The sequence below is a fragment of the Perca fluviatilis genome, chromosome 17, assembly GCF_010015445.1.
Source record: "Perca fluviatilis chromosome 17, GENO_Pfluv_1.0, whole genome shotgun sequence".
Lineage (NCBI taxonomy): Eukaryota > Metazoa > Chordata > Actinopteri > Perciformes > Percidae > Perca > Perca fluviatilis.
The window spans coordinates 3,885,659-4,029,837 of NC_053128.1; the positions used below are offsets into that span (position 1 = coordinate 3,885,659).

Below are 144,179 nucleotides of genomic sequence, written 5' to 3' on the forward strand. Positions count from 1 at the left end.
AATATTCATGAAAAAGGACAAGTTTGTGAACGGCCAACACAGATTTTGATAATGAACAACTAAACATTACAACTAAACGTTAGCTAGCGGCTACCTAACGTTGACGTTAGCTAGCGCTAGCTGATACTAGCTATTTCTAGTCGGCGACATATTTTGGGCTTCATTAATAAACATAACCTATAGATGTACACAATCATGTGTATTGTTTTGATCACAATGTGCAGAATTACTTTACGTTGCCTATTTATGTCTATTTATTTCTATTTCTCACTGTTAATTACTGGCGTCTGTACAGCATCAACAGGGGTCGCCATTGTTGTTTATGTGTGTGTGACGTCAAAAACTGTAACTGGGAGAACAACCATCTGGTACCAGTTCACGGGGAGTAAGTTACGGTTTGACTGGTGTTCCAGGACACTTTCACAGGTAGAAGGTTGTGAAAACACAAGTTATGGGTTGCCTGGAATGCAACATAAGCACTGCCAACAACCATAGACCAAAATACTACAGGTCTAACAACAGGACGTATTTTCTGACCTTATTTAAGTAACATTTTGAATTTGGGACTTTTACTTGCAATGAAGTATTATAAAATTGTAGCATTGGTACTATTACTTAAATAAAGGATCAGAATACTTCTTTTACCAGTTTTTATATTGCATCTTTCTGCAGAATAATTAAATAAAATGTCATAAATATGGTATATGATCACCAAGGTTCCTGCAAATGTTAAGCTTCTAATGTGAAGTCCTCTTCAGAACTTCGACGGTTAGTTAAACCACTTACAAGAAAACATAGACTGGTTCCAAAATCACTCCCTACAGTAGGGAGTATAAGATGTACAAATGAAATCTGGTGTCCAACTTTGAAAAATATATTATATATTAACAGTCTATGGTTAAGACTCAACAACATGACTGTTTGTAAAGCCTACTGTATTTCAGTACATTTCCAGATGTTGCTGTCTGTGTAGGAGCAGTTCATCTCTCCAGCAACAGAAAGCTTTTACATTGACCACAAGATGAGTACATGGAAAACATACACACATTTTACATTACATTGTCTGTTGACATGAAAGGTCTGATTTATATAGAAGTGAAATCTCTAACACACTACGTTTAACAGTCATAAGTAAAGATATTCCCTGAAACATGCTGGGATGTTGAAGTTAAGAGCACTTGACAGAGTATAATAGCATTAGTGATAGCTACAAACAGGTGATGTGTTATTAGTTTATACATATGCACCATATATAGCAATTCAAATAAGGGTGGGATCAGAGACAAATGGGGAAAAAAAGTAAAGTGAGGTCCAAGACTGGATTTACAATCCATGTAAGCAAGCATCTGCCCAGGGACCACAGACCCCAAGCGTCCCCAAAAGGAGTCCCAGCTGGAGTGTTCAACAAATGGGTTGTGGTCATTTGATTGTTTGGAAGAATAGGAATATATGCACCACAGAAGCACAATATCAACTGGCATAATCAAGGGCATAAGGTGGGTCCTTCTTTATTATGTGATCTTAAAAAGTGTTCAAATCTAGTTTTAAAAGGGGTGCTCCACCAATTTAGTATTGCACTTTCATGAAACTGGGAGAACAGTGAGACAAACTTAAGAAAACAAGGGTCAACACCAAAGCAGCACAGTCGGAGAAATCCTGACTTTTAGTCCATAGCAGGGGGCAAGCTCCAAAATCACTGGATCCTACATTTCCCATAATGCAACTTAATAGCATCTTTAATAGAGCTCAACCGTAACCACCCACTTTTATAAAAGGTCACATATTATGCTTTTCCATGTTTTTTGTCTACAATGTCATAATGTTGGATTTTCATGTTAAACGTGGCCAAAACTTCAAATAATGAGGTAAACGTATTTAGACAAATCCCTGTGAGCTAAAACGTTCAGATTTTTCAACAGTTTTTTCTACTCTCGGCTAAGTGTTACGCAACTCTAAGCCGGTCTTCTATGATTGGTCATCTGCTCCAAGTAGGCAGGACTGGGGTTTTTTAAGCCCCTGTGGTGTTAACAGTGTCCCATGTAACTACATGCTAACGGCAGTAAACAATGTCATCTTGGCTGCCAGTGTCGTTAAATTCTCCCCAATTCCGGGTCACATTACTCCTGAAAATTTCTGATAGTAGTATTTGGTTTAAAAGCCTTTAGTTGCAATTTTTGACTGTAGAAATTGCGGCTATATTCTATTAGTGTCACCTGCTAACTATAGCTAATGGTAGTAAACAATGTCATCTTGTCAATTCCAAGTTGCATTACTGCTAAAACATGTCCGATTGGGTAGTGTTTGGTTCCGAAGCCTTTATCTGCGATTTATGACGGTAATACTAAGTGCTGCTTCGTTCCATTACAATCTAACATTAGCATACTGATAAATATTAAGTAGCTAGCTACATGCTAACCCGACATAGCTGTAAGCTTGGCCAATGCTGGTCATTTCTCCCCAAATTCCAGTCACTTTACTGCTGGGACATGTCCGGTTGTGTAATGTTTGGTTTAAAAGTCTTTATTTGTGATTTTTCACGGTACAAAGTCCTGCTATATACTCCGTTGCAGTAGCTCCAGCTTCAACTAGAGTGAAACACAGACCGGAGGCTCCATGCCACCTCTTTGTGATGCAGGCTTCCTCTTACAGATCTATGGTCTCCAAGCCCCAAGCTGAGATAGTTTTTTTTATCTCTGACTTTAAAATAAGCTCCCTTAAGGCTCTGACACACCAACCCGACGGCTGACCGTTGGAAGAAAAGGCAGTCGGACTGATCGTTCGGCTCCCGTCGGTCCAAAAAGTGCCTCAGAACACACCGAAGCGACGCCGACTTTAGCGTACGTTCTGCGCGTGGGCGAGACGTAATACGTCTCCATAACAGCAGGCGGCGCTAATCTGTACGGTCGCCCAAAAAATGAAATGACGAACACATCACGTGGGTCTGGCTTCTCCCGAATTTCAAAGCCGACCATAATGGCGGCTCGTTCGGAATCCGAAAGGTCAGTTTGAAAGATTTTCTTCCGATTTTGAGAGGAGTTCGTCCGCTCATCCCGCTCATCATTTCCGATAAGTGTTTTTACATAACTAATTCACTAGTCAAGGGCTAGCACTCCACCAATCAGATTGGTTACTGAGTCCGACTGCCCGCTGGCCGATTGTACAAGTCAAATCAGCACAAATTAAAGCCGATGGCCCTGACTGACGACACGGAACACACCGAACAGACTCGAGTCACCGACCTCGCCAGACTGTCCAACGGCCGATAATCGGGTTGGTGTGTCAGCGCCTTTAGAGCCACAGAAAACATTATAACAACTGTACAGGATGAGTACTACTCACAACTAAAACTAAACTTGACATAAAAATTGAGTTCCCCTTTGGGATCTAAATTATTTTAACTCTCGTGCTTACATGGTGCGCATTTATACATTTCTTTATGTTTCAGATTGCCACACAGCAAGCCTTGGGCCATGTAATGTAGTATAACATCTTATTAGAATTACAGTTGTATTGTTCCTCCCTCCTCCCCCCTGCCCTCTGGAAAAAGATCCAGGATAATCAGATCCAGAAGCAACAGACTGAAAACCATCCTTTTGCCCCAGGCAGTCAAAAGCCCAAACCCTCCTCTCCACCTCCTTCCTCTATAAAGACTTGTGTGCAATAAACCCCAAAAACTGGAAGTGCAATAACGTTAAGTATACAGTGCCACCTCATCGTGTTTATTCATCTTGACTGTTAAATTTTACTTTTTAAATGCTCTATTTTGTTGTTATTTTATATTTTACTATTTCAATTTTATATTTCTGTTTGTCAGTGATTTAAAGGGTAACTGCCATTTTTGTGTCTAAGTGACTGATGGGAACACCAATCTTTGACATTGGTCCAGTATTAAGCAAGATCTCTGCAGTCAGCAGCGGCCAAACAAGCTACAATGTAAGTTAATAGGGCAATTGTCCAGCTTGTATTTACCTTCACAAAAGTGCTTATTTTGGCTCAGATTAATATTCTAAGTGTCTGACAACATTATGGAAAGGATCCCTACAAAGATAGACATTTAAAACCTCTTTAAGACCTTTCTGTTTAAATCAGAAACAGCTCTGAAGTCGCTAGTGCTAAACCCACCAGACTCCATTTAAAAAAGCAATACTTTTAGCGTGTATAGAGCCAAGATATTTTCACATGTAAATCGGTAAACTATGTGTTTATTTCAACCAAAACTAGAGTTGTGATGGTTGGAAAAGTGGAAAGATGAACCAAACCGGCTTTTCACTGTTTTATTTTGTTTCTGTCGACTATGAACAAAGTCTATTTCACGTTGCTAAAATTACTGTTTATTTACATGGAGTCTGGTGGGTTTAGCGAACGCAATTTCGCAGATGTTTTTATGTTTAAAAAAAGGATCTTACTCTTTAGAATTCCTTTCCATAATGTTGTCACTTAGAATATTAATCTGAGCCTGTCAGTGGCAAAACGAGCACTTTAGTGAAGGTAAATACAAGCTGGACAATTACCCTATTAACTTACATTGCAGCTTGTTTGGTCGCTGCCGACTGCAGCGATCTCGCTTAATACTGGACCAACGTCAAAGATTGTTGTTCCCATCAGTCACTTAGACACAAAAACATAGCGAAATGGGGTCCAGCTGGAAACAATGGTAGTTTCCCTTTAACTGTCAAATTGATGCTAAACTGTGTTTCATTGCTGAAAACAATGACAATAAAGAGTCTATTATATTCTATTCTAATATAATATAGAGAGTGGGGGGAGGGGACTAGGGGGGTTGAACAGCTATCGTTTTTTATCTGGGCAGAAATGAGTTCCCCTCAAATTGTCTTGATATGCACTGATATATAATCCACCCATATTAACACTAGATACATCATTCCAGCAGGCACAGAGGATCCTGGGTGAGAAGGGGAAAAAAAGCCTCCGGCATTGAGGGTAAGACAAGTTGTCTAATGGATTGAAGAGCAACAAGATGAGGTTGCATTAGTGACGCAACGACAACCAGCAATGATGGCAAAAGCAATAACAATCAATAGATTATGTTTTAGTTAACTTATATAAATGTTGGATAGGTGTTACTTTGGTTGACAACACAGACAAATAGTTTTAAAAAAGACTTTTTCAGAAGAAGGCACACATCAAGTGAGAAACTATAATAAGAAAGTACAGTCGGTCTTCAACCAGTGAGCGGTATGTCCCCTTGGCTCTAAATATACAGTATAATTTAAAAAAAATAATGGAATTTAAAAAGAACAAAATGAAATAGGCTCACACAACCAAAAACACAAGACAATTAAAATAAATCTATTTAGACTTTTGGTTGATAAAATTAAAGTGGCTCAGCTCTTTAAAAACCTGCTCAAAGCTTTTTTTATACATGAGGTCAGCTCACAGCAGCTATATGACCATGCATGAACAAAGAGAGTGAAGGAGTAGCACAGTGCAGTTGGTCCTAGCTGTGGTAGAGGCGAATACGCTGGGATATGTTGCCCCGACACAGAGGGCAGTTCTGTAGAGCGCCGCTGCAGACCTGACAACAGCACGCATGGCCACAGGGCAGGAAGATGACCTGAGACTGGAGAGAGGGAAACACAAGACACAGTCAGTCGCCTGGAAGAGTGTGGACACGTCTACTAAGTTTGATATTTGCACTACCTTACTACATAGTAGAGTCACTGAAGAGCAATTGTTTGGTATGTATTTTTTTTTGCTCTTTTTTTTCTTTTCTTGTTCGCTATTTTTGTCTTTATATTGTGTTTGATCATTACTGATTGATTTACTGCTGAATATGGTCCGTCATGTGACTACCTGTTCACAACAATCATGTGACTCTTTACCTACGGACCATGTGACTACTGGCCAATAGGCTATAAGATACTATTCAAATGGAAACATTTTATACTTGACCAAGGCAACAGCCGAAACGCGTTGCCTTGTTTTAATTATTTAGCCAAGAAATATAATAAAGCGGTTTTAAAATGTACCCTCCTGAGTGCCCTAGTGTCCTTTAACCCTTGTACACTTGGATCCCAAGCTGAAGAGCACACACTTTCTACACACCCTGAGCAGCACTCCATGCAGACTGCGCTGTGACTGAAGAGCAATCATCAGCCTTTAGCCTTCCAAAACCAATTCAATTTTATTTATAGTGTCAAATCATAATTATCTCAGGACACTTTACAGATAGAGTAGGTCTAGACCACACTCTATAATTTACAAGGACCCAACAATTCCCCGCAAGAGGGGTGTAGGAGTTGTGTAAGAGTTTTCAAAGTCTTACACTGTGGGCTCCCCTCTGACTAAATTGAGACAAATGTGCTTCGTTTACATTTTGGCAGATTGGCACCATTGAAAGTTTCCCCAAATTAGATTTTAGCAGTTCCAGTCTGCAGTGTACCCATGGATTGGCCGAGGGTATTCTTTGGCTGCACTTCCTTGCCAAAAGTTACATTTTCGTTGCAGAATCCAACGGTTGCCACTCGGAGCAGCCGCCACCGCTGCTTTCCGTAGACATTGCATGGCAGATCACTCTCGGTGTAACAGTACTGATCCATGTTTGCGACACGACTGAAGCATGGTGTCGCGACGTAATACATCCATGTTGGATGAACGCGTCACGTCACGTCTGGCTGCTCGAGAATTTCAACTGACTGTCATGGCGGCTCGGACAGAACACAATCTCATATTTAACGAAAATAGTTCACCGAAACATCTTCATTTCGGATCGACAAATATTTTTGTCTACTTCTACTGGATAGTCACGTGGTGTTCAACAGATTCATTTGCATAAAGATGGGCATCGGCCAGCTTTTTGACGCCCAGCATTTTTTCAAATGCAGTGCTGCCTTCCCGGAATGCTTTGCAGGCGCATTGAAGTCGCTTGACGTCACCCATAGGAATAGAGTGGAGCGTGGCGCGACAGAAGCGTCGCACGGACAAATGGATCACCAGCGTAAGAGTCCATGATCGTTGTGTCATAGCCACTGCTACTGCTCCAATTGCTGACCGTGTTGATAAGCAGGCATTACTAAAATGACTGACCCCTACATCTAAATATGAGTATGTAAAATAAATAAAACTACTAGGACAGTGCTCCAATTTGATAGAATTTTATTGCCACACAACAGACGTTTCAGGCAACGCACGTCTCTTGTCTGGCAATAAATTCTATCAAACTGGAGTGCTGTCCTAGTAGCTTTATTTATGATTATTCACTTTTAGGATCCAGCACCCAGCCTTCAAAGCTTTCTAAGTATCTATGTGAGTTGAGCGATCCAGTCCTATTTTGTATGTGAAATAAAGACATTTGGAGTAATAAAGGCATATAAAACGACAATAGCAAGCGTAGCATTGATTATTACTGAGACTGAAGGTGTTACTTTCTGGTTTTGCTGAGGATTTTTCTTACCCCGGTCTCCATGCAGACCACACACTCTGAGCCCCCCGGTCCGTCCACAGGGCTGGGGGCGGAGGGGGTGACGGGGGTCCCTGGGGTGAGGGGGGGGCTGGGCATCTGGATGGTGGAGGTGCTGGGAAACGACAGAGGGGAGGAAAGGGGTGGAGCTGTGGGGGCAATCTCTGCCCCCTCGTCCTGCTGGACAGCCTTACAAGCTCCTGGTGGAGGAGAGGGTAAGTGAACAGGTTGAGTTATACAGTCCTACACATCATACTTTAAACAGGCTGAAAAATAAGTTAGGCTAGTTTACCCTTGTGTTGAAATATGGGTTTCTTTTATAACTACCTCATTTTAATTACCCAAATATAACATGGATGATTCCATACAACGCGCTTCGCAAGTACAAGAAAAGATCGGCTCTCTACTTTCATTGAATTTTGGGTGATTTATTAAATTTTTTAGCATTAAAAACAGTATCCCGTCTGAACGTTGACATATACCCTTCTGTGACTATCCTACTGCTAATATTAGTCTAAATTATTCATTATTCATAATTTTGGCTCAAGAATTAGGTACAATTTCCTATAAATGAGTTTAATTGACCATGAATTTCAAAAATAAGTGTAAAACTAGTGGTAATAAGTTGGTGTTAGTGGTGTTTATACATGGTAGTGAAAAGTGTTAAACATTTAAAAAAGCGCCATAAGTGTCGAAAAAAGGAACAAAAAACGTCAGAAAAGTGTTCATTTTACGACAAATGCATGGTCAAATGGAAGACAACACAAGATGAATTAATTTAAGTTTACCAATATATACTACATTTATTATATTAGTTATGTTAATGATTAATATATAATAAAATTGAATTGAATTGAAATTGAATTGAATTGAATTGACCATGAATTTCAAAAATAAGTGTAAAACTAGTGGTAATAAGTTGGTGTTAGTGGTGTTTATACATGGTAGTGAAAAGTGTTAAACATTTAAAAAAGCACCATAAGTGTCGAAAAAAGGAACAAAAAACGTCAGAAAAGTGCATGGTCAAATGGAAGACAACACAAGATGAATTAATTTAAGTTTACCAATATATACTACATTTATTATATTATGTTAGGGCTGTTAAATGATTAAAATATTTAATCACGATTAATCACATGATTGCCCATAGTTAACTTGCGATTAATCTCACATTCTGGTATTTGAACAGCGGCGTACTCCAGTGGTAACTCAATTCACATCAACAGTACATGCAAATACCTTTAGTCTTGTTGGGAGAACCATCTAGAAGGGCTTTGAAACTCAACTTTCCATTCAAAAGACCCTTTTCTTTATCCATTTCTGCTCAAGGAGCTTTTGTTTCTGCTAGCCATCCACAAGGAGCGGCCCGAGGCCCAAACCACATTACACACTGCTTTAATTGTTTATCTGTGTTTTAAGCCCCCAACGTCTACACTAGGCACTAGGATTAGGCAATGGTTATGGTTAGGGTTAAGGTTAGGGTTAGGTGCCTTGAAGTTGATTAGGCAGTTAGGGTTAGATTTCCAACTGTTCTGAACACTCCGGTTTCAACAGTTTTTTCTACTCTCGGCTAAGTGTTAAGCAACTCTAAGACAGTCTTCTCCGGCCTTCTAGGATTGGTCATCTGCTCCAGGTAGGCAGGAGTGGTTTTTTTATTTATTTTATTTTTTATTAAGCTACTGCGGTGTTAACATTGTTGCATGTTGCTACATGCTAACGGCAGTAAAGTATGTCATCTTGGCTGCCAATGTTGTTAAATTCTGTCCAATTCCGGGTCAGATTACTCCTGAAACATGTCCGGTTATGTAGTATTTGGTTTAAAAGCCTTCATCTGCCATTTTTTTCTGTAGAAAGTGCTGCTATATTCTATTAGTGCCAATGCTAACTACAGTAGCTACATGCTAACGTACCAATGTTGAAAATAAAGAAAAGGAAATCATTATATCGCTGATAAAATTATCCTTCCTGTCATGCATCACTATGATTAGTTCAGTAAGACCAGTGATGTGATTGGCTGAGGGTACATTCATTAATCACCACACCCTCCGTTGCCGTAAACATTTTCCATGTAAATGTAAATCATTCCCCGAAAGAACCAAGCAGGCCTGCCTTGTTGCGTGATCCAAATTTTCTTTAAAACTTGCCATTTTCATCGTGTGGTTAGTTAGCTCAAAGTTTGTTGTGGTTTCCTGAAGTGAACAGAGTTTGAGTAGGGCACAACACACGCGCCGGATGTCAGGCAATGATCCTGGAAAGGTTGAATCAGACTATGTGCAGTATAATTGTATTAGATAGAAATGTAGGATGTGTGTAATGTACCTTCAGGGTAGTGTTCCTGAGCCCAGTCCAGAAGAGCTTTCTGGATTCCTATTTCATTAATGCCAAGCTGAAAACAGAAAAATTAATAATGCTGATTACTCTGCACATTCATTAATAGTTAAACCAACACAATAAGCTGCAAATACAACACTGACATTTAGCCTTTAGATGGATATGGCCCAACTATTTACATATCCAGAAGTGACTGAGCAACATTTTCATTCATTTGGAGTTCACTTGATTATTATAAATCCTATATTCCCTCTATTTTAGCTCTGTGTTTGGTCTCCACCAACACCTGACCAGTAGTGAAAGAAGTATTTAGATCCTTTACTTGAGTAAAAGTACTAATACCACACTGTAAAAAAAAAAACAACCTCTGTTACAAGTAAAAGTCATGCATTCAAAATATTACTTAAGTAAAAGTATGTAAGTATCATCAGGAGAATGTACTTAGTATTAAAAGTAAAAGTACTCAACGCACTCGCATTTAAGAAACCGAAAATGATCCAAACAGTTCTGTGTTTAATGGTCTAATCATTCCAGCTGGACTTTAGGCATGGATTTTGTTGGGTTGTTGAATTTATAGTTAAACGTTGCATTTCATGAACTATGTGTTTTGTGTGCAAAAATCTTAATTTGTAAAGTAATTAGTAACTCCGGCGACTTTTGCGCACAGAAACTCGAGTGAAGATAATTACCTCTTCAGAAGAGTCCATCATGTTTTTTTAATCCTCATTGTCCTCATAGGTGTCTTTAGCTGCTAAATGCTCCACTTTATTCACCAGCTAGTCTCTAACTGTGTTTGTTTCCGGTTTGGTAGGTAGTGTACAGTGGCTTTTGAGAGCTTTTTATCTGGAAAAAGCTGCGCTGCTTCAACAACGCTGAAAGCGGTAAGACCAAACCAAAACAGAAAAGTTACACACAGGAAACCAAAACAATGACATGCTTAGTCAGGTGATTATTCTCTTTCAGTGTGTCACTACAAGCAACCTCTTTTATATAAAACACTAAATAGTCATTTGATCCATTGCTATGATAAAATATTGAATATGGATGCTTTAAAAAATATTTCTGACTGCAAATAGGGGCTAATTTTGATGTCAGTAGGCCTTTAAGTTAACTTCACTTAGGAAACCGCTACTCCAGCTTCTGTGTTGACTGAATCTTATGTTGACGGGACTAAAATGTCACTCTCTACCGACTAATAATGGCAAAGTAACCTCCATCCTTCCAAACAGAGAACGGCCAACATGAACACAATGTCAAATTGAATAATAAAGTGAAATTAAAAATGGCAATTTGGGCACCCAGATAGCTCAGTGGGTAGAGCGGGCGCTGATTTATAGAGGTTTACTCCTCAACGCAGTGGGCCCGGGTTTGACTCCGTCCTGCGGCCCTTTGCTGCATGTCATTCCCCCCCCCCTCTCTGCCCCCTTTCATGTCTTCAGCTGGCCTGTTAAAAATGCTTATGTTATCATTAGTTAGCTCGTTCTGGTTTCCTAACTGCGTCACGAGTTATAGGAGCTTAGCTGGGAGCTTCATGGAGACAGCTAAAGTTAATGTTAGCTGCCCTACAGCTGTCAGCGTTAGCTTAGACTTCATATATTACCTTCTAACAGCTGGATTCTCAGTAACTTGACAATCTGGAAGAAACAGGTTGCTTATAAATCACTAAAATAGTAGTGACAGCACTGTTTGGCTTAGTTATCAATACCGTTAGCATCGTGGCTAACACTATGGTTACTTATGACACATCGTTTCGGCTGTGCTTTGTAACATGATGTCATCGTGCTAACCGAGCACCATTAGCCTTTACAACAGAGTCGCTTCAATACACTTGTAAGATAATGTTTCTTTACAGAGTTCTCTGTTGATTTGTGTTGTCGCTGTGTGCTCGTGGTGGAATATAATGTAAACAGAGAGCGGAGTGCCAGAAAAGCAATGCACCATGACGTAGGTCCCCTTCAAGGCCAGGCTAATGTTAGAAGTCCCTCTAGTGGACAGAACGTGTAACAACAACCACATGCTTATAGTGGCACTGACAATGCATAAGCCTGAGTAGAGTAGTACATATTATTTAACAGGCTGCATTTGAGCATTTAAAAAAAATAAATGCAATTTGAATGGTATTATAGAGGAAGACTGAGAGCTCTAATGTAGCACAAGTATACTTTACAATTCACAATTATTGTTTCCTTTCAAATCGTCCATAGATCTCGAGAATGAGAGAAAGAAAAGATGAGCAACTGTGCTTTGTGCTGGAGCATATTGCAGGAAACAGTCAGCTGTTACAATAACTCCTGGGAAGTTGAGTGCTTGCGTTTCATTTTTTACTCTCATTGTTGTTGTTTTTTTAAACTTCGTCTCACACACCGCCTCAAAACGGACTGCCAAGTCTGATCAGCGGTTAGATGATCGGCCAGTTTCTCCAGTTTCTCCAGTCTATCCGGTGGCAGTCTATGTGAACGCAGCCTTACAGTATATTGCAAAAGATCTATGTATAATTTTGTATTGATGTGTTTCAGGTTTGTTCCATTGAGAGTTTAGTTATGCTTGATCAATATACTGGATGGACTGTGGCTAAAGAATGGTACACGAATAAATTATTTAATGATGGAAAAGTATACCTATTTGGTTTTTTTTTAGTTTTAGTAGGGGCAGGACCATATAAGCAGTAGGCTTCTGCCTGCTCCTTCTCAAACGTATCCTTTTATTTGTTCTTTGGTAAAATCAGATTGATTGTCTAGGTTTGTCTTTTTTTAAATCTTTTTACTGCCTCTAGGTGGCGCTTCTCCATGGTCCAATGAGGCTGTGTGAAAGGGTGGGGGTGGATGGGGAGGAGAGAGAGACATGCCGGAAAACCGTCACAGGTCGGACTCGAACCCTGGACCTTCTGTCGAGGAATAAACCTCTGCAAATGTGCGCCCGCTCTACCAACTGAGCTAACCGGCCACGCCACTACATTTCTTTACATCTTTAGGAAGCGCTAAGTGGCGCTTTTGTTGCAATATCATGAAAAATATCCCAAGACTATTTGCACTAGATGACGCTTCATGACATTTCAAAATCATGAAATATCCTACAATTATTTTTTGCACCTTCAAATTACATCCCAGTTTACGTTCCTTTGGTTTGTAGCCATACGGTTCCTTGACCGCTGAGTACCGCTCAGAACCGGTAAGTGATTGTGAAGTTATTTTTTTTATATCTTTTACTTTTCCCTTGGCTGTCAATCCTTATAAGCCATCTGGTAAGTACAGTTCATTCTTTGCTTCAGTTCACAACTGCTTGCAGCTTCAGTTATCTTTGTGTTTTATATTGTTGTTGTTTTTCTTTTTTTGAAGATAAGTGGATTGCTCAAGATAAATCTAATAAATATCAAAGTGGCAACTGGTGGTTGTGTGTTGGTACTGATGACGCACACGGACCTTCTTGAGGTCAGATGAGTTCATGTGGCGAAGGGCCTTCGTTGTCACTCGATGATGAGCCAGGATGGGCAGGTAGTGCTGAGCGGACAGTTTGCATAACAGGTTGACCAACTCCTTCTCCACGCCCGTTTCCTGCAATAAGATTACATTTTAACAGCAGCACAGTTGGGGTTTTAAGTAGAGATGTTCCCATACCGATACCAGTATCGGAAAAGCTTCCGATAAGGCCGAAAATGCTGGTATCAGTATTGTAAAGTACACAAGTTTATGCACCGATCTGATACCACGAAATTTAGAAAATCTACTTTAAAGTGGTTTTGCAAAGAGTTTAACCCGAGCCAGGCCAAACAACAATGCTAGCAGTCATATCACATCCATACAGTTGTATACAGCTGTTAAAACATAACAGAATGTATGTATTTTTTAACACACTGGTGTCGGATCGGTACTCGTTATCGGCCCATGCGCAAGCTCAGGTATCGGAATCGCTATAGGGAAGGAAAAAATGTCATGGTAACATGTCTAGTTTTCAGATGTTTCTGTGTGTGCTCCCGGCTCTGTGCTGTACCTGCATGCGCAGCGACAGCGGCTTGGCATCCAACAGCCTCTGGTACTGGATCATCCAGTAGTTCTGCTGATTGGACTCAGACTTCAGCTCCATCTCCACCTGGAAAACACAAAGGGCCCTATTTTAACAATGTAAGCGCACGGCGTGAAGCGCCTGGCGTGTACAAATCCACTTTTGCTAGTTTGACGGTGGAAAAAAGAGTCCGTGCGCCAGACGCATGGTTCAAAAGGGTTGCACTTAGTGTCGATTGTGATTGGTTTAAAGAAATGCCAAAGCAGATGTTTCCTCACCAGAACCTGCCGCAGCTCCTGCTCTCGCTGGTCTCTCTGCTTCAGCAGCTGCTGCAACAAATCACTGAGAGCTGTGCGCTGCTCCACCAGAACCTCCTGCACACAAACGCACACACACACGCACGCACACAGGCACACAAGCACAGGTGCACACACAGACAGACAGACAGACACACACACATACACACACACACACAATGACGTGAGCTAGAGTGACAATACACACTCATCAGTAAATACTGTTAGAGACTGATTATAAAACTCTAGCCTGGCTCTGATACGACTAATATATTAATTATTATCACTCGACCGAATTAATTGTATTGTATTTAATATCCTTCATTTTCTTGAACCTCAGTGTGTACAGTGATAACTTGTTGCCATGGAGCAATGACATGAAAATAGCCTAAAGAAATGATATAGTAATCAACAGAAATAAGGAAGAAAAAATAAAAAATAAAAATTGGGAAGGCAATGAAAGGAGGCAGTGACACCCACCTGCAGGTTCTCAGCATCCAGACTGCGTCTTTTAATCTCCAGTCTTGTCAGCTGCATTAACTCCCCCTCTATGAGATTGATCTGGGGACAGTGGAGAGGCAAACATAAAGCAAACAGGGAGCAAGGGAAGTGCTGCTGAAAGCAAAGTCCGGATGAAAACCTCCATGAAAATGATTTAACAGGGTTTCCTGGGTTACCTGACTGGTAACCACCAAAAATTGCTCAATGAGTATGAGTGAAAGTGAGTTAGCTATGGGCCGGCTGCGGGTGACATAAGAGAAATGGAAAAAGAACAAAACGGGGAAAAAAAATGACAATAATGCCCAGCGTCCATCTTGAAATGAAAAGCCTCGTGCGCTGTAATTTCTCAAAATCCCCCGGGCTTGAATTGGGTCGCGTTTGCAACATTTCCCCTTGTGTGAAGCAGGTGGCTAATCTAATATACTAGTTTCCATGTACTGTAAGAATAGGTATTAATTAGATATAATCGGGCATAAATAAAATAATCTTCCTATAACAGAGGGGCAGGGCTCGACAGGAAAATATTTTCCCAAAATTTTTTCTCCTAAATTAAAAAATGTATGAATGCATGAAGAATTTTAGGGGTGTAATGAAAGAGTATCAAATAATGTTTTTTTCTTTGTTAAAGGTGCTGTAGGTAGGATGGTGAAGATCCAGGACTTAGCCAAAGAATTTGAACATCGACAACTTCTCAGTCCCTCCCCCTTTCCGCTAAAGCCAAAAATAGTCTCCTAAGCCCCTCCACCCACAAGGGAGAATGAATGTGTGTGCATGAGCAGTGATTGACACGTAGTTAGACACCCCCTCTGGCCCTGATTGGTGCATCTGAACAGGGAGCGCTGGATTTTTGCAAATTGCACTACAGGCTGTAGGTGCTGGATTTTTTTTTTTTTTTTAAATGACCTGCTTCATGTAGTTCTACAGGAACATAGGGTCAGTTTAAGCAAATATGACAGAAAGTTAGTTTTTTAAGGCTTACCTACTGCACCTTTAAAAGGGAGACGTTTATAAGCAGGGTGATTTATTTATTTGACTACAAAAAGAATACTAGTTTTTTTTTATAATTTCTTCTAAACTACTTTATTTAATAATTATGTAATTATTTATACTTTAAACTGCTTCAAACAGTGTATGGTTTACGGTTCATTTATTGTCATTGTCCAGCACAGCCATTAGGGAAGTCAGCTGGGCGAGTCAGTTACAAACTACAGAAATCAACTGATCCACAATCCATTTTATCGTTACGAACTGTCAGCCGGTCTAAATGGTTTTTAGACGGAGGCTCAACGAGCGGCCGAGAGCACGGTCATGTGGTCGAGCGAGCTAGAGAGCGACTGAAGAGAGGGAGCGCTGTTCGAACAAAGCAGTGAAATCTCTACAAGAAATGCAGCTGTAGCAAGCATCTCACTATCCTTGTTCGTACTCGAAGACGCTACAAATTATATATCCAACTACAAAAAAAAACTGAAAGTCGGAAGTTAGAACAGAAGTACAGAGAGTTGTTGCTATGGAGATGATACACCGCCTTGTCTAGTCACAATCGCCTTTTAGAATGTTGCAGACCGGTGCGTTGCAAGTGGTCGCAAGTTTACACTTGTCTCGTCGCGAATCTTTGGTCTGAACGGGCTATGGACATAACCTGCAAAAAAAGGCAAGGGTGAAATTACCCTAACATTGGCTCTGCCCTGCTACTTATTTACCGACCAATTTTCATTTTCCTTCAGTACTCTGTCTCGATTTGAGGTATATTTTTGGGTTTTCTCTGGCCAATCTTTACCGGTCCAATCAGCGAACAGAGGGAGTGGCTGATAACGATGACGTTGAGGTTGTGCGCTAGTTTGAGTTGTAGTTCCGTAATGGCGAAGCCATTCGTTCCGTTGTGGCAACGCTGCCGAATATCCAGAAGTTAAAGCCCGAGCAAGAACAATCTCTGCTGAGTTGTGTTGGGGGCCATGATGTTGTGGCCCTCCTCCCCACGGGGTTCGGGAACAGTTAGATTTTCCAGCTCGCTCCGTTAGTGGTGAAGGAGTTGGCTAAGGCTAACGCTAGCGATGCTAAGCCGGCGTCACGACCAAACGTTAGCGATTGGTTCTGGCAGATCCAGAGTGGCTCTGGGCAGATCCAATAGTTTAAACTTCAACAGAGTACCCGCCTTCAAGGAAGTTAACACTTGTCAATAGAGAGAGGCCAGACTCTCTGGACAAATGAAATGGACCAGAGTCTGGTAGGACCAGGCTAGGATAATTAGCACATCCTCTTAAATAAAGTGTACAGTTCGCACACATCTATTTTTAGTCGCAAATGTGAGTGTAATGCCCGCACTGCTGAGGTGGGTTTAAAATGAAAGTAACTACAGGCTTATGTATTAAAGTTATGTATAATTGCTATGGTTTACAGCTTTAGAAACATAAAACAATGCACATTATAGCTTACAGTCCTAAAGAACACTCATATTAACAATACTCGTTGGAGCCCAACCAACATCTCTTACAGCTCCCCCCCCCCCCATTTAAAGCAGTCTAGAACCAGGCCTGCAGTGTCATCATGACAGGTTTGAATGGAAGCCCTCTTATCTCCACCTGTCCCCACAGACCTGGTTGCGGATGTAGCCGTGTACAGCATCTTTCTGCAGCTGCAGGGCCTGGAACGCTGCTTTCTGCATCTCCTCCTGCAGAGATACACCAGAGGGCATTAAAAGGTCACTTGGTCGCTTAAAAAAGGTGAATTAGAGTTAGACGTCTCCACCAGGCTCTCATGACACTGGTGACTACGGTGGCCGACATGAGCAAAAACACACTGCAACAAAAAAAGAAGAAAAAAACATGCAAATAGACAAAACACAAGCTAATTAGGAAAACATCTTCATTCATTTGACAACACATGCACAGCATTTAGCAGACGCGCTGCAAATACACACAACACAACCAAATACACTGCAAATATAGAAACGATGCTAAATGAAAAGCACACAAACCCCGAAAACAAATGCAACAGAAAAACGATGGATCCAGTTTACATCCAGTTTACACAACGGGGAGAGAGAGAGAGAGAGAGAGAGAGAGAGAGAGAGAGAGAGAGAGAGGAGAGAGACATCATTATGGAACCCACACAACTTCTAGGCAAGGCCCGCCCTTCAATAGCATTCACACACTACTATTGGCCAGGCGTCCATGCTTACGCAAGGTAACGTAACCCGATTTGTTCAGGTCCTATCCCCTGACCAATCGGCTATCCTAACCTTATCCAATGCCTGATCCCAACCAATCGGGCTGCTTCTTAGGGCGGGACTTGCCTAGAAGGTACGTGGGATCCATAATAACGCGTGAGAGAGAGAGCAGATGAGAGGGAAGAAAAGTGTAGTAAAGAGGCGACATAAAAACGCTAATATTTATTTTTACATTTGGCCGTAGTCTTTTACAGTATTGTAAAAGAGCAACAGGTTTACGTAGCTACCGTGTTAGAGACTGACTTCTACAAGAGCTTGCTAGCTAACACTAATTAGTACATATACTGTAAGTTACTGAAAAGTAGAACACCTAAAAAATTAGGAAAACAAATGATCCACTCTCTCTCTGACATAACCTTGCCTTCCGTTGTAAACTGGATGCAGCGTTTCCCGGTTGTTTTCGGGGTTTGTGTGCTTTTCATCTTGCATCGTTTCTGTATTTGCAGCGCGTTTGTGTTTGGTTGTGTTGTGTTGTTTGGTTGTGTTGTGTGTATTTGCAGCGTGTTTCCTAAATGCTGCGCATGTGTTGTCAAATGAATGAAGATGATTTCTTAATTTGCTTGTGTCTATTCTTGTCTATTCTTAAGATGCAGGGCGTTTGCCCCCTGTCGGCCACCGTAGGTGACAACTACAGAAGACATACTGTACCTAGGCAACACATACCTCCTGTAAGATTTGGGCGATGGCCTTAGATTTGTCCAAAACTTGGAGGGACAGCATCTTATCAAACTTCCTGTCCAAATTCTCCATACTGTTATAAAACAAGGAGAGAGAAACCACACACTGAGTTGCCAGCTCTGATCGCCAGTTATGTGATTGGCCAGCACAGCTTGGCGTCGGGTTGCGTTTCTCCAATAATGGCATTTGTTTTGCTGCGGTTTTTCCAGCTCCCCCCTGCGGCCCCCACTGCCGCAGCCTAAATGCACTACCCCCATTCAAAATGAATGGGGGTAGTGCACAGTACATGCAGTGCAATGTAGCTGAAATGTCTACAAAAATTTTACAATGTTACAACCTATGGTCAGATCTGGTGTGTGTGTGTGTGTGTGTGTGTGTGTGTGTGTGTGTGTGTGTGTGTGTGTGTGTGTGTGTGTTTGACCTTCTGTAGGCCTCAGACACCAGGCTCTGTCTGCGAAAGTCACTGGCCTCCTGGAGGAGGCTCATAGCACAGCTGTCTGACAGCAGCTTCTGCATGGCAACTAAAAACACACAGAGGGAAGAGACGGGATAGGTCTTAGAGGGAGAAACGGGTGTTGTGAGGAAAAGAAATGCCCTACAATATGAAAGTGCTGAATGAAATGGACAGAACACAATACTACAGCTGTTATACAGTCTTTGATGTTCAAGTACATCAAAGTACATCAGCCACGCTGCTTACCTGCCACCTCCCTCTTCCTCAGTGAATTGGCTTCTTCCTGTGTGATGGCAGTCAGATGCTCCATACGGATCCTGAAGGGGAACATTTTTTTTTAGTAAAGCTCTGCTTACTTTTTACAGTGTTAGGCAGGTAAAAATGTCCAAATTGTAATAAAAACTCAGTTAAAGTCCAGCTGAAGTAAAACCAGTGATTTATTTCTAAACACAAGACCGTGCAAGTGTAACATCTGTGTACAGACCTTCACCACCAACGGCAACATGCACAGACACATGAAGATCCAGGTTTATTAGGGATGGGGTGAAAAATCGATTTTCTTTTTTTTCAAGATGATTTTTTGGGGCATTTTTGGGCACTTTTAGGCCTTTTTATTTTTATACAGGACAGCTGAAGACATGAAATGGGAGAGAGAGGGGGAATGACATGCAGCAAAGGACGGCAAGCCAGAGTCGAACCCGCGGCCGCTGTGTCGAGGAGTAAACCTCCCCACACATGGGCGCGCGCTCCACCAGGTGAGCTACCCAGCCGCCCAGTGTTGCACTTTCATGTCAGAGGACTTCGAAGATACGGATTAGAAAAAACAACCGGCCGCTGTGTCGAGAAGTGTACCTCTATATATGGGCGCACGCTCTACCAGGTGAGCTACCCAGGCGCCCTCACGTATTTTTTTTTAACCTAGTTATTTACCTAAATATCTTCTGTTTATACCGGTACCGCCGACGGCGACTATATCATATCTGTTTCCAGCAAAACAGACCGAAAGCAGAAAATGCAGAAAATCCATGTTATGTAATAATGTAATAAATGTCAGACTGACATGTGACGCGCATTCTTTTTAGAAAACAATTAGTTTTTTAGAAATGTCTCATGATTTATTGTCTCTAGAAGTGTTAAAGAAGGAAAAGAAAATCCCAATACTCAATATTGAGTATTGCTATCAAAGCACTATCAAATCACAATACTTATAGAATCACAATAAATGAAAATAGCAATAAATGTAAATGGACTGTTTTTATATAGCGCTTTTCTAGTCTTAACAACTACTCAAAGCGCTTTAACAGTACAGGAACCATTCACCACACATTCATACACTGGTGGCCGAGGCTGCCGTACAAGGTGCCACCTGCTCATCAGATAAACATTCACACACATTTACACTCCGATGGCGCAGCATCGGGGGCAACTCGGGGTTCAGTGTCTTGCCCAAGGATACTCCGGCATGGAACTGCAGGGCCAGGGATCAAACCACCAACCTTCCGATTGGCAGGCGACCTCTCTACCACTTAGCCACAGCCGCCCCAATACAAATCAAATCGCACCTATGTATCGTGAATGGATCGAATCAGGACAAAAGTATATCGTCCCAGCCCTAATGGTTATACCTGTGTGTAGCTGTTAAGCGGCACTCTTTTTCGGCTCCAGGTGTGTGCTGTGCTACCATAAACTGTGTGAGCTACTGGGTTAGCTCAACTGCTAACGATAGCCTGTTGCCACAGAGCGGCACTCGTTCTTCGGCTCAGAGGATGGGTGCGGTGCTACCGTGTGTGTGCTACTTTTTAGTATATGTGCTAGCGAACCAACAACTGCAATGAGAGTCTGTCGGTGCTCAGTGGCCCATGGCAGCGACTCAATCTTTGCCTCAGAGCAGAGAATAATGCTTATTTTTTCACGATAACCTAATTTTATATACATTTTGCTGGGTGGTTAATAACAGATTTAACTGTGGTGTGATAGACTCAGAACACATTTATTTTTGCTTTACCTGGAATCAAATACATAACAATTACTTTATTGTAACTAATGTAGAGCGGCATGAAATGGTAGTATTGTATTAAGATAGACTTGGAAAAATCTGAATATGTCCTTAAAACTCAATTTTACAGAATGTATTTTCTTAATACCTAATAATATTTATTTTTTGCACTACTGTATGATTAGTCTCGCATTGCCAGACCTTCCTCCACAGCTCCTTAAGAGGGTCTGGTTAGTCCACACAGCATTCCAGGATGGGAGAAAAATGTGCTCTGGTTTATTGGCATTTCTTTAAACCAATCACAATCGTCTTAGGCAGTGCTAAGCACTGGACGGAGCAATGTGAAGGAACTTGTTTTGGTGGAACACGTGTACAGTGTTTCTTTCAGGATTTTTTTTAGCAGTGGGGGCAGGTCTGTCCGGTACAACAAGTAGTCGACTTGGGAGAAAGCGAACGTTTTGACAATAAACTCCATCAACACAACAGTATGTGGAGTTAAACTGGACGGGCCCAATAACCTCTGAATAGTTCTACTTGTTGTTGAATTGCAATGTGAGCGGCAGGTGCATTATGTCGGCAGGATAATTTAAAAGGCAACTGCGACTACATTTTTTCTACAGCCCTATTTCTGATACCGTGGTGGCAGACATTTAGCCACGGTGGGCCGCCACTACAAAATCAACATAGAGGAAACACTGGTGTACGTTCAAAAGTTGTTTTAGTCGTGCAACAGAAGGGTTAGGGAGTTTAAAATGCCAACACAAAGAAAGCGGAAGGTGAGGGACATCCAGCCGAAATGAATGGATTTCCAGTAGCACTGGAACAATCCCGGAAGTGGAACGCCGTCGATATGGACTACTGTATGATATGTATTAGAGGGTGACAATTTTTCAGTCACGTGATCGGGATATGACGGGAGTATTTTTGTGGGCTCGGGATGGGATGGGAGTGACAATTGATTCCCGTGTCACCCTCTAATATGTATGACAGTTTTAAAGCCTCCTGTGTCCTGTCCTGTTTTTATTTTCCTTCCTCCCCCGAAAGCACTTTGTGCACTTACTTACTTGGAAAGTGCTCTATAAATAGGCTCAGTCTGGTAAGTGGAAAACAATTGGATGAGAGCTGCTATGTGTTGGAGTGCCTCATATCTTTTTGCTGTAATAGCTCAGTGCATTATTGATCAGTGGTCTGTCCACTCACCGATCTTCCTCCATGGCTTGAAGAAACTCTGCACTTTTTTTCTGCCTGGAGAGATCGAAACAAATATTCAGTCATACACAGTTAGCAGAGACTCGTATGTGACGTGACAGTGTGTGCATAAAGCGTTTATTAAGCAACCCTAGCTAGCCAGTTCCTTCAGGTCCTACCTGCTTTTGTCCATCAGCATGTTGCAGACGCGACTGCTGATGCTGTCTTCAGCTTGTCTGACTTTCTCCAGCACCAGCAGCCTCTCGGCCTCCTGAGCCCTCTGCTGCTGGCTGACCTCCAGCTCCAGGCGCTCCTGGTCCTAAGAATCAGACAGATAATCAGTCTTGTATAAAGTACTTCAAAGCAATACTTGAGTAAAAGTACAAGTATCTTACTAGAAAATGACTTTGGTAGAAGTTAAAGTCTCCTTTTAGAATATTACTTGAGTAAAAGTCTTAAAGTATCTGATATTTACTGTACTTAAAGGTGCTGTAGGTAGGATTGTGAAGATCCAGGACTTGGCCAAGAAATTTGAACATCGACAACTTCTTAGTCCCTCCCCCCTTTCTGCTAAAGCCCAAAACGGTCTCCTAAGCCCCTCCCCCCACAAGGGAGAATGAATGTGTGTGCATGAGCAGTGATTGACACACAGTTAGACCCCCGGCCCTGATTGGTGCATCAGAACAGAGAGCGGTGGATTTTTGCAAATCACACTACAGGCTGTAGGTGGTGCCAGAGGAGCTGAAGGTTTTTTTAAATGACCTGCTTCATGTAGTTCTACTGGAACATAGGGTCAGTTTCAGCAAATATGACAGAAAGGTAGTTTTATTACGGTAGTCTGTTTTTTTTGGCTAAGTCCTGGATATTCGCAATCCTACCTACAAGACCTTTAAGGGTAGGGCTGGGCGATATGGAGGAAGTCCGATATCAGGATATTCTTGACCAAATACATCAATGTCGATTTTGCAACGATACTGTAGGGTTGACAAAATATTCATTACAATGAGATTTTAGATAAATAATCACCAATAATGTGGTAAACAGTTTCAAGTGACATCAAAGAGAAAAATTAAATATATACTGACTATGTTTACATGCATGCAGGAAAAAGTGTGATGTTAAAACCAGTGTTGTAATGTAACAAAGTACAAATACTTTGCTACTGTTTTCACGTTTTCTTCTGTACTTTACTGCGTTATTTATATTTCTGGAAACTTTAACTTTTGGTCCGGACCGGGGTCTGGCCGAGCTTTCACACCTGTAATTTTGGTTCGGATCAAACTGAAAAGTCTGAAGGTCCGGACCAAACGAGGTAGATATGAAAGCCTCCTATAATGTAACCTGTACAATAAACTTGAAATGAATGTCTCTTTAGTTCACTGTTAATATCTTAAAAAAATATTGTGTTTCCATAATTGAGCAGCCCTTATTAGAATACATAGACATAGTGACATAAAATTACATAATTTCATTAAAAGAACCAATTAAATGCATATCTATTGAACGCAGGTGCGACTGAGCACGTTGTGTACCTGTCGGACGGAGTTGAGGATGTTTTCCTTGCGGGAGGAGTTCATGAGTATAAGCTGGGTGTGCTCTTTTTTCTTCTCCTCCAGGTGCCGCTCGAAGGCCAGCTTTGACTGCTGCTTCTGCTCCTGAAGGACATAGGGACAAGTCAGAGTGTGAAAATATGCCTCATTGTGTGTGTGTGAATAGAGGTGAATAAATATATTAGTTTGTGTTGCAGCGAAGTGTCAAAAAATAAATATCCTAAAGGAAACACTGTACAGTTGCACTTTCACAGGGCTATTTGTAGTTTGGCTTATTTGAAGCTAATGAACTTGCCCTTACTTCTTTCTGTCTGGAGTTTGTACCTTCAAGGTTTAAAGCACTTAACTGGAAGTTGCTTTGGATAAAAGCGTCAGTTAAGGACATAATGTAAAGTAATGCTTCGCCCCGCTACACCTATAACTGCTACAATTATTATTTCTAGTCATAGTTCCACTATCTTTACTGTTACTGCAACTGTTCATCATACCACCTGCTATAATTATTATGAATCATATTTCTCTATATCTGTATCAGTGTCTTGTGTCCCAACCGGCAGCAGCAGATGCCCACCAAGAGCATTGGTCTGTTCGAGGTTTCTGCCTAAAAGGAAGTTTTTCCTCGCCACTGTTGGACCAAATACTTGCTCGTGGGAAATTGTTGTGTCTTTGTAAATTATAGTGTGGTCTGGACCTACTCTATCTGTAAAGTGTCTTGAGATAACTCCTGTTATGATTTGATACTATAAATAAAATTGAATTGAACTGAATAAGCTTGCAAGATTTGAAAGTAGCAGCATCTCCTCGGGGCTCCGTCTAAGCCTTCTCCCTTGCGTCGCCGCTTTTTAACGTCCTGGGCCCTATCCTGCACCCAGCGCAGCGCGAAGCCCGACGCAAGTGTCCGACGCAAGCGCCCATGTTGTTTAAATAGCAAATGCACCTGCGCCCATCTGTGCGCCCATGGGCGTGCTGGTCTTACAGGGAGGTGTGTTCAGGTGCATTCTGGGCATATTGCTATCTTGAGGCAGCGGGAAGTGATCGCGCCATTGACCAACAAAAACCTGGTCTAAAGTCAATAACGCAGCATTTCATTGTTATTTTAACAGCAAATTAGTAAAATGCACATAGGCTCGCACCAGCGCGTGCACACTATGCTTGTTACACACACAGGGACACGCAGCAGCACAAACACATGCAAAATATTACAAATAACAATATTACAAATAAAAATATTACAGTGCACATCTGCCATCATAATAGCTATGTGCCATGGTACAAACACACCTGGCTTTTAAAGGGAATGGGAGATGACTCTGATTGGTTTATTGCATGTTACACCCAAAACACACCTATGAATTAATGAAGACATGGACCCTGTCTTTTTCGCCATTAAACTAGCAAAAGTGGATTTGGACACACCCTAAACGCACCTGTGCCATGCGCTTAGATCGTTAAAATAGGGCCCATACAGGGCTCCAGACTACTTTTTCACTAGGAGCACAGTGGCCCCATACAAAGCCACACGTTCATCTAATATTTATTCTTAGTATTTTTTTTTCATATTTAATATTATTTGTTATTTTTATTTTTTTTTTTTTTTTTTTTTTTTTTTGTATTCAATTTAAATTTTTTTTAATAATTATATTATTTTTTTTAATATTTTATATTATCAAACTCTTTCCCAATCATATATTTCCGTTATTGTCACTTACCTCATTCTTATTTTTTTTTTTTTTTACTTTGAGTTTTATTTTTTTTTTTTTTTATGGTTAATATTATTGTGTTGTTGTGTTGTGCACACCTTTGGGTTGGTGTAAATTTTTGAGCACATTGTCAACATTTGTTTAAGTGGTGTTTTGTTGATGGGTGTTTGGGGCGCCCTTAACTCTTCACGTTTGATTTTATTGTCGCTAAGTTTTTTCTCGCGATTTTCGTGTGTTGGTTGGGGGCGGGTCAAAAAAGTCAAAAGTAGAGAGGGTGTGGCAGTGGGTGTTGTGTGTTGTGCCTTGCGGATAGAGGACCAACTTTTTGAGCAAGCATTGATTGTGGGACACGGTCTCATTATGCACGCATGAATTGGGCTTCAAACGCCGGCCGCACGCCTACGCTGACGGGTGGTCACCCTAGCAGTAGTTAGTAGAGGTGTGGTGGTGTGTGTTTTTGCATAGTGTCGTTAGTGCGTATAAGATTTTTTCTTACAATGTTTACATATTGTGTTGTTGTCTGTACTCTTTGGTTTATTCGGAGGAAAACAAAAGTTGCCACACAAATGATTTAAAAGTGTAGGGGATTTCAATGTAATTCCACGCTCCATCACGCTGACATCACATCACCACGACAACTTTTCACCTCGACGAAATCCGCCGCGTTTATCCGCGGATCTCGTAAACGGTCCTACTCTTTATGCTAAAGACTTATGTTGGTGTAGTGCCGGGGAAGAAAAGTGTGTGTTGAAAGGTAACGTCAACACCGCCCGTTATTAATATGCGATGTGTGTGTGACTGTAAATTCTGATACTGTAACACATGCGGGTGCGTCGCCCTCTGTGTGTATGCGGAGTCTTCTGTACTATGCAGATACAGTGTTGTTTGCAGCTCAGGTAAAATATAAAGAGCTGCTGTAAATTGTCTTATATTGGTGCAACTTGGGCATGTCTTTCTTTTCTTTGCCTTGTTAGCAGGGGAGGCAGTTGGAAGTAACCACGGCAACGGCAACTGCTGCTGAGCTTTCTCCTCCATTCTCCAGTAGATTTGCAGTATCTCTGGCGGCAATGACGCGCTTTGAGCTCAGGCTCGTACACAGGAGGGGTAGAGTACGCGCAGCGGGGCAAGGAGGCATTTCATTGGTTCTTTCCAAGCAGACCGCGAGGCAGTGACTGATGGGGTGTAAAGTGTATATTGTAAATAGTTACCAACCCTGCCTTTAATTAGTATTAAAATATCTAAATAAAAACCAACCAAACCAAACAATAACTATGACCATAAGTATGACTTTCTTGATTCACACCCTATCAGCAGATTCACACGCTACCTGTTCTGACCTCTCTGAAGTAAATTAAAGGACAATTCCGGTGCAAAATTAACCTAGGGGTTAATAACACATGTGTACCGAGTCGACCGTTCTCTGGGACATGTTTTCATGCTAATCGAATGTGACCAGCAAACCGCTAATTAGCTTATAACGCTAGTCGTCGGGGCATGGGTTAAGTAAAAAGATATCGCTATTTCAATACCACTAACAAAGCTCAAAATAACAGAAAACTCAGAGGGAAAAGCAGACTTGGTGATAATTGTCAGTGGGGTTTCACATTACAAATGAAAGGTGTGCAACAGAGAGTCACCAGAGAAAGACTGAATCTAACAGTGATTGTGTCACAGGAGTCCCGTACCTTTCTCTTCTCGTAGTCACTGAATTTGTTCTGCAACAGAGAGTGAGGAGAAATATTGAATAAGACTTCCAGTATCATCAACAGAAACCAGTTAACACAGTGTCAGCAGCAACTACTCCTTTTCAGCGTCATATTTGTACTTTTTGGGTCTACTGAAATAGGTTTACATGTTTTGATGTACAAAAAACATACTAGGTTTCTCATACTGGAAAAACTAGGCTTGTTAGAGATGAACTAGGCCGTGCCTGTAGAGTGGACGAGAACATGCGGCAGCAGCTAGGAGGGGGGGGGGGGGTCCTGTTGGACAGTTTCCAGCCGTGTTTCTCCTCTGCCTTCAGGCTGAACAGGAAGTCACAGAAACACTCACATCCTGTTAGGTCCGATTCCGATTTAATAAAATGTAATCAGGCCCATTTATTTATATTATTGCGCAGGCCTGGCTCATCTCGAACAAGCCTTCTCTCTGAGATCTTGTCCCGCCTTCCTGAAAAGCCCAGTCTGCTGCGATTGGTCAGCTGGCCCACTCTGTTGTGATTGGTCAACCAAAATGCGAACAAGCCACTGGGCGGGCCATGCTTGCGCAGGCAGCAGCACCAACGGGCAGCACAAAAGTGACATCGTTAATTGAGTAATTTCAAACAGGAATGTGGGCGAGCCAGTTGAGAAAATTTGATGTCTGTGGGAGAGAAAGCTCCATTTGAATTGTTTTTTTTGTACTTGTACTGTATACATTTATTACATATACATAAACTATATAACCTACTAAAAGACGAGAAATGCATAATAGGGGCTCTTTAACAAGGTCCAAGTGAACAGCACTGAATAGTCAGTTAGTAGTATAGATTGTACTCCTGCATAGGGTTGTGTGTGTGTCACCTACAGTACCTGCCAGGCCTCGTCCAAGCCATCCACACAGTCAGAGTTCTGTTTCCCACACTCACTCTCCAGCACCGGCAGGAGATACTGGGATGGGGGGCAGTACTCCTCTCCCAGCTCTGAAAAACCATGTCAACCATGAAATCCAACATTATTCTCTTATATTGACACATAAAATAAACTGAAATCTTTGGATTTTCCACTGCACGAAAAAGGGCCAGAATCCAGAAATATTGGATGGGTTATACACTTTATATGCGAATGCAGATATTGGAACACCGAGCTATTAGTTGTTTCTTGTTTAGCTTATATGTTGGGTTTCTAAGTATCCAATGGGCCTACACCCTCTTCGTGTGTGTGTGTGTGTTTTTGTTTAACTATATTCGTGGGGTCCAAAAACCAGGAATACAGTATACTTGTGGCGTCCGGACAGCTTTGTGGGGCCAAAATGCTGGACCCCACAACTTTAAAGGGCTGTTTGAGGGTTAAGACATTAAAGGGTTTTAGGATTAGGGTTATAATTAGGTTAGGGTAAGGGTAAGGTTAGGCATTTAGTTGTGATGGTTAAGGTTAGGGTAAGGGTAAGGGGCTAGGGAATGCATTATGTCAATGACGGGTCCCCACAAAGATAGTGCTGTGTGTGTGTGTGTGTGTGTGTGTGTGTGTGTGTGTGTGTGTGTGTGTGCGCGCGCTCCCTCACCGGTGCATAGGAAGCGTTGGATGCTCTCTGTGCCCTCTTTACACACGGACGCAGGCGGGTAGGACATCATTGCAGCATCAAGTGTAAAGCTCTGTCACAGCACACATACAGGGTTTATTAAAAACTGTACGTTTTTAGCCTTTACATTCCTGTTAGTGTGAATCCTAAGACACACACCTCAAGGGTGCGGATGTAGACCAGAGCTTTGGGGAGCTGGACGATGCTGTTGTCACTCAGGTCCAGGGTGCGCAGGCTGCTCAAAGAACCAACTGAGGACGGCAGCTCACTGAGACAGTTACCTATTCAGATACAGAGTGATGTAGGAAAACATAACCAACACCATTCGACCTGCACATGTCATTCATGGGAGCAAGCAGGACGCAGCAAGCATGATACCCTTTAAATTGAGTGTCTGGAGAAGTCGCAGATCCCCGATACAGTCCGGCAGTGCTTTTAAACGGTTCCTCTCCATATTCAGAATCTGACGAGACACAAAAAGGACAAACATGGATGATGCGTAGCATTCGTGTACACTCATTTCCCTGTATATTTTTTGATTTAACCTTTATTTAACCAGGTAGGCCGTTGAGAACAGGTTCTCATTTGCAATGGCGACCTGGCCAAGAAAACCATAAGCGTGCAGGACAACATACAGTTTCACATTCAATATAATAAAAGAATACAGAATACAATAGGCTACATAAAGTGCAGATTAAGTAGGCATTACAAAGCTGGTGCAAAGTGAGGTGTAAGTAAGACGATGGATATGCAAAAGTGATATGGTAATAACACAATATACATGAATAGACAGTCTATGTCACTGCTGAGGTGTAGAAAAGAGTAAAAAAAACAGTTGGTGCAAATTGTGGTCTAGTTAGTGATGTGGATCAGTTATAACGCAATATATATGAATAGACAAGACTATATAAATGCTGAAATGTGGTGAAGAGTCAATATACAGTTAGTGCGAAGTGTGGTCTAGATAGTGATGTAGATCAGTAATAACACAGTATACATGAATAGACAAGACTATATAAATGCTGAAATGTGGTGAAGAGTCAATATACAGTTAGTCTAGATAGTGATGTAGATCAGTCGATGTACAAAAAGTGTGAGACAACAAAGGTGGGAAGAATAACAGAATAACTGTTAAAGGAACTTATTTGGGACTTATTGGGAATTTAGCTTATACCATCAGACTCCACAGATGGATAGAAGATACCCCTTCTCATCTCAGTGTGTGTAGGCTGTGTGCGCATTGCTCTGTCAGCGCAGCGCAGCCAGAACAGGCGTGAATGGTTCCACATCCTACTGCTCGACTAAGTGACAAATAGCCTTTATTTATATGTTATTTTATTTTAGAGTCACTAAAGCGTAGCACAAAAACAATATAAAGATGAGACACACTCTTCTAACCGTAAAAAAACCGGGAACTATATTCTCAGGCGGAAGAATATAGTACTTGCGGGAGTGATATGCTCGCAGCAAGCCTGTCTGAGAATATAGTTCCGGTTATTTACGGTTAGAAGATGGCTGCGTCTCATGTTACGCTTGTTTTTGTACACGCTTGTGCCTCTACAAATCACAACATGTAAATAGGAACATGTTGGCGCTATTTTGTCACTTTTGTCACAATTCGGAGCAGTAGGCTAGTTGGAACCAGTTACCTCCAGGATCTGTGCTGGGCTAAGCTAATGCTGGAGCCGTCAGACAGCGTTACAGCATGCACGGAGATGAGAAGGGTATGTATTGACTTGTCTAACTCTGGGGGTTACGGTGAATAAGCTAAATTCCCAATAAGTCGGCGTGTTCCTTTAAGCAGTTGAATAGTGCAAAAGAGCGCCAACAGATATGAGTGCAATGCAGGTGAAGATGTGCATCAACAATGCAATGGGGCACGACAGAGATAATGGAGTAAGGGTGTGCAAATCAGGAGTCGAGTCTAGAATGGCTTTACCTGCAGTGACGCCAGCTTCCCAATGTCTTCTGGGAGTGAAGTGAGCTTGTTCTCATGTAGATCCAAAACCTTTGGAAGCAAACAGATTTGTTTTTGTGATGAAGCGGGGGTCAGAGTTTAGGCTTTTAACCCTCATATTATGTTAAGGGTCAATTTGACCCATTTGCGTTTTTGTGTTGACCAAAATACTGGTTAACCTATCTTTTTCTCCATGAAATTGTATGACATTTCCTCATTTAGGGTCATGAACTTGTTCATAAAATCTGGACACACTGATGTGTAGTGGAATGTCTGTTCAGAGTTTGTATACAAAGATGATGTTGCGGGTCATTTTGACCCGGAGACTTTCAACACCCATTTAGGTGTGTGTGTGTGTGTGTGTGTACGTGTGTGTGTGTGTGTGTGTGTGTGTGTGTGTGTGTGTGGGAGGGTGTGTGTGTGTGTGTGTGTGTGTGTGTGTGTGTGTGTGTGTGTGTGTGTGTGTGTGTGTGTGTGCGGCGCTATTGACGATCCGGATTGTGAATTTTCCTATGATGAAGAGGATTCAGGGGACAGTCTGGTGTAGTATACATTAGCTGAAAACAATGGGCAGCAATCATCCTCAACATGGACAGCTAAAGATGCTAACATAAAATGGTCAACATCAAAACACTGACGCTAAGGCAGACTGTCATCAAGATGACTCCAAGCCCCACAAGATTTTCTGCCACACTAGTTGATGATATTCAATCACCATTTCATCTCTTCATATCCCAACCAATAGATAGGATCATAGTGGACATGACCAACTTGCAGGGGAGGTGTGTATTTCAAAAGAAATGGAAGTCACTGGATAAGATTGACTTGCATGCATACATTGAAATCCTAGTCCTGCTGCGTCCACAGCATCCACCCATGCTCTGCAGTGCCACGTTACATCCCGCAACACCCTGCTGTGATGTTCATACGCACAGAGTAGTCAGGATCTGGTATTGGAGACTGCACTACTCAGTACGACACAATGTGCCCTGCTATGACATGAACTTCCATGACTACCTCAAAGTCACTGTTCCATTATCTCTAATGTGACTATTATCGCCACTGTTCATCACACCCCCAACCGGCCCGTCAGACACCGCCTACCAAGAGTCTGGGTCTGCCGAGGTTTCTTCCTAAAAGGGAGTTTTTCCTCGCCACTGTAACAACAGCCACTGATAATGCTTGCTCTTGGGGGAATTACTGTAATTGTTGGGGCTTTGGAATTCATAGAGTGTGGTCTAGACCGACTCTATCTGTAAAGTGTCTCGAGATAACTTGTTATGATTTGATACTATAAATAAAATAAAATTGAATAGTATTAGCTGGAGTGTACAAGTCAAAGGGAGAAGCAATTGTCAGTCTGTGGAATGATGAGAGTGGAAGGCCGATATTTCTAGCAACAATGTCTTTGGAGTCAATTCATACGAAAGCTTGGGTGTTCCGCAACACCAGAGCTGGTCGAGTGAAAGAGACAAACTAGCTGAGATCAGAGATGTATGGGATGAATTGGTCAAAATTGTACCTGTCTTGTACAATCCTGGTCCCCATGTCACTGTAGATGAACACCTTGTTCCATTCAGGGGGCCCTGTCCCTTCTGACAGTACATGCCCAACAAGCCTGCCAAGTATGGCATCAAAATATGGGCATCCTAGGATGCCAAATCTAGCTACTATGCATGGAATATGCAAGTGTATACCGGAAATATTTTCACTAAATAATTGGTAAAAACAGTTTTGGGGGAAAAAATGTTTGTGATGAGGAAAAAAAGTTGGTTTTGAGTGTATTTGCACTGTACGGGTCATTTTGACCCGTAACATCATCAATGTCATTTTTTTTCAACATAATACGAGGGTTAAAAGAAATAAAAAAAAAATCTGGTCTTTTGGTAAATCATCATAAATGTTTAAACATCTGATGGTTACACAGGAGTCTATATATCCTCTGCTTATGCCATCCCAGAAAACCTAGCCTCACGCAGCTTTGGGTTGGAAATGAGCGGAGAGAGAACTCGAATTAAACTAGTCCAAAATGGACAACTGGTTTTAAAATCATTTAACATTGTGACATGCTTCATACTAGGGCTGAACAATTTGGGAATCTAATTGCGATTTTTCTGCTAAATATTACGATTCAATGTGTGATTTTTATTTTTTCAAAGATTAGCTCAAGTTCAATATTCACGACGTAACAGATAAAATCAGCAAAAAGCGTGGAACACTGGACCGTCACACAGAACATTTATCACAAAAGCTATAAGTTATAATTATAAAAAACAATTCCAATAAAAAATATCAGTACTGTACCTGTAAACTGACATCTCTAATATGCCTCAGTTCAACATATTGCACCTTCTACCATCATGTTAAATAATAGTAATAATAAAATCCCCTTAAAATAGGACTGTGAAGAAGGCTCGGTCACTTTTGGATGGCACATCATGGTAAAGCCACTCAGGTCACAAAGCACCCAGACTATGGAGGAAATATTTAATCATAATTCAAATTGAAAGTCCAAAGAGAAAACAAAGCGAGATCAAATGAAAAATATTATTATTATTTTTTAATTTTCCATTTGGCTTTGGCTTTTAATATTTGGCTTTGAATTTCAATTTAACATTGGCTTTTAATTTGGATTTAATATTTGGCTTTTGAATTTCCATTTAACATTGCCTTTTCGTTTGGACTTGACACATGAACACATTAAATGAAAATTAAAAGCCAATGTTAAATTGAAATTCAAAAGCCAAATATTAAATTCAAAAGCCAAAGCCAAATGGAAAATAAAAAAAATAATAATATTTTTCATTTGATCTCGCTTTGTTTTCTCTTTGGACTTTCAATTTGAATTATGAATAAATATTTCCTCCATAACCCAGACAATTAATTTGCAGTCAGACGTTTATACATATCATTCAGTAAAACAATGTTGAATAAAACACCACACTACATTAGTTTAGTCAGTTCAGTTTATTCATTTAAGTCATTTCTATTCTACCGTATTTTCCGCACTATAAGGCGCACTTAAAAGCCTTTAATTTTCTCAAAAAACGACAGTGCGCCTTATAATCCGGAGCGCCTTATATATGGATCAACCTCTCGGATCACTGCCCTGTTGACGGGACACTGCGTCGCTGTAACCTCGATAAAACTTCCACTCATTCGCGTTTTTATAACTTTAAAGCATTAAATATTCAAAATATACAGCCATGCGACACACCAATTCAAAGCTTAGCCTCTAATGATTAATTTAAGCCCACAAGTAAAAGTAAATTGTTTACTTTGTAACAGTTGTGTAACTGCTATAAATCATCCAATGCTTTATAGCAGTTACACAACTGTTACAAAGTAAACAATTTACAATAAAACAATTCAGCCATAATCTGCGCAGCTGTCGAGAGTGCATCCATACCTGATTTCGTTGGCCTTTCAGCAACAAAGTGGTATTTTGGCCAAAACTTGATTTTCATAAATCCACAAAAGTCCAAGGAAATGTAATATCCAAGCTTTATATTCCAAAACGATCTGTTCGCCTCACAATGTTGAAGTTTCTGGCCGAATCACAACGGAAAAACGCGTTTTCCATTTCCGCACTTGTCATCGCCGCTAGCTTCTCTGCCCAGCTTGCTACATGATCGATGTGGGCGTCATTGTATTCCCTAGCTTCTAAGCTTTCGATTGGTAGCTCATATTAGCCAATCCGTTCAGGTTTGCCTCTGATATGTCCAATGGAAGCGGACAAGCCGATGACAACATGTCAGGGACCACGTTGAGACGATCGCTATTTATCCGGACCACTTAGATTTAAATGCTATAAGGAGGGAGTGAACGGAGTTGTCAGAACGCTTCATAAAGTTTGACTTTATCTGACGGTTTTGTTGACATTCCCTTTAGCACAGCTCCATCTAGTGGATGCATAACGCAACCCCAGTCAAACGTTTGACTGCAGTATCTTATATTCTATGCGCCTTATAATCCGGTGCGCCCTATATATGAAAAAAGTTCTAAAATAGGCCATTCATTGAAGGTGCGCCTTATAATCCGGTGCGCCTTATAGTGCGGAAAATACGGTATTTTGAACTCTCTCTTCTCTCCAGTCCCTGGATCTGAACCAGAGCTGAGGCAAACTGCCTTGACATACACCTGCCAGGAACTGCTGAACCTGGTACATGGCTCAATATTCGGATTTGACATAACATACCGAAGGGACTTTCACGGAGGAGGCATCGGGCAACGTGTGATGGGGGGTGAAGAGAAACAAGAGGAGTGTGGCGAGAACATGGAGAGGGACTTTTAAACCAGCCATACACTATCACACACTTGACAGCATCGCCTCATCCCGCTAAAAAAACATAATCAAGGACCCCCCTCACCCAAGCCACGAACACTTTCAGTTCCTCCCCTCAGGAAGGCATTACAGGTCTGTCAGAACCCACACATCCAGGTTCAGAGACAGATTTTTCTCCACAGCCATCACAACTCTAAACATTCAATTACAGAAATAGGACTTCATCATGCCGAATTATTATCTTTTGCACTGCATTTGTACTTTTCCTAAGATTTTTTGGTGTGATAGTACGGCGTGAGTAAGTGTCCCATTATGTGTATGTGAGGGTATAGTTTGAGGAAGGGTATGGCGTGTGTGTATGAATGTATACTTCTAGGCACCAGAAGGAGTAGCACTTTAAAGTTGGTTGTGACAATGTTTCACAATGTTTCACAATGTTTTACAATGACAAATAAAATAATTTAAATTCTGATCACAAAGGGAAACATTCGCTGCCTAACAAACAAATTAGAGGAGCTAGAAACCCTTGTCAGGAGCCAGAAATTGTACCGGTAGAGCAGCATCGTACACCTGACAGAGACGTGGTTGGACGAACAATAACATATAACCATATAGGGCCAACAGCAGTCACACTCAGTGTGCTGATGGTGGGAGACACCATATACCTGGGTCATAGGTGAGGGTAGATTTTCTAGTGGAAAATGTGTGTAAGTTTTTGTGTTTTCTAGAGTTAGAGGAGGCCGTGCAGTTGCTGAATCGGTCTTCATTTCAGATCAACAAAGGTCAGTTTAAAAGAGTTTCTTCAGATTTTGAGAGACTCAAGTCACGCTCATTCCGCTCCCCGTTTCCGGGTTAGCTCTACCAATCAGATGGGTCATTTGAGTCCAACTGCCGACAGTGCCCGCCCCGCCGATTATACATGTCAAATCTGCCAAAATGACGATGGCATGGAACACACCGAACAGACTCGAGTCACTGACCTCGCCAGACTGTCCATCGGCCGATTATCATTTTGGTGTGTCTCAGGCTTTAGAAATAAATGCCAGTAAGACAAAAGAGCTTGCTATTCAAAATGGGATAGAGTGGATAAAGCCAATAATGATCAAGGGACAGATAGTTGAAATGGTTAATGATTTTAAATACCTTGGCACTTATATTGATGGCAAACTTACTTTTAAGGAAAACACAGATTTTATCTTTAAGAGATGTTCTCAACGGCTTTACCTGCTACGAAAGCTTAACTTCGCAGTGAACCAAAATATCCTGGAAACTATATAAAAGCTTAGTGGAAAGCATCCTATCTTTTAACATGATCATGTGGTATGGTAACCTAACCATCCAAAGGAGGAACAAACTGCAGAGAATAGTGAACATGGCCTCAAACATTATAGGGAAGCCACAAAAGCACTTAGGACAGAGTATTTATGAGGAACGCATTACAAACAAAAGCTGAGAAAATAATCAGTGACCCCTCCCATCCATTACACAGCAAGTTTGAACTCCTACCCTCAGGGAGGCGTTTTAGAGTACCAACAGCAAATAGAACCATCTTTAAGAAATCCTTCATCCGCAGTGCTGTGAAGGTGCTAAATAACACTGGGAACCGTACTTAAGAATGGAATGTAGGGCGAGGCAGATTTCCAGGTTGCAGGTTTTATGCACAGCAAGCATTTTTAGTAGGCTATATTTATCTATTTATTTACTTTTGTAAATGTTACCTTCGTAAAGTCACTTATTATGAAATGTATTGTCTATTGTATTTTTGTCAGTTTTGCCGTCTTGGCTATGTACTGTTTGTAATGTCCTGTCTCTCCTGTATTCTTGTAATCTTGGTGAAACCGAAGAAACCTTTTCACATCTGTGGACAATAACGTTTTTCCTATTTGTATTTTGTATCTCGTTTCCGTAAATGGAAGTAAACATATACTGTATTTACATTTTTGAAAAGCACCAGACTATTTAGAAAATTATAATGAAATCAAATAATAGTTAACGAGTAATTACCAGTAGGAGGCAGTAACGCAATGCATAGGATGTTACTCAAAACCAAAAAAAAAAAAAAAAAAAAAAAAAGAACAGCAATGGGAGTCAGGGTGTGCTTAATGTTGCTAGTGAAAATCTTGTGTCTTATGTTTTTGCTTTGGTCGTCCTGCTTTTGTTTAACCACTTTTTTATAAATAAAAGCAGCGTCACGTTTTGCAACTCAAGCCATCGTGTTATCACCTTTTTTGTTCAGATTCCCAACGCTTTCTTAGACAAGGACATTTCTGTAAACAATCTGTGATATGTAACATTATTCCAGCATTTATCTTATAAAAAAAAACAGTGAATATAATAATGAAAAGAGGAATACAAAATGTTGAACCAAATATTCAACTAAATATTCACATGCGATTAATCGCGGTCTTCACGATTAGCTAATTGCATTCTTTCAAATCGAGATTTGAAAACGATTAATCGTTCAGCCCTGCTTCATACAGGCACTTACAATTTCCAGCATTCTAAATGTATCTGGTTTACATTACCTTTAAAGTGGCAAGAGCGTTGATGTCACATCCTTTGGGCAGCAATGACCTCAGTTCATTGTTATGGAGGATAAGGACCTGAAGGAGAGAAACACAGGACTGTTCAGCCAGGGACACAGTAATGGCTTTTTTCCATTACATGGTACCTGCTCGACTCGCCTCGATTCGGCGCACTGTGAGTCCCTTTTCCATTGCAGATGTTAGTACCGCCTCAGCGTGGCTGGTCGTCATAGCGACTGCCGTGGGCGTGGCTTGGTAGCGTTGCATTCCCGACTCATTTCCTGGTTCTCCTTCTCCGTAAACAACATGAAATCAGAGAGTTAACTTTTACTGCTCCAGATTTCCCACCGTGGTCAGAAAGAACAGGGCAGACACTTTGTTTCTCTCACATATATATGACTCTAGAGTCGCTACTCGCTGCGGAGATAATCGCCATCACTCTGTCACTTCTCCCTCGCTCACCAGCTACACACACACACACACACACACACACACACACACACACACACACGGCGACTCGACACACACCAGCGCACAAGTATAAACATCAGGCCACTTTTGTGCGCGCGGAGAAAGCTTCGCGGGGCCGGAGCCTCCCGCGGCAGAAAACACCGCTGGCTAAACTATTTAAATATGTCCCGCTCCGCAATGCGATCAGTGGACGATTCTTTCCGACCAGTCAGCAGCCTGCAGGGTTTCACGACACATTTTCGGCTCGCCTCAGCTCGCTTGGAACCTCGACTGAGGAGGTACTAAAAAAAGTACCTGTTAGCAGGTACCAGGTACTTTTTTTCGTAATGGAAAACCAAAAAAGGCGAGTAGAGTCGAGGCGAGTCGAGTAGGTACCATGTAATGGAAAAGCGCCATAATACTGACTAGGGATGCACCGAATCCAAGATTTGGCTTCGGATTTGGCCGAATATTGGGCTTTTTGACGGAGTTCGCTTTCTGCCGAACCTTAGAATGTTTTTCCAACGAACTGAACCCTACGCTTGCGCTACGGCTGGTCGACGTAATGACGTTGCCGTTGATTACGGGAAGGTGTTTGGGTAGGTGGAGCGTTCAATGCAGTAGGCTGTGAGAAAGTGAAAATGGAACTTGTGAAGAGAAAAAGTGTTTGGCAGTACTTTCAGTCAAAAAAGTCGAGCTACACAATGCCGATTTGTCTGGTGGTGGCGAGGACCCTAAACAATACACAACATCGCCGCTATTAAAACATTTGCGTATGAAACATCCGAAAGAATACGAGTTGTGCATGAAGGAATCTACAGACAGCAGCCAAAATGCAGCAACTTCAGGTACGGCAAACGAAGGACAGTCACTGTTTACTTCATTCATGTGTTTACTGTGTTAGTGGACTGAGGATGGGAGGAGGATTCGGTATTGGGTTTTGGATTCGGCAGAATCTTAACCAGTGGATTCGGTATTTGGCCGAACCCCAAAAATCTGGATTCGGTGCATCCCTAATACTGACACAGGGGTGGTTTATAGGTTACATATTGGTGATACAGTATTAATGCATACACAGAATAGAAAATAAATACACTATGTCTCCATGTTGCATTCTCACCTTCTTCTGTAGCACCTTGCAAATGGAAAAGGCACTTGAGGGAACCTGTGGCAGAACAGACCATTGATGTCATCATCTGCAGTAGTAACCACACACTAATTAATACAGAATTGTACAAACAGTTGCTTATGCAGCCAGTTGCAACAGTAAAAAATGGAAGGTAATGGTTCAATCCTAGAAGTCAACATGCACACAAGAGCATGACAAGCAAGTCCCTATCAGTCCTGAAGCATACGTAAATAAGGCAGGATTTCGCTCATGAAGGGAGCAAAATGTGCTCCTATTTTAAAGGGTAACTACAGTTTTTTTAAACCTGGACCCTATTTTCTTATGTTTTTGTGTCTAAGTGACTAATGGGAACAACAAAAGCAATACTTTTAGCGTGTATAGAGCCAACGTATTTTCACATGTAAATCGGTAAACTGTGTTCATTTTAACTTGTGATGGTTGGAAAAGTGATGAGACGACCCAAAACGGCTTTTCATAGTTTTATTTTGTGTCCGTCGACTTTGAATGAAGTGTATTTTACGATGCTAACATGACTGTTTATCTACATGGAGTCTGGTGGGTTTAGCGAACGCTATTTCGCGGATGTTTTTATGTTTAAAAAAAGGATCTTACTCTTTAACAGAAAGGTCGACCTCCTTAGAATTCCTTTCCATAATGTTGTCAGACACTTAGAATATTAATCTGAGCCTGTCAGTGGCAAAACCAGCACTTTTGTGAAGGTAAATACAATCCGCACAACTGCCCTATTAACTTACATTGTAGCTTGTTTCGCTGCTGCCGACTGCAGCGATCTCGCTTAATACTGGACCAACGTCAAAGATTGTTGTTCCCATCAGTCACTTAGACACAAAAACATAGGATAGGTTGAAAAAAAAAGGTAGTTAATTTACTTTTTCCCAATTTCAAATGATGTCCCCAAAAGGAAACTTTGTCAACATCTGTTTTATCTAAAAAGATAAACGTCTATTTGTTCATCTCACTTCAATTGTATTGCTGCAAAATGGGATTGTCAAGCAGACAAACCGACCAACACATATATAATAATACATTGATTCTTCTGTCGGCGTATGTGTATCGATAAAGCATTGCCACGGAAAATATCGCATCGATTCCCCCCCCACCTCTACTACTAATAGACTTTTGTCACAAATAGTCATAAAAGAAGCTTGCCTCACAGCTGTTGACAGCAACATACTCACCTCTGAGAGCTCACAAGCTGAAATATCAAGGATGTCATCAGCACCTGCCTCCTTAGACTGAAGAACAAGAAATAACCGTTATTGGGTTTGTTCGGGAATAGACATTTGTTTATTAGGACAACAAAGATGGATAATGTTATGCTAACAAAGGAAATACTTCCACACTAGGGATGATGCATTTTTGATGAAGAAAATGGTCTCATACTCATAACCAGGGTCCAAAATAAACTTTTTTGTCCACCAGCCAAATGGCTAGCCTGGTCCTACCAGACTCTGGTCCATTTCATTTGTACGGAGAGTCTGGCCACTCTCCATTGAAAAGACTTTAACTTCCTTGAAGGCGGGTACTCTGTTGAAGTTTAAAACTATTGGATCTGCCCAGAGCAACTCTGGATCTGCCATAACCAATCGCTAACGTTTGGTCGTGACGTCGGCTTAGCATCGCTAGCGTTAGCCTTAGCCAACTCCTTCACCACTAACTGGCTGGAAAATCAAACTTTTCCCGAACCCCATGGGAGAGGAGGGCCACAACATCACGGCCACCTTGTTTCTGGCCAGGAGACGTCGTGATAACGTTGCATTAATCAGGCGTTTTAGTTTGTCTTTGCAGCGAACAATAAATCACTGACTACTGTAGCATCCCTACCCATGTGCATCACTTTATCTGTGGCAGCTGCCGCTTACGGTACTTTTCTACACACAGGAGAAGACTTCCCATAAAAACCCCCATCGGACTAACGTTTCTTCACATACACACAGCTCACGTGGCCACCTGTCTAAATGGGAAGGCTTGGCCAGTAAACAATCATGTAAAAGGAGAACGGTGAAAGTTTACTTTTCTATCAAGCAGCAAAGAAGGTGTAGCGTTAACATCGCACGTCCTGCGATGTGACTATCGTACATGCGCACATCGCCATGTAGACGATGAAACAAATAATCGTGCAGCCCTAATGCAGCGGCCAATCATTTAACTGGCAATCAGACTTGTGTAGAATAATGTCCTTACTATTTGCAAATAAATATAATAAGAATGTAAAAGGTTTCCATAAGAGACCAAGTGTTTTTTGGTGTATGCTTATTGCACAGAGTTGTGTGCTGTCATAGAGACGGTGGTTGCGGGTTCTCTGGGCAAGGCACATCTGCATTCCCCAAACAAAGGAAACTCTGACGCACAGAAGCTTTAGTTTAAGCCATAACTATAGAGTAGTTAAAGGTCATGAGTCTCCAGCAAAGTACATTAAGTAATAATAACAAGTGAAACAGGAACAGAATGTACCGCTTCACGTGAGAGCAAATGAGGACGAGACATAACACAGTGGCCCCCACCATGGCATGTGTTATGTGAAGGTAACAGTCCCTGTGCTGGAGAAGAAGAGGGGGCCCAAGAAATAAAGTATAAGAGATGAGGGGAAGAATAGATCGGGGCTCACGAGGTCTGACAGTCTAGAGATACGTGGACCGGCTCCGGCTTTTTGTCTGTTGCTAGGGAAACTTAGTCTCTGCGTGCTTTGTGATCCCACAGATCTGTGTATTGTAACTCCGAAGCTTGACTGATTAAACAAATGTATTTGACTTTACTCAGACACATTGTCCCAAAAGGGGGGACCACAGAGGAGGTAATCCCTAACACTTGGCAGTGTGTTTTGAGGTGGTGTGAGAGCCCCGTACAGTAAACAGGAAACATCACTGCCTCTATTGCTGCCAAAAGACAGTTTGAAAACCCTATGAGGGTAAAGAATTGTTGTTGTATTGTTCGGCCACAGTGTATTAATGTGAATGGTCCCTGTACTGTAAAAGCGTTTTGAGTAGTCAAAGACTATCAAAGAAAAAGACTAGAAAAGCGCTATATAAATACAGTCCATTGACATGTATAGCCTGCTTCCACCGTAACCCTCCCCCCCAGATAAGCAGCAGAAAATGGATGGACATTTTTACATTGACAGACTCTTCTTACCAGGCACAGCTGATATTCCAGTCTCGTCTGGGAGTCGTTGCTGGGTTTCCTCTTTCTGAAGAACAGAGGCATGCTAAGTCCTGCCCGTCCTGCTGCCTCTCTACCTGCTGGGTTTCCCTCCTGTCCCTCCACTACGAGAGCTACTTCAGAGGACTGATGGACAGGCGGGAAAGCCCTGACAGCGTCTGCACAGTGAAAAATTAAAATAAAACATTTTGATTATTCAGATGAAGCAATAGGACGTGAACTTATATTGCAATAACCTTTTAAAAAGTTCCACAGTACACCATACGATGATGTTAAAATTTTACAAGTCAATGCTGACTGAATACATCTTTTCGGCCACTTCGGCAGCGGAACAAGTTGCAAAAAACAGCACTGACACTGGCATGTTATCACCTTAAGGTGTTATGGTGAATGCGTTAGCCCTCAATTGTCTATTTACACATTCAGCAAATGTAGAGCAACATAATCATACATTTGGAATCATGGCCAGCTGATGAATGTAAGTCCAACATTCAACCCATTTATAGTCTCCACCTACCCCTGAGAAATATATCTGCTTTTTTAGCAGCTATGTGCTCCACTATGTTCACCAGCTAGTTGCTACCTTGTCTGTCAGCTGTTTGGTAGTGTTGAGCTGAAAACAGCTGCCTGCTATGTCTGGAAACAAAGCTGATGAGAATGAAGTTTGAGGTCAGGAAAGCCAAGACAATTAGCTAAAAGAGGCAAAGTGATAATGTATGTTGGTTTGTTACGAATGACATCTATAGTAATTTGATTTGGTTTAATAATAAAATAAAAAATATTGTGTGTGTTTTTGCCTGTGTGTGTGTGGCGAAGGGCAAAGGCACACTGGTAAAGGCAAATGAGGTGTAACCATGTATCCAGTTAATTTAAATGGCTCACGTTACTGTATTTGTGTGAACAGTTAACTTCATTTAATATTTTATGTGCCGTTTTCTTTAGTGGGGTGCAAATTTTTTATCTTTTAATGTTTTATGAGATCATTTTAAAGATCCACCATATTTGCGACGGGAGATTAGCTCCGCCCCAAGACGATTGTGATTGGTTTAAATAAATGCAAACAACCAAGAGAGACAATAACCTTAATGCTAGTTCTGAACAGGTGCCATAGTGTTTTTTCTTCAAGGATCCAATAAAAAAAAATAAAAAAATAAAAAAAAAAATCAGAAAAAAACTTTTATTTAAAAAGTTTGACGAAAGTTAATATTGTACTTTAATCCCAATAGGGTAATTCATCTTTGTTTGTTTGCTTTTATTAATCATTTTTATTGTAAAATAAAAAACTAAACTTATTTAAATAATTCCTGTGACTTTTGTAATTTGTTTTCAAGAAGAAGAAAAAAACAATTAAAATCTTAAATCTGGTTGTGGTGTAAAAAAAAAAGAAAAAAAAAAGATCTGAGATTTTAAATTTTAGGCCGTATCGCCAGCACTACTGCTGCATAGTAAAAGCCAACCAGCATGTTTTTCATTTGATTTGGGTACACAGGGAGAGTATGAATCATTATTAGTAAAGCAACAAGCCTCCAGAAAAGCAACCCTCAAAGGCAGGGTCTGCAATACATGCCAGTTGGACTTCTCCGCTCATTTAAAAACAAAAAAAGGAGAGCAGACAAAATTGTAGATTGTAAAAGCACAAAAACAAAAATTCTGTGGCGAGATATTCTACTTGCAAAACGAACACAGCAAACACAACCAGGACTGGTGGCCGACGCAGTGAATCAAATTGTTGGTGCTGGAGTTCAGTGCAAGGGTAGTCTCGCATTGCCAGACCGAGGGGTCAGCCCTATGTTCCCACAGCCCTATATTCCCACATTTTTAAAAATCTTTTTTTCACTGAAAATCAGGCCCTATGTTCCCACAGCCCTATGTTCACCACCAACCGGCCCCGTCAGACACCGCCTACCAAGAGTCTGGGTCTGCCGAGGTTTCTTCCTAAAAGGGAGTTTTTCCTCGCCACTGTCGCAATAGCCACTGCTAATGCTTGCTCTTGAGGGAATTACTGTAATTGTTGGGGTTTTGGAATTTATACAGTGTGGTCTAGACCTACTCTATCTGTAAAGTGTCTTGAGATAACTCGATACTTACTTGATACTATAAATAAAATTGAATTGAATTGTTTCCACATTTCTAAGATTTTTCTTAAAATTAGAGTTACATTCCATCCGTTGTCCATTGCTACTGGACAATATTTTGGGTGTAATTGGGTTAGGGTTAGGGTTAGGGCTGTGGGAACAAATTCTGTGCAACAAGTGCAAGGGTAACAATCTTGTGCATATAGCAAACAGAGATAAAAAATACACCTAAAGTTGTACTGCTTCGAGGTCTGGCCTCATGGAACTACTTGAAGAGATGTTTTCAATGCAGAACTGACTATTCCCCTGAACTGCTCCAAGGCTTCAGAAAGTGTTGATTCTGCATATTACATTACAACATTGAAAAGCAGAAATGGGCATCCATTACAGCTCCCATGCAGGCAGCAACCATCACAGCTGAATGCTGAAGCCAACACAGATGGAATTAGAGAAGCAGTACCTAGGGCTGTGCAATTAAAGCAAATTTGAATCGCCGTTAAGATTTCAGCTCCTACTGATTACAAAAACGGAATAATCGAGAAAAACTATTATTTTGCACATTACGTTCTGCAAGTAAACTCTTATTTTGTCTTGTGTTGTGAATGAACAAAATAAAAAGTTCAAATGTACGGGTGTGATGAGGCACCCAGCTCACGAGGCGAGACGCGAGATTGGGTTCACGCGATTGAGACAAGATTGCAGCACTATTTTACGGAAAAATTCAATGAAGAAATAAGACTGGAAAAATAGTCCTTTTATTCAATCGAAAGTCACAAAATGAAAAACGAGCATTTGTGGTTTGGCCACAAAACGCAAATGACTGGCTTCTCTCCTGTAGAACCAACAGTTCCACTGTTACTTATTCCATATGTACGGTGGAGAGAGAGTCTCTTCACTCAGAGAACCAAGTTACAACGTAACTAAACGTTTTCTGTATTCAGATAGAGATAGATTCAGATACAGTATTAGGGGATGACTAAGGCCTATATAAAAGAGACTTCAGATACAGTATTACAGTATTACACTCGATTAATTTATAACTACTGACTCTTGAGAGACTTAATTGGACCGCTCCATTTATTTTCACATATATTTGTAAGTGTATTTGTTTTTACGGTATATGTTTTAAGTAACATATGGGCCCTGTGGGTGTGGATGTGGGCAGGGTGGATTACCGTAAATGATGTAGCTAGCGAACGTTGGATCTTTAAGAGCGTAGCACTAGCACACAAAAACTCAAAGGTGATCAACCTAGCAATACTTTACACCATATAACAACCGCTGTTAAGACACCCATGCTAATCTAATTAACAACCATATGGATATTAGCTCGCTGTATGTAATTTAGTTAACTCTAAGTCACACTGATAAAGGCTTAACGTTAATGTCAAGGCAGATCATGTTAGCTTCCCTATGACAACTTACCACTCTCTACATTCAGCAAACGCGAGCTAACAAAGCTAGCATGTAGCTAAACAATACACCAAAAACTAGCTATAACAACACCACGAAGTTCATTTCATACTAACAGGCTGTGGGTTGATTCGCTGCTTCTCACTCTCTTCTGGGTAACGTTAACGTTAGCTGGTCAAATTAAAGTGGGACGTTAGGCCAAGTCAGTCGTCGAAAAAAAAGAAGGGGACCGAAAGTAGCTAACGTTATTCAACGTAACCTTCCTACTTCATAAAATAAGAGAAACGCAGCAATATTCCCGATACGAGCCCTCCTCAGCTGATACCGCTTCCCTATGAATGTTGCTAAATCATAACAAATAACTGCAGCTCATCTTCTTCTTAGCTCAGTTATTAGCGGATTGCAACTAGCTTTAAGATGCATTATCGCCCTCTACAGGATTGTGTAGTATCACAATAACAGTCTATGGTAGTTTCATGAATTACCATGAGCATAAGCATAGGCCTAGGGCCTAACTTTGGGTTCAGTTTTGATTATTGGGGGGTTGTAACCCCCCCTCGTAAATTACGCCTATGGCGTAGTCCCTAATGTTTTCTGTAAATAAAAGGTAACCCTTTATTTAATGGTTCCCATTGATTCTAGTATACATGTGAATTTATAGGAAGCTTTCAGGAAAGGACTATGCAATTATTTGGTAGGCCCTACTGGGGAGTGTCTGCAATCAGGTACCCCACAGTTACCTCAGAGAATGTCTAATAAGGGGAGAACTTCCACTCTCTGGAAACTTCCGGCTTCTAAACTGGTTGCAGTTCCACTCTGGTTCCATATGAGGCATATTATGGCGCTCACAGGCAACTGCAGAATGAATGGAGGTCTGTGGAGCTATACCCCTCAAAATCCACTTTTCTCAGGATATAATTTTTTGTCTAGTAGTTTGAATGTTGCATTCGAAAGGGGAGGCTAAGAAAATACACACTGCTGGGTGTTAGAATTTTTTAAAGTAGCTTTTTTGTTCTAAAAAATCTTTTAAAATGTCAGTGACGTCATACACATCGTACGATCAGAGATACTGCTTTACGGCAAGCAAATGGCCGCCCACCAAGAGCCTGGTTCTGTCCGAGGTTTCTGCCTAAAAGGATGTTTTTCCTCGCCACTGTTTTTGGGGGAATGGTTGGGTCTTTGTAAATTATAGAGTGTGGTCTAGACCTACTCTTTCTGTAAAGTGTCTTGAGATAACTCTTGTTATGATTGGATACTATAAATAAAATTGAAAAACACCCAGTAGCACTATTTTTTCCTCAACCACCTTGCTGTGATGTGATTGGCTAGTACTCGTCATAACGACAGTTTGAGGTCGGACACGGTTAGGGTTATGGCAAAGCCAAGGAACCTTTTGGCCAAGAGGTCATGGTTAGGGTTAGAGCTAGCCCCCACACAGGTGGGGGGAAATACAAAGGATTATCTTATCTCATTTGATATGCCTGATTCTGTATGTACCTTGCATGTTAGCAGTTTGTCCACCAGAGGTCACACTCTGCACATTTTTTGGAATCGCAGAGGGCAAGGTATGAGACATACTGTAGGCCTACAATGTGCCAGCATGTGGTAATGATTGCAATCTTTCTTTTGTCCTTACTGACTGAGCTCCAAAATGTCAAATGAAATGGAAATAGAAGTAGCCTCCACCCTTTTATAGCTAAGTAAACTAATACAAGCAAATGTGTTTGGATGTGGTTTTTAAGCCACATCACATAATAATGTTTTATAGTCACCTCAGCTATTTGCAGTTGGTGCAAATAACACAGCCAGTTTCACTTGTGCTTTATTATTCCTGCTCGTTAACCAAACAGATTGGTTCCCCCAACGTCTTCACATATAAGCCTATTCTGGTTAATAAGACTATTTAGATCGCCAGTCTGGATGCCTGAGCAGCACTATCCCAGACAATAAACCTCTGCTGTGCTTATTACAGACCTCTGCAGGTGTAATGTTGGACTGTGGTTCAGGCCATAGGCTTAGTTAGACCACAGGAGACACACGGAGCGGACTATAAATAACCACATAATTAAAGGCGCTGACAGGGAACTGACATTGTGGTTAGAACAGTTTTCCCCTTAGCCCCCCTTTGGTTCAAACAAGTCTCACTGCACTGCAACCCTAAAAACACTATATCCTTAGAACAGGGGGGGTCAAACTCAGTTTCAACAAGGGCCATACTGGAATATTAGAATCACATCAAGGGCCAGACATGTAAAGTTTATTGACATGCTTTTATTTAAATGAAAAAAGTAAAATATTTTGGACTGTATAATTGGATGTCTCATATACAGTAACTGGAAAAACAGCGGAAAAATTTATTGGGGTGGCAGTAGCTCAGTCAGTAGGGATTTGGGTTGGGAACTGGAGGGTTTTTGGTTCAAGTCCCCATACGGACCAAAGTATGGTGGTGGACTGGTAGCTGGAGAGGTCACGTGGGCACTGCCAAGGTGCTCTTGAGCAAGACACTGAACCCCTAACTGCTTGGGGCGCCTTTCCATGGGCAGCCCCCTCACTCTGACATCTTCTATTAGTGCACGTATAGGTACTGAGCATGTGTGTATAATTCAGGGCTGTGTGTAATAACAACAGAGTGAAAACAGTAATTTCCCCTTGCGGGATTAATAAATTAAATAAATAGTCTTCTCGTTTACAGTTTGGTCGACATAAAACCATAAAAAAAGTCCGCAAGAAACTTCCTTAGTCATCACAGCATTTAGCAAATCAAGCAAAACAAAGACAAAAAATGTTCACAGCCTGAATATGCAAACTCTCTGCTTCTGGGGGAATTTCAGAGTCTCAAAGTTGGCTTGGAGTGTCGTGTAATTAAAGTTTCCCGTCTTTTTGGTCTGGCGCACAACTAGGCGGACCGAAATTCATTGTGAACTTAAACTGATATACGGGCTAGAGGATGGATACCCGACCTGAGCCCAACGGGACCCGACGGGCCAGGCCAGGGTTCAGACAGAAATTTAGAAATTATGTTCGGGTTCGGGTCGGGGCTTGGTCACATCAGCGCGATAAGACATTGAACATTTAAAATTTAAAACAGCTTATTTTGTAGGTGTGTTAACGTGCGCTTGTTGCCCCGTGTGCGCTGATGCGCTCATCTGTTGACATTTCCGAATGCCTTCCTACAGTTGCTTAACAAAAGCGGGCTTTCCACACAAACAAACGTAGCCTACATGTCTCATTAGTATGAGAAAAAATTAACTGTGTCAGGCTCGGACATAAATATCTTAATGCCTGTCAGGCTCGGTTCCGGATCAGTTACTGCTCTGTCGGACGCGGGCCGGGCCAGAAAAATGCTGCCCGATCCGCACTCTAATACGGGCCGGATCAAAATTTGTGAGGGGCCGTATTTGGCCCGCAGGCCTTGAGTTTGACACATGTGCCTTAGAAGATGTGCATATCTATGCTAATCAATAGATAATTTGTAGTAAACTTTAACTTTAATCTGATATCATGGCATCAGGAGAGTATTATTTGACTGCTATTTAGACTCATGGTAAACTCAACACTAACTGTACAGTGATCCTATTTTACTTAGTGGGCCTTCAGGAGACATAGCAGGGGCAACAAAGCATAAAAAGTATACACCACTTGGGCTTTAATACATCCATCTGAGCTTTTTCTATCAACACAACACCGACTTATTATCACCTTGTTAAAAATGCCAATGTGTTAGCAAAAATGGGCTTGTTTATGCATTCAGAAGACACAGAGCAACATTATCATTTATTTGGAGTCATGTTTCTGACCTCCTGACGAATGGAAGTCCAACATTCACTCTCCTTCGATGGTCTTTACCAACTCCTGAGGGAAAAAAAGGCTTTTTAAAGCTCTAGTGCGTAGTTTCTGTCTCCCCCTTGAGAAATTCTAAGTAATGACAACAAAAACTGTCAGCGCATCCACATGATACAAGCCTTCCGTGATCACGCACCGCCCCCCCTCCTCCACTCGGTTGCTAGTAGCCAAGGAGGACACGGAGGATTAAAAAAACATGATGGACTCATTAGAAGAGGTAATTATCTTCACTCAAGCTTCGAGAAATCCAGAGAGAGTTGTGTGGAGCTGATAGTCTTAATTAGCTTTGTATCAACTCATTTGGCAATGGCTTAAATGTAACGGACGTTCATTAACATCAAAAAGTTACACACTAAAGCTTTAACTGCAATGCTCCACTATGTTCACCAGCTCACTTTGTCTGGGAGCTGGTTTGGTGCTGGGCAGGTAGTGTACAGTGAGTATTTTGAGCTTTCTCACAGAAAACAGCTGCTTTCTGCTGCTGGAAACAATGTTTCAAGCAGTGAGTGTCAACCAGAACAGCAAAGTTGTGGGCCGTGAAACCAAAACAACTAAAAGATGCTGAAAAAGTTATGTAGATCTAAGGGGAACTGTGGAGTCAGGTGATAATTCTCTGTAGGCTTGTCACTACCAGTGACACTTCTTACATGACTCATTTGATCCATTATTAATGTAATAAAGTGCAGCTTTAAAGCTACATTGTGTAAGAATTTCTCCCATCTTGCGGTGAAATTGTATATGACAACCAACTGAATGTTACTTTCTAGCCCCTCCCACTCTGATCGCTTTTTTAACTGCTACGGTGGCCGAACCTGAAATTAGCTCTCTCCATTGTTTACAAGCAGCTGTTCTAGCCACTCCAAATTAACGTTGGTCTTGTTGCTTTGCCTGTCTCGTTGTCGTTTTAATTCTCTTTTTTCGCTTCCCTGGTAATTGATACAAAATAGTCTCGCATTGTCAGACCTATCTCCACAGCGCTGTAAAATAAGGTCTGGCTACACCACAGATACATTCTAGGATAGGAGAAAAAAACGCTCTGGCTTGTTTGCATTTCTGTAACCAATCACAATCATCCTGGGCGGCGCTAAGCTCCTGCTCTGCAAAATAGTCTTGGGAAGGAACTTGTTTTGGGGGAACATTTGCACCACATAAAATATGAAATGAAGTTAACTGTTCACACAATACAGTAACGTGAGCTAACAAAATTAGCTGGAATCATGGTTAAACGGAATTTGCTGTTCGCCGTGTGGACTTCGTCCACAGCAAATCCACCAATCAGTCCCAGAACGTCCCAGTTAGAGAGGAACGCCGGAAACATATTCTTTGTTAAATCTTTATATCATTCCCTTAAAGAACCAAGCAGGCCTGCCTGCTGTACGATTCAAAGTTTCATCAAAAGTTGCAATTATTAGCTCTTGTCGTTTCCCATAGTGAAGGGATTTTGATAGCAGAAATGAAGGGGGCAAAACTGCACCAGATGTCCCGCTTGTCAGGCTTATCCTGGCATAATTCGGTTGATCCAGATTCCAGACTAATATACAAATAATCATTTTCAGTGGTGTAGTCTATGTGATACGCATGTATAAGCAGTATACCCACTAAGAAAGCTCCAGGATTTCCATATACCCTCTTAAAAATGCCCAATGACACGCAACAACATACTTTCCATTATATTTTTGACATATTTTGAATTGTCATCTGTGTTTTTCTTCTTCGCATAGGATAAATAAAAGGTATTTACACCATAAATTGATGAATAAAAGTTATCCAAATGCAGGAAATGAAGTCTTTGACGCTCAAAATAACCCTGGGGGAGGACACCCAGACCCCCCCACTATGATATGCCCCCTCCCCCAAAGGCAGATTCTGGCCCATATATATATAGGCCAATATATTTATATACAGTACAGTATACCCACTACAATACATTAGACTAGACCACTGCCCCAAGGAAACAAATCATTGCTGTCCTTGCAGGGATAGTTGTGACCAGCGGTGGTGGAATGTAACTAAGTACATTTACTCAAGTACTGTACTTAAGTACAAATTTGAGATATACTAATACTTTACTTGAGGCTTTCTTTTCATGCTACTTTATACTTCTACTTCATAAAATTTCAGAGGAAAAGATTTTACTTTTTACTCCACTTCATTTATCTGACAGCTTTAGTTACCAGTTACTTTACAAATTAAGATTTTTTGCACACAAATTACATGTAGTTTATAAAGTGTGTTTTATTATAAATTAAACTACCAAAAATGATTTAAGCATACAAGTACAACTCAGAACAGTTTCTAAAATGTGAGGATTTTTCTGCGTTGAGTATACATTTACTTTTAATACTTTAAGTAGGCTACATTTTCCTAATGATTTTCGATATACAATACATTTTCAATGCAGGACTTCAACTTGTAACAGAGTATTTTAGTTTCAGATGGTGTTGGTACTAGTACTTTTACTTAGTAAAGGATCTGAATACTTCTTCCACCACTGGTTGTGACTTATTTTGAACATCCTAAAGTAGGCAAAAGTCTCCCCAGCAGTCATCCATTATCCTGACAGCAGGCAGAAGCCACGCCCCCTTTTACAACGTCAGAGACGGAGTAGTTATAAATCCGTTTAAATGACTGGAGAGAACTTACTTCTGTTCTCTGTCCGCGGGAGCACGGCTCTTTTCAGGGACAAAAGACAGCAGCTGTACCGGGGACCGGTCGGTCAGAGATGGGATTGGCTGTCAGTGAGCTGTCGGTGTCCGTCCTCAGCCACAGCCAGAAAGCTTTTTAAATGGGAATAGAGAAGAGAAGGGGAGCTTAACGCTACTCGGGGGTTTCACCACACAGACCAACCGGCGCGTGGAGAACGTACCGTAGCATCTGAGAAGTTCACGGCTCTCTCTGTAACATCTGACTTTCCTGTACTTGAGCTGAAGGCGAGAGAATAAGCTATCAGCCGCCGCTGTTTCATTAACTCTTCACCCCCGACGAGTTCCCAGTTCACGGTTATAAGGTGAGTTGCAGCGCGCCTTTACTTCCCACATATTAATAAACCGACTTGCTTCTTGTAGCCTCTTCCAGTTCTTATATTTTTGGAAAAGCACATCTTAGCTAACGTTACACATCGGAAACTGACGGCCTTATCTTTTCATAGTATTACAACCAATCTAGAAACACAAAAGGGTAGCCTAGACAGTAGAAATAATGGTAACACTTTATAATAAAAGATAAAAAAAAACCCTTAAGTTAATGGTGGTTTTACTGTTAACAAACAATCACATGATAATGAATACTGTTCAGTTATTAGTAATGCTATCATGTACACTACCGGTCAAAAGTTTGGGGTCACTTAGAAATTTCCATTCCACTCCATTACAGACAGAATCCCAGCTGAGATCAGTTGCGTTTGTTTAATCAGGGCAGCAGTTTTCAGATTACATTATGTGCTTACATAATTGCAAAAGAGTTCTCGACTGTTGTAGAAAGAAGTGGCTGATCTTTAATGCGATATCTACATTGCCCATTATCAGCAACCATTCATCCAATGTTCCAAAGGCACATTCTGTTTACTAATCTGATTTGAATTTAAAAGGCTAACTGAGAAAACATTGGCGAACCCTTTTGCAGTTATGTAAGCACATAATGTAATCTGAAAACTGCTGCCCTGGTTAAAAAAAACAATGCAACTGATCTCAGCTGGAATTCTGTCTATAATGGAGTGGAATGGAAATTTCTAAGTGACCACAAATTGTTTTACCAGTAGTGTATGTTATTTTAACAGTTTATTGTTGCACACATCATAACATAACATTTTATATATCTTGTTGAGAAAATAATTTGGGAACCTCTAGGGAATCTCTTGTAAACCGCCAATAAACATTATTTGGATGCTACCATAAAGTTGAAATTGATGATTATAGCACCTTGTGAAAGGGTTATGAATACTTTTGTAAAGCATCTATAAACATGATTTAGACTAACTATTATCAGTGCACAAGTAATCAATGGTCATTTATAGATCACCAAAAACTAATTTTATGGGACCAAATGTAATGTTACTTGATGCTTTATAAACCACTTATTATTAATCATTAATTAACTACTATAAACATAAGTTACAACTTGATAATAGCATCCAAATAATGTTTATAGATGGTTTATAAAACAATTATTAACCGTTGACACAGTATTAATAATGTATCTAAATATAAACTAATTATTTGATATTACATTAAACTAATCAAATGTTCATTGTTTAATTGTTTGTTAACAGTAAAATAACTATTAACTAACTATCAATTCCCCATTTATTAGTGATGGTTATTATGTTACCAGTTACAAGCTTGTTAATTTTAAATATGAATAATGTTCGCTCCAGTGCATGCAGCCTGCTTTGCTTTGCGTGGGTCTTCAGCACTAAAAGGGCATCTTTATAATTTGACTGAGAACACAGGAACTCGTGCCCGTAGTGTTGATTAAAAGAGTATAGGCCTACCATATTAATGAAACAGCAAGTCTTTCTCAAGAGACAGAAACTGAACGTGCCTCAGTGCAGTGCCAGTCTGACCATCACTCTCTATAGTCCTGGAGGCTGTGGTGTCTCTGCTGCCTTCAGTCATGTGCACTTAGTAGGGCTCGGCCCATATGTTTCATACGGTTCTAGAAGCATTGCGATTCGATAGTATTGAGTATTGCGATTTTCTTTTCCTTCTTTAACAAAAACCACAGTTGAACAATTGACTAAATTGTTTTCTAAAAAGAATGCACATCACAAGTCAGTCACTCAACATTCTTTTAGTTTGTGAAGAAGTACATAGCCAGGGTTTTCTGCTTTCGGTCTGTTTTGCTGGAAATGGATGTGATGTACAGTAGTCGTCTAAAATATTTAGGTGAATCATCATGATTTAATTAGTGTATGTATTTCAAAAAAGAAAGGAGGTAATAACTTCTGGATAAAATGGCTGGCCCAATAAAGTGGTGTCATTATACAAAGTTGGGCTGTAAATTAGGTTGCCTAAATTCCAGCCTAATTGTCTGGAAAACAAAGTGGATCAGTGATGGCTCACAAGACTGATGAGTCGAGCCTTTTGAACAAATTTTAAAGCGTACGTTTTGTATATATCTCTGTGTCCACCTAAAGACACCTGCCAGTGATAGTCTGAAATTATTGAAAATGAATGCACATCTCAATTTCATCATTATATAGTCTTTATATTGCTGCAAATGCAATGCAAAAGATATTCAGTTTACACGGATATAAAACAGAGAGAAGCAGCAAATCCTCACATTTGAGTAACTGGGAACAGAGAATGTTTGGCATTTTAGGTTGATAATTAACTTCTATCTATTCTATTGAGCTATTATCAAATAAATAGTTGCTGATTATTGTTATGTTGTTGACTAATACATTAAATGGCCCTCTTTTCAGTCGTAATCTTAAAGGTACAATATAATACATTTTTAATAATAAATGGAATTTATATAGCGCTTTTCACAAACTCAAAGTCGCTTAATGTAACTTTTCTGCATTAAAATGTCTAAAAACGACCATCCCTATGTTATATATTTTTTTGGGTTGTGTAGTTACACTATCCCAAATATTTCCATCAAATCGCATACCCAGAGAAATCTGTTATTTTATTTTCAGACACGTCACGTTTCATTTAGTCGCCCGTCAGTGGCATCATAAAACCTTTCACTAGTTACTCGTAACTTCCGTCAAAACACGGGCACCCAGATGCTACGTTTCGAGAGTAATTGTAAATCCTACAATGTCACAGAAAAAAACACTGGTAACACTGCTTTTTCTGCCAAAAGGCATCATTTTGTGATTAATTACATGCCACTTTGCAACACAGTAATACAGCAGAAACTTTATTTATTGATATTGATACATATCAATATTAATCCAGCTTAATGTTACTACAATGTATGTGCTGGTTGACATGTAGCTAACGTTAATGCTAGCTAATGCTTGGTGGATAACATTATAGGGTTACAACATCGTTCAACACGCTCATAAAGTTATTAGTAGTATGATTGTTTTGAACATGGATAAAAGCAGCAGTGCGCTAACCCACAAATAAGTTCACTAGTAACGTCAACGTTAGCTGTATAAATAGACAATTAATCTAATGCAAATTTAGCCAGCTAGCACACTCCGGTCTGCCTGCCTCACTCCCCCAGCACAAAGAGACTTCATTCGGGAGGATAGCTGACAACACAGCCGGGACATGTAGCAATAGCTAGTTACCGTTAGCCCCAGCCGGTGCCGGGTGCCTACGACGCTAACGGCAGTTCAATGAATTGTCGGGAAACAGAGACTATCAGACCCAGGCATCCTAGTCACAACATCGGCCATCCATAATGTTAGCTAGCTACGTCTCCTTTAGCGTTACCGGTGTTTGTACCGGAAATCTCCTCCCTGCCGAATTTCTCCCCCCTTCATGTTTAGCTGTCTTTACAGTTAGCCAGCTAGCTAAATTAACCCAACATAAGGTGGGTTAAGCACCAAAACGAATAGTTAAGATTACAGGAAGTGAAGGGGGAGATCGGGCAGCTGGGAGATGTTCTGCTGCTGAGGACGGAAATCGAACATCCTCGCCGTCCTGGAGATTCCCCCTGCAATCCCCACCCACACCCGTCTCTCAGCCTCGTTGAGTAGCTAGCTAGCGTTACAACAAACCCCGTCCGCCCGGTAAAATCCAAAAGGTGACTTTGGCATGTGAAATATACTTTGATAGTGTGGTTTTAGCTGGCTAATGATTAGCCAGCAGCTAAAACCTAGTAACGTTAGCCGCTAATGTTAGCTTGCTGGCTCACTAGCTAACTGGGCAGCTAGCTACCAATACAGATTGAATCAAGAAAAACGTAATTATGTTGGGGAAACTGCAGCTATTGTATTAGCATGACATGAATAAACGTTACTAAACGTAATGTGAATGAACTTGAATGGGTGAACTTGTCCGTGAACAGATGCATTGTAATCGACGATAGTGTTTAGCAATGAAAACTCCCATAATTCCACGCAAGTTCCCAACGCCATCAAATGTCTGTGTTTACAATCCATTGTTTTGGTTGAGAAACCCATGCCTCCACAGTGAACGGAGAATCAAAAAAAATTGAAAAGTCTTGATGCATTAAAGTAATAGAGGGGCGCGATTTCAGAACCAGTAATAGCAGAAGTTGGGACGTTGTGTAAAACTTAAGTAAAACAGAATACAATGATTTGCAAATCCTTTTCAACCTATATTCAATTGAATGCATTACAAAGACAAGATATTTGATGTTCAAACTGATAAACTTTATTATTTTTTTGTAAATATTCACTCATTTTGTATAGTATAAAAGGATCATCCCCAAAAGGCTCAGTCCTTCACAAGCAAGAATGGGGCAAGTTTCACCACTTGGTGAACAACTGCGTGAGCAAATAGTCCAATAGTTTAATAACGTTTCTCAATGTACAATTGCAAAGAATTTAGAGATTTCATCATCTACACTCATCATACACACAATATCATCAAAAGATCAAGGGAATCTGGAGAAATCTCTGCACATAAGAGACAAGGCCGAAAACCAACTTTTAATGCCTGTGACCTTGGAACAGACATCATTATTAAAGGATATAACCAGGTGGGTTCAGGAACACTTCGGGAAAACCATTGTCAGTTTACACAATTTGTCGCTACATCTACAAGTGCAAGTTAAAACTCTACCATGCAAAGCGAAAGATATATAACAACAACACCCAGAAACACCGCCAGCTTCTCGGGGCCCGAACTCATCTGAGATGGACTGACACAAAGTGGAAAAGTGAGCTGTGGTCTGACGAGTCCACATTTGAAATTGTTTTTGGAAATTTTGGACGTCATGTCCTCCAGGCCAAAGAGGAAAAGGACCATCCAGATTGTTATCAGCGCAAAGTTCAAAAGCCAGTATCTGTGATGGTATGGGGATGTGTTAGTAACTTGCACGGCTGTGAAGGTACCATTAATGCTGAAAGGTACATACAGGCTTTGGATTAACATATGCTGCCCCTCCAAGCAATATCTTTTACGCTTATTGAGTGTTAAAAGGAAAGGTGATGTAACACACGGTAAACAACTTCCCAGCTTTTTTGGAAGGCATCAAATTTGCAAAAAAACTAAGTTTATCAGTTTGAACATTAAATATCTTGTCTTTGCAGTGTAGGCAATTGAATATATGTTGCAAAGGATTTGCAAATCATTGTATTCTGTTTTTATTTACGTCTTAAGGCTCTGACACACCAACCTGACGGCCGACCGTTGGCAGAAAAGGCAGTCCGACTGATCATTCGGCTCCCCGAGGTCCAAAAAGTGCCTCCCAGACGTAATACGTCTCCATAACAGCGCTTATCTGTACTGTCGGCCAAAAAATTTAAACCGGAAATGACGAAAGCGTCACGACCATAATGATCTCGTATTTTACGAAAATAGTTCACCGAAACGTGTTTCTGAAAATATTTTAAGAGAGAAATAGACCATACAGTTGCAGAATCTGTCTGTTTTTTTTGATCGACAAAGGTCAGTTTGAAAGATTTTTGTCAGATTTGGAGAGGCGTTAGTCACGCTCATCCCGCTCGTCAATAGCACTCCCCCAATAAGATTCAACAAGTCAAATCGGCCCAAATTAAAGCCGACGGCTCCTCCTCCTCTGACTGACGACGGCACGGAACACACCGAACAGACTCGAGTCACTGAACGAGCCAGACTGTCCGTCGGCCGATAATCGGCTTGGTGTGTCAGCGCCTTTACACAACGTCCCAACTTAACTGGAATTGAACATCAGTTTACAAAATCTCAAACAAGCCGTGCAGTATAATTCAAGTTCATCCAGTCCTATGCTCAGTACTTCCCATAAACGCATGCATTTTTGCTAAAACCTTACTAATTAAAACACTTTTGCTACATGTCATTTTTAGGGTGAAGTATTCCTTTAATACATGTATAAAACTCATGGTCTGCTTCAACACACTGACCAGCCATCATCCTGGATACACAAACCCCTGCATGCCTAAAGAATCAGAGATTCTATACTCAAAGTGATAAATGATTAGATAGAGCATGCCAAAGGAGGACTACACTACACTGCGACTAAAAAGTGATGAGTGTCACACAATGCCATGGCCTCATAATACCTCTAATCAAACAAGCTTGTGTCCAAAAATAGGCATGTTAATGGAAACAGATAGCATGCCATATACCCTTACACTCATGTCTTTTTATACTAATTGTGATAGTACTGTCATAGAGTCCAGGAGTACATTACAATACAATAGTTATTCCTGTGTGAGAGGCATCAGTCAATTGCATTCAGTTTGGGGAAAATGAGCCATTATTGGCTCTGTCAACCTGAAACTGCATGCAATTCATCGGTGTGTCCAGAATGCAGTAGAATTGTGTTTAATTGGCTCCTGTTTCATCAGTCAGTTTATTACCAGGGCAGAACACAAGTAGTTGCTTGTTTGCTAGCCTTTGTTTTGGGCGGGGAGGGTTCAAGTGTCTAATGAAGACCGAACAATGGGTTTCACGTCACGTTTCGCGTCTCAAGCTGTCCTGTCTAATAAAGGCCTAAAATGGCCCAAAAATAATCTTAAAAAAAACAGAATATGTCAACTTAGATATACCAAGCAAACTTTTCTTCACTTTCCTGGAGCACGAGCGGATAGCTGAACATCGCAACTGTTGTGTTGAAAGAAGGTTGAGAAGAAAAGGTTTAACTATAACGCAGGCTTTTTCATGTCTACCCTTCACAATAAAAGCCCAGCTTAAATTCACTGAAAGCATTTCGCTTAGAGGAAACTATGAGTTTCACATCACGTTTCACGTCTCAAGCTGTGCTGTCTAATAAAGGCCTAAAATGCCCAAAACATTATCTTAAAAAAAAGAATATGTCAACTTTTTGGATATGTGTATCTCAGGGGAGTGGCAAAAAGCTGCAGTCAAGACAGACAGTTTTCGTCAGCATCGCCAGTTTATACAGTAAGTCACATAAACATGTATTAGATCCTAACTGAATGAAATTGTATATATTAAAAGGTGCTCTAAGCGATGTTGGGTGACGGCACTTCTTGTTGACGTTCAAAGTATTTTCAAACAAAACAAAGCTAGCTCGCCCCTCCCTCCTCCTAATCCCGGCCTCTCTCCCTCCATTCCCGTGCACTAAACCCCCACCCCCAAATCCCTCTTGTCAGTTATTGGCTGGAACGCTGGAACACTGTGTAGGTTTCGTGGTGCAGGTTGGCCAGTGTGTTTTTGTTGCGGTTTGTGGAGCCTGGGCTGTCTACAGAGGGGACAGGCAGCTAGGCATAGTGAGGAGATGTTTGCTGTATGTGAGAAAAAATGTTGTAGCGTAAAAAATGCGTGACATTGAAAATATGTTGGCTCTATACACGCTAAAAGTATTGCTTTTTTAAATGGAGTCTGGTGGGTTTAGCGCTAGCGACTTCAGAGCTGTTTCTGATTAAACAGAAAGGTCTTAAATAGGTTTTAAAAGGACCATCTCTGAAGGGATCCTTTCGATAATGTTGTCAGACACTTAGAATATCAATCTGAGCACTTTTGTAACGGTAAATACAAGGTGGACAATTGCCCTATTAACTTACATTGTAGCTTGTTTGGCCACTGCCGACTGCAGCGATCTCTCTTAATACTGGACCAATGTCAAAGATTGGTGTTCCCATCAGTCACTTAGACACAAAAACATAGGGAAATAGGGTTGAAAAAATGGTAGTTACCCTTTAAGGCATTCATCAGTCTCTTATAGCTTATTGGCAAGTGATCACATGGCCAATATGCATAGGTAAAAAGTCACACGCTTGGTGTCAACAGGTAAAGTCACATGACAGACCATGTTAAGCAGTGGAAATGTCATCAATAGTCAAACGAAATATAAGGGAAAAAATTAACAAACTTACATACAAAACAACTTTAAACCTTATTGTCTGTGCATATTATTTAATTTGTTAAGTTGAACGTGTTTTAGCTAATTTTAGTATTTAGTCTATTTCTGGGTATGTTTGATTGATTAAAAGCAACAGAAACTCAGAGTCAAATTCCTTCTATGTGTGCAAACATACTTGGCCATTAAAGCTCATTCTGATTTGCGGAAATATCAATATCACTGCTTCCGCTCCCTGAGACCGGTGACAAATCAAGGCTTTGCATTGCAGAAGATGATTAAATGCAGGATTTGCATTTTAATGGGATAAGAATTGTATCAGAGAGCCATTTGGCAGATGTCTTGAAACGTCTTGAATTAACACAGGTGTTTGCATGATGATTACATTGGCTGCTCCTCTGCAATTAGTTTCACACGTGTCCAAGAATATTTAACTTGTTCTAAGATTAAGGAAATGTTTGAGGTTTCACTGTTAGCGTACATGCTGTGTTTAGGATTTAAGGATTCATTAATCAAGGCCTCTTATCCTCTTTGGCTGAACCTTGACTGCTGTATCTTCCCCTTAAAGGGCAAATTCGCTAACTTTAATGGGGATGTCCAATCAGTACTGATGGTATACATATGTGGTCTATTGAAGAAATTTAATTCCCCCAGTGTGTGCTATATTAAGCTTAAGGTTGTTGGAATCCGTGGACTCTTTTAAAAAGCAGCTTAAAACGCCATATTATATAGCATTTTCAGGTTCATACTTGTATTTTGTTTTTTTACTAGAACATGTTTACATGCTTTAATGTTCCAAAAACACTTTATTTTTCTCATGCTGCCCATGGCTGCTGCACCTGTATTCACCCTCTGTATGAGACGCTCTGTTGGAGCGCCTGTCTCTTTAAGCCCCCCTACCGAAAAAGCCCAGTCTGCTCTGATTGGTCAGCTTTCTGTAAGCGTTCCTGTTGTTGCTGTCTCCGTACAGCCGGTGGCTGTCAGTACCCAATCCGTTCCACCTGCACAATCCGTTCTGCGCATGTGCAAGATGACACGTATGCCATGACGTAGGCGCAGATGATAATGCTGCATTCATTCCACCACCACCTTGGAATAACGGCACCACTTCCACCTGCACGATCCGTTCTGCGCATGCGCAAGATGTTCACACGCTAGCCTCCAGCTAACGTTAGTTAGCTAATAGCTAATTCGGCGGACCGCTAGGTGATTATAGTGGTAGCTAACGGTTAATTCGGCAGACCGCTAGGTGATTATAGCGGTCTGCCGTTAGCCTCCACCGGGAAGCTAACGTTAGTTTAGCTAATGGTTAATTTGGCTAACCGCTAGCTGATTGCAGCGGTCTGCCGTTAGCCTCCACAGTTAAGCTAACGTTAGTTTAGCTAACAGCTAATTCGGCTAACCGCTAGCTGAGACAGCATGTAAACTTTAAAAGACCCTCAAAATAAAACTTGAAAATAAACGTTAACATATATAACAGCTGTTACGTCAGTTCTACTTTACTTGTGCTCATTTAAAATACAATCACTCAATACTTGTCTTTATTGTTATTACTGTAATGTCTTAATTTAGCTGTAGCCTGCTTTTCCCATTAAGTTTGACTTAACGTAATTTTAGACTGAATCTAGCTGCAGAAACAACGTAACCAGTGGGGCGGTGCCTGTTATTTCGAGGTGGCATGAACGCAGCATTATCATCTGCGCCTACGTCATGGCATACGTGTCATCTTGCACATGCGCAGAACGGATTGTGCAGGTGGAACGGATCGGGTACTGACAGTGGCTTCAACGGAGTATACAGCCAGACTTTGTACCATAAAAAACACCAATAAAAGGACACGTTTCAGAATTAATGTGACCCTTAATTGGGGAGAAATTAACAACATTGGCAGCCAAGATTACATATTTTCTTGCTGTTGGCAGAGCCCGTCTACGGAGAGCCTGTTCACTCCCTATTTAGCCCCATTATACCAAATTTGGTTGCAGTTCCACCAGAGTTCCACTGGGGGTGATTGCAGGCGAGTGCAAAATATATTGGGACTATGGAGCTAGACGGCTAAATTTGTCTCTTTCACCTGATTGCCGTTGAGAAACCTCAGATTTGATTGTAGTTTTTGCAAGTTCAACATGGCTTATAGGTCGAACGTTGAATGAACGAGTACTCATGTCCTTTTGATTACTTACAGGTTGAGTCGTTGTTGCCCATAAGATGCTAGCGTTCTGCTAATGAATGCTGATTGGTCTGTGAAGGACTAATTACAACCAGAGATCCCACTTCATGGCATCCGAAGCGGAACCAGAATGTCAGAGTGAATTTTTCGGCGTGGTCTTTAAAAACATTAGCAAAGCTCTTTCTAGCACGCGTATTGACAGTAGGGCTGCTCCCTCTTAGCCGATTAGTCGACTATTCGGTTTTTTTGGTCTTAGTCAACTTAGATTTCTTTAGTCGATTAGTCATATTTTATGCTTTTTTCATGCTGAATGACTTATTTCCAAGAAACGTACAAGCACATCTCTGGTAAAACACAAGAATTAAAGTGGTGCTTTTGCATGACTCTTTGCGGAGAAACTCAGATTTATAGATCTGTCGATTAAATCAACTAATCGATTAGTCGATACAATTGAATGAGTGTTAGTCGACTAAGAATTTCTTCAATCTAACACAACCCTAATTGACAGGGCAAGCCTAACCTGTCAGCTGTGTTGTCGATGCCTCGAGAGAAAAAAGGAAGTGACTCAGAGCTTGCCGTAAAGTCATTGACATTTTAAAAGGCTTTTTAGAACAAAAAGGCGACTTTAAAAAAATCTAACACCCAGCAGTGTGTATTTTCTTAGCCTCCCCTTTCGAATGCAACATTCAAATTACTAGACAAAAAATTATATCCTGAGAAAAGTGGATTTTGAGGGGTAGGTATCTCCATAGACCTGCATTCATTCTGCACTTGCCTGTGAGCGCCCTCATATGGAACCAGAGTGGACTGCAACCAATTCAGAAGTTGGACGTATCAGGAGAGTGGAATTTCTCCCCTTATTATATAGAAATCCTCTGCCGTTAGCATGCAGCTACTATAGTTAGCAGTGGACAGTTAGAGAATATAGCAGAACTTTCTACCGTCAAAAATCGCAGGTAAAGGTTTTTTAAACCAAATACTACCTAGCTGGATATGTTTCAGCAGTAATGTGACTCAAAATTGGGGAGAATTTAACGATATTGGCAGCCAAGATTGCAGGTTTCCCTGCAGTTAGCATGCATCTAACATTACTATAGTTAGCAGTGGACAGTTAGCAGAACTTTCTACCATCAAAAAAATTGCAGATAAAGGCTTTAAAACCAAATACTACTACAATACTAATACTACTACCAAATACAACTGGACATGTTCCAGCAGTAATGTGACCCGAAAATGGGGCGAAATGAACAACATTTTAACAACTTCTCTGGCTTCTCTGTATCATGTAGCTACAGTACTTGTGGCCCGGGTTCGAATCCGACCTGAGGCCCTTTGCTGCATGTCATCCCCCCTCTCTCTCCCGGATTTCCTGTCTCTCTTTAGCTGTTCTAAATATAGGAAAAAGCCCCAAAAATATCTTTAAAAAACTTTTTTTTACCGGTATAGAGATGAGGTTGAAAATGGCTAAAATTTCCCTTTAACGCTTCATTAGCTGTGTCTGAGCATGGGACACCCAGACTGCTTTTAGCAACCAGCTGCAAGTGAAGGACAAAAGGAGAGACAAACTGCAAGGTAAAATATGTTTTCACGTTGTTGGATGAGCTGTTGGATCCATCTAAAATTGCTCTCACTGTATTTCACTGGGGTGGAAGCTTTTGGATTGTGCAGACTCTGCCTGCTAATTGATTTCATGGCTCGTGATGTGCCGCCCAAAGGAATCTGGCACTGAAGACAGGAAATAGATGGGGGGAAAAAACAAGTTCATTGAGGGTGACCTAAGACATCCTGTGTTCTCAGTATAAATCTAGTTGAACAACGATGATGTAGTGATTTGCTCTTGATTGTAACAGTGCTCTGAATATGCTTGTATTCTGATGTCACAGCTCTGGCTGGAGTGAGCTGAAGCGATGACGTTCCACGAGCTTCTGTAACTCCATGCATCTGTCTAAGGCTGATGGGAAATGCTATTCGTTAAAGGCCGCTAAAGACAGAAATATTAGATCCAGACATATGTAAACCACATGACATACTGTTGAGCTATGTTCCATGGAGGCTCATGGGAAGTGTAGTGTTTAGCGCAGCTTCACATACAAACTGGTTTCTGAGAAATAAAGTTGAAACATTTAGAATATTTATACAATAAGTTATAAAATATTATAAGCCTATAGTATGAATGAATTATTCAGGAGACTCTTTGGTTCTGTATACAGTGTTTCCAACAGGTTGAGAATTTACTTGTGGAGGTGGGTGGCGTATTCAGTAACAAACTAGTCAAACAAAGGTTTATGAACTATTTTCAGCCTTTTGAAAAGAAATGACTACATAACAAGATCATTTAGAAAGAAATAACTATTTATATATTAAACAAACTAGACTAGAAGATGGTACAGATTAAGTGTAGCTGTGCTTTGACAACTAAATCTGGTTGCTTTGTCAAATAAAATGTATGGTCAAAATACCTGATTAACGTTAACCAAAGCTGAAATATTGTATTAACAACTTAACCTTAAAACCATATTGACATGCACGCTGCGCGTGGGGGAGGAGCTGTAGGCCTCTGAGTCTGTCTCTGTGCTATAAAATGACATTGATGATTGGAAAAAAAATTAATTCTGATTTTATCCACCATATTTATTCATTCATAAAGGTCTTAAAAGGTCTTGAATTTGACATTTTGAAAGTTGCAGAAACCTTGTAAGAGAGATGCTGATTTCACGGTTTGTTAAAGTTAGTTTAAGTTTTGCTCACGGTTTGAGCTGTTGCACTGTGAAAGTTGAAAAGGGGCACACAATTGGAAACACCTTAAAGTTATTTCAGCCTCTAAAACAAGAATGTAATGCTATTTTGGGAACACCAGGATTCAAGTGGTTTAATTTGGAAGTTAAATTTGTGAATTAGTTCCCTTTTCAATTCATTGAATAAGCCTGCACTATTATGAAGGTTTGGTTCCTGGTGCATGAGGCTGTTTGGGGTTTTAATGCTGCCCTAACATGGTGTTCCTGGGGCTGATTGGAGCCAGGTGTCTACTCTAGAAAATGAGGGTATTGAGGGCAGCCTGCTTCACTGCAGAGGACCAGCTGCTGCAATCGCAAATAATCTTGTGGGAAGGCTAGTCGTAAAGCTAAACATGCCCTTGCTGAAATTAGACGCTCTGGAGGACAAATTGTGCTGCTGTTGCTCATTTGGAAAATGAAATCTAGCCCTGCAATTATTTTATGTTGTTGTTGGCGCTAATTATAAATCACGGAAGCGGCTGAAGAGGCAGTGCTGCTGACTCATTGCTGAGTAGCACACACTGCTATGGTTGTACTCAGTGTGATTCAAAAGCAATATTATTCCCAGCTGTGCATGAAATCAGTTCAGTTTTGTAATGGAAAAGTGAAGAAAGGAGAAATACAGTAAATGTTGCCTGATGGCATATGTGTAACACTCTTTCCACCAACAGCTATAGCTATACTTTGCTTATAACCATTTCATTTTGAAACTGTTTTACGATAACTTTGGTTTCTGTTTCCATGACGTTTGAAAGAGATAAGGAAAAAATTAGCAGCTGAGTCAAATGAACTACATTTCCAAAAAGGGTAGGCTTCTGCATTCTGTCATAGAGGAGCCATGCTGCACAGCTTCAAAGAGCCTCCTCCTTATCAAGATATATTATCAAGTTAAAATAAGAGGTATTTGCTGGCCCAAAAAAGTGTGTGTGTGTGTGTGTGTGGGGAGGGTACATTTAAGTACATTTAACAATTACTTATTAAACACTAAATATGAAATTTTAATAATAATATATAATAATAAATAATAAATTATATCCTTCTATATCTATGTGGCTATCTGCCACATGGCGAGTAAATGTTTGTACCAAAATAGTTCTGTTTTTCAGTCTTCATGTGGGCGAAGGTGCAGCTACTTTCTTCTGTTCCTCTGCTGTCTGCATGTCGGAGCTTCGCGGGGGGCGGGCCGACACGCAAACACACGCACAAACACTAGCGCACATACCAGACGCCAGTCACCACGTCACTTCTGTTTACCGATAGCTAGCGTTTAACTCAGGCTAATTAATTAGCTAGTACGGGGCGATTTTTGGCAGCCAGCCTTCCAAAAGAAAGCACAATGAAATTAAATAACCGATCAATAACCGTTGACCGACAAGCAGGTAACGGAGTCTCAGTTCACCGTCCGGGAGGCTCTGACACACTTTCCGCGGACCGCTGTAGGCTTGTACCGGTTAATGGTCTGTGCATTGTCGGACACATGCTGCCACTTTCCTGAAACCGCTTGATTAATGTATGTCCGAGCCTGTCTCCCCATGCCTCCACCTGCAGGTTGTCAACTGTGTGGTTTGTAATGAAAGGGAGAAAACAGGACGCCGAGTAACACGGCGAATATCGCTCAAATACATTTATTTTTTTTTACGACGTTGTTAAGGTGGCAGGCGCATGTTGCTGAGGCGGCCGCCTTAACTACCAAGTAACTAAGTTTACTTTTGTACTGAGTGAAAGAAATGTAAGATCTATTTAACAACCTTAGGAATAGTTGTTTTTATTTTGTGTTTTTCGCTTTGTCTTGCTGGTTTTACGTTTTTTATGCTTGCTCTGTAAAGCACTTTGGTCTGTCTAGCGGCTGTTTAAATGTGCTATATAAATAAATGAACTTGAACTTGAACTTGAGGAATAACAAAAACGTCAACCACACACACACACACACACAACACACACACACACACACACACACACACACACACACACACACTGGATTTTTGAGGCTGATACCAGTATTTAAAATCTAATGTTGCAGACTGATATTCATACATTCAAAAATAAGGATGATTGTGGATAGAGACATTAATTTCAGAAAAGTAAGCAATTTGGAGCTGCTCAATCAAGGACCTGCTATATTTAACTATTTCCATTGAATAGTTCCACTGTCCTGACTGAACTGTTTGTCTTCTCTTCTTCTTGCCCTGTCTTCAGGTTGCTATGGTGAACAGCAGGGTGGAGGCGCCCACAGTGGCAGTGATGGGCGGTGGCGGGGGGACAGGGGGCAGGTTGTGCGCAGGATGTGGAGGTCGAATTGCAGACCGCTTCCTGCTCTTCTCCATGGAGCGGTACTGGCACACACGATGCCTCAAGTGCTCCTGCTGCCACGCTCAGCTGGGCGAGTACAGTAGCACCTGCTACAGCAAAGGAGGCATGATCCTCTGCAAGAACGACTACATCAGGTGAGCCCTGATGATATTTGTAGACAGTGGTCTATAAAATGTCAGAACATAGTGGAAGACATACCCAAAAAGTCCAAGGTGTTCTTCAACAATCCAGAACACAAAATATTCAGTTTACTGTCACATAATAAGAAAAGCTGCCTATCCGTACAATTGAGAAGCTGGAACTATGTAATGTTAAAATACCATCAATTATTAATCAATTATCAAAATAGTTGATGATTCATTTTCTGTCAATTGACTAACTGAATAATGACTGATTGTTTCAGCCTTACAGCGTTACGTGTCTGAACTAAGTGTAGTCACCCGTTTTCTGAATTTCGAAAGTGAGAAAAATGCATACATGCATGAGAAATTAGTACTAGTTTGAAGTACGAAGCTTTGAAAAGTGAAGCTAATGTGGAAGTGCCTTAAACCTGCATTCTATTTCATTTCCAGCAGGGGGGTTTCTATAGAGAAACAGACTCCCTCTCCTTCCGGTGGACTTCATGGGAGCTTAATTCGGAAAAAATGTAGTAGTGAACGGGGAGAGAAAAATTATGTTTTGATCCCGTTTGAATTGATCCATGGTTTACAAATATGATATTCATCAATTTAAAAGATAATTTTTCAACCGAAGAAAGTCTCAGTTAGCCGTAGGTTTGTCATACGACCACTTAGTTTAGTGTGAAACCGCTCAGTGGACTACATCTCCCGTCTCACACAATTTAAGTCACCTAGCTTGATGCTCGGCTTGCTCGCTAGCTAGCTAGCTTAGCTCTGTTCTACAACACATGTAACGTTATCTTACGTTATGGGTTTAATCCAGTGATCCTCTTCTCATTAGAGTAACGTTACTTCCCCGGTACGATACACACAGACATCATAGCTTCGGCGAGACGTCATCCAATGCGACTTTGAAGTGTGTAGTCTTTCTAATTTCTAATTAATTATACTTCAACACTTTAACAATAAACGGAGACTTTCTTGACTTGCAAAATTATCTATTAAACTGATGAACATCATGTGTGTAAATCATGGCTCAATTCAAACGGGATCAAAAAATAATTTGTCTTTCCCCATTCACTCCCGTTCATATTTTTTTCGAAAGATAGGTCCCATGGTACGGAAGTAGAAGGGCGTGACTTCGGCTCTCTATAGAAGTTTATGAAAAAACAAATGTAAATGGGCTGTATTTATATAGCGCTTTTCTAGTCTTAACGACTACTCAAAGCGCTTTTACAAAGTACAGGAACCATTCACACATATTCATACACTGTGGCCGAGGCTGCTTTACAAAGTACCACCTGCTCATCAGATAAACATTCACACACATTTACTCTCGGGCAACTCGGGGTTCAGTGTCTTGCCGAACCACCAACCTTCCGATTGGCAGGCGGCCGTTCTACCACTGAGACCACTGTGACGTTTATTGTCTGTGACAGAGATAAACACAGCAGGGGAGGGAGGGAACCAACAAATTACAGTTAGTCATCATAAGAGAATGGTTTTGAAATTAAAAGCAGATGATGAAGGTCAGGGTAAAAATGCTATAGTAAACATGATAATGGAAAACATTAGGGTTGCAACTAACAGTCATTTCCATCGTTGATTAATCTGTTGATTATTTTACCGATTAGTCGATTAGTTGTTTTGTCTGTAAAATGATGATCAGTGTTTCCCAAAAGCCCAAGATGACGTCCTCAAATGTCTTGGTTTGTCCACAACTCAAAGATATTTAGTTTACTGTCACAGAGGAGAGAAGAAACTAGAACATATTCACAGTAGCTCAAATCAGAGAATGTTTACTTTAATTTTCATGAAGAATGACTCAAACCGATTAATCGATGATCAAAATAAAGTAGTTGCCTATTAATTTAATAGTTTAAAACTAATAACTAAACTAATCTGTGCAGCTCTAGTAAACATATGTGTGCAAGCTTGTGCTTGTGTTTTGCTCGATGTAGACAGTGTGGCAGTTAGTATGTAGTCTCGCATTGCCAGACCTTTCTCCACAGCGCTGGGAAGGAAGGTCTGGCGAGTCCACACAGCATTCCGGGATGGGAGAAAAACATGCTCTGGTTTATTGGCATGTCTTTGAACCAATCACAATTGTCTTGGGCGGCGCTTAGCGCCAAGCGGAGCCCCGGTGCTGCTGCAAAAATAGCCTCGCGAAGGAACTTGTTTTGGTGGAATGTGTGTACGATCAAAGGTTGTTTTAGTCGTGCAACAGAAAACTCAGATTGGACAGATAGTCTACAGTTGCTGTCTCGATTTACCCTGCAGAGATCTGAGGAACAGTTAACCATAGTCCCCATAAATCCACCGGAGTTTAAAATTACATCACAAAGAAAGTGGAAGGTAACGGGACATCCGAAAACGGACATCCGAATAGAGTGACACCCGGTGGAATTTCCAGCAGAACGAGAGCAACCCCAGAAGTGGAACGTCATGGATATAGACTAGTGTCTATGAGGCAGATTGGTGTAGCACAGATGGGGATTGTATGTGTGCCCACATCTCCGGGGCAACTGCTGGGCTGGATGTTTGAAAGCTGCAGCTCAGGCCTGCTGAGACACAGCAGACTTTGTGTATCAGGCCAGTAAAAATACAGTGGCTTTTTTGGGCCTCTCTCATGAAATAAATAAAGTTCTTACTGTTCTTACTACACTGAGATTTGCAAAAAGATTCACTGCACAACAGTCAACAGTTCCAGTTACACATTTGGTCCACAGTAAAATGGGTCAGCAATACAGAGGTTTATTCAGGTGCATATCAAAATGCTCCTGGTTGATATTCATGTGGTATTAGGGTGGCGTTACTCCAAATTAGAAGTTGGGGGTTGCTGTGGTTTGCGACTACCCCAAGGTTGAGCTTTTTAAATCTCATCTAAAAAGGTACAGGGCCGTCTTACATGGCAAAAAAATCCGGCTCTGAAGGGCCCCATGGGAATTCTTAGCAAACTCAAAAAGTGGTTGTGTCCCAAATGTCTACTGGATGTGGCTGCGATACTACTGGGCTCCATCATTGCTGTTGGAGATGATCAGCTGCCAGTCTAGGCAGTGTGCCTGTGACCGAATGATGCTATCTTTACCCTTTATGTCTGCGTTCAAAAAGCAGTCAACCAGTCTGTTCTTCAGCAGACACATTTCCGATTCCGAGTTCTTTTCTGGATTTATGTGTTTTACAAGCATTGAATACACCTACAGCAAATTTTTTATCAGTATAGTTTCAGAAACTGTGACTATACTACTGTACCTTGTTGTCCGTGAAGCAGAAGAAGGAATGCTACCATTTTGTTTCTGCTAGTATACACTAGAGATTTGCTGGTATGCTGGTTTTACTATATAAATGTGTTGAAACATACTGATGGTAACAATACTGCCAACAATTTCTAATACTGTTATAACTAGGGATCTCCCGATCACAGTATCGGATTGGAGCCAATTTTGGCATTTTTTAACTGATCAGGGATCGGCATAGCCTGGTCCTACCAGACTCTGGTCCATTTCATTTGTATAGAGAGTCTGGCCTCTCTCCATTGACAAGTGTTAACTTCATTGAAGTACTCTGTTGAAGTTTAAACTATTCCCGAACCCCGTGGGGAGGAGGGCCACAACATCATGGCCACCAACACAACTCAGCAAAGATTGTTCTTGCTCGGGCTTTAACTTCTGGATATTCGACAGCGTTGCCACAACGGACCGAATGGCTTCGCTCGCATTTTTCTCCGCCGCCATTTCGGAACTACAACTCAAACTAGCACACAACCTCAACGTCATCGTTATCAGCCACTCCCTCTGTTCGCTGATTGGACCGGTAAAGATTTGGCCGGAGTACTGAAGGAAAATGAAAATTGAGCAGAAGTACGTAGGAGGGCGGAGCCAGGCTAGCATCGGCATTCACCCTGTTTACCTTACTCCGATCATGTACATCAGCTTGTAGTAATCGCTGCCTTTAATCACACATGCCCAGCGCCACAAACTCACCGCCAGACTGCCTGGATGCCCGCACTTTCAAACCAAGATGGGCGGCGGCCACTCACCAGTGTCTGTCCACATAATGTCTCGTAGCTTGCCAGCCCTTGGCAACAAGTAAAAAAGTCTGTCTTTCTTAGTCACCCGTTTTTTTCGGGAGCGGATTACTCCAATTCTTCATTCTTCTTCCTTGATTCCACCAGGAAACCAGCTTACAGGCTGTTATTCCCTGCAGCCGACATCGGTAAACCCGAAAAGAAAATCAAAGATTGACTTTTAAGTGCAAGATGCGTCACTAAGTTTAGTTTTCGTTGTCCAGCAGGAAACGGTTTGCTGGGATCCTAAAGCGAACTGTTTTGGTGTTGAAAGAAAAGACTAATTTGCTGCAGTAAGTTAAATGTATTAAGCTTTAAGACATATTTTAGTTGCTTTGTTTACTTAGTTATTTTTGTGAACAAATAACGGTGTGCAGCTCTATTATCTATATATAAGTATCGGATCGGGACTCTGTATCGGCAGATATTCAATATTAAAAAAATCGGATCAGGCGTCAAAAAAGCTGATCGGGACAGTCATAACCATGAATACTGCTGTTTTCAGAGAGCACCGTGAAGGCAACACAGTGCTCCTGCCTCCATTTGCAGTTTTATTGTTATTACCTACAACTGAGGGCCTTTCTACTGGTCAAACAGAGGCAGAACAGCCACAGCAGGTCATTGCATGCTTTGGCAATAGCCTGCTATGCTGAATTTGCTTGTCAACCCACTGAAACAAGGCCAGTTTGCAGGTGCTAAATTGGAACCGTAAGTGGGAGAGAGAGCATGAATTTTCCATGACTGACAAAGAGACTGCTTCAAGATCTTCCTCACATGTCACTACTAGACTTGAGTTGGATGAGTAGATTATCTCACGAATAAGTTGTTTTAATTGCTGAATAGCATATTAAAAGCAATATTTGCATTTCTAGATAGTATGAATTGCTTTCTAAGTTTACCCGTAGCTTGACTATAAATTATTTGTTTATTTGGAGTAGCAATTTCTACTTCTGTACTCTTACTCAGTACTCAGAACATTTGGCATTCATTTATTTAGTTCTGTGGCAGCGATACAAATAAAAAGCTCATAAACGTGTGTAAGAAGACTTGTAGTGAAAGCTGGACCTGCTAATTGTAATAATAAAAAGAAACCTCGGTAGCCTGCACGGCTGCCTCCTGGCAAGCGCAGCGCTCTTAAAGTCTCTGACATGATGAATCCACATTACACATTTGCATTTTGTTTGGTTAACTAAGGATGCAGCATGTGCTGCTCATTTTATCAGACCCTGCGGAGCTGTCAGGTCCAATCAATGAAATTTTGCACCAGACCCGTAAAGTTAGTAGGACCACCCAACCCTGAGCTGAGAAGGACTAGAAAGTGCTGACCCAAGGCCTGCTCCGTGTCAGGTACTTAGATTCTTGCCCTTCATGGCAGCGAAGCAGGATGAGATGTAACTGAGCCATGTGTGTGTGTGTGTGTGTGTGTGTGTGTGTGTGTGGTGTGATAATTAAGGAGAACATGAATCCTCTCAGGAGTGCTCATTAAATGACTGTTTGGATTAAGATAAAAAATTCATTACTCTGTGCAGTCATTGAAAGAGAGACACAGAACACCCACACTGGTCAAGTAAGTGTCACAAGGCATCAGTTTCAAAAGAATATGTAATGATGACAGAGGCTGCCTATTAAAACTTCAACCTGCTGAAGTTCAGAGGGAGACATGCTTCCAGCCTCTGATAGATGAGGACTAGTCTCTCATTGCCAGACCTTCCCCCACTGCGCTGCGGAGGAGGGTCTGGCTAGTCCACACAGCATTACGGGAAGGGAGAAAAAAATTGCTCTGGATTACTGGCATTTCTTCAACCAATCACAATCGTCTTGGGCGCCGGACGGAGTAACGGCGCCTCTGCAAAATAGCCTCGGGAAGGAACTTGTTTTCGTGGAACATGTTCAAAAGTTGTTTTAGTCGTTGTGCAACAGAAAACTCAGATTGGACACATAGGGCCCTATTTTAACGATCTGAAACGCAAGTATGAAACGCAAAACGCAAGTAGCTTTGTGGACGCAAATCTAAAATGGGTTGGTCTGAAGTAGCTGGGTGTGGTTTGGGCGTAACGTGAAAATAACCAATCAGAGTGTCATCTCACATTCCCTTTAATAGCAGGCACGCTTGTTCCATGGCGGATTGCTATTATGACGGTGGATTTGCCTGGCGCACGCCAGCGGGAGCTGTCTGAGATGCGGCAAAGTAATAAATGCCCGTCTTGGCCGGGTGGCGATGTTGCTGCGGCCCCCTACATGACGCTAAGGGGGTCTGAAAAGTCGCTAAGTTGGCAACACTGCCTCGCCCCTGCTGCTGTACAGAGCCTCGTAACAGCGTGCGAAGTGGGACGTCTTTTGCGCACGAGGGATTGTTTGGCACACACACACACATATGCACACACAGAGGTTCCTTGATTTATAGTTAGATGTGCTGTTATGTACAGAGTTGGTATTTAAAGCTGCAGGAATTTTCATCTAGAATTGTCTATTTTTTACAATCTGCATGTAGATATATGTGATGAAGAGTTTAACATCACCAAAGCTTATTTGGTTTATTTCTGCTAGATGCAAATGAAATCTAGAAGGCACTCTAAATAATGCACAGTATCTCAAGGTGCCACACAACAACAAATCCACGTGGCTGTGGTTGCTGTGGCAACAAATGAACCATGGCATACAGTAGTGAAGGTAACAGACATATCCCGCAGCCATTAACTATGATGAGCTTGATGAGTATGATGAACACTCAACATAACAAAGCAGCCTCGCCACGTTCAACCCAACAAGGAACCAAGGAAGAGTTTGTTTTTTGCTGAAGGCTGAATATCAACCAGCTTTATGTTACGAGCTCTGTATTTCACTCGTGTGTATTTGAGCGCAGAGAGTGGATGTTGTAACATGTTCTTCATTAAGCCTAAAAACATCACTGCATTAAATTAGCACAAAGGCCTGTGTTGGTGTTGGCATGTTGTTTGAGGTACCAGTGAGACGATGGAATATCCGGGGAAGCCAGTTTGAGTAATGGATCCATGGGTTGGAGGGCTAATCAGATGCCAAACACGCTGCACAGAAGAAGTTTATAATTCAATAAGACAGAGTTCTGAAAAGGAACAATGGTGGCAGTCACACCGCTGCAGGAGCACCTACGTACTTTTCATGTAAATTTGAGTATGCACAATAAATTAAAACTGGCAACACAGCTTGGACAAAGAATGTAAATGGCTTACCTGTGATGTCTGCACTGAAATCCAATTTAGTCAGTTCTGTTTCAGGGAACGTGTGTAGTCTGTATGCTGGAGGTCGACCGATTCATTGGTTTTGCCGATTAATGTCCATTAGGCCGCTTTCTCAAGTCCACGACCACCGCAGGAGAAAAGTAGCATCTGTCTACTTACCGTAATCTATGCTAAATGTCATGCCGTCTCTTTCTGCTACGTCTCTGGACACTACACTGTATCCAACAATTAGCCTAATTAATCAATGCCAGAGGAGCAGATTGACCAAGTTAGAATAATTTAAAGGAGTGGATTGTATGTGTGTCTACACCAGGGGCATTTCTAGGACTTGAGGAGGTTGGGGGCTTAGCCCGGACCCAAATTAAATAAACTGAATGCAATGCAAAACGGCGATTGCCCAGCTTGTTAATAGCCAGTATACACTCACCTTAAAGATTATTAAGAACACCTGTAAGATTTCTCGTTAATGCAATTATCTAATCAACCAATCACATGGCAACTGCTTCAATGCATTTAGGGCTGTGGTCCAGGTCTAGACAATCTCCTGAACTCCAAACTGAATGAATGTCAGAATGGGAAAGAAAGGTGATCTAAGCACCTTTGAGCGTGGCATGGTTGTTGGTGCCAGACGGGCTGGTCTGAGTATTTCCCAATCTGCTCAGTTACTGGGATTTTCACGCACAACCATTTCTAGGGTTTACAAAGATTGGTCTGAAAAAGGAAAAACATCCAGTATGCTGCAGTCCTGGGGGGGCGAAAATGCCTTGTTGATGCTAGAGGTCAGAGGAGAATGAGCCGACTGATTCCAGCTGATAGAAGATCAACTTTGACTCAAATAACCACTTGTTACAACCGAGGTATGCAGCAAAGCATTTGGGAAGCCACAACACGCACAACCTTGAGGCGGATGGGCTACACCAGCAGAAGACCCCACCGGGTACCACTCATCTCCTCTAAAAATAGGAGAATGAGGCTACAATTTGCACAAGCTCACCAAAATTGGACAGTTGAAGACTGTAAAAATGTTGCCTGGTCTGATGAGTCTCGATTTATGTTGAGACATTCAGATGGTAGAGTCAGAATTTGGCGTAAACAGAATGAGAACATGGATCCGTCATGCCTTGTTACCACTGTACAGGCTGCTGGTGGGGGTCTAATGGTGTCGGGGATGTTTTCTTGGCACACTTTAGGCCCCTTAGTACCAATTGGGCATTGTTTAAATGCCACAGCCTACCTGAGCATTGTTTCTGATCATGTCCATCCCTTTATGACCACCATGGACCCATCCCCTGATGGCTACTTCCAGCAGCATAATGCACCATATCATAAAGCTTGAGTCATTTCAAATTGGTTTCTTAAACATGACAATGAGTTCACTGTACTAAAATGGCCCCCACAGTCACCAGATCTCAACCCAATAGAACATCTTTGGGATGTGGTGGAACGGGAGCTTTGTGCCCTGGATGTGCATCCCTCAAATCTCCATCAACTGCAAGATTCTATCCTCTCAATATGGGCCATCATTTCTAATGAATGTCTCCAGCATCTTGTTGAATCAATGACACAAAGTATTAAGTTAGTTCTGAAGGCGCAAGGGGGTCAAACACGGTATTAGTAGGGTGTTCCTAATAATCTGAGTCAGGACACATGTAGCCTAGGCATAATTTACTCCGCCCTCCTCTTTTCTGCTATGTTCAAAACTTTGTGCATATTAAAAATATATCCCATCTGTGTTCTCTGAGATTTGGAGGAGTCGTGATATTTGGTGAAAAATACAGTTATAATAGGCTATCACAAGAATAAAGTCACAATATTTCAGAAAATAATCTACCTGCACCATAGTCTGCTGTGCATTGGGTGATTTCTCTGCTGATATGGTAGATCTCAGACCTTCTGACAGACACAGAGCCCTGTTTGGCTCTCTGGTCTCTGAATGAGAGAAAGTTTAGGGAAGTGGCTGAACGCTGCTCTACATCGGAGGTGGAAAACCGAAACTACAACAGAAATACACAGAGCACAAACACGACACATCTGCCGCAGCATCTCCACAGCAGAGCACGTCCATTACCAACCTGGAGCTGCACAGACCACAGAAGGTGCGCTGCTCATCTCTATTTTTACAGCCAAGGGTGGACACACAGTGTAACAGGTCTGCTTCAGAGCTCCGTGTCTTTGAGTCTGAACCACAGACTGGAAACGTCACGTCAAAGGAATTTAAAACTAAATCATTAGTATTGCACTTTTTGTGTTGATGGCATCAATGTATTAGACTGATTTGGCTATGATTCCTCTGAAAATTACACCTTTCACAGCTTTCCTTGGACTGTTGCTATGTGATAGCAACATATACAGCATGATGGTCGGACCCCGCACGTAGCTGCCCATTCTATTGGCCTCGGAAAAATAAACTGGCAAAGTTACAGTTCTATCATGAGTTCTATAAAATAAATTAAAAATGTAAGAACTGTGAGTGCCTTGGAAAATACTTGTTTTCTTAATTTGCATGTGCCATTCTGGGGCTTTTTTTTATTATATTATACTTTTTTTTGAAATGAGAGAGAGAGAGAGAGAGAGAGAAGAGAGAGAGAGAGAGAGATCCGGGGCTATTCATAACCTAACGACGTCTCTGGTCTACACCACATGAAGCTCCAACACACATTCTGAGAAATTGTATAAGTGGATGTTGGAAAACCCTCAGATGGCCTTTTTATTATGTCCTCTTAGCCAATTAGGGACAATGCCAGCTCAGTTAATCTCACGTAGCCAAAAGTCTGTCATCAAGCTCACAGAGGTTTGTAGAAAATGCAGCTTGGTTAGCTGTTAGCTAGAGTCATTTTATAGAGTGAAAAAAAGATGGGCTAGTGGGCAACTTAAAGTTTACTTATAAAGTGATACTGCACTTAAAATCTACAATTGATTCTAATAAAATACTCACTAGCAAGGACCACACCATCAACCAGATATGTTTGAACAATGTATTTGAACTTGTGGTTTTCCATTTGCTGACTGCGTTGCAGGGAAGCTTCGGTAGGGAATCCGCCGTAGCACCGGAGCACGGTAGACCCCCTTCGGGGGGGGAAGGATTTTTCCCTTTAATAAATTGTCCACATATTTTACCACAAATCTATTTTTGGAATTCTATTAAATCGATTTTGAATCGGTAGAGCTTGAATCTTTTTGCACACCCCTAGTAAATTAAGCTCAATGCAGCCTTTAAAACCAGAAAAAAACAACACTTGAGTCATATGACGAAATTACGATATCCAAAATTTAAGACGCTATATAGCCTCATATATTGATGTTGTTACAATATCGATATATTGCCCAGCCCTAGTGGGAATTTATAGCAATGTCGGGAGAGGCGCGGTTGAGGTGTGGCCCTGCTCCCGAAATTCGGCTAGGTAGCGTTGACTCTCTCTAGGCTTAAAGGCTGGCTGTAAAAGGTTTGTATTTTACAGTTTACAAAAACCCGCAGATGGTCTGTTTGACTTCATAGCACTCACATAGGATTCCAATGGTTACAAGTTTTTCCTTCCTTCCTACACTGCTTCCGTTGCAGTTTGGGGATTAGCAGCTGTTTTGCAGCAAAGCGCTGATGTAGCTGTTGAGGCAGTGGTGTTAAAATAGTTGAAGTGACAGACTTGTGCTATGGTTTCATGTGCAGGCTGTTTGGACACAGTGGAGCCTGCAGTGCTTGTGGACAGTCTATACCTGCAAGTGAGATGGTGATGCGAGCACAAGGCAACGTTTACCACCTTAAGGTAAGTGTGAACATGTGGTTGGGTTACTCCAACATTCACATTACCATGATCTTCATGCTGTTATCAATTAAGTCATCTAGTTAATATGGGTATGAATCTTCACTGGTCTCACAGAGTAGAGGATTTATAAAACAAATGACTTAACTCAAGGGTCCTGAGGAAGACAGGCAGGCAGGACAAAGAAGATAACCAAAAACCAAAAAGAAAAAAAACAAAACCACATAGACATGAAAAGGGGAAAAACAATCAGGAAGAAGAAGCGACGCAGGGAATGACAGCGAGGGAAGACAATGTACAGACAAGAGACAAATGCTACGTTTACACGTGGCCGGCTATTTTCATAAACGGACATTTCAACCTCTCCGTTTTCAAAAATAACATCGTGCACAGCTGTCACTTTTCAGAAAAGTGTTCGTTTACACGTACCCGTGTATATTTATGCCATCAATGCAGCCAAGAGCACGCCAAACCTGTAGGTGGCGGTGTAACGAGAAGCTCAAGCCCACGTTAGCCAATCAGAATCCCGAAAATAGCAACAACAGCAACCAATCACTTCCTCTTTGTCTCAGTTTACATGCAAACGTGCAAACGAAGATTTCAAAAATCTCGACTCTGGCCGGAGTTTTTAGAAAGACTCGGTTTCAGAGGCGAATTCTAAACAAACAAAGGGAAATGTCTCCGTTTGTAAAAATAAACGTGTACATGTAAACAGGGTCAAAGACAGCACAGAGAATAAATACACAAGGTAACGAGGGTAAAACCAGGGACAGGTGACATGAGGGCTGAAGAACAGGGGGAACACATCAGGGCGGGGCAGACAATCACAAAGGTGGGACAGTCAACAACACAAGGCAGGAAGTAAAACAAGACAAGACAGAGGAGAAACAGAGACACAACAAAATAAAACAGGAAGCTAAGCATGAAACACACATGGCAAAACACAGATAACAGAACACATGAGACAGTAAACCAGGAAACAGAGAAACATTTAACACAATAAAGCAGGTAAAAACTACAACCAAAACCACAACCATGACAGAATCGATCCGATATCATGATGCATCACAATGCCTCACCTCCTCAATATTATTATATATGGCTACACATTCAAGCAGTAGAATATATATGAACTCCCCTTTTTATTGTATCTGCTCTTAAAAAATACACTTCCTGAATGAAGCGGAGTCGGAACACAGCAGACAACAGGCAAAAGGCAAAAACAAAAATAGCAACAGGAAAATCAACAAGCAACATCAGTAGGCAATAATCAATTATGGTCTGTCACTGCATCGATGCAGAATCGTCTAGGTCCGCATCGCGATGCATCGATGCCATGATTACTTTCAACACCCCTACTAGTTAATAACTTGATCAAATAAAATGACACGTGACACTTGCCCTCTTTTTCTTCCTAGTGTTTTACCTGTGCAACCTGTAGGAACCGGCTAGTCCCTGGAGATCGCTTTCACTACATCAATGGGACTATCTTCTGTGAACATGACCGGCCGGGAGGGGGTCTGCTCAGTGGACATCCAACTCCACTGCAGGCCAGCAGCATGATGTCTGACCAGAAGGTAAGAGGCCATGTGATGCTAATAAGCATTTCTTCATCAAATTTTTATAATGAGCATAAAAAACTACCTTTGGCAACAGAGCATAGTGCTCAGCAAATTAGGCTATAGTTGTTCTCTTTGCTTACACATAATGTTGGAAATGAGGTGAAAATAACTTTGATGAGAAAGCTTCCATTGGCTCATAGAACTCATTGGGCCCTATCTTTCACTCGGCGTGGCGCGGCGCAGCGCAAAGCCCGACGCAAGCGTCTTTTCTAGTTTAAGACCGACGCAGTTGTCAATTTCCCGTCCAGCGCCCACATCGTTTAAATAGCAAATGCACCTGCGCCCATCTTTGCGCCCATGGGCGTGCTGGTCTTACAGGGAGGTGTGTTCAGGTGAATTCTTGGCGTACTGCTATCTTGAGGCAGCGGGAAGTGATCGCCCCATTGCCCAACAAAAACCTGGTCTAAAGTCAATAACGCAGCATTTCGTTGTTATTTTAACAGCGCATTAGTAAAATGCGCCTAGGCTCGTGCACAGCACACTATGCTTGTTACACACACACAATATTACGGCGCAAATCCTCCATCATAATAGCAATGCGTCAAGGTACAAACACGCCTGGCTTTTAAAGGGAATGGGAGATGACACTCTGATTGGTTTATTGCATGTTACGCCCCAAACACACCTATGATTAATGAAGGGGGGCCCCCGGGGGGGGGAAAAAAAAATATTTTTTTTTAAAAAAATTTTTTTTTTTTTTTTTTTTTTTTTTTTTTTTTTATTTGAATTGATGTCAAAAACAGGATCTAGAATTACAATTCGAATTTGAATTAAAGGGAGCAGAATTGCAATTCAATAAAAATTCAAAGAAATTCATATACATAATTTAAGTGAAGTGTTTAATAATTAAGCTTTACAATATATGTCATATGATTGCATTACATATTCTATAATTGATATTAGTTTGAACTACTTGTACAGATTACATTTTCAGGAAATGTTTTCCCCCAGCAGTGAATGTTAAAAGCTCTAGTCACAGAACAAATAATTCAGTTTTAATTATTGTAATTGTAATTTTGTGGAATATGATGGAACATGACTCCATTTCCCAGAATGCTTTAATTTAACCAAATATTTAAAATGGTGGCCAAACAATTTGAGGTGGACATTTGTTTGAAAGCTTCTTTTCTACACAATTTGATGGTCACCACTGGACTTTTTAAGTTTCAGAAGTCCCTTACAACTTCAGATTATAAATGTTTATAGATTTGACACCTGTAATAACAGCAACATGGAAAATAATAGCAGGCCTAAAAGGTCATCTGTACTAGTTCATTAGTAATGAAGGCTATACTTCACATTTCAAAAGGCATCTACAAGTAAGTTAACAGACAGTCTTTACTGAATGAAACTGTTATTAAATTACAAAATTAATGTAATTGTATTTAGTTGTATTACTGAGGTAAAATGTGTAATTCAATTAGTTACTAATCAAATTAAAAGTAAATTGCTTTGCATTGATAAAGTAATCCAAACCACATTTATAATGGGTAACTTATAACAGTAAGCAATTTCTAAAGTAACCTTCCTAGCACTGAATGTATGTGAGATTCAACACATTCTTTCTGATGTGTGACTGTGTGGAATTTCTTCGAATTGCAATTCATTTTTTTTCCACTTCCTGTCATTCCAATTCAACTTCCTGTGGGGTGGAGTCAATTCAATTCAAATTCATGAATTGAATGGAGGCCAATTCTGAAATTCAGAATTTTGCACAAGCCTGGAAGACACTAAGTACAACCCTTTTGAACCATGCACCCGGCGGATTTGGACACACTCTAAACGCACTTGCGCCATCGCTTCACGCCGTGCATTTGGATCTTAAAATAGGGCCCATGGTGTGCACGTCAATCCAAGACCAGTATCAACAATTTATTAGAATGGCAACCAGGAATGGATAAACTACTACACAACTTTTCTACACACAAAAAGCAAATACAGTACATTTACAGTACATAAATGAGACTTAATAAGCCGTACTTTGTATCAAATTAGACCAAAATTTAAAATAATGTGGTTCTCATTAGACAGTAATGAAAACAGTTACATCACATACCCAGTGGCGGATCTAGAAAATTTTACATGGGGGGGCAAAGGGGTAGCAAGAGATCTTGGTAGGGTGGCAGGGGAAGACGGTACATGGAAACCCTCATACATAAACTGATATGCCCTACTACGCCCCGCAACGCCCTGCTATGCCCTAAACTGCTACGCCCTAAACTGCTACAACTATTATTTCTATTCATAGTTCCATTATCTTTTTTGTTACTATAATTACCATTATTATGAATCATAATTCTCTAGATCTGTATCCATCTGTATGTAACCAGCGACCACCAAGACCCTGGATATGTCTGATGTTTCTGTTGCACCAAATGCTTGCTCTTGGGAGAATTGTTGGGTCATTGTAACTTAAAGAGTGTGGTCTAGACCTACTCTATCTGTAAAGTGTCTTGAGAAGAGTGAACTGTTGTTGTATATGTAAATATTTACATATCTAACCCTATAACATATACAACAGAATGGAAATAGCCAAAAACTGAAAACACATCATGTCACAGGACATGTTATGTTACTGTACTGCAATTTATATGTAAGGAGAATATAAACCAACCATATGGTCCAGGGGTTACTGCAGCCTCCTCTTCCTCTCTGTCATCTTCATCCTCCTGATCACTCTCTGCCTCTGTCCCTCTCTCTGAACCTGCAGCCTCCTCTTCATCCCTCACTGTCAATTCTTCCTTTCCCTCTTCTCTTTCACTCATTTCTGCATCTCCTTCTGTGGTCTTCTCCTGCTCTGACCTGCCTGGTCTCTCCAGTTTACTGTCTTCTCCTTCTTCATTTCCCTCCTCCTCTTCCTCCTGTGCACTACTCAGGATTTTCTTGGCTGGCAATATCCCCACTTTTAGGCTTCAGCTAATATCTCCAGCTACTCTGGCCTGCAAAAGTCAAGATGTGAAAAGCTCTTGTTATTTTTTGTATTACATTACACTGTAGGGCCCTGTAGCTAATAAGTAGCCTAAAAACATAACATCAGACGAGATTTATTACATGCACACATCAGTTATGTTTAGACTAGCCTTCTTAATCCCGTTGTATTTGTTGTTTTCCCAGTTTGACAGTAAAGCATGTTGCCTGGTTTAATTTGTGCATTGGCGTTGATATGTGAGAGGAAGTGTATTTTATAGTAGCCTACTCCTTAACTAATCATATACAAATGATCGGTCTCAGCGAGCACTGTGTAGTGTGTTGTAACGTAACGCCACCGAAACGGGCGACCCTCTGTAAACGTTATGAATTCAAACATGCCAGTTTGTAATATTCTGTATTATGCTCTTCTTGTCTTTACTGAAATCAAACTAATCAAACAGCAGAAGGGTTACAACCCACGCAGGGAGCAATTTGACTTTTGGCTAACAGACGCGCTGTTGTTGATACTGACTCGCCTTTAGCAGACATTATAATTATTACAAATTTAACTTTAGATGAAACGTGTGTTTTAACTTCACCTGGGAAACAGACTTCACTTTGAGAGGCTCGGAGGGGGCAGCTCCAGTCGCTCCAGTCTTTGCCGGGATGCAGGGCCCCACACCGACAGCAGACTCCGCTGTTGCGAGCCTGAATGTGCGAACGGCGCTCTGCACGTTTGATGCAGGGACGTAGCTAAGTATTTGAGGGGCAGGGGGCTAAGATTACATCTACAATTATTATTTATTATGAATTAATATAAATTAATTGTTTGTTTCAATGTTTTAAGAAGCCTGTGCACATAGTGGCAGTTTGTTTTTACAAGCAAAGTTTTTTGAATGCCAAAGTTAGGGGGGCAGCTGGGGGGGCAAGGCCCTACAGTGGGGGGGCAGCTGCCCCCCCTTGCCCCCCTGTAGATCCGCCCCTGCACATACCTAAATGATGTAATGAGAAACCGCACATAACGCTGTATTAGACCCAAAATATACTACACTTAGATACATATTCTATACTCCAATTAGAAACAAAATGGGAAATCCTTATACACAATTAGTGTTATATGTTGTCTAACTACGGTATAAATGTGTTTGTTTAAAACTAAAGACATCATTATTTCTAGTTTGGTCTAATTTGATACAAATTATGGCTTATTACGACTTAATAATGTTCCGTAAAATAAAGTGAAATATTACAAAGCAGAAACACTTTCATTAACAAAGGAGTATAGGATAAGATAAAGATAAATGAAGTCGTAATTACTTACATCAATTAATGCGTCCATATTTTAGGATTAACATCCCCAAAATATAGGATCTAATATTTTTCTTGACTGCTCGAAATGGTGGAAATCTCAGTATAGCACACTACGTACAATGTTACGTTACAATGTTGAGCTACACTCTGCGTAGCTTTAATTTACGTTACCTTTGGATACAGACAGGCAGAAGTTGAGGCTAGTTGTGCTACAGCTACAAATGGATCCTAAAACTCTGGTCCATACTCTGCGCCTTGCAGACCCGATTTTGACCAGGGATGACTACTGCCAACCAAAGAGGAGAAGAAATCCCAAACCAAAGCACATTTTCACATAATGTTGTCAGACACTTAGAACAATCTGACATGGCATGAATAAGCACTTTTTGTGGATGTACATTGGCAGTTAGCATTTGCCCAATTGGGTTACATTGTAGCTCGGTTCGCGGCTGCAGGTTACAGTGTTTTTCGCTCAATACTCAAGCAAAGATTTTGTTCACATTAGTCACTTAATAGCTGGTTGAGTAATTCTCCAGTCAGAAGATGGCACAACAAGATATAATTCAAAGAGCGGCAGTCCAATCTCAGTTTTTACATGCCTCTGCTCCAGCAACTGCCTTAACGGAGGTGTTATGTTTTCGGATTGTTCTTCTGTCCGACGTCCCGTGAATGTTATGTTACAAAGCTAAGCTAACCTGGGCTCATATAACAAAGAAACACAGCTACTAAAGGCTAACCTAGCGCGCAACAATAATGGTATTGTCTCTTCTACCTGCGTGATGCATTTAATGGGAGAATGAGCTCTAAACTGGCCTGGATGAGTGTATACTTTCCTGCTTAACCCTTGTGTTGTCTTCCCGTCGACCTTGAAAAAAAAAAACACGTTTCAACGTTTTTGACGCCTTTTTTCACAGTTTGTTTTTGCTTTTTCCAACGTTTTAAATTGTTACATTTTTCTTTTACACATTTTCAGCGCTTATTTCTACGTCCCATATTTTCTGATATAAAACAAAAATTGAAAACCCCAAGTCAACAAAAAGGTTAAGAGGAGTTGTGCTGTGTTAAACTGACTCACCCGGCCATTGTTTCAATTCGCGCTCCAGAGCCGGGCCTGCTGGCTTGAGCGACCTCCGCTCCCCTTCTGCTTTCCAGCATCCTTTGTCGGTGTTGGGACTCGGCGAGCCCGCTCTCTGTGTTGTAGTTCAGGTTTTATTGTATTTACAAAAAGTCGTGTTGTGGGAAACAAAAAAACGTCTCTTCAATCAAACAATCTTTTCAAAAATCTTTGTCTTCTTATTTGTAGCGTCTGTCCGCTTGAGGCTCTCCGTGTCTCTTTCCTGAATCAATCCCCTAAATGAATTTCCACACACCTGCAATGGCTGGGTTAAATCAGATCAACACCACCACACCCCCTCATGTGACGTGTCAGTCTGACCCTGTCCATCAGTAACCCCGCCCACTTCTCTAAAGACACTAGACTGATATCATAAGGGTGATGTCTCGGGAACGCCTCAGTTCTCGTTTACAAGTTCAAATATTGTAAACGTCCACATGGACTCAAGGATAGATTTTGGTGGTCAAAGGTCGAGGTCACTGTGACCTCACATCCCTCCCATTCTCGTGAACGTGATATCTCAGGAAAGCCTGGAGGGAACTTTTGGGAAGTTTAAGCACAAATGTCTGCTTCGAGTCAAGGATGAGGATTACAATTTGGTGGTCAAATGTCAAGGTTTCTGTGACCTCACATAACACATTTTTGTCCATAACTAAAGAATTCATCCACTCATTTCACACAGATACAATAGCATAAAATGAAGTGATGACATTTTATACCCCAAAGATCAACTTCACTGTGAGAGCATAATGTTTTGCAAAACTGCTTTTCTGGCCATTAACTCTATACCAACTCCATAACTCAGGAACAGAAGGAGAGACATTTGGGCGGATACTAAATGGATGTCACAAATCTTGGGTGCCCACCTTGAAACTGTGGTGATCGTATAGATCTTCTGTGCTGCCAGTGTGCAAAGCAACCATGTTTTGCCAAATAATACACTAAATACCTTTTCATTGAACTCCATCAAAGTCTTCACTACATATAATATATGAGTCTGGACAGACATGGATGTAACTTGACTGGTTGGTGTTTCCACTAACCAGTCAAGTTGCAGTTTACAACTGTTTTATGAACAAGTTGAAAATGAGCATGAAAACAGGTGGATGGAAGGGCGCTTAGTGTATGGTGAGAAAAGCACAGATGTTACTGTAACATTTACGACCTCTTCTTTCCGCTGTTTACAGGTCTGCTGAGGAAGAGGATGAAAAAACCAAACGTGTGCCTTCTCCCCCTCCTTACTCCTGTCTCTCCTTCACCGTCCTCCTCTACTTGTAAATCCCACCGTTGGTTGACCACCCTCAAGTCTGATGGACTGCCACTTCACAGTCTGGATATAGTCAATACTGCTACAGTACTCATTCCAATTTCAACATCCCAACAAAAAACTGGCTTCTCTTTGTAGACTGTGAGGAGGGAAATATGGGCATGTGCAGTAGTCTGATGGAGGGATGAGGATGTTGAGGATGGTTGGAATTTTATTTATACAGCAGACTGTTGTCTGTTGTGAACTGTGGCAATGTTATTGGTAGGAAATGGCATGGCTAAAAGGGAAAAAAATGGAAGACTGCCATGGAATTCTCTCATAAGTGTGAGTCCAGCAGAATCATCCACTACCTTTACTCAACTAGCCAGTTACAGTTTGCATTGAATACAGAGGAAACACTGAAAGCAATTTAATTCCTGCTGGAGGCGAAATATATTTCCAAAACCGCACAGACCACACATGTAGTTTGACCATTTATTTTTGGTCTGAGAAAAAAATGTATGGATCTATGGTGGTTATGTCAGCTACTGGATCCTCCCACACTCCAAGAGACAGGTGAACAAGAAAACATCTATATGGAAACTTACAATATTTCTCTGTGTAATTCTCTTTGAAATATTTAACAAACATGTTAGTCTCTGCATTTGTTTTTACCACATTGGGTTGGGCGAAGTGGCAACGTTCCCACCTCAGGCATACGTAGCTTGTATTCTCCATTTTTGTACAAAACTGTTCTAGCCCATTAACTACAAATTGTGTACACCATGAATTCTCAAATAGATGCCAGGGCCTTTATTTACCTCAATGAGAGAGAACTATGCTTAAATTCAATTTTCTGTCCATTTCCACAGCACACATTGCATTAGCACAGCAGGAGTCAGGTGTTCCACTTTGTGTCCCACACTTTGCCTTTTTCCTCCCCGATCTATGTTAAGCTACCATGAATGAAATTCAACATATTGTCAAGAACTTTTACATAAAAAAAAAACTGTCTAGTGGTTTTCCTTTTATAGGCAGGCTTTAAATGTAAAAAAAGAAGAAAACACTATGTCTGTCGACAAAGAGAATTATATTAGTATTATATTAGTTGTGCTTCATTTGGGGTGATGGCATGTGGCTATGAGTCACTTATCAGGATCGGGAAATTAACTCGCCCGTCTCCTGCCGACTCTGCTAACCTGGGCTAGCTAAAGAGCTTGTTTTCAAATGTAAACATTAAAGTCAACACTGACGAAAGACGGAGAAGATGAGATTAAGCTAGCAAGACCATCTCCACGGCCATTTTACGACTACAAGTTTCTCATCAGGATCGGGAAGTCCACTCACCAGTCTCCTGCTGAATCTGCTAGCCTGGCCGGAGTAAACACAGAGGAGAAGGTGGAGATGGCTATCAGCTACGACCTTTGGCTACGATCTCGATTACATGGACAAGGAAGACCATCTCCCGGGATTGCCGGATTGCTGGTGACCTTTTGCCGAGAGTTGGCTGAATTCTGAAGTGCCGAGTGATTCTTTTTCTGTGTGCCGGTCTGACGGACACATTCCGCTTTATGGTAACTCATGCACAAGTTGAAGGAGCTGATGGGATAACATTTCACTGGAATTGTACCTTGTACAATTTCATGTGACAAATACATTGATTTACTGAGTCACTGTACTGTCCCTCCGGGAAATTCGCGATGTCGCGATCGCCACAGTTCACGCAAATTAAACCAATCTCGGTGAATTCAGTGCGACACCGCAACTTTTCCGCAAATTTGACCAATCACCGGAGTTCCCCGCGACTTCAAACCAATCACAGCAGTCCCATGTGCCAGACTTTTGCGTCAGTATGTGACGCTGAGAGCCACTGACCAAGCGGGAGTGAGAACGGGTTGACGTAACACCCGTACGTTGCCAAATTAATTTCCTTGTTTCTAATATGAAGACGAGACATGTGTGACATCTCACATTTACCAAATTACACTGTAACGATGTTTTACTCTAAAGACGCTAAAAGCTGACTGCTGTTTCAATCCTGTCGGCTCTCTGCTGCTCATTTCTCCCCACGACTGACTCACACACACAAAGTTATTCACACACACACACACAAAGTTATTCACACACACACACACACACAAAGTTATTCACACACGCACACATACGATGGATGCAGGAAAAACCGGAGCTGAGTCGGTAATTACACAATGACCTAAATTGGGGACAGCTACGCTCATTATAGTGCAATAAAAAGTAGACTACTTCATCAAACCGTATAAATGCATGTCCCAGGCCAGGATGGGAAATAATTTTTTTTACAATGTAAAGATCGACCAGCCACTGACAGATATGTTCAAATTTGATTCATTCAATAACTTATTATTTTGTGTTTTAAATCCACAAGCCATTTTCATATTATACCAGCATTTGCAGCATTACCTTTTTGGTAAGGTTACAATAGGACCACTCAGCCCAGAGTAGTTTTATTCTCCTTGGAAAAAGTGTCCTTTTATTTTTAAAAGAAGTATACCAAAAAAATCGCTACTTTTTTATAGCAATTTTATTACTGCCTCCTGCAATTTCATCACAAGAAAAATGCAAAAGACATCGCAACTTTTATCACAATTTTTTACAAAAGCGGACGCAAAATCTGACATTTTGGGCCGCAACAATCTTAAAGTAGACCGCGAAATCCTGGAGGGACTGATTGTAGTAATTCCTGTCAATGTTTTTACCCAGCCTCTCTTAGCAAGTGCTTAATTTTTTTGTGCTGGCCACTATTATTTGAGACTCGGCCATTATTTGAAAAGTAGCTTTTATATGAGAATTCATAACATAAACATTTGATAGTGGCATGAACTAGCTGTAAGAAAAATGTTTGTGTCTGGAATATATGCTTTAGAAAATGGTCATCATCATCAACTATTGAATGAAATGTGCAGACCTTCACGTTCCCCTCAGGATGAATAGCTTTGGATATCCTTTAACTTTTCCCCTTTTCCCCATCATCAGATTTGTCCAATACTTTATGACCAAATACCTGCAAAACTGCAAAATCAGCCTCAGCTGTACTCTCTTTTGTTCAGTGCTGCAGTAATTAGCATAGTCAGCCAATGTTAGCATGCTAACAATCTAAACATAAAAGGTGAACATGGTAGATATTACCTTGCGTCAGCATGTTAAAATTATGGCTTATTACCACCATTTTATTGCTGTCCCTTTGGACCCCGAGCTTGATCCATCTTATAATTTGGTTCTCTCTCTATATTGATCATTACAGTCTCAAGGAGCTGCTAGCATGGTGGTAGACTTGTTAGTTGATGGGCTATAACGGGCAAAAGCAGGCGATGCTACTTTAATTCCACCTTTTATTGCTTCTAAATATCTTTACGAAGAAATGGAACAACGTTTTTAGAGCAAGTCTCTCTCTAACAGTAGGGGGTTTTCCTTGTATTTCATTGTTCTATATTTACCCAAAGGCCCGTGGCCTAAATAAGTAAGCTGTGGACATGTACACCATGATTCAGACAGGGCCCAGAAGATCAATTCTTTTCTTCATACTTTATCATGCTGTACCTCCTGTTCTTCAGCTGTTGATGGTAGTTGGTACTATTGTATAGAGTTCTGTTGTTGACAGTTTAAACTGATCTGTTCATAGTTTATGAATACGTGAAGGAAGATTGGGAGGATGTTTAAAGTGCACTAATATTTTTGTGGTGTTGTGTGCTACAGTGTGTTGATCATGTTTTCTGTATTTTGTTGTGTTGTTGTTCTTTCAATCTAGAGTTGTATTGCCCAAAACTGTATGGAAAGAGAATAAGTCCTCTCAGAAGAATTCATATTAATTTAGCCATTCAGCTGTGTGTCACATGTGATGTGTGTGTGTTGTGGATGATCTGGCTAAAGCTACTGTTAGTCTGTAGCAACGGGTTACAGGTAGCCAATGCAGACTGAGGAGTAAGTAAGAAATGCTTTCGGTTCTTGGACAAACATGGCTGATTACCCACAGGAATGGGATTTCAAAGACCTAAGCCGAAGCCATTACAGAAGCAATTAAAGTGGGATGCGCTGGAAGCCTGCATGGGCTTTAGCTGCACTCCAGTGTTGCAGCCTAATGAGGCCTAATCTGGTGAGCTGGTCTAATTAAAAGGGAGGGAGCTTTTTTCCTGTGGGCAACAAGCAGCCAGGAGTTTGTGCTAGCTCTCTGAGGGGGGAAAGCAAAGTCCAAGTCAGAAAATGCATTGTTTTCAACAATTAAACGTTTCATATTCCTCCATTCTCTGTCCATTTAAATTAAAACATTCAACTTGACATTTTTAACATGGTTTCTGGTCTCTGATCTTTCCAAGGTCTCTACTCTGGTTTGTCATGATTGCTTTTTGGCACGAAATGTGCCTTTTAAATGAGCCTTTTTTATATGTACGTTTGGCATGGAAACTCCAAGATCATCTCTTCCATGCTAATTTTAGGATCAGTCCTTTTCCACATTGTGTGTGTGGCTTTCTACAGAGCAGAATTAAAGGCTGATGTGAAGCAGGCAGGACGGTTAGAAGCACACATGAGTGGCCAGCTGTGACTCTTCAAATTAACAGGCCGCAGAACTCAGCAGCTCCTCTCACATGGTTAGTCCAATTAGCTTCACATTCACGGGAACAATGAGGCTTTTAATGGTAGTGTTTCAAAGTGCTCTTTCATAATGATGGAGGGTGAACACATTCCTCTGGTTTTTCAGTCATGACTCCAAACCCGAGTCCCACCAAGTTTCCTCTGAATCCACTATAATGCTTTTGGTTTGTCGGGACTGTTGCTTCAGATCACCATGACGATTGCAGAGAATATAATAAATAAAAAGGCACCTAATGTACCAAAATGACACTGAAAAATGCCCCCATAATATGTTGTACAAGCAGAAATTACGCCCCATATTTACGCTTATTGGTTGGTGGTTGTAGTAATTATGACGGTAACAAAGGAAGCACAAAGTAAGCATAAAGCTGGGTTTCCACCGGCAGCTTTTTTCAACTGCAACTCCACTGTATCTGTGACGTGCAGCGGATTCTAAGTGAAATTGTGTCACCACAACATGATGCCGATGGTCTACGTGTTTTGCAGACAATTAGTTGTTGGAGTTGTTATACGTTTCTGTCAATCTGGCCTATCACAAACTATTTGGTAAGTTTTCTACTCCAGTCACACTTTGCCGCTTAAAAAGTTTAGTTCAAATAACGTTATGTATTGCTAGCAACCAGCTAGTCATTGCTACAATGCTAATGTCACTACAATGCTACTACTACTAATGCTGCGTTCCAGGCAACCCGTAACTCGTGTTTTCACAACCTTCTACCTGTGAAAGTGCCCTGGAACTGCAGTCAAACCTGTAATTTACTACTTGTGAACTGGTACCAGATTGAGTACTCCCAGTTACAGTTTTTGACGTCACACACACATAAACAACAATGGCGACCCCTGTTGATGCTGTACAGACGCCAGTGATTAACAGAGAGAAATAGAAATAAATACACATAAATAGGCAACGTAAAATAATTCCGCACATTGTAATCAAAGCAATACACATACAATTGTGTACTACTACAGGTTATATTAAATTTAGCCCAAAATATGTCGCCGACTAAAAATCGCTAGTATCAGCTAACGTTAGGTAGCTGCTAACTAATGCTAGCTAGAAGGGTTTGTCGTGACTTTGCCTGGAACACTACCAAGTCGTGAGTCGTGACTTGAAGTCGTAACTTACGGGCTAAAAATTGTGTCTGGAACGCAGCATAAAACAAATGTATATTAAAACTCACCAAGTATACCAACTGCCAAGCTAGTTGTTAGCATCCCTGTAGTCATAAAGAGACGTATCATAAAGTAAGCTATAGGAAAATCACAATCTTTTAATTTGGTCATAATTTTAAATATAGCATGTGTGTATACACGGGAGAATATATTGGAGGCACGTTTGCGAGTCTGGTCTCTCATTTGCTACCGCTTTGACTCTGAGTCAACTTTGGGAGAGTGGGAAGAGCATCCAGGCACTTTAGCCGGCGTCAGTGGAATTCGCTCATACCGCTCAAACGTTAGTTCAGCTGCCTGTGGAAACCAAGCATAAGAGAACTATGTCACGTTCTATGTCATGTGCTTAATTACGTCATGTCCGTACGCACGGAAGTGCAGTAACATACCAAATATACAGATTTTAATCTGTTTTGTGCCTAAACGTAACCAAACTGACCGTTTTAAAACATTAACGATGTTAAAAAACATGACTGTTGTGTTTAGGTGTGAGGGTGGAATACGCTCCAGTGGGTCGTATTTCCTGCCACCCACTAGGGGAGCTAATTAAAGAAACTTTGGTATGGGTCATATTAGAGGGTAGGAACAAGGGACCTACGTGGTCGTATGGTTTGGAGGACTTGTTGGCTTAAAGACAGCTTCTAACAACAAAGCCAGCTTTGTGTTAAACTTAATTAAAGGGTTGATTTACCCAAACCTCACTTAACTCTAGTAGTATGTAGCCATACAGTTTTCTCTTCAGCCCGGATCAGACAGAGCACTTTTTAGCAGCCTAATTTTGTAATTGTTTTCAATATGAGTGAGGCTTTTTTGCACGTTGCTTTGGCGTTGCTGAGCACCTCAAGGTTTTCCGCTCTATGTGCCTTGTGTTTTAGCAAGAGCACCCTGAACGCCTCAAATAAAAAAAAAGTCAACTCAGAGCAGAAAAGCGCCAGACTTTTCCCCCCATTGTCCAATCAGATGAATTGAGAGGCGGGCCTTTTGTGGCCTTCTACAATGAAAAAAAAAAAAGCTGCTCTTTTTTTAAATTGTAGGCTTCAATGTCCAATACTTTATATTCAAGCACCAGCAAAGCTAACAACATTCGCTTTATTGTGATAATTTTTTTAAGTAAGCCATTCACAAAATGCAGATAAAAACTGCGCCCCCCTACCTTCAGGAGATTGCTAAATAATCTGGTCAAATTGTTACAGTGACACAGTGATAGAACTCACTGGTCAGTATAGCACTTCTACATGACATAAGCATACATAGAAATAACATTTTCATTTCTATGCTTAGAAATGATCTAAGAGTAATTTATATCAATAGACTACTACATATGAATGATATGTGCAATTGTGTGAGAGAATGGGAAGCTTGCCAGCACATTATTTGACCAGCATTGTTTTAGCAGCATTAACAACTGCTAGCAATATTCTTTTCTGCTGAATTGAGAGATTTAATGAAGAATGGTCATTGAGAATTCTTATTTTTTATTTTAATTTTGGTATTCTGATGTTAAAGGTGCCCTGCCACATGTATTTCATTACTTTGTGGTAATGTCTGAAGTTCTACCATGGACTCTATTACATTTTTTGTGGAAAAAAATGCCTTGGTTACCTTGTTTCAAGTCATTCTAGCGTGGTATAGAAAGCCTGTAGGAAGACTCAGCTCGATTTCTGCCAGTTCTCATTAATATTCAACAAGCTAATCTGCTTGACTCTGATTGTGTAACAGCTAGCCAATAAGAGCCTGGCTATCAGCATCCTTTACTCAGTGCAACTGGGCGAGCTCATGAATAGTAATCAGCTCAGGCAACACCACGTCAGACTGACCAGCTTTTGTAATTGGTCTGATTTCTCCACTTATTTCTTTCCAGTGGCTAGAGCTGACAGAGGAGGTAGCAGTTCATTTTCACATTCACAACATAACACATATGGACCTAACATATTTCAAAAAATGCAAGTAAAAACGTTTTTGTGTGGCAGGGCACCTTTAAGAAAATTACTCAAAACTGAGGATACGCGTCTTCAAAAACTGATCACATTAGGACATTCTCAATACGCATAAATGATCCTATGGGTGCCTGAGGAAATAAGCTGCAATCTAGCGATGATGCAAGTTTCACTGCATGGTGCCTTCAAGGAGTGAGATAACTTACATGCACAAATGTATAATGTATTTATTGATGGAGAGTGTTTTTAGAAATGAGAAGGAGAACCGGTTCAGGTCCACCAGAAATAGACACGCTATCTACTGCTGAAAAGGTGGTGCAGCAAACACTCGTTGCCGAACAGGTGGAAGTTGTGGACAGCATAGATACTTCTGAGATCTCTGTAGAGAATGAAGGCATGTGTGGTCTGTTATGACAGTGTTGTGTTGGCTTAATGTATGTATACATATGTTTATATCATTTATATGTCAACCCAACCGATGGGGTTAAGTCATTAAAGAGAGTGTTATATAGTTAAATTATCACCAAATTGTTTATCAAAATTGGAACAGACATGGAGGTGTTTTTTTTATTTAGTTTTTAGTCTGCTCCCATTGAATAAGGTAAATATTACACACAGGAAAACGCGCTTGGTTTAGACCTGCTTTTAAGAGGCGGAGAATTCCCCCGCAGAATTACTGGCAGTCTTTGTAAATACCACGGAATATATAATTAGGCGCACGTATCCTCCCACCTTTTTGGGTGGAACTCCCACTTTCCCCATGACCCTCCCATGAACGCATATTGAAAGTGCAACTTGTCTCTTCTCGCTCATGTGGCGGGCAATCTGCGATTTTACCCAAGTGCGCCCTGTTTGTAAATAGCCCGCATCGGTTACGTCCGTCTATTGCGACCAATTAGCGCCTGGAAACAGGCGCAAACGGCTTGATAAATCTAGCCCTATCTGTCCAATCTGAGTTTTCTGTTGCACGACTAAAGCTACTTTTGAATGCACCACCAAAACAAGTTCCTGTTAGAGTTTAGGGAAATGGCGGACCCAGAAATGCAGAGACAGCAGGGCAGTGGTGAGCTTGAGGATTTAATAAAAAAAATAAAAATCCATACAACCAAAGGAGTCCTGAAGACAGCAGGCAAAATAGTTCCAAAACGTAGAGGAAACCAAAAGACCGGGGGGCTATTGCACAAAACCAGGATAAGGTATTAAGCTGGGATATTCAAGTTATCCTGGATGAATTTAGCTTTGACTTGGTTGCCCAAAAGCAGGTTGAATTAAATTCTTAAATTCTTTGCAGTTAGCCAGGCTAAAATTAATCCCGGAGTCTTATGTGTTAAATCAGTTGTCGCTCTGATCTGAAATAAATGTGTTTAACATTTAAAATACCATTGTCTTCTGAATGTGTTCTGCTTTATGCATTACTTGTCACTATTGCTGTCACAAGTTTAATTTAAATCCTACTATTGCAGTTGTTCAGATGGTTTGAAATGGTTGGTGAAGCAACGGTGGTTTCAATGAAGTCAGTGATGAGGGTAATATATAAAGTCCCATTCACCTGTTTCTTACTGCACCATGGCACGCCCATGTCTGAATGACGTTTTGGATGAAGAAACACTGAGACGTGCTTTCAGACGTGATAGGGTGTTTCAGGACAGATCCGACCCTTTAGCTTTTCCCGACGAGTACAGTCGTGGCCAAAAGTTTTGAGAATGACACAAATATTAGTTTTCACAAAGTTTGCTGCTAAACTACTTTTAGATCTTTTTTTCAGTTGTTTCTGTGATGTACTGAAATATAATTACAAGCACTTTATATGTTTCAAAGGCTTTTATTGACAATTACATGACATTTATGCAAAGAGTCAGTATTTGCAGTGTTGGCCCTTCTTTTTCAGGACCTCTGCAATTCGACTGGGCATGCTCTCAATCAACTTCTGGGCCAAATCCTGACTGATAGCAACCCATTCTTTCATAATCACTTCTTGGAGTTTGTCAGAATTAGTGGGTTTTTGTTTGTCCACCCGCCTCTTGAGGATTGACCACAAGTTCTCAATGGGATTAAGATCTGGGGAGTTTCCAGGCCATGGACCCAAAATTTCAATGTTTCAATGTCCTCGAGCCACTTAGTTATCACTTTTGACTTATGGCACGGTGCTCCATCGTGCTGGAAAATGCATTGTTCTTCACCAAACTGTTGATGGATTGTTGGAAGAAGTTGCTGTTGGAGGGTGTTTTGGTACCATTCTTTATTCATGGCTGTGTTTTTGGGCAAAATTGTAAGTGAGCCCACTCCCTTGGATGAGAAGCAACCCCACACATGAATGGTCTCAGGATGCTTTACTGTTGGCATGACACAGGACTGATGCTAGCGCTCATCTTTTCTTCTCCGGACAAGCCTTTTTCCAGATGCCCCAAACAATCGGAAACAGGCTTCATCGGAGAATATGACTTTGCCCCAGTCCTCAGCAGTCCATTCACCATACTTTCTGCAGAAGATCAATCCGTCCCTGATGTTTTTTTTGGAGAGAAGTGGCTTCTTTGCTGCCCTTCTTGACACCAGGCTACCTTCCAAAAGTCTTCGCCTCACTGTGTGTGCAGATGCGCTCACACCTGCCTGCTGCCATTCCTGAGCAAGCTCTGCACTGGTGGCACTCCGATCCCGCAGCTGAATCCTCTTTAGGAGACGTTCCTGGCGCTTGCTGGACTTTCTTGGACGCCCTGAAGCCTTCTTAACAAGAATTGAACCTCTTTTCTTTAAGTTCTTGATAATCCTATAAATTGTTGATTTAGGTGCAATCTTAGTAGCCACAATATCCTTGCCTGTGAAGCCATTTTTATGCAATGCAATGATGGCTGCACGTGTTTCTTTGCAGGTCACCATGGTTAACAATGGAAGAACAATGATTTCAAGCATCACCCTCCTTTTAACATGTCAAGTCTGCCATTCTAACCCAATCAGCCTGACATAATGATCTCCAGCCTTGTGCTTGTCAACATTCTCACCTGAGTTAACAAGACGATTACTGAAATGATCTCAGCAGGTCCTTTAATGACAGCAATGAAATGCAGTGGAATTTTCATGGCAAAGAAGGACTATGCAATTCATCTGATCACTGTTCATAACATTCTGGAGTATATGCAAATTGCTATTATAAAAACTTAAGCAGCAACTTTTCCAATTTCCAATATTTATGTAATTCTCAAAACTTTTGGCCACGACTGTATCTGCATGAGAGGTATAGATTTTCTGGAGATGGAATCCGTTATTTGTGCAGACTGCTGGGTCCCAAAATTCAGGATCGCACAGCGCGAAGCCATGCTCTCACCACAATACAGATGGTCTGTGTGGCACTGCGCTTTTTTGCAAGTGGCATGTTTTTAGATACCGTGGGAGATGGCGAAATTCTAAATAAAGGCACTATTTGCCGTTCTGTCAGAAGTGTGTGTTTGGCACTGAAATACTTGGCACACATCTTTATCACCTTTATCATCCTGGCCACATAATAATCTGCTTCATCAAAGAGGATTTCTACAAGATTGCAGATAACATGAATTACAGATCTCAAAAAAGTGTTCCGTTACAACAGTGACAGGATACTCAGACTATTTTGTGTTACAGCTTTCCCTAATGTCATTGGTGCGCTGGACTGCACACAGATCCGTATTAAATGCCCCTCAGGGGCCCATGAGGGAGATTATGTCAACACAAAATCCTTCCACAGTATCAATGACGTCCTTCTCTAATAAAGGATAGTTTTTGTTACTCCTTAATATAGGCCTAATGTTTTTATTATTATTATTATTATTATTATTAGGTATTAGTAGCTTACTTTGGTTTCATAACCTTCTCAATTTTAGTCTCACATCACTGGACCAATAACTTTGCCTACATAGTGTGGTGTACATTAATCACACAGGGAACGCCACAATGCTTCGTAATCTTTTCATTTTGGTGCTGTCACTTGTCAGCTTGGAGCTTGGGAGAGAGGGAAAAAAACATGATTAAAACATTGTTTTACAGATATGCTTACAATATGTATTCAAGTCCCTTACTTGTTTTTCTAGTTTCTTTATCTCCAGATCCAGTTTCCTCAGTGTTTTTTTCTAGGAGATCCCGGAGACTCCTTTTGCTGACAGCAATCTGTACATCTGCCAGCTCTATTTGCTTCTTCAGATGTTGCGTGTACAGCTTTCTGACAGTTTGTGAATTCTGTAAACCACCCATTGATTAGCACAGCAGGAATTGTGCATAATTTTGATTTCCTTTAGCCAATACTCATTGTGTTGCCAGGTTGGCTGTCAGGCTGTACTGCGTCTGGATCCTGTTACAAATATATTTTCAATGAGTGCTATATCACTGACTTCTCATCCATTATGGGCTAAATACGCATTTCCATAAGATTGACATGATACCTCAGGTCTTCTGGAGTCCAGTGACACTGTCTTCTCATCATCTGCTGCAGAAGCCCTTTCCCATGCTGCAGAAGTCCCTTCACCCTGCCATATTGAGTGTGCCAAGCCATATGCTTTTAATAAATAATACTCACTGGATCATCGTCTGGTGGGAGGAGAGCGACTGTTGCCGGACACTGCAAGGCAAACCAAGGTCAGACAGTCCACATATGCCCACATAAATGGTTGATTGGGTTTGATGTGCAGCACTCGAAAATGTACCTTGTATGAAGAGGGCAGTTTCTGCAGGTGGAACAGAGACCGTAGCGGTCCCACCCTGAATCCCTTCCATCACAGGCCTTCCTTGGTTTAAGACAAGGGCCATTTCCTCAGCTGGGGTGAAGTCTGGAGTTTGGTGAAGTCTCCATTATGGTCACCAATTAATCTCTACTGTGTCTGTCTGCTGTCTGTGTGCTGGGCAGAAAGCATACAGCATCAGAACCTTTCCCTGAAAAAGAAAGTTGATGGGAGCGGTGAGAATAAATAGTAAAGTTGCAGGTGGTAAAAGCAAAAATAATGAGCTCAAAATGGTGATAACTCTCTGTGAGTTTGTTAGTATGAACGACCCCTTTCACCAGTGGCGGCTGGTGATAAAAAAAATGTACGAGGGCGACGTTTTGCGCAATCGAGTCAAACAATCTGAGGCACCTCATATCAGGAACAACACACAAATCTAATCAATAACCAAAAACACTAATGTTTCTTAAACTGGCAACACACACACTTTAGCACAACATTGAACTGAGTCATTTACCTATTGTTTGACTAAACATTGGCAACTACTTGTATAGAAATTTCGCCCTTCTTTCTTTTAAACTGACAAATTTGTCCATTACTCTCTGGTTAAAGTCAGTTATATCAGTCACCAGCTTTTTCTCCATTGAGAGGGTGGCTAGGGCATTCAGTCTCTCTTGGGTCATAGTGTTCCTCAAAAATGTTTTGACCCTTTTCAAAGTTGAGAAGCACCTCTCAGCCTCAGCAGTGGTCATGGGTGTGGTGATGATGATTTTTAGGAGGGTTACAGTCTCTGAAAACACCTATGACAGATTATTGTCCATGAAAAACTGGAAGAGATCCAGAGCACCACAACAGGATTTGAATTCTTCCTTGCTGTAGATGAGACCAAGCTCGGTCTTCAGCTTGGTTCCATTGAGCATTGGATAGGCCTTCAAGGTGGTGTTCAGTGCTTCTTCGGGGAATGCAGAGCAGTACTCTACGAACCGGTTGCCCTCCAGCAAGGTGGCACTGACAAGGTGGTTTGTGAAGGAGAAGCGTTCCCTGCAGTGGCCCAGTATGGTATCGCAGACCTACAGACAGAGAGATAAAAAATACACACTGAGAATCATTTTCCAACAGTCCTGAACAGGGATGGACAGTAACTAAATAAATTAAGTATACTAAATTAAGTAATAATTAAAACAAAAAAATAAAACAGAATGATTATACTAGTCAAGCACCCAGTGAACAGCAGCATTTTCAGCAACAAATACTTTGTTGGCACTTTTTGTTACACATGGACAGTGACCAATTTCTACAACATAAACTCACCTCTGCAGCAATCCTTTCATGGTCCTGATGACTGAAAGCCCGACGTTTCCCCAATTGCTGAGAGCCACTGCTTTGCCCCACAGCCATTCCATGGGGAGAATCTCTGTAAAGGATATAGATATTTTGAATTAATCATCATAATTATTATATTGCAATAATAGTAGAAAAGCATAATAAAAACACATAATAAACAGGTGTACAGTTATTACCTGATGTTTTGAATGTCCTATTGGAACTGCTGGATGCATCCTTTTATATGGACTGAATCTATCTTCCTCTTCTGGAGCTTAGCATAGAGGAGGTCCACATGTGGCATGATGTGGTGGAAAAGTTGCAGGAAGAAGTTAAAATCTGGATCTTCCAGTAGCTTGGCATAGCCTCCTGCTTCTCTGACTGTTTTGGGGTCAAATTCACTGGACTCCCGTATGAACTCAAAACAGTGAATGAGGTCCATTCTGTGCTCAAACACAGTATTGACAGCATGACTGTGAAAGTTCCATCTCACGTTGCTGGATGTTGGCAGTCTATGAGCGACTACTTCATCAAGGACACTGGTTTGCTTAGGAGATCTGGGAAAAAAACTGGCAAATCCACCTAGGTCAGAAAAAAAAATTCTCACTTTGGAGAGGTGAGAGGTGGCCTGCTGCATTATTAGATTTAGCTGATGTGCATAGCAGTGGATGTAGTGGGCATTTGGGTACACATCCTGTATTTTCTTCTGAACACCTGCAGTGCCCCCCCTCATGACACTGGCTCCATCATATGCCTGGCAGATTAGTTTGCTTTTCTGTTCCTCAGGAAGGATGGCAGCAAGACGCTCTTTCAATGCTGTAGAAATGGACTCAGCTGTTGCTGACCGCAGAGGGATGAATTCAAAAAATCTTTCCTGCACGTTGTGTTTGTCATCAATGTAGCGCAGCACAAGCACAAGTTGGTTCTGTGTTGCAATATCCATTGTCTCATCTGCCTGGATTGAGATAAAATCACTGTTCTGGGCTTCTTTGATGATGTGTTCCCTCACAACAGACAGCATACACTCCAGTAGCTCATTCTGCACCGTTTTTGATGTTCCTTTAAACACCATCGCGCTTTCAAGGTGCTCTTTCAACGCATCAAGTGAAGCAACAAAGTCCACCAAGCCACGGAATATCCCTGGGTTATCGGAGCCCTCACTCTCATCATGGCCACGCAAAGCCAACTCAAACGCTCCGCAAAATTTCACACAGTCTATGATTTTTGATAAGATGTGTCTGTTTTTTGTTACTTCTTTGTTGTGCTTCCTGATACCAATTCTGTAGCCTTTATCTAGCTGTTCCGCGATGCTAAGTCTTCCAAAAAGATATAGCTTCATGCTATTATCTAAGTGGCTGCGGCTGCTCTCATGTCTTTTACATTTCTCGGAGAGATGTTTTAAGTCCCGTACCCCTGTGGTTGTCCACAACGTTTCTGTTCCAGAACTTTGAAATAACAGACAGGGAAAGCAAAAGAAGGCATTACTCGTACCACATCCAGTTAGCCAATTCCCAGCTTTTCCATACATAGTGCTGGAGAAGCTTCGTGTATAAGATCTTCCTCGATCCACGGTCTGTTGCTGAATGTGTAGATCTGGACGGTCGGGTCCACTCTTTTACCCTCTTTTTTTCGCCAGCTGACCTCCTTGTAAAGGATATTTGTTGTAAGGAAACAGAATTTTCTTTCACTGCTGCAGCAGGCGTACTGCTACTTGCCGCCATTGTTACTACTAGCCTACTAGTTCAAGTTTCTTGCTAGCTAAATGTTAACGTTAGTTCTGGGCGGGTCCTGGGCTGTCGTGTCGAATGACAGGTGTCGACAACCATTCAGAGTGGATAAAATAACATGTATCCAATTCTGATTCGCCAGGGACACAGCGACCTGCGTCCGGAGGAGAATCTTTAAGAACCCAATCAGAGACCAGCTTCAGGTCACATGCTGGCCGAAAGTTTAAGGACTCACATACACATCCATTTGGCCGGCGTCCCTGCCATGAAACCGCAGGAAACATATTGAAACATAGAACATAGTTAATTGATTAAAGCCAGTTTTTATTAAATGCTGAGGCTTTTACTACCATCCGGCACATCGTATGAGTAAACTATTTTATTTTTTATTTTTATATCATTTTTTTTTATCATTTTTTTTATCATTTTTGTATACATTTATATTTCTGGAATTTTGATGGGGGCGGCGCCCCAGCGCCCTCTATTGACAAGCCGCCACTGCCTTTCACATAACAAATAATGGGGTCATTTGACCCATTGTTAATTAACTTATTGATTAGTGAAGCTTTAGACATGAATTGCACTGCAGCATTATCAGCCTTAAAAAAACAGCCTTTTCAACAACATTTATAGCAAAAAAGATTTTTCCATGAAGAATACAGTTATGATTACACAGGCTGTTGCCAGTAATAGGAAAGAATGCCTCAAGTTTGAATATACATTATTGTTACCATACAACATATGTTATTCAGCATTCAGATGATACAATTATCAAAACTAGTGAGTTTGGTTAACATCCTGACACTTACAGGACACAAAGCGATCGCATTCTATCATAAAATGATACAGATGAAAAGCCAATCTGGAACACTGAAACTCTATCTTAGTGTAACTGAGATAAAGATAAAAAAATGTAAATCCAAAAATTAAACTTAAATTAATCGCTCACAGATGTTGACATACACCTGAAACACCCTTCATGTGTGGTGTACTGTACAGAATGAGGCCAATTGTGAGTCATACCCTCTGAAAACTTTTATTCACCTCACCTTGTATCTTTGCAGTCTTGCTAATTGGTTCTTCAATTCCTCAGGCTAATTAATGATATGCAGATGAGGCTTGATTGGTTTGAGTGTGGCATGGAGATGCACCATGGAGGGAGATTGGGAGACCCCCCTCCTTGCTTATCAAGCTACGGAGATAATTGCAATTAAAGTCATTTGCATGCATTAATGAATTTGTCTTATGCTTTTCATGATCACAGTCATGGAGTAAATAATTGATTTACTATCAGCAGTCAGCATGTCAAATCGCCTTTGTCACGACTGTCACAACCGGACATCCTTAGCTATAGTTTTGCTTTATTCCATCGATTACTCAATGTTCATTTGACAAAGTTGACTGAACTGAACTGAACTGAAGTTAACACCCTCTTTCCACTGGGCACTGCAAAATTGCAACCAGGGCTTTAAATTGACACCCGCCAACACATCAAATGCGGGTAAAAATGAACTTTGGCAGGTAACATTTGAAAGTTACTAGCCAATTGGGCCAGTGATGAATGAAATAGCAAAGCATCTGTTTGAATCAGCAGACTGCAAAAATGTTTCCAGATACAGTTGTGCGCCAAGAAATTTGGGCGGTTTTGTGTGTCTTTGTCTTGGAAACTTAATCTTTATCTGGCATCACTGCTTGTAGTACTAATCCTACATATCCCATGAACACTTATGTCGTGACATGTCATAAAACCGATGGCTACATGCCTAGCGTGCATGGTATCGATTATGAGCTTCGCTGAAACGGAGAAGACGAACAGAACGGAGCCAAACAAACCAGAGGAGCTGAAATTAAAGTAAAGTTAGTTAGGAAAAAACAAACATGTGGCTAGTGGCAAATCTGATTGGCTGGTAACGTTTAAAGAAATCTACTAGCTGGTGATCAAAAAAGTTAATTTGAAGATCTGGTTGCAACACTTAAATGGACGCAGACAATTGGTACAATCAGAGAGTAAAAGACAATATTCTTAATAAGTTAGATTCAAAAACCAAACCTGAGCTCAACCCAAGTCCAAAGATTGACAAAATGTCTGACATCTGATATTTTGTCGGGCCCTGTCAGGTAGCAGAACTGTACTCCTCAGCTGCTGATGTGAGGGACGGGAGCTACTGGTCAAATGACTGAGAACCATATTAACATAATAATACATTTGATATTATTAAATGTTCAGCATTATTACATTTGGGTGCATTGTGTTCCAAGTGTATAACAGCTTAAAGAAAAAAGTTTATTATCAGTTTACGCAAAAATATTTTTGCATCCTTATACAGTTCTGTTCAAGAAATTTACACACAGGTTGAACATAATAGTTAGACAAAAACAACCCACAATAAACAGTCATGACAAGCACATATCACATATCGTCTGGATTTAGATCTCTCAGAAAGCAGCAAACCAATTTTGTGCTGCTAAGTGATGATCAGACATTGATATGTTACTTTGGATCTACCTCTTTGCCAGTCTGCACTTGTATTTTGTATGTGTATTTATATATGAACGTATGACTTAATGGAGATATGCATGTGTTAAATCAAAACTAAGTTGTAACAGATGTTCCATCTTACACTCTGCACACTCCAGATGTTAAAATCCAGGGCATTTTACTGAAAACTAAGAGCATGATGTGGCACAGCCTGTTCAGTAATGATGCACAGCCTCTTTATTCAGCTATGCCTTTAACATCCATTTTCCAAAAATCACTTTTCAGGTGAATTAGACAAACCTCATGGGATTTTCCGTTAATTGTTTTCACTGAGGCATTTTCCCAAGTACTACAATGTGCTATTGAATTTCTGAGGATATAACTTGTTCTATAGTATTACATTCAGTTCCCACTGCTTCACCAAGTGGGAATATAAAGGTAAAGGGGCTAATAAAGACAACATTATGCTTGTAAGCTATACTCCTACTCACACACCGACTAGGTAAGATATAGTCTTGCATTGCCAGACTTTCCTCCACAGCGCTGCGGGGGAGGGTCTGGCTATTCCACACATCATTCTGGAATGAGAGAAAAATTTACTCTGGTTTATTGGCATTTCTTTAAACTAATCACAATCGTCTTGGGCAGTGTAAGCCCTGGACAGAGCCAGAGACAGAACTTGTTTTGGTGGAACGAGAGTACGTTTAAAAGTTGTTTTAGTCGTGCAACAGAAAACTCAGATTGGACAGATAGACTAGCTAGCTGTCTGGATTTAACCTGCAGAGATCTGAGGAGCAGTTAACCATAGGCCTCGTAAATCCACGGGAGTTTTAGCCAGGCTCCGCCCTCTTACGTACTCACGCTCAATTTTCATTTCCCTTCAGTACTACATCTGGGTTCGAGGTATAGTCTTGGGTTTTCTCCAGCCAAATTTTTACCAGTCCAATCATCGAACAGAGGGAGTGGCTGAGAACGAGGACGTTGAGGCCGTGCGCTAGAGTTGTAGTTCCATAATGGCGGCGGAGAAAGATGCGAGAGAAGCCATTCGGTCCGTTGTGGCAACGCTGCTGAATATCCAGAAGTTAAAGCCAGAGCAAGAACAATCTCTGCTGAGTTGTGTTGGGGGCCATGATGTTGTGGCCCTCCTCCCCACGGGGTTCGGGAACAGTTAGATTTTCCAGCTCGCTCCATTAGTGGTGAAGGAGTTGGCTAAGGCTAACGCTAGCGATGCTAATGCTAAATATAAGCCTTGTCGGTCTCCCCTCGTGTTGCACATGCGCATGACATACGTCACGACCAAACATTAGCGATTGGTTCTGGCAGATCCAGAGTGGCTCTGGGCAGATCCAATAGTTTTAAACTTCAACAGAGTACCCGCCTTCAAGGAAGTTAACACTTATCAATGGAGAGAGGCCAGACTCTCTGGACAAATGAAATGGACCAGAGTCTGGTAGGACCAGGTTACCAGAGTTTAGAATGCCAACACAAAGAAAGTGGAAGGTGACGGACATCTGGCGGAATTTCCGGCAGGCACCAATCTTTGACAACAATCCCGGAAGTGAAACGTCGTCGATATAGACTAGGTAAAATATAATGATAGAAGACCACATGACACTAAAACATGAAGGGATCCCGAGTTTTGGCCTGCTGTGAGCTGATGTGAGAAGGTGGAAGACCACCAGGACTGTATGGCTGCAGCCTGGAGACCTTCTGGCTCATGCCTCCCATCTCATGCCTGGGTGTGTCCAAAAGGTAGGTTGCTAGCTTCCTAAAGGTAGGTCAAAAATCCGAAATCGCGAATTATTTTCCAGATGGAGTCACGGGTAAGTTTGTGAGCACGTTTGTTGCAATCAATTGAAAAACGTTTAAACTGTTAAAGTAACAATTTTAGCCATACATATAGTTTGATGATTTCTGGATGTTATTATATGTATTATTAAGGGTGGTGATGGTGCAGAGGATATGACACATGCCTCTGGTGTGAGAGACCTGGGTTCAATTCCCACTGCGATATATCTGCTTATCAGCAAGGCGAGAGGGCATGAGACGGGCGGCTCCAGGTTGCAGCCAAAGAATAAATAGATTGTTAGTTGTAGTCTGCATTTATTTTATAGAGGAACATATATTTTTTAAGTATTTTATTCATTAGCATGATAGTCTGCATTTATCTTATAGACAGATATTTTTAAAAGTATTTTATTCATTTGTATGATTGCCGTTACTGTTTAGTTAAAAAACACCCCAAACACCAAAGTAGCAAGGAGACATAGTGGACCAGACGCAAGCTTTTATTTTGAAAAGTTGAATCTCGGGGATGGCACCAGCCAGGAGCTCATGAGACGGGAGCCATGAGACGGAAGGTCTCCAGGCTGCAGCCATACCCGACTCAAGACCACTGATCCAGTTTATCTGATCTGAGACGTTCCCTCAAGCCCAATCAAAGCATGTGTGTGTGTGTGTGTGTGTGTGTGTGTGTGTGTGTGTGTGTGTGTGTGTGTGTGTGTTGTATGTGCAAGGCTGCAGACAGACTGTGTGACTGAAAAGTAAGTAGTGAGAATGACGAGAGTGTTGGTGCCAGATGTGATGCTTCCTGCATCAACAAAACCCACAGCCCTCCTGAGGTTTTTACACAAAGTGCATACAGAGTTTAGAATGGTTTAATTAATACAACAAAAATGCAGTCAGCAGTAGTGAGAGATGTCAGACCCAAGCTAAATTGTATTTTTAGCCAAACTAGCAGCATGGCTCTTGCAATGACGCTCTGTCAGTGCAGTCTCAAATGTCTCGACAACTTTTTGGATTGCCATAACATTTGGTTTTGAGTGAAATATCCTCTGACTTTTTTCTCTAGCCCCATCATCAGGTCAGAATTGTAATTTTGGGTTATTTTAAAAGGTGGTTGTATAGACCTTTATCACAGTGGACACATTTTGACTCTTCAGCAGGAAAAGCACAGGTGTTACTGATAACTTTAAAGTGATGGTTCGGAGTAATTCACCCTAGGGTCCTTTGCACCATGACCTCGAGCCAAACACCCCCCCAGAAGCTTTTTTCAGCTGGGTCGAACATTGGGAGAGTTAGCGTAGAGTAGCGTTATCAGCTGAATAGCTTAGCGTAGGGGCTAATGGACCCACGTTTGTATCTCGTAAATGACCCCACTAATAATGCCCGAAATGATACCAAACTTCTACACTAGTACAAATAGGTTATATACTCATAAAACAATGGATTGGAAAGTTTGTAAGTACACCAGAAGTTTATGTAAATAACACTTGCCTGCTGGCTTCTGCTCTCTGCTGTTGTTGTTGCTGCTGCTGCCGGCAGTAAGACGAGTGCTTAAGGCCGTCTACAAATTACAACACCACATTACAACAAAAATATTTATTAATTTAACTTTTTTTTTTAAGTAAGTGCTGTAGTATAACTAGCAGGAGACAAGTTATAATTGAGGTAAGTTTGGAGACATTACCTTATTTAATCATTAAATTAGTAAATATTTTTGTTGTATCTCTTTTCGGTGTTGTAATTTGTAGACGGCCCTAAGCACTCGTCTTACCGCCGGCAGCAGCAATGCCATTAAGGACAAAAGCTTAGCCCGCCCCACAGGGGCCTATAGTGCACTACCCCACCTCCACAAAAAAGGAGCACCCAATTGTATTTGTCTGTTCTGTATGTTCAAAAACGGCAGCTACAGTCTGGTGTTAGAATCCTCTCCAGTGAAATACAGACACACTTTTACACCGTTTAGCTGTCAGTATTTTAACCGTGATTACTCCAGCTGCTAGCTAATGGTAGGCTAACGTTACCTGCTGTCGAGTGTAGTGTTAGCTAGCGTCCCATGCAGCGATGTTTCAGTTCCCTCTAACGTCCATTTTCGGAGCATCAGAGAGAAGCATTTAAGTAACACCTAAATAAGGCAAAGAAATCGGCGTTGTTACTCGGTCCGGTAGATAACGGTCGTTAAGGCACTGGGTCTGTGCAGGTGCGATGGATCGCGTACAAACCAATAGGGTGTCGGAATGGTATATGTTTATACTTCTCATCCAACCACAATCAAATTCACTCTATCCGGATGGCCGCGATTTATCTGGATAGTTTTTTTGAACGATGACAAGCCAGAATGAAAACTGAAATAGGAGTAACGAGGCAATTTTTAAAATGTAAGGAGTAGAAAGTAAAGATAATTGCGTGAAAATGTAAGTAGTAGATGGAAAAAGTCTGCTGTAAAATAATTACTCCAGTAAAGTATAGATACCCAAAATTTCTACTTAAGTAGAAATTTTCTCCAACCTCCAGTTGGTTAGGGATGCAGCAGTTAACCGATTTCACTATTAACCGCGCTTTAAAATGTCACGGTTATCAGCACATCAGACACCAGTCCGGTCATGTCGAGTATTAACTGTCAGAGTGACAGTGGCTCTACGTGGTGGGATAATTTACTGCTGCAATTTTTTTACGTTACATAAAGTTAGCAAACACCAGGAAAACACAGAGCCAGCCCCTGACCTCAGGACAGCTGCAGCTGCAACCGGGAATTCAACCCAAGTTGGTAAACTTGCTAGCAACTTTGTTTATTAAAGTGCCCATATTATGAAAAAAACACTTTTTCTGGGATTTGGGGTGTTATTTTGTGTCTCTGGTGCTTCCACACGCATACAAACTTTGAGTGAGATACGGTTTCTGAATGTATTCTGCCTTCAGTCTCCGGGTGAGCTGTTCAAAATCTGCACGGCTTTCTACGTCACTAGCCGAAACAAATGGGCTAACCGTAGCATGCTAGCGCTAGCATGCCAGCTCGTTCTCAATGGCAAAACACTGCTACAACACACACGGGTTCACCATAATCTACAAAAGAACTACTTCCATGTCCCTGTTCTGCAGGTATTCCACGCAGAGTTGGAAGTGCGCCCTCGTTTAGAAGAAGTCTCCCGGCTAATCCTGCCTTGTAACTGACCAAAGTTGTTTAAACAGCTAGCTAGCTGATAAGATCCTTACCTAGCTACTGCGCATGTGCGACTGCCAACAAAGATGTAACAGCAGTGAGATGTCTCACTCTGTAGCTAAAACAGAGACCTGAACACACAGGGTGAAAAAAGGAGCTGCAGCAATGTGCAGTACAACAAAAATATGGTGTTTTTTGAAAATTAAACCACCTCAAAATACAATTATGAACCTGAAAATGAGCATAATATTCAATTCAATTTTATTTATAGTATCAAATCATAACAGAGTTATCTCGAGACACTTTACAGATAGAGTAGGTCTAGACCACACTCTATAAATTCCAAAAACGCAACAATTACAGTAATTCCCTCAAGAGCAAGCATTAGCAGTGGCTATTGCGACAGTGGCAAGGAAAAACTCCCTTTTAGGAAGAAACCTCGGCAGACCCAGACTCTTGGTTGGCGGTGTCTGACGGGCCGGTTGGGGATGTGATGAACAGTGGCAATAATAGTCACATTAAAGATAATGGAACAGTGACTTCGAAGGTCATCGTGGAAGTTCATGTCATAGCAGGGCACATCGTGTCATACTGAGTAGTGCAGTCTCCTATACCGGATCCTGACTACTCTGTGCATAGGAACATCACAGCAGGGCGTTGCGGGATGTAACGTGGCGCTGCAGAGCATGGGTGGATGCGACGGATGCAGCAGGACGCAGCAGAATGCAACAGGACACAGCAGGACGCGGCTAGGAATTGCAGAGAATCGCAGAGCATAGCTCTGCGAAGAAGAAACATAAGGACTCTGGGGAGTAAACTCCCCAGAGCTAGGTTAGTAACAAGCATTTCTGGGACAGGATGCATACAAAAGAAAACAAGTAGAGGTGAGAGAGCAGCTCAGTGTGTCATAGGAAGGAAGGAACTTCCCCGGCAGTCTAGAATTAAAATAGCATAACTAAGAGAGGCAGGTTAAAGAGAGGTGCCTGGTCGGGATAGAACTCTACCCAACCGGATCGGGCTGTACTGGCCTGCCTCCCTCTACTCTCGCTATATTATTGATTATTGATATAATAAATAAAACTGATGACTACGAAAAGGAGCAGATGGGCCGGGTTAGGTGGACGCTGCAACTCCTCACTCCCTAACTATAAGCTTTATCAAAGAGGAGGGTTTTCAGTTTACTCTTAAATGTGGTGACGGTGTCTGCCCCTCAAACCCAAATTGGGAGCTGGTTCCACAGGAGCGGAGCCTGATAGCTGAAGGCTCTGGCCCCCAGTCTACTTTTAGAGACTCTAGGAACCACAAGTAACTCTGCATTCTGGGAGCGTAGTGCTCTACTAGGACAATAAGGTACTAAGAGCTCTTCTTGGTATGATGGTGCTTGACCATTTAGAGCTTTGTAGGTCAGGAGGAGGATTTTAAATTCGATCCTAGATTTCACAGGAAGCCAGTGCAGAGAAGCCAATACAGGAGAAATATGATCTCTTCTCTTAGTTCTCATCAGAACACGTGCTGCAGCATTCTGGATCAGCTGGAGAGTCTTAAGGGACTTATTTGAGCAACCTGATAGTAAGGAATTACAGTAGTCTAGCCTGGAAGTAACAAATGCATGGACTAGTTTTTCAGCATCGTTTTTTTTAATTTTGGCAATGTTACGAAGATGGAAAAAGGCTGTTCTTGACGTTTGTTTTAAGTGGGCGTTGAAGGATATATCCTAAATAAAAAAGAAAATAACTCCTAAATTTCTGACATTAGTGCTGGAGGCCAGGGCAATACCATCCAGAGCAGCTATATCTTTAGATAATGAATTTCGGAGGTGCGTTGGTCCCATCACAATAACTTCAGTTTTTTTTTAGATTAACATCAGGAAATTGTGGGTCATCCAGGATTTTATATCTTTAATACACCCTTGAAGTTTAGCTAACTGACCACTTTCGTCTGGCTTAATTGACAAATATAATTGGGTGTCATCTGTGTAACAGTGAAAGTTAATTGAGTGTTTCCTAATAATATTACCTAGAGGAAGCATATATAAGGAAAATAGAATTGTATATAATATGGGTGCTTTAACATTGTTGTTGTGTTTGTTAGCTTGTTAAACATTACCAGTTAGCTAGTTTAATGTTAATGGTACCATTGCAGTTAGCGAGTCAAGAGCCTTCTAGCTTTTTGAGGGCCCGAAGGAGAGCACTGTTGTTGCCAACTTGGCCTTTGTTGTGACTGATTCACCTCTAGTCTCTAATCTTTTCAGATGAATTTAAATAAAAACAGTTGATGATTGATCATAAAATCATTTTCAAAACATTCAAAACTGTTACTGTTATTTCTGTTTCAAAAGGCAGCAATAAATAACACATTAAAATCTAGTGTTCATGTAATTTCATACATTAGCAGTGAAAATAATGCATAATAATCGTGAAACAGTGATTATTTTTCAGACTATAATCATACCAACAAAATCTATAATCGTTGCATCCCTGGTGAGAATGTGAAAATCTCCTGTTGTGTGCTACGTGTGTGGGGGCCAGCTGTGTGTAAGTTCTCTCCTAAGTAAGGACGTAAAGTCCACACTAAACGATAAGTTAAAACTAGTTAGTTTGATACTAAAGTTGAGTCGATGTTTGGCTGCACCACGGAGACGTATGGTTCATCTTAGTTACACTGGCGCAAAGTCCAAACTTACCATGATTTTGTCAGGAAATGACGTTTTCACTTCCTGTGGCCTATTAATAAAAAGCACTATTATTCATAATAGTGTTTATTAAAATTATTTTATTATTATTACCGTGTTGTCTCTCTTGCCAATTGTCTTTGAACACTTAGCTCAGCAATAGCAAGGAAGCTAACGGCTAAAAATAGCTAACGTTGGTAACGTTAATCACCAAACAGCAGAGGTGTCAAGTAACGAAGTACAAATACTTCATTACCTTACTTAAGTAGAAATTTTGGGTATCTATACTTTACTGGAGTAATTATTTTACAGCATACTTTTTACTTCTACTCCTTACATTTTCACGCAATTATCTGTACTTTCTACTCCTTACATTTTAAAAATAGCCTTGTTACTCCTATTTCAGTTCGGCTTGTTTTCATTCTGGCTTATCATCGTTCAAAAAAACACACACACAAAAAAAAAACTATCCAGATAAATCGTGCCATCCGGAGAGAGTGAATGTTATTGTGGTTGGATGAGAAGTATAAACATATACCATTCCGACACCCTATTGGTTTGTACGCGATCCATCGCACCTGCACAGAACCTAATATGGCACCGGTGTCTTATAACGACCGTTATCTACCGGACCGAATAGCAACGCAGATTTCGGTGCCTTATTTAGGTGCTACGACTGCGCTTCTCTCTGATGCTCCGAAAATGGACGTTAGAGGGAACTGAAACATCGTCGCACTGGACACTAGCTAGTTAACACTACAGTTGGCAGCAGGTAACGTTAGCCTACTGTTAGCTAGCAGCTGGAGTAAACACGGGTAAAATGCTGACAGCTAAACGGTGTGAAAGTGTGTCTGTATTTCACTGGAGAGGATTCTAACACCAGACTGTAGCTACCTTGTCTGAAAAACACAGAAGAGATGTGTCACCTTTTTCAGCCCTTCTGAGTTTGCAGGTATGATTTTAATATAACATTATTATAGTCATTATGGCCTTTAGAAAAAGGTGGGGTGGGGTAGTGCACTATAGGCCCCTGTGGGGCGGGCTAACCTTTTGAACTTAATGGCATTTTTTCCCCCTTAAATTACTTTTACTTTTTTACTTTAAGTAGTTTTGAAACCAGTACTTTTACACTTTTACTTGAGTAAAAAGCTTGAGTTGATACTTCAACTTCTACAGAAGTCTTTTCAAACCCTAGTATCTGTATTTCTACTTGAGTAATGAATGTGTATACTTTTGACACCTCTGCCAAACAGCCACAGAAAGGTACATAAACGAGGACAAAGCGTTATGATTAGGTAATAACTATACAACCTTAACCTACAGCTAACGTTAAAAATAGTGCAAAATAACATCAACTACAATATGGGGTAACGTTAAACTTACGGGGTCAGCCCTACATTCCTGTAGAAGCTTTTTCCAGTCTGCCCTTTGCTCCCTGATTTGCTACTACTGGTGGCTGAGCTGAATATATCTTGACGCGTGCAGTTGTAAAGATGTGGAGGAGAAGTTGATGCAGTCGATTCAATGACCATTTATTATTCTTGATGTAGATAGAATGTTACATAAACAAAAACTTGAGGTAAAATAAACCAAACAGCCCAATGGTCCCACATCCCTATGTTCCCAAATTAGGCCCTATGTTCCCACATTTCTAAGATTTTTCTTAAAATTAGGCCCTATGTTAGGGTTACATTCCATCTGTAGTCCATTGCTACTGGATAATAAGTTGGGTGTAATTGGCTACAGAATTGGGAGAAAGGGGGATAAAATCTGATAAAATTTATGAAAAAGGAAATGTGGGAACTTAGGGCCTAATTTTCAGTGAAAATTTTTTTTCTTAGAAATGTGGGAACATAGGGCTGTCGGAACATAGGCACGCTCCCAAAATTACATTATGGGCAGATGAAATTGTGACGTTATAATAACAAACACATAATGATAGCCTAAACTGGCAAAATCTTATGATTAACGTTAGTAGCTGTTAATTAAGGTTATCTAGCCCAAGTCTGCTGCCAGCATGTCGATAATCCTCTGTATCTCGTTCGTGGAAAAAAAAAATATGAGTGTTAATCAAAATCATAAATATCCAAGGGGTGGAATCTATCCCTGAGAATGTGTTGCAGACGCAAAACAGCCAGTCACTCCTCATCCTCCAAGTCATCCCACCTTTCGAAACGATGCGCCATACCAAACGATCTTACAGAGGACTTTAGACCTACTAATGGCTAAGTGTAAAATTTACGTTGTAACTTATGCCTACGTTAGAATTCTTTCCGCTGGTGCAACCCTCAAAATGTTAGTAGTGTGTAAACTCCAACCTAAGTTAGAACTACGCATACAGTAGCTGGTGCAACCCAGTGCTGACATGATTCTACAGGTATTGTCCAGAGATCATATGAGAAAACGACATTAGACTGCATTAGTTTTAGCAAGGTGTAAACTGGCAGCTGAGTGTGTTTAGAATTTGTTTTATACTCTGCAAATTGCTACAGCTACTTTATTTATGAGCTCAATTCATTGATCTTTTCCACTCTGCCTGGATACAGTAAATTAATTAGTCAGATTTCTATTTGGTAGTCTATGTTAATTGTAGATGTTAAACCTGTAGGGATAGGGTTATTGTTATTACATGGTGCATGTACACTGGGTTTTGGTATGTGTGTACTATTAATCAGCCTGACCCCCTGTGGGGGGAAAAAAGACTTTAAAGCAGCTGGTACATGTTTTAATGCTCTGGTAGTATTTTCCAGATGGCAGGAGTGAGGTGGTTGCTGTCCTTAATGATGTAAATATTGTAAAAGTGATGGTACCTTTAATCCAGTCATGTCTGCCTCTACAGTCTCCTGCAGAAGTCTTCAGTTGTTTGCGGTCTGTTTATTATTGATGCAGGTGGTGTTCATATGAATCTGTGATGTGTTTACCTTACTAATAACTTTCAGTACTCCCCCCACTGCTCGGTCAAAGGAGCCTTTAAACAACTCCAAATCCTCCACACCAACACGTCACATCTTTTGTATTTAACACATGTAGAAATAGAAAACAAGACATTGAAGTACATTTTGAATGTACACTTTTCACCAAAACAAGTTTTTTCCCCAAAGCTATTTCGCAGCAGCACCCTGTCCACCGCCCATGATGATTGTGATTGGTTAAAGAAATGTCAATGAACCAGAGCACGTTTTTCCTCCCATCCGCAGTGCTGTGGAGGAAGGTCTGGCAAAGCGAGGTTGTAACTTCTTTTGCTGCCACAAAAGTATAAAAGTAAAGAGATTTACTTTTGCTATGTTGCAACTTACAGTGGGGAAAATAAATATTGAACGCGTAAACAATTTTCTCGGTAAAGATATTTCTGATGGGACTATCGGGTGATTGACTGGGCCATTCTAATTTTTTTTTTTCTTTCTTTCAAACAATTAGATCATTCTGTGTTTGCGATCATTGTATTTTTTTTTTTTTTTTCATTACTGAATTTTTTTTTTTTTTTTTTCCTCGTGGCGCTCCCTTTTTTTTTCACAAACACTCCACTTTTCTTTTTTTTTTTTTTTTTTTTTTAAAAAAAAAAAACCAGCGGGGGAGGGGAAAAAAAAAACCCCACCCCAAAGGGGAGGGGCCCCCACCCCTCTTTTTTTTTTTTTTTTTTTTTTTTTTTTTTTGGCCCGGCTTTTTTTCTTCAAACATGGTGTATGCTGCCAAAGTGTTCAATTTTGGTCTCATCTGACCAGATTATATGTCATTGGCTTGTCCAGATGTTGTGCAGCAAACTTTAAGCGAGCTTCCACATGGCTTTTCCTGAGCAGTGGTATCTTGCGTGTTGTGCGTGCATAGAGGCCATGACGGTTGAGTGCATTACTAATTGTTTTTTTTTAAACAACTGTACCTGCTTCTTCCAGGTCTTTCTGAAGATATCCGCGAGTGGTCCTTGGTTCTTCGACAACTTTTCTAAGTATTCTATGGACTCCTCTGTCAGAAATCTTGCGAGGAGCACCTGGTCGTGGCCGGTTAACGGTGAAATGATGTTCTTTCCACTTCCGGATAATGGCCCCAACAGCGCTCACTGGAACTTTCAGAAGTTTAGATATTTGTCTGTTACCAATGCCATCCGTATGTTTTTCTACAATAAGCTTGCGACCCATCATGAAATGCTTCTTGAGTGACACCTTGGTAATGAGAAACTTTTTTATAGGCCATCAATTAGGACTAATCCATCTAATATTAATTTACACTAATAGGGGGCAGGATTGCTTCCTAAATACTGACAGATTTCAGCTGGTTTATTGGCTTCCCATGCCTTTTTACACCCCTTTTTCTTCATGTGTTCAATATTTATTCCCATTATCGTTCCACAATTATTACACATAACTTTTGTCATGGACATACATGTTTTGATTTCTGTGTGTGGATTACTTGGGTTGTTATTGACATCTGGTGAAAATTTCATGCCGATAGCCCCATCGGAAATATATTTACTGGTAAAAATGTTATTTTTCCCACTGTATTTTCACAAGTTTTTTTTTGTAAAAAAAAAAAACTCTTTAAAAAATGCTGAAATAAAAGTGAAATAAAATCCCTTTCATGAGAAAGCCACACAGTACCTGGAACTTTCTCAGTGTCTTCACACATGAGTACTGCAGTTGGGCCCTTTTGCTAAAATGGGAAATATCTTATAACTATTAATGTGCCTTCTCGCATACCCCTCCTAAAGGTCAAAGGATAATGGATGGGCCGGCATTCCACAAGCTTTAAAGGAGACTCTTCCCAGTTTTTGTCATGTAAAATTGTTTTTAAGGAACACAGACAATGCTTGTGATTCGATAAAAGATTTGAGCTACACCACCCATCAGTTACTATGATATGAAATGGATATGCTGTGAACTTGAGTGTGTTAGATGGGAGTTTGAAGCAAGGATTTTTTTGGTGGGTGGGAAAGGGGGGATGGGGTAGTAATTTCATCCAATCAGAGTACTTTGAATAATTAAACTGATCAACTTAATTAGCACAATTAAGTTGATTTGACCACGGAACATTGCCATATGGTGCAAGGAAACAAAAGAGGGGGGAACTAATTAAAAGTAAAATAATGAGGATTTTAATTAACTGGTTCCCCAGACGTCAGCAAGCGGGATGTGGAATTGTAATTAAAAAGTCCTGTAGTGCTGGCAACATTCTCTCCCTCTCTGTTTTAATAACGGCAAGGGCTCCATCCATCTAATTAAATCTGTAAATGAATTAGCAACATTGAGGGTCCCTGCTTGAGTTTTACACCCCACCTCCCACAGCAAACCTTCCAGATAGTTCTCATAATTTTGTATTAATATGAAGGGGGGAAAAAAAGAGAGAGAAGATGAATAGAGCATTCCTCTTAACACAAGCCGAAATTACTATACAGCAAGTTGTTAGTACAATGTTTCCAACCTACTCTATATATTTTATTTCATGTGTTGGAAAACAAAATGTACGAGTTAGAATTAGAACAAGTTTACATACACAATCTGCTACAATACGAACAGCATTGTTCACACTTGCATGGACACTCATGGATTTTGGATGGGCAAAAAAATTTACATATTTCAAATCAATTTACGTTGTTAATAACATTATGATTTCTCCTTGCTATGCTAATGGAATAGTGCTGCTCCTGAAGAAATTAGTCATCTACAGAAGTGATTCCCATGGGTTGTACCCCAGGAGCTAGTTACCAGGGGGTACGTGGAAAACATTTTGAGTAGCTAGCTCAACTAATTTGCAAAAATAGAAATTGGTAGTATTTCAGCCTACTGGTCTTCGATCCTCATACCTATGACAACAGATGATCTTTATAGTTACAAGAAACCAACGTTGACTGTAAGTAGTCTTCAGGGTCCAAGTGAGATCACACACAGAAGGCTCTTCTCTTTCCTATTTCCTCTTCATCTCAAGTGATCAATCCAAAACTCGAAAGGGCTTTCACAATTAGCCTAAAATGGCGTTTGGATATTCCTTCTACAAACCCAAATTCCAATGAAGTTGGGACTAGGGATGTCACGACAACCGATACTTGCAATACATTTCGATTCTAAAATGACAAAACACCGATGATGCCAGTGTTAGCACCGGTGCTGCGCCTCTTCTGGAACTGATAGGGGCAGTATACGCTTCAGAGCGTTCCAGTCCATACTTACATTCCAACCCAGTCTCATGGCAGTACGTGAAATGGTCACGTTATTTTAATCTATTGATACGTGTTCACGGGGACGTTTTTGTCGTTTGTTTCGTGGTGGCCAGGACGAAAATGTGGCCATTTCCCGGCGTGTGAGGCGTCGTTTCCCCGTTGTTTTTTTCCTAAACCCAACCTCCGCCATCCCATTATTTTCGCGCGTCCCCCGGTGTGAGGCGTCCTCCCCCGGGGTGTGGCATTTGTTTTCCCCGTTAATCTCCCTATAGACCATTTTGTGCTGGCCACCACGAAACAAACGACAAAAACGTCCCCGTGAACACGTATCAATAGATTAAAAATAACGTGACCATTACACGAACTGCCGTGAGACCGTGTTGTACATTCAGAAGTAGGAGGTCACGAACAAGTGGAACTACACGTGGCATAGAGAGCCGAAGTCACGCCCTTCTACTTCCGGTCCATGGGACCTATCTTTCGAAAAAACATGAACGAGTCAATGGAGAGATGATAATTATTTTTTGATCCCGTTTGAATTGAGCCATGAATTACACACATGATGTTCATCAGTTTAATAGATAATTTTGCAATGTCAAGAAAGTATAAGACTGTGAAAATACGTAATTAGAAAGACTACACACTTCAAAGTTGCATGGATGACGTCTCGCTGAAACTACCATGTCTGTGTGTATCGTACCGGGGAAGTAACTTTACTCTAATGAGCAGAGGATCTTGCTTGTTCTTTTGATTATCTGCTGAAAACTTCACTGGATAAAACACATCAGGTAAGATAACGTTACATGTGTTGTGGAACAGAGCTAAGCTTCAAGCTAGGTGACGTAAATTGTGTGAGACGAGAGATGTAGTTCACTGAGCGGTTTCACACAAAACTGAGTGGTCATATGACAAACCTACGGCTTTCTCAAATGAATATGGATTTGGTTTGTCAAAACATGATTACCCCCCAAAATATTTTTTACGATGCCAATAGAACTCAATGTAAAAGACAATTTGTGAGTGACAGAGCTGAAATTTCGCCACGACCACGCTGAACATTGATTTATTTTGTATTTAATATGCCCTTTAAGAAGCTTTAGTCTTTAGGGGTAAAGATTTTTTTTTAAATTGTGATTAATCTAGATTAATTAATTTCAAAATATGTGATTAATTAGTTGTTTTTTAATCGTTTGACAGCCCTGATTTTGATGTTAATGTTTTAAAATGAACTACCTGCCATTTACCTGTGTGACTTCAAATTTTTTTTTTTTTTTTTGTGTGTGTGTGTGTGTGTGTGTGTGTGTGTGTGTGTGTGTGTGTGTGTGTGTGTGTGTGTGTGTGTGTGTGTGGGCTGGAGCCAATGTGCAGGGCAGGGCAGGCAGGTGCTTGTGCTTTATAGGTGCCTGTGCTCTTTCTTTAGTCAATTAACTATATTAACTGAAATGTCAATTTGCCTTTTCCATTTTCAACCACAGGATGACGTCCAGGAGACAACTCAACCAACTCAGAGTCAAAAATCACAGCCAACCATAACCGAGGCTCTAGAGTAGCAAATGAAATATGAGAGAAATTCAAATGAGGCCAGGATATTGGAAAGAAGTGTAGCAGAGTTAATATGTTTTTAGTATTTCAGCAAATGCTCTATAAATTCAATCCCAGATATCAACTTCCAAGTAGGAATTATTTCATGTACACAGAAATACCAAAAATCTACAGTGAAACAAGGGCCCAGGTCACACGATATCTCAAAGAAAAGCCATTCTATGCATGCACAACTGATCTGTGGACAAGCAGAGCTGCAGACACGTACACGTCCATTACCATACAATACATAACACAGTCATGGGAGTTGCACTCCTGATGTTTAGGCTGTAGTATCCTGAACTCAGACCACACAGGTGACAGTTTGAGGGAGGCATATGACAAAGTAGTTACTGAGGAATGGAAGTTGGACATTGCAAAACTAGCAGGCATCACAACAGACAAAAGGCCTTTAAAGATGACTACATATGGATCCCTTGCTTTGGCCACAACTTGCACCTGGCCGTTAACAAATCCATCAACATCGACAGGGTATCTGCATAGACAGTAAAATAATGGACAAAGCGACACCGTAGACTTCCACGGAGACCAGTGAAGGATATTAGAAGCACTTCCCCGGTGCTGGCTGAGCGTTACTGAGCAGCCTCCAACTGAGCTTGAAGACGTAGATGTGACGTGAGCAACCTGTCTGAAAGTGTGAAGTCTTCTGGTAGCTGTGCCAAGAGAAATCTCAATCATTCCCAATCTTACAGAGACGGAGAGCGTAGGTATATGTAAGGAGATAACACATTCTGTTTATTTCGGATATTGAGGAGGAGTTAACTTTACGATTTTAGAAAATCCATATCTAGATGAGAAAATCTCATTAGTGCTGTTGCATGCGCGGCCGGGAACCCGTTGATAATATTACCAGGTGACGCTGCAGACCTGCAGTAAACAATACGGCCGTTACGGCTAGTAACTTACAGTAATGGCGTGGATCCCTCTGCACCGAAAATAATTAAATTTGGCTACAAGGATTACACATCTGACCGGGCAAAGAAGAACAACAGTACAACATTTTTTGACACAATCAACACCACGTCGAATTTCATCAGACACTTCAAATCCCACAAGGAAAGGTAAATTATGAAGTCAGGCTAATCTTTTTAGCTACCATACCATACCATACTGACTGGACTAAAATACGTTAAATGGCAACGTGAAACATGTTCTTGTCTAAGTATTATCCTGATTTATATGCTAGCAAAAATGTCGATTTTTTTGCAATTTGGGCTGATATAGGGTTGCCAGCTCAGGCTGGGCTCCAGTGAGATGACAAGTGGCTGTCTTTCACCCACCACATATTCACCACGCACCGTCACTCTCTCTCTCACACGCAAACATTCACTCACAAATACACTGACAAATATTAACATATACTATCCATTCCATGTGATAAATACACTCAGTCAATCTCTCCAAATTACACAAAGGTGGTAGGATTCAGCTACTCTTAAAGAATGTTGTTTTTTTCTTGTTTTTTATCTGTATAAATTTAAACTGTTCAGATGTATGTGGCTTGGATGCAAATTCTTTTGAATATTGAGTAGGAAAAAATGCAAATAAAACTCCAGCAGTTCATAACCACTGTCTTTAGCTTGTTTAAAAATGGAAACTTTTGTATGACTTGACTTGTGACTTGCTTGACCCAAGCTATGACTTGATTTGCTTGATTGTTACAAAAAATGACTTGGACTTGCTTGCGACTTGAAGGTTAAGACTTGCTTATGACTTGCCCATGTGTGACTTACTCCCATCTCTGGTCTCAGGAATCATTGTCAGTCCAAGATGTTCCCGACTTACCCAAGACCATGTTGACATGTTAGTTTTCCTCTGTAAAAACCTTGAACTAGCCAAGAAAAGGTGTGAAATTCTGTGAAAAATTATGCATTTTTGCCAAAACCATGTTCATTTTGTTAGCTGAATGGCTGCACTGTTGTTGTTTTTGCACAGTACCTTTTAAAAAGATGCCTAGAAGTCTGGAATGTGTCTGTGGCAGTGGTGGAATCTAAGTATATTTACTCAAGTACTGTACTTAAGTTCACATTTGTGGTACTTGTACTTTACTTGAGTCTTTTTCTTTTCATGCCAATTTCTACTTCTATTCCGCTACATTTCAGAGAGAAATATTGTACTTTTTACTCCACTATATTAATCCGACAGCTGTAGTTACTAGTTACTTTACAAATTAAGATAGTTGCACATGAAACGCATGTAGTTTATAAAATACAATGTTTTATTATACGTTATACTACCCAACAATATAACGACCTACAAGTCCAGCTGAAATGATTAGCCGATTAATCACTTAGTTGATTGACAGAACTGTTTGGATCGTTTCCAGTTTCTAAAATGTGAGGATTTTTCTGCATTGAGTAATTTTACTTTTAATACTTTAAGTACATTTTCATGATGATACTTACATACTTTTACTTAAGTAAAATTTTCAATGCAGGACTTTTACTCATAACAGAGTATTTTTACAGTGTTCTTTTACTTCCACCACTGGTCTGGGGACACTAGTTGTTGCACTATGACCATTAATTGCACTTTATTATGTTGTTCTATGCTCTATTGCACATGTTTTGTATGTCTTGTTATGACATTTTGATATTTTTCAAATATTTTAATTAGGGCTGTCAATCGATTAAAAGAAATTAACTAATTAATCGCACAATTTGCTGTAGTTAATCGCGATTAATCGCATTTTTAAATTGAGACTGAAGCTTGTAGTAATGGATATTTAAATAATGCTAAATCACTTAACTTTACAAATATGAAGAGAAAACAAACAAGGAAAGGTTCTGCTAAGTTCAGAATGTTTAATATCTTTCAGAACAACAGCAGCAACAATTTGGCTTATTTAGTCCTGCTGAAGGCTGCTGAAATGGCTAGAAACTGTCCGACTTGGGAGCTGATTTTTGTCACCACCCCCAATATTAGCCACATACCTAATATACCATATTCTGAATAATATATATATATATATATATATATATATATATATATATATATATATATATATATATATATATATAGAATATAAATTACAATCTAGGCAGTACTTAATATCATAAATATTATAATATACATAGTGTTTAATCTGAATGACTAAGCAAAGCACATATCTAAACACAGAAATGCACATCAATATCAATATCAATGTTACACATTAAACCAGTAACCCAAAACCACAAAGGTGTATGTTGGCCTAAAGGGAAAACATTGAGTGTAGTTTTAGATGCAGCAATCCATTACCAATGTAAAGCGATTGACTACATTTCCCTTCCAGCACCGCAACCAGGAAGTAGCTTGTGTGACAGTGAGACGCACCAATTTCAAACATTTACTGGAATATAGTCACGGATACTATCGAGTCGACAGCGTTAAACATCAGACTGCAAATAAGGTTTTATCAGCGTGACCAACGTAACAGTTATCAAGCAAACAAATCGCGCACGTACATATCGGCAGCACAGCACGGCGCATGTAGCGAAACTGCAGCTTACCGGTGGCGCATCTCTCCTGACGAGACAACATGTCGGAACTAGTACTCGGTCCCGTTATAGCCCGTGCTCATTCATTTCTGGATTCTAACACATCATCTTTTTTCTCTTTTGGGATCTTACTGGTCCATGTTTAAACTCTTGACTGGCCCGTAGGCCTACTTCAATCAGGTAAATCCCTCCTAGAGTAGCGTCGCCTGCTCTTATGGAGACGTATTACGTTTCTCAGCCGCCACATGAAGTAAACAAACACAGCTGCATTAATTTCGTTAATTTTTTTTAACGAGTTAAATATAAAAAAATTAACGCGTTAATTTTGACAGCCCTAATTTTAATAAAGAAGTTCATGTTTCAAGTTCAAGTACATGGAATCTTAGAAAATCCTTTTTCTTTTTTTACCGTGGTATCGAAATTGACATAGAGAATTATTGGTATTGGCACCGACTACTGAACTGTATCATGACACCCCTAGTTGGGACGTTGTGTAAAACATAAATAAAAACAGAATGCAATGATTTGCAAATCCTTTTCAGCCTATATTCAATTGAATACACTACAAAGACAAGTTATTTAATGTTTAAACTGATAAACTTTATTGTTTTTTGCAAATATTCACTCATTTTGAATTTGATGCCTGAAACACATTGGGATAGCTGGAAAAAAAAAACGCTGGTACAGGGGCATGTTTACCACTATGTTACATCACCTTTCCTTTTAACAACACACAAAAGGCATTTGGGAACTGAGGACACTAATTGTTGAAGCTTTGTAGGTGGAATTCTTTCCCATTCTTGCTTGATGTACGACTTCAGTTGCTCAACAGTCTGGGGTCTCTGTCGTTGTATTTCACGCATAATGCGCCACACATTTTCAAAGGGAGACAGGGCTGGACTACAGGCAGGCCAGTCTAGTACCACCATGTGTTCTATTAATACGTCCATGGTATTATCTTATGAAGTTATGATACATTCGAGGGATGTATGTATGCTGTAAAGCCTGTTACGTGGATGTAACGTCATTAGCGTTTCCCAAAATGGCGGGGCTATTGGCTAGCTAGCTAATTGCTAACATCAGGGGTAGCTAGCATGGCTGTATTAAGATCTATACATAGCTAGCTATATGCCTACATAACGTTACTACAGACATAGTGATTACATGGCCTTGGTTCTCTTTTATGATCCATCCGAGGGCTGTATGCTGTAAAGCTTGTAACATGGATAAAGGATGAAGCCATGGTAGTAGCACGACATAGTTATTAAAATCTCCTTGGTTGTCTAGCTAAATACATCCATCATTTATTTAAGCATGTAAACGATCGGGAACAAAGAAAACACAATGTTTAACGTTAGTGAATATTTTAGACAATGAAAACGGCGAGTTCATGAGTTCGCCACTTGTAAGCATAGCTTGTAAGAGACACAATAGAGAAGCTCATGAACAAGCATGTTGCTACCGGTTGATAAGACAAAACAAACAAATTGTTGCTAGTGTGCGTGTCCATCGTGACATCATGGGCCAACAATGCGGAAAATCCGAGCTCCATGTTTGCTTTATGCGCTTTTGAGCACTCTTATTGGAACGTATGGGGCTTCCCGCCGAACACTGTATCCAGTTCTCTTAATACATCCATGCCAACAACAGGACAATTTTAACAATTTTCGCTGTCTTATTCATCACTAAATTCACTTCTGAGAACGTTTTAGGCGAGAAATGAACAGTTCAGATTTCGAATATAGGCAATTTTGCGAAAATCGTTGCCGAATTGACAATTTGCTTCAAAGTTTTCGGAATTGAGAAGCACCTGACGCGACAGCCAGCTAGCGCCTGCAGGGGCTGCTAGCTCGTCGCTAGGAGAACCCAATGTAAGCTGGATGTCTCTCACTCACTCACTCACTCTCACACACACACACACACACACACACACGGCCAAGGTACAGCAGGCACAGGCGGGGGAGAGAGAGATACCGGTTTCTCTTCGAGAAAAATTCCCATTCACCTTGTCTCACTTCACCTTAAACGAAATGTTCAGCTAATGTGAATTAGAGCAGTCGTTTGCCTGCTAGCTCACTTAACAACGCGTGTCAACCCGCAGTGGACAGAGTACCACGAGCTGCCTGTTGTGGCGCTCTGTCAGGTCAGCGCTAGTTGGTCGTCTAGTTACCCCAGAATAGGTGACTGTGGGCTGGGCACACAGCACCGCAAACTGCCGGTCGTGATGCTCCGTCAGGTCAGCGCTAGTTGATGGTCTAGTTACCCCAGAATAGGTGACTGTGCGCTGGGTAAAGAGTACCGCGAACTGCCGGTCATGTTGCACTCTCACTTCACCAGCCTTTTTTTGCCCACGGCTCTATTCTGAATGTGAGAGATAGCCACGCCCCTGATTTGCATATAAGAACTTGAAATAAATAGAGAGTGAAATAAATAGATGTGGCATTAGGAAAATAAAAGTCTCTTGAAATAAATAAATGTGGCATTAGGAAATAAAAGTCTCTTGAAATAAATAAATGTGGACTTATGAAATAAAAGTCTTTTGAAATAAATAAATATGGACTTATGAAATAAAAGTACCATGAAATAATTAAATTTATTTAATTATGTATTTATTGCCTCATTTATTTAGTTCATGATGTATTTCAAAAGGTATATTTATTTATTCATTTATTTATGTATTTATTCATTTATTTAATTGTGAATAAAATGGCATTCTATAGAGGACATGATGTCCGTGATTTCCAAAAACAATTTGAAATGTGGACTCGTCAGACCACAGCTCACTTTTCCAGTTTGCGTCAGTCCATCTCAGATGAGCTCAGGCCCAGAGAAGCCAGCTATTCTCTGAATCTTTTGATGATATTATGGATGAAATCCCTAAATTCCTTGCAATTGTACTTTGAGAAACATTCTTTAACTATTGGACTATTTGCTCACACTGTTGTTCACAAAGTGGTGACCCTCGCCCCATCCTTGCTTGTGAATGACTGAGCCTTTTGGGGATGATCCTTTTATACCCAATCATGACCAATTAACCTGTTCACCTGTGGAATGTTCCAAACAGGTGTTTTTTGAGCATTCCTCAACTTTCCCAGTCTTTTGTTGTCTGTCCCAGCTTTTTGTAATGTGTTGCAGGTATCAAATTCAAAATGAGTGAATATTTGCAACAAACTAATAAAGTTTATCAGTTTGAACGTTAAATATCTTGTCTTTGTAGTGTATTCAATTGAATATAGGTTGAAAAGAATTTGCAAATCATTGTATTCTGTTTTACTTACCTTTTACACAATGTCCCAATTGGGGTTTAAAAAAAAAAAAAAACACTGAATTATTTATTGCTGTTACCAAGTGCTGTACAAAGAAGCAAGTGTTGATAGTCGGTGTTTTAAGCAGCCTACTGTGGGGAGTAGCAACATGCTAGTTCACTGACATCAGCTTAGCAAATAAACTCAGACATATTTTGGTTGCAATGACGGGGTTATCAGTTTGTAAAATGTCTATATGTCAGTAGCGTTTTGAAATTAGCACTTCGCCAGCAAGCAGTACTTTGTGGGCAGTTGTGCTAAAGTTAGCTTGCTAACATAACATAAACTGGCTGGCAGACACCTTGCAAATATCCTCAGACTTATCACCCCTAGTGTTATGGCAGTGAATGCACCGCGATGCAAAGCAACCCCGACGCAAAACTCTGAAAAGTCAGGGCTCTCAAGTGTCACGCATTGAGCGTGACAGTCACTCATTTCGGTCTTTTGTCACGCACTCCCGCCACACATTGTATTTCTCACGCGTAAAAATTATTTATAATAAATTCAATATGCCGCAGCGCCCAAAATTTCTCTGGCTGCGCCGCTCTCACTATGGAACCGGCAGGAATCAAACGCATCTGGCCGTTTTACAGTTGTGTGGAGGCTCCACGCAGAGCTCTTGCAGTAGTCTACATAAGTGGCCTGATGTTTATGCTTGTGCGCTGGTGTGTGCGTCGAGCCACATGTGTGTGTGGGGGGAGTGTGTGGTAGAGGGAGAAGTGAGAGAGTGACGGCGATTATCTTTGGAGCAAGTACCGACTCTAGAGTCATAGTGAGAGAAACAAAGTGTCTCCTCCTTTTCTTTCTGACCACGGTGGGAAATCTGTAGCAGGAAAAGTTAACCCTCTCCTTGATTTCATGTTGTTTATGGAGAAATAGAACCAGGAAATGAGTCAGAGGAAATGCAACGCTACCAAGCCCATAGACCGTGACCAAGCCACGGTAGCTTAGTCTAAATCGAGCCTGCCACTTATCAGCCAAACAAAAAAAAGATAGGGGCTACACAATAGCCAATCAGAAAATAGCACTATTTTATCTGGGTAAGATTTAATGCAGCAACCAATGAAAAAAAAGCAAAGCATACAGACACTTCCCTAAACATTCGCTCATTCAGAGACCAGAGACCCAAACGGGGCTCTGTGTCTGTCAGAAGGTCTGAGATCTACCATATCAGCAGAGCAATCACGTAATGCACAGCAGACTATGGTGCAGGTAGATTATTTTCTGAAATATATCGACTATTATAACTTTATTTTTCTCAAAGTATCACGACTCCTCCAAAACTCAGATAAAATAGAGATATTTTGAATGTGCACAAAGTTTTGAACATGAGCAGAAATCTTGCTCTAACAAATCATATTACAGTCCAGGGGTTTATTAATTCATTAAAATGAATTAATGTATCATTGACGTGAATAATTGTCATATGCACATTTAAGGAGGTTACTTCCTCAACAAAAGATGCAAAAGGGAAGAGTAAATGATGCTAGGCTACATGTGTGCTGACTCAGATATAATTAGAAAAGTCGATCTACAGGAGAATAAATAGATGAAAGCAATAGTGAATGCCTGAGCCTAACTGCCATATATTCCATTATGTTTTTATATTTGGATTTTAATCTATGTTTACCTTTACATAAAGATTTCCAGCATAAATTGATTCAGAAAAAGGTATAAATAGGTGCATACAAATTCACCAGAATGCAGGAAATGAAGAGTTTAATGCTCAAGGACCCCCAGACCCCCCCCCCATTATCATAAGTAACCATGCAGAAATTGAATAAATACTTTGGATTTGGTTGAATTGTCAGTGCCATGTGTCAAATCTTTTCTTGTGTAAATCTGAGCAATTAATAATAACAACAAAAACACTAATAATAATAATATTAATGAAACACCCCTATTCCTGCGACTTGTCCAACCCGCCACCAATCTATGATCTTTTTTGGGGGGGGAGAGGGGGGGGGAGGTGTCACTCTTGCCTGTCTTCAAAACTTGAGAGCCCTGGAAAAGGGTCACGACGCCGTAGGAGCGATGTAGATGTAGCTACGGCGTGGAGTTGACGCAGAAGCATAAAACAGCCTTAAGCCACACCTCAACCAGCGTTCCCCCAAGGCCATTATATATGGCTACAGGTCTACACACAGGTAAGTGTAAAGGAACGTAGACAGAGACATGGCTTCAAATTCACTCATTCATTGTACAACAGTTTTATTTTAAATGAATAAAATGCTGAACTATAGATAAATACTTTCTCAATTAAGATTGGAACACTAAACTCCAAAGCAGAGTCTTCATCAGTCTTCAGGATGTACTGTATGTATTTTATTTCGTTTTGTTTAGGACTCTGTGTGTCGTCACTCTCTTCCTTCCTCTGAGCAACAGAAGCGAGGTGCCAGGCCGGTCCTCAGTAGGCCCACCAGGAGTACAGGCTTTCATTAGCACTCTGTAATTAGGAACAGATGCAATTTGCAGCACACCACTCAGCTCACATAGTGGCTCCCATACAAAATCCTACACACATGGAGGCCCGCTGACACATTCTGTACTTTAATCACTGACACAGACCAATGCCCTCTTTCACCTCAAGCAAACTTACAGTTATACACATGGAGGGTTGAGAGCATTTACCTTATTTCCCGTCAATTTGTAACAAGACCTTTTTTATCCCAAGGAGGAAATCAACAGATTAAATACATAAATAAATACATCTTAAATATGCATCATTCAATATTTTTAGTTACACTTATGAAAGGGGTCACATGTAATGCAGAAACCCCAGAGTTTCCCATTTACAGCAGAAATTTATTAAAGGCCCCCTCCAGACACGTTTTAACAGTGGCGCGCCGTGTATTTTACACCTGGGCCCTCAGTACTATCCTACAGCAGTTAAACCACCTTTGAATAACCTCACCATGACACTAGGGCATTATCGTGTGGAATAAAGTAATTTAACACAAGGCTCAACACATAGAGAGTTTCAATACACTATTGCATGACATGAATACACTGTGACGGAAGCCATCACTTTAACGCAGTGTGACAGGATGCTGCATCACATGTAGTCCAAATTAATGTAATTACCAAAGAAACAAAAACCAACCCACAACAACCGGTCACATTTACTCATACGACGACCACAAAGCAGTCAAAAACACAAATATCACAGTTAGGAATTAACAGGCTTCCCCACAACGTTCAGCCAAGCTGCCGGGGGCTCAACACACATGCCACCACGCACACACAGAGGCACAGCGGCCACTGACACTGCTCAAATCTTCCACACCAGCAGCAACTATCTAACTATTTAACAGCTAGTAAAATAATTTTACTAACATGCAGAAATATCCATTATAAGCACCCAGCGGAGCCACGGTGCCGCTGCAGAAAGAACTTGTTTTGGTGGAACGTGTGCACGTTCAAAGGTTGTTTTAGTCACGCAACAGAAAACTCAGATTGGACAGATAGTCTAGCTAGCTGTCTGGATTTATATCCACAGCCCTCACAAATCCACCGGAGTTTAAAATGCCTAAACAAAGTAATATAGTAATAGATATAATATAGATCATTAGGTCAGTGACGTATGAAACCCTGTCTTTCTGAATCTGTGGTTGTTTTTTTTATACATTGCAGTTCCAAGGCGGTAATGCTCAGCCATGGCATTGACAGCTTATTTTGCTCATGTCTTGTAGGAGGTCAGCCCTATGCTCCCACAGCCCAATGGTCCCACATTTCTAATATATTTCTTAAAATTAGGCATTATGTTAGGGTTAGGGTTACATTCCATCTATAATCCATTGCTACTGGATAATAGGTTGGGTGTAATTGGCTACCAAATTGGGAGAAAGGGGGATAAAATCTGATACAAATTTATGAAAAAGGAACTGTGGGAACATAGGGCCTAATTTTGGAAAACAAATCTTAGAAATGTGGGAACATAGGGCTGTGGGAACATAGGCAGGCTCCTGTCTTGTAGCATATAAAAATCATCATATGGATATGTTAACAAAGTTAAACACTTGATTTTCATTTGAGGGGTTCTTTAAACCTATTTCGTAAAACTACTGTATGGAGCTCATCAGCTTATACCCTAGTCAACATGAAGTTAGCCAGTACAATAAACTCATAACATTTTGAAAGCAAAAAAACTCAAAATTGTCTGATAAAGAAAACAGAAGGACACCCTGAGTAAGTGAAGTTCAACCTCAGTGTTATATAGCCCTGACTATTTCACACCCTGCTGATCAGTAAAGACCTACGACAGGAAACACGATAGAAACTGAGCGCTCTTCCTGAGCTGCAGACTCATCTGGTCACCCAGCTGCTTTTTCTCATAATGCTTCAGTGGCTTTTGATGCTCACAAGCAATTTCCTTCGGATGACTATCACATTACATCAAATTAAACTGCATTACCTCACACCCAATGAAGAGGTTTATTTAGTCAACAGATGGCGGCCTTATCCTGGGGAAATTTGAAACGTGCCTCTTTGGATCCTGCAGGTTTGCTCATTTTTAATTGCTTTACAGAGTCAGGTCAGTTCATACGGCTTTAGGTCAACACATGTACCAGCCTGAAGATTAAGAAATGTTGTATGTAATATATGTGGTTAAAAATGTAGAGCATTTCAGAGGATTTCTTGAGAAGAAAATTGCTGTGATGCTATGTGACATGAAGCTTGGGCTGTTATCAGCATCACTGCTAAATTAGTCTCTCATTGCCAGAGCTATCTCCACAGTGCTGCCAAGTAAAGTCTGGCTACATCACACCTACATTCTAGAATAGGAGAAAAACACACTCTGGGTTGTTTGCATTTCTTTAAACCAATCATGATCGTCTTGGGCGGCGCTAAGCTCTGGACGCAGCGACAGTGGCTCCTTCCCTTTCCTCGGGAAGGAACTTGTTTTGGCGGAACATTTGCACACCGCAAAAAAAAAACAATCTTAAATGGAGTTAACTGTGTCACACAGTGTTGTGAGGTCCTTTATTACCAGCAAAACAAGGTGTTTCCACTGTTAAAAAAGTTCCACAGGATGGTTTATTCAATATATTTTCAATAATTTATTTAAAATCAAACCGGTTACTTCTGCACAGCAATAAAAAATGACTAAAAAACTTAAAAACACAACTCTCCTCCGACAGGTCACATCAGGGATTCTCCTTCTTTGTCCTCCTTTTTCATTTTTTTCTCCCCCTGCACCTGTTTTGCATCCACCTTTAACAAGTACATCATTAGATCCTGTGGCCAATCATGATATGTGTGTGTGTGTGTGTGTGTGTGTGTGTGTGTGTGTGTGTGTGTGTGTGTGTGTGTGTGTGTGTGTGTGTGCGGGGGGGGGTCCAGGCAATCACAGCTGCTTCTCATAATCCTAATTCCCAGTCCAACAAACAATTAGAAAAACAGCAAATCCCCAAACCATGCTAATAACAACTGTTAAAGGGGGGATAGAATGATTATATAAGGTATTTCACACTGTTCCTTAAGGTCTCCTAATGGGGTATGTAACATTTGTTGGGCTGAAAATGTCCCAGTTGCTATTCTTTTGGCCCTTATAATATCCCTGTTGAATGTCTCTATTTGGAACGACATCTTTTCTTCCAAATATGGTATGCTCATGAATATTTAGATGAGCTGCGCGCTGATTGGTTGAGGAACCACTGGAGACCAGACAGCAGGTCTCATATTTCAGACACTGCAACGTTATACATTGTTTGTCTGCTATTTCGTTATTAAATTCACTTCTGAGACTTTTTTATGCGAGAAATCAACTATATAAAGCCCAAATATGGGCCGTTTTACAAAAATTGATGGCGAAGTGCAAATTTGGTAAGACGTGTCGGACTTTAGGAGCTCCACACAGTCTGACGAGAAAGCAGGAGCCTGCTTTGCTCCATACCCAGGGGAAAGTCACTGTTTCTGGGTTACTGGACTACCGGGGCTCCGCGGAGCTGGCCGGCGGCCGGCATAACTATAGTATATTTACAGTTTGAATTTTGTCACACCACTTATATAACAGCTACCCCAAGGTCTTATAAAGCTAATAGTTCTGTCTGATTTCAATTGAATGCATTTTTGTGAATTTCAAAGGTCTAGGAGGAGGCTAGCTAGCTCTAATTGATAGAGCTCCATCCAGCTGCGGGCTCTATCAATGAGACTCGCGGACAAGAGGCGTTTATTTCCCTGATCGTTTGTTTAAATAACTCAAAACACATATCTATTATAAGATTAACTGGAACCTGCGGTAAGAGATTGCGGGCATAACAAGCTCGCTGACCGTACTCTCACTCAGACACACCGGGCATTGAGCAGGAAGAGGGGAGCTGCAGGCCCTGGAGCTCTGTCAGGGCAGCGGCGTTTGGTAGTCCAGTAACCCAGAAATGGTGACTTTGCGCGTGTATCATGCACTGCGGGCTGCCGTGCAACAAGCCGGGCGGCGAGGCAGCAACCTAGGCAGCACCAGCCACTGAATTCCAACACATAGTCGGACAAAATTTGCAATTAGCCATACATTTTCGTAAAACGGCCCATATTTGACCTCTACATTGTTGATTTCTTGCATAAAAAAGTCTCAGAAGTGAATTTAGTGATAAAATAGCAGATGAACAATACAATTTCTGAGATCTGCGCGACCTATTCAGAAGACTAACTGATCTCAGGTCAGTGGTCTAAATGTTGGGGCGTGACAAAGATAGAGACTAGAGCCAAATAAGGAGGAACCACCGAGATTTGCCCGTTTTCAGCGGCAGTTTCAAATTCTGAGATTTGCAGAGGTGTCAATTGGATTTTGATGTTCTATGTATGTCCTATTTGCCCACCAAACTGTCGTTATTCAACTATGACAAGGTAAAATCGGTTTTGCATTCTATCACCCCTTTAAAACATGCAATACATCTACTACTAAAACCAAATGAAAAATACACACACTGCTAAAACTCAAACTGGGCAATTAATCCAAAACATGCAACTTTGGGAACAAAATTAAACGCTGCCTACAGTCACATCCTGACAACTGTTCACACAATACAGTAACGTGAGCTATTTACATTAAATGTTTTACGGAATTTGCTCTTACCAGTGTATTGCCGATGTCAAGAGGACAGGCCACACTTGGGGACAGCTGGAGAGGCTTGTTCAGGACCGAGATGGCTGGAGAATCCTTGTAGCCGGCCTGTGCCCCAGTAGGGGAAAAATAGGCGGAAGAGAAGACGAAGAGAATGTATCGCCGCGCGTCCATAGCAATCCCCAACAATTGGTCCCAAAATGTCCCACTTAGAGAGTAAAGGCCGTAAACATGTTCTTTGTAAATCTTTACAATCATTCCCCGAAAGAACCAAGCAGGCCTGCCTTGTTGCAGGCCTGCCTTGTTTTTTGCGGGGGGATTTAACAGTCAACAGAAAAGAAAAACAAAATTAGATAAAAACACAAAGATATAACACAAACATAGACAAATCAATCCGATTTCACCAAAGAATAAAAAGCATAAGGGATTCCAGGAGCAGGCAGAAGCATAATGCTTATAAAGTCCTGCCCCTACTTTACAATATCATATTTTTACAATTACTATTGGTTGTTCTTGTTTGCCAAAGCGAAGCGATTTTGAAAATGGCAACACACAGAGAGCGGAAGGTGTCAGGCTTTATCCAGGAAATGTACTTCCGTTGATCCAGTACTGCAAAATTAAATAAATCTTAAAAATTTGTGTAAATGTATGCTTTTGTAAATAATGTTTTGGGCTGAAAAGTCACCTTAACTACAGCTAATGCATAAATACTGAATAATAGCTGTATCGAATGAGCCTACCTAAAAGTGATCTGTGTGAGAAAAACTAGGTTCAGTACTTCATCCCCAGGCAGAAGTCTTAAATACGTTGCAGAACAGGGATCAAAACATGTTCCATGAGGAAGCATGCTGCGTGGCTGTTTCCTGTTTTGCTCCCGTGAATGGGCCCTTTGTGCCCTCTGCTCTGCTGCAGTTGCATTCAACGTGTCTCTGAAGTATCCTGAAGGCTGGACTCTGTCTGAGAGGCTGCTGACAGCGGAGCAGATAAAGACAGAGGTGGTCAGTGTTAAAGAGGGGTATGGAAATAATGACCTTTGTTGTGGCAGAGATATCGTCTTATCATTTGCCCTTTAGCTCTCTGACTCCATCATTAGTCACATCAGTGATGAGTGGAACACTTGTGCAGGGCAGGAAGAGCCACGGTGACATCGCATGACAAAGGTTTTCATGAAACTAAATTCCCCCTTCTACAATGAACTTATTAAATTACTTCAAAACTAAAAAGTGACAAACAAAAGTTTTTGTGACAAATGTTATTTATTTTCACCAGTGTGAAGATGCGTTGCTTAACCCTCCATTTTCAAAGTTTCTATATCAAAAATATGGGTTTCTTTCAACCTAATTGCCCAAAAATAACATTGATTGTTCCATTCACAAACACAGTCAGTGATTATGCATTAACATACGTTCCTCTGATCTTAACTATTAGTCAAAATAATTCATAATTTCCAGGTTTTTTAACTCAAGAATTTGGCAAATGTAATTTGAATGAGTTTTATTGACCGCGAATTCCAAAAATAATTCTAAAACTAGAGTTAATAAGTTGGAATGAAGTTGGCTAAGAAGATGTAACACAGATTCGGGTGATACTTTATACTATATATATTATACTGAGGCAAAACAGACGAACAAAAGTGGCAATACTAGAGTGTAAAATACTTTGTTGCAAGTAAAAGTTATGCATTCTAAATATTCCTGAAGTAAAGGTATGTGATGGTTGTGTATGTAGGTATAAAAATGTGCTTAAAATATGAGAATTTTAGTACCTATTAGTGTGATGTGTGGATGCACTCTGTCAGTGTTATTTTTTATATAGATTGATTTATCTATGATCATAAAATTTTGAGCAGCATTTTAAAAAGCAAACTCTAGATACTCAATCTTAAAGTGCCTGCTCACCCATACTATTATTTCTAGTATATCTTTTGTATTTTTTTATGTGTGAGTGAATATGTGTGTATGTCCAAGTAACTTGCTGTTTGTAACTTCCCAATTTGTTCAATAAAGTCTATCTATCTATCTATCTATCTATCTATCTATCTATCCATCCATCCTCCCCCTACACAGGTGTTTTCACTTATGTTGCCTAATTAGACCTCTTCCCGGTGCTGTATGGGTGTGTACAAACTGTGCTTATGGCGGGACAACCTGTTATCATTATTATTAGTTAATATGATTTGGTGACATCGCACAATTCCCAGCACACACAACGTTAATGTTTCAGTTCATTCTCACTGCTCTCTAAGTGTCATTTATGGCCACAATAGAGAGAAAAAGCTGGAAAAAGCCACTGTAGGTAGTGACCTGCTCAGCACCTAACAACACACAGACTCCGTAGACTAGCTGGTAAACATAGTTGAGCCTTTAGCAGGAGTGGGTGGAGACCAAATACAGAGCTAAAAGAGAATGAGTATTAGACTTACATTGATCAGGAGGACACAAAGACTTGATTGATAATGTTCTGCAACAGCTGGTGTATAAATAAGTAGCTGTTTGCTAACAAGTGTACCATATAAACTTAAAGGGCGATGATATATTAGTGTTGTGTTCGTAACTTGCTTTGGCTGTTGCCTCATTTCAACACAGTTTTGTGTCAGTAATTCTGTATAGTATACGGAGTACGCCTATGCAAGTAAATGCATCTCTTTGCGGATGGATAGAAATGCTACCGCAGAGATGGGAGAAAAGTATGTTTTGTGTGTTTTTCGCTGTTATGGAATATGACCGACACACAACACAACGGAGTTAACAGAGGTTCCCATAGAAATGAATGGACTTTAGGTTAACTGGCGATACATACACACAGCTATGTGGAAATGAGCCATGAGGAAAAGAGGCTTGCCCGTCAGGCTCTGAGATAATGTTATCTTCTGCCTTCTGCTTAGAACTGGTGAATTTACAGCTTATAGCAACTTCATTGAGAAAAGCCTACATTTTCTCCCTTTTCACTAGGCCCTGTTCCCAAGATTGATACTGTTTTGTGTCTGCTTAATTCTTGATATCGCTAATGTTGTAGGTTATTGTTTTAGTGTATTTGTTACTTTATTATTTGACATAGGCCTGTTTGGCAGGTTTTATGGGTTCATAGGGGGGTAGCTCAGCTGCTAATCAACGTAATCAGGGAGAGTGGATGAAGGTTTGCCTCATTAAGCCTGGTTCACACGGGCCGATTTTAAAATTGTCGGCCGATTTTCCAATCCAGAGAGGCGATTAAAAAAATCACGGGTCTAACAGTTTTGGTCGTACAGTGTGTGGTGCGCAGCACACGGCAAAATCAACACATCACACACGAACCGATTTGACTCCCGAGCATTCCCAGGTCAGACGTCAGACGGGAAATCTCGCAAAATCCCTCGAGATCAAACGTGACTTCAGAGTAAACAATCATGGCGGACGAAGAGGATGCAGTGGCGATAGTTTGTAGTTTGTTTGTACTGAAAAAAAACGTTATCAAAAGAAAAGCCGATGGTCAAAGAAGTGGAGACAATGAGAGCATGGACTATACTCAGCTACTGTCGCGACTGACCAGGAGACAGACTGAAGTGATGAGTAGATCTTTAATTAACAAAGAGTCAAACAAGGAACAGGAAGCAACAGGCAGGAATCTTGTAGCTGAGCAGGCAGGTGTAGATCAGCGGCAGACAACAGGAGACAAAGCACAGGTACGGCAAACTTGGATTGAGCTGGAATAGCGTGTCAGTCAGAGAGTCATGAAGACATGTATGTAAGACCCGACAAAGAGTGAGTGTGTCTGTGCTGCTTAAGTAGGTGGACATTGATGAGATGCAGGTGTGAATCTGATGATGTGGTGTGATGAAGTGCAGGTGTGTGCAATCAGTACTTGAGGAGATTGTGAGCGGATGAGGGGAGTGAGTGCTGGGGAATGTGAATGGGAAACAACAAACGGAAAGTCCATGTAAACCTGACATTACCCCCCCCTCCCACTAGGCGCGAACTGCGCCGTAAAAGGCAAAACACGGGAGGGGGGGCGGGCAGCCTGGAGTCCGGGTCAGGAGCGGGACAGGGCGCATGCGGACGGACTCCAGGCTGTCCCCCAAGACCAGGGCGGAGTTGGCTGGGGGCGTGGCCACGGCGGAGCTGACCCCTCTGGAGGCCATGGCGGAGCTGACCCCTCTGGAGGCCATGGCGGAGCAGAACCCTCTGGAGGCCATGGCGGAGCCGAACCCTCTGGAGGCCATGGCGGAGCCGAACCCTCTGGAGGCCATGGCGGGGCTGACCCCTCTGGAGGCCATGGCGGGGCCCTGACCCTCTGGAGGCCATGGCGGGGCTGACCCCTCTGGAGGCCATGGCGGGGCTGATCCCTCTGGAGGCCATGGCGGTCCTGGGAACCGTGTCGGCAGGACCTCCACAGTCCCCTTAGAGGGCGTATGGCCCCCCCCCAAAATTTTCCTGGGGAGGCTCCCCGGGATGATGTCCAGGACAGGCAATGAGGGCTTAGAACTGGGCTGTACCGGCGATGAGGGCTTTGAACCGGGCTGTACCGGCGACGAGGGCGTCGAACCGGGCTGTACCGGCGACGAGGGCGTCGAACCGGGCTGTACCGGCGACGAGGGCGTCGAACCGGGCTGTACCGGCGACGAGGGCGTCGAACCGGGCTGTACCGGCGACGAGGGCGTCGAGCCGGGCTGTACCGGCGAAGAGGGCTTAGGAAGGGTGCTAGCTAGGTGGGGTTCAGGAAGGAGGCTAGCTAGCCTGGGCTCAGGGGAAATGCCAGCTAGGCTAGACTCTGGGGAGCCGCTACAAGGCCGGGATCCTAGGAACTCTGGGGAGCCGCTACACGGCCGGGACTCTAGGAACTCTGGGGAGCCGCTACACGGCCGGGACTCTAGGAACCCTGGGGGGCCGCTACATGGCCGGGACTCTAGGAACTCTAGGAGACCAGAGGACTCTGGGACACTAGAGGACTCGGGGAACCTAGGGACACTAGAGGACTCGGGGACACTAGAGGACTCGGGGAACCGAGGGACACTAGAGGACTCGGGGAACCTAGGGACACTAGAGGACTCGGGGAACCTAGGGACACTAGAGGACTCGGGGAACCTAGAGAGCTCGGGGAACCTAGGGACACTAGAGGACTCGGGGAACCTGGGGACACTAGAGGACTCGGGGACACTAGAGGACTCGGGGACACTAGAGGACTCGGGGACACTAGAGGACTCGGGGAACCGAGGGACACTAGAGGACTCGGGGAACCTAGGGACACTAGAGGACTCGGGGAACCTAGGGACACCAGAGGACTCGGGGACACTAGAGAGCTCGGGGAACCTAGGGACACTAGAGGACTCGGGAACACTAGAGAGCTCGGGGAACCTAGGGACACTAGAGGACTCGGGAACACTAGAGAGCTCGGGGAACCTAGGGACACTAGAGGACTCGGGGAACCGGGGGACACTAGAGGACTCGGGGAACCGGGAGACACTAGAGGACTCGGGGAACCGGGAGACACTAGAGGACTCGGGGAACCGGGAGACACTAGAGGACTCGGAGACACTAGAGGACTCGGAGACACTAGAGGACTCGGAGACAATAGAGGACTCGGAGACAATAGAGGACTCGGAGACAATAGAGGACTCGGAGACACTAGGGACAATAGAGGACTCGGGGACACTAGGGACAAGGGAACCGCTACCTAGCCTAGAGTCAGGGGGAATCCAAACCAACCAGGACTCAGGAAAGCCACTAGCTAGCTGGGACTCAGGAAAGCCACCAGCCAGCTGGGACTCAGGAAAGCCACCAGCCAGCTGGGACTCAGGAAAGCCACCAGCCAGCTGGGACTCAGGAAAGCCACCAGCCAGCTGGGACTCAGGAAAGCCACCAGCCAGCTGGGACTCAGGAAAGCCACCAGCCAGCTGGGACTCAGGAAAGCCACCAGCCAGCTGGGACTCAGGAAAGCCGCTAGCCAGCTGGGACTCAGGAAAGCCGCTAGCTAGCTGGGACACAGGGAAGCTGCTAGCTAGCTGGGACTCTGGAGAGAGGCCGCTAGCAGGCCGCGTGTCTGTGGAGGCATGGAAAAGAGCTGTACATCGGCTCAGAGGCAGGAGGACTGCACGTCAGCTCAGGGTCAGGAGAGCGGCACGCCAGCTCGGGGTCAGGAGAACCGCGCGCAGCTCGGGGTCAGACACCGGCTCGGGAACAGAAGGGTTGCTAGTCTCTGCAGGGCAGTTGCTGTGAGCAGTCTCGGCTGGGCAGTCGCGGTGAGCCGTCTCGTCTGGCCAGTCGCGGTGAGCAGTCTCTGGCTTCTGGTCGACTGGGCAGACGCTTGCTGGCTTCTGTCCGACTGGGCAGTCAAATGGCTCCCTGCTGAAATGGGCCTGTGGTGAGGACCTTGGCACCGGATCGGCAAGCGCTACCGTAAGGGAGGAACCACAAACCCAAAGGGCTCGGTCCAGAAACTCACTAAACGGCAGTTTTAAGTCCTTGAGCAGCAGCATCCGAGCAAGTGGGTCATCTAACCCGCTCCAGAACTGATACTTCAAGAAGTCCTCCTCCCAGCCCGCATCTCGATAATAACAGAGGTAAACTGCAACAAAATCTTCCAGAGTGTCTCCATTTTGATTAAACAGCTGATCTTCCATGGCGTCCTCATCCATGTCCATTTTGTTCTGGTCGGGTCTTCTGTCGCGACTGACCAGGAGACAGACTGAAGTGATGAGTAGATCTTTAATTAACAAAGAGTCAAACAAGGAACAGGAAGCAACAGGCAGGAATCTTGTAGCTGAGCAGGCAGGTGTAGATCAGCGGCAGACAACAGGAGACAAAGCACAGGTACGGCAAACTTGGATTGAGCTGGAATAGCGTGTCAGTCAGAGAGTCATGAAGACATGTATGTAAGACCCGACAAAGAGTGAGTGTGTCTGTGCTGCTTAAGTAGGTGGACATTGATGAGATGCAGGTGTGAATCTGATGATGTGGTGTGATGAAGTGCAGGTGTGTGCAATCAGTACTTGAGGAGATTGTGAGCGGATGAGGGGAGTGAGTGCTGGGGAATGTGAATGGGAAACAACAAACGGAAAGTCCATGTAAACCTGACAGCTACATCATTATATGTAGGGGAGTTGTTGTTTTTTCTCATTGAAATGTTGTTACGTACTACACAGATTAATTACCGTTGAAATAAACGTTCATATACAGTATTCGTTTCCATGTACTCTGGTGGACTGCAGTTGTGGATGTAGTTATGCCCATCGACTTTATTTACAGGCTGCATGCTCATTTGTCCCCGGGGGACACCACACACGAGAAGAAATCGGGCCAAAAAAATCCAACATGTTGGATATTCCCAATTTGAGATCGGAGTGGTCCCGACGTTCTTCCGAGCAGACGAGAGAAGTCTTAACACACCACACACGGCAGGAATATCTGATCAGATTATTTTACGATAATCGGAGCATCTTTAAGATTGTCGGAAGGGGTGATTCGGGGCTAAAATCAGCCTAATTATCCTGCCGTGTGAACCAGGCTTTAGGTCATTTCTGAAGGGAGGGGCTGGGCAATCCTAAGGTGAAGAACAATAGGTAAGATAGTTCTGCATAAACTGAAATTTTTATAATATTTGGGGTGCCTATTGTAGTGGGTGCACATATATGTATAAATAGTATTGTCGGCAGTAACTGATCTATCCAATTGTAATTATGTTTTGAGAAATGTAAGTGTTACTGTTGCTTACTCAGGAGAGCTCACCCTTATAATCACCCGTGCAGGTGGTAGGTTCTAATTAGGGGAGGCTGAGTTAAAAATTTCAAAAGAGAAATTGATTTGGTAAAGAGGATTTAGTTGTTTTTTTTTTTTCTGCATTTATCTCTCGTTCACACTCCAGTCCAGTTGGTGGTGGTAATGCACCTTTTAAGTTGGTTTGTGAACCGCCCATAAACCATAAAGAAGAAGAAGAAGGCTTGAGGAGTCCCGGAATTTCAGTAACTTGATTGTCATTCATTCAGTATTGTCGAAGGAAGCGTGTTTGAGCGGGAGAAGTGGAGAGGAGAACACGTGAGCTAGGGATGGCTGCTTCTGGAGGAAAGGAGCGTAGACGTTTGTTGACCGTGAGCTTCGGCGGTTGGCAACAACTGGACTGTGAATGGTCAGAGGTTAGGAAGTGACGGATCAGGAAGTGAGGTTGGGGAGATGGATGTTGGACGCGGGTGTGGAAGAGTGGAAAGTAGTTTTTTTTTTAAAACGCAAAAATAAGGATAGGGATAAGTCGTATGACAGCGAAAAGGGAACAACTACGGTGAAAAGGAGTGAAGAGGAGTTCAAGGTATTTATCAAACCGTTGCAAGAGGGCACTACTTTTGATAAGTGGAGTCCAATCCTACTAACCAAAGCTCTACATAAAGATATTGGGGAGGTAAGGAGTGCTAAAAAATTGAGAAATGGTTCTTTACTGGTAATATGTAGAAATGTGGAACAACAACAGAAAGCAATAAAGATAAATAAACAGCGAGTGAAGTGTTCAATGGCGTTTGACAAGGGGATTCCTTTAAGTGAGTCAGTGGATTCAGTGAAAGTGTCACGAATCCCGCCTCCTGAGTCTGTCTTCTACCTGTAGTTCAATTCAATTCAATTCAATTTTATTTATAGTATCAAATCATAACAAAAGTTATCTCGAGACACTTTACAGATAGAGTAGGTCTAGACCACACTCTATAATTTCCAAAACCCCAACAATTACAGTAATTCCATCAAGAGCAAGCATTAGCAGTGGCTATCGCGACAGTGGCAAGGAAAAACTCCCTTTTAGGAAGAAACCTCGGCAGACCCAGACTCTTGGTAGGCGGTGTCTGACGGGCCGGTTGGGGGTGTGATGAACAGTGGCGATAATAGTCACATTAAAGGTCACAGTGACCTCAAAGGTTATCGTGGAAGTTCATGTCATAGCAGGGCACATCGTGTCATACTGCAGTCCCCTATACCGGATCCAGACTACTCTGTGCATAGGAACATCACAGCGGGGCATTGCGGGATGTAGCGTGGCGCTGCAGAGCATGGGTGGATGCGGCGGATGCAGCAGGACGTAGCAGAATGCGGCCGGGAATTGCAGAGATTCCCAGAAGAAACATAAGGACTCCGGGGAGTAAACTCCCCAGAGCTAGATTAGTAACAGCAATTCTGGGACAGGATGCATACAAAAGTAACAAGTAGAGATGAGAGAGCAGCTCAGTGTGTCACAGGAAGGAAAAAAGCCCCCCCTGCAGTCTAGAATTGTAATAGCATAACTAACTACGAGGAGAAGCAGGTGGGCTGGGTTAGGTGGACGCTGCAACTCCTCACTCCCTAACTATAAGCTTTGTCAAAGAGGAGGGTTTTCAGTTTACTCTTAAATGTGGCGACAGTGTCTGCCCCTCAAACCCGGACTGGGAGCTGGTTCCACAGAAACGGAGCCTGATAGCTGAATGCCCTGGCCCCCAGTCTACTTCCAGAGACTCTAGGAACCACAAGTAGCCCCGCATTCCGGGAGCGCAGTGCCCTAGTGGGACAATAAGGTACTAAGAGCTCTTCTAGGTAAGATGGTGCTTGACCATTTAGAGCTTTGTAAGTCAGGAGGAGGATTTTAAATTCGATCCTAGATTTCACAGGAAGCCAATGCAGAGAAGCTAATACAGGAGAAATATGATCTCTTCTCTTAGTTCTCGTCAGAACACGTGCTGCAGCATTCTGGATCAGCTGGAGAGTCTTAAGGCACTTATTTGGGCAACCTGATAATAACGAATTGCAGTAATCTAGTCTAGAAGTAACGAATGCATGGACTAGTTTTTCAGCATCGTTTTGAGACAGGATATTCCTAATTTTGGCAATGTTACGTTTTTTTTTTTTTTTTTTTGGGTGGGGGGAAAAAAAAAACAAAAAAAAAGAGGGGAGGGGGGGGGGGCGGCCCACCTTTTTTAAAGGGTGGTGCGTTAAAGGTTTTCTCTTATCACAATAACTTCCGTTTTGTCTGAGTTTAACATCAGGAAGTTGTGGGTCATCCAGGATTTTGTATCCTCAATACACGTTTGAAGTCTTGC

The 144,179-nt window shown here is 41.4% G+C and overlaps 2 protein-coding genes across 5 annotated transcripts; one reads left to right on the forward strand and one right to left on the reverse strand.

Annotated features, from left to right (window-relative positions):
* Nucleotides 1–5,029: 5,029 nt before the first annotated feature.
* lrsam1 (leucine rich repeat and sterile alpha motif containing 1) lies at nt 5,030–46,024 on the reverse strand. 4 transcript variants are annotated; one of them, XM_039780633.1, is made up of 26 exons: nt 45,749–46,024; nt 45,395–45,440; nt 42,118–42,302; nt 40,164–40,220; nt 38,956–39,000; nt 37,386–37,463; nt 30,558–30,626; nt 28,997–29,081; nt 28,778–28,899; nt 28,601–28,691; nt 27,910–28,019; nt 27,025–27,054; nt 23,622–23,744; nt 22,269–22,408; nt 22,102–22,146; nt 19,152–19,222; nt 18,873–18,972; nt 18,437–18,524; nt 17,141–17,215; nt 14,527–14,607; nt 14,029–14,124; nt 13,739–13,837; nt 13,171–13,302; nt 9,740–9,806; nt 7,415–7,620; nt 5,459–5,581 (listed from the first exon to the last, which is right to left on the reverse strand). In XM_039780633.1, the coding sequence occupies exons 3-26, from the start codon at nt 42,187–42,189 to the stop codon at nt 5,459–5,461; spliced, it is 2,205 nt and encodes a 734-aa protein (XP_039636567.1). In that variant the 5' UTR covers nt 42,190–42,302; nt 45,395–45,440; nt 45,749–46,024. The 4 variants fall into 4 exon arrangements, with proteins under 4 accessions (XP_039636566.1, XP_039636567.1, XP_039636569.1 ...); XM_039780632.1 differs by lacking the exon at nt 45,395–45,440 and having other exon boundaries at nt 5,030–5,581; XM_039780635.1 differs by lacking the exons at nt 45,395–45,440; nt 45,749–46,024 and adding an exon at nt 45,645–45,712.
* A 6,085-nt stretch (nt 46,025–52,109) lies between these two features.
* On the forward strand, nt 52,110–89,405 carry lmo4a (LIM domain only 4a). The gene is made up of 5 exons (XM_039780689.1): nt 52,110–52,482; nt 67,530–67,777; nt 78,711–78,807; nt 80,223–80,381; nt 86,949–89,405. The coding sequence occupies exons 2-5, from the start codon at nt 67,536–67,538 to the stop codon at nt 86,955–86,957; spliced, it is 507 nt and encodes a 168-aa protein (XP_039636623.1). The 5' UTR covers nt 52,110–52,482; nt 67,530–67,535; the 3' UTR covers nt 86,958–89,405.
* The last annotated feature ends 54,774 nt before the right edge of the window (nt 89,406–144,179 follow it).

Coding starts and splice junctions, on each gene's coding strand:
- lrsam1 (XM_039780632.1), bottom strand. CDS start 42,189: ATGCCTCTGTTCTTCAGAAAGAGGAAACCCAGCAACGACTCCCAGACG. Junction 37,464..38,955: donor GCAAGGTGCTACAGAAGAAG/GTGAGAATGCAA, acceptor TCTCTCCTTCAG/GTCCTTATCCTCCATAACAA. Junction 5,582..7,414: donor TGGTCTGCATGGAGACCGGG/GTAAGAAAAATC, acceptor CCCTCTCTCCAG/TCTCAGGTCATCTTCCTGCC.
- lmo4a (XM_039780689.1), top strand. CDS start 67,536: ATGGTGAACAGCAGGGTGGAGGCGCCCACAGTGGCAGTGATGGGCGGT. Junction 67,778..78,710: donor TGCAAGAACGACTACATCAG/GTGAGCCCTGAT, acceptor TTTCATGTGCAG/GCTGTTTGGACACAGTGGAG. Junction 78,808..80,222: donor GCAACGTTTACCACCTTAAG/GTAAGTGTGAAC, acceptor TTTTCTTCCTAG/TGTTTTACCTGTGCAACCTG.